At 45.9% G+C, this 129,845-nt stretch overlaps 8 protein-coding genes, 2 long non-coding RNA genes and 1 other non-coding gene across 30 annotated transcripts in view; 7 read left to right on the forward strand and 4 right to left on the reverse strand.

Annotated features, from left to right (window-relative positions):
* ESYT1 (extended synaptotagmin 1) overlaps nucleotides 1-2,106 on the forward strand; it is a 17,775-nt gene extending 15,669 nt beyond the window's left edge. Inside the window, exons 28-31 of the mRNA XM_072654998.1 lie at nucleotides 1-22; nucleotides 120-225; nucleotides 337-386; nucleotides 1,209-2,106. The exon at nucleotides 1-22 is cut by the window's left edge and continues 110 nt beyond it. Coding sequence (XP_072511099.1) covers nucleotides 1-22; nucleotides 120-225; nucleotides 337-386; nucleotides 1,209-1,248 — 218 coding nt within the window. The 3' untranslated portion in view covers nucleotides 1,249-2,106. The remainder of the gene's footprint in view (nucleotides 23-119; nucleotides 226-336; nucleotides 387-1,208) is intronic.
* Nucleotides 2,107-16,586: 14,480 nt separating this feature from the next.
* On the forward strand, nucleotides 16,587-21,406 carry MYL6B (myosin light chain 6B). 2 transcript variants are annotated; one of them, XM_072655031.1, is made up of 7 exons: nucleotides 16,587-17,431; nucleotides 18,303-18,330; nucleotides 18,588-18,731; nucleotides 19,614-19,787; nucleotides 20,488-20,565; nucleotides 20,729-20,766; nucleotides 21,210-21,406. In XM_072655031.1, the coding sequence occupies exons 1-6, from the start codon at nucleotides 17,255-17,257 to the stop codon at nucleotides 20,755-20,757; spliced, it is 630 nt and encodes a 209-aa protein (XP_072511132.1). In that variant the 5' UTR covers nucleotides 16,587-17,254; the 3' UTR covers nucleotides 20,758-20,766; nucleotides 21,210-21,406. The 2 variants fall into 2 exon arrangements, with proteins under 2 accessions (XP_072511132.1, XP_072511133.1); XM_072655032.1 differs by lacking the exon at nucleotides 18,303-18,330 and having other exon boundaries at nucleotides 16,587-17,453.
* A 17-nt stretch (nucleotides 21,407-21,423) lies between these two features.
* MYL6 (myosin light chain 6) lies at nucleotides 21,424-26,116 on the forward strand. 3 transcript variants are annotated; one of them, XM_072655034.1, is made up of 7 exons: nucleotides 21,424-22,279; nucleotides 22,804-22,831; nucleotides 23,719-23,862; nucleotides 24,309-24,482; nucleotides 24,581-24,658; nucleotides 25,088-25,133; nucleotides 25,903-26,116. In XM_072655034.1, the coding sequence occupies exons 1-6, from the start codon at nucleotides 22,277-22,279 to the stop codon at nucleotides 25,114-25,116; spliced, it is 456 nt and encodes a 151-aa protein (XP_072511135.1). In that variant the 5' UTR covers nucleotides 21,424-22,276; the 3' UTR covers nucleotides 25,117-25,133; nucleotides 25,903-26,116. The 3 variants fall into 3 exon arrangements, with proteins under 3 accessions (XP_072511135.1, XP_072511134.1, XP_072511136.1); XM_072655033.1 differs by lacking the exon at nucleotides 25,088-25,133; XM_072655035.1 differs by lacking the exons at nucleotides 21,424-22,279; nucleotides 22,804-22,831; nucleotides 25,088-25,133 and adding an exon at nucleotides 22,869-23,042.
* An 842-nt stretch (nucleotides 26,117-26,958) lies between these two features.
* Nucleotides 26,959-46,664, reverse strand: SMARCC2 (SWI/SNF related BAF chromatin remodeling complex subunit C2). 6 transcript variants are annotated; one of them, XM_072655009.1, is made up of 29 exons: nucleotides 46,436-46,664; nucleotides 43,881-44,000; nucleotides 43,443-43,528; nucleotides 42,838-42,919; nucleotides 42,648-42,740; nucleotides 41,868-41,937; nucleotides 41,501-41,570; nucleotides 41,137-41,212; nucleotides 40,078-40,209; nucleotides 39,860-39,975; nucleotides 39,517-39,641; nucleotides 38,753-38,812; nucleotides 38,526-38,563; nucleotides 38,150-38,280; nucleotides 37,646-37,717; nucleotides 36,127-36,240; nucleotides 35,759-35,912; nucleotides 35,033-35,125; nucleotides 34,698-34,814; nucleotides 34,511-34,573; nucleotides 33,979-34,237; nucleotides 33,582-33,743; nucleotides 33,289-33,353; nucleotides 32,967-33,102; nucleotides 32,711-32,874; nucleotides 32,072-32,206; nucleotides 30,229-30,610; nucleotides 29,175-29,606; nucleotides 26,959-28,486 (listed from the first exon to the last, which is right to left on the reverse strand). In XM_072655009.1, the coding sequence occupies exons 1-29, from the start codon at nucleotides 46,544-46,546 to the stop codon at nucleotides 28,410-28,412; spliced, it is 3,735 nt and encodes a 1,244-aa protein (XP_072511110.1). In that variant the 5' UTR covers nucleotides 46,547-46,664; the 3' UTR covers nucleotides 26,959-28,409. The 6 variants fall into 6 exon arrangements, with proteins under 6 accessions (XP_072511110.1, XP_072511113.1, XP_072511109.1 ...); XM_072655012.1 differs by having other exon boundaries at nucleotides 29,523-29,606; nucleotides 34,698-34,817; XM_072655008.1 differs by having other exon boundaries at nucleotides 34,698-34,817.
* Nucleotides 46,665-47,754: 1,090 nt separating this feature from the next.
* Nucleotides 47,755-47,836, forward strand: TRNAS-CGA (transfer RNA serine (anticodon CGA)). The gene has a single exon. It is a non-coding gene; the product is annotated as a tRNA-Ser (tRNA).
* Nucleotides 47,755-59,787, forward strand: LOC140534239 (uncharacterized). The gene is made up of 2 exons (XR_011977219.1): nucleotides 47,755-53,509; nucleotides 59,187-59,787. It is a non-coding gene; the product is annotated as an uncharacterized lncRNA (long non-coding RNA).
* A 1,318-nt stretch (nucleotides 59,788-61,105) lies between these two features.
* Nucleotides 61,106-84,494, reverse strand: RNF41 (ring finger protein 41). 4 transcript variants are annotated; one of them, XM_072655022.1, is made up of 7 exons: nucleotides 84,263-84,494; nucleotides 81,258-81,442; nucleotides 70,464-70,575; nucleotides 66,780-67,051; nucleotides 65,876-66,011; nucleotides 65,478-65,581; nucleotides 61,106-64,761 (listed from the first exon to the last, which is right to left on the reverse strand). In XM_072655022.1, exons 3-7 carry the CDS (start codon nucleotides 70,551-70,553, stop codon nucleotides 64,410-64,412), a joined length of 954 nt encoding a protein of 317 aa, XP_072511123.1. In that variant the 5' UTR covers nucleotides 70,554-70,575; nucleotides 81,258-81,442; nucleotides 84,263-84,494; the 3' UTR covers nucleotides 61,106-64,409. The 4 variants fall into 4 exon arrangements, with proteins under 4 accessions (XP_072511123.1, XP_072511124.1, XP_072511126.1 ...); XM_072655023.1 differs by having other exon boundaries at nucleotides 81,226-81,442; nucleotides 84,263-84,491; XM_072655025.1 differs by lacking the exons at nucleotides 70,464-70,575; nucleotides 81,258-81,442; nucleotides 84,263-84,494 and adding an exon at nucleotides 68,559-68,618.
* A 131-nt stretch (nucleotides 84,495-84,625) lies between these two features.
* Nucleotides 84,626-91,417, forward strand: NABP2 (nucleic acid binding protein 2). Of its 4 annotated transcripts, none has more exons than XM_072655028.1 (7): nucleotides 84,626-85,375; nucleotides 86,862-86,960; nucleotides 87,296-87,434; nucleotides 87,533-87,604; nucleotides 87,921-88,002; nucleotides 88,714-88,777; nucleotides 90,878-91,417. In XM_072655028.1, the coding sequence occupies exons 2-7, from the start codon at nucleotides 86,882-86,884 to the stop codon at nucleotides 91,075-91,077; spliced, it is 636 nt and encodes a 211-aa protein (XP_072511129.1). In that variant the 5' UTR covers nucleotides 84,626-85,375; nucleotides 86,862-86,881; the 3' UTR covers nucleotides 91,078-91,417. The 4 variants fall into 4 exon arrangements, with proteins under 4 accessions (XP_072511129.1, XP_072511127.1, XP_072511130.1 ...); XM_072655026.1 differs by lacking the exon at nucleotides 84,626-85,375 and adding an exon at nucleotides 86,352-86,569; XM_072655029.1 differs by lacking the exon at nucleotides 84,626-85,375 and adding an exon at nucleotides 86,417-86,569 and having other exon boundaries at nucleotides 90,805-91,417.
* A 113-nt stretch (nucleotides 91,418-91,530) lies between these two features.
* SLC39A5 (solute carrier family 39 member 5) lies at nucleotides 91,531-97,440 on the forward strand. 5 transcript variants are annotated; one of them, XM_072655017.1, is made up of 11 exons: nucleotides 91,531-91,690; nucleotides 92,234-92,420; nucleotides 92,783-93,166; nucleotides 93,629-93,812; nucleotides 94,655-94,817; nucleotides 95,066-95,235; nucleotides 95,492-95,611; nucleotides 95,916-96,006; nucleotides 96,093-96,269; nucleotides 96,489-96,569; nucleotides 96,776-97,440. In XM_072655017.1, exons 3-11 carry the CDS (start codon nucleotides 92,877-92,879, stop codon nucleotides 97,255-97,257), a joined length of 1,758 nt encoding a protein of 585 aa, XP_072511118.1. In that variant the 5' UTR covers nucleotides 91,531-91,690; nucleotides 92,234-92,420; nucleotides 92,783-92,876; the 3' UTR covers nucleotides 97,258-97,440. The 5 variants fall into 5 exon arrangements, with proteins under 5 accessions (XP_072511118.1, XP_072511119.1, XP_072511117.1 ...); XM_072655018.1 differs by having other exon boundaries at nucleotides 92,326-92,420; XM_072655020.1 differs by lacking the exon at nucleotides 91,531-91,690 and having other exon boundaries at nucleotides 91,710-92,420; nucleotides 96,776-96,966; nucleotides 97,164-97,440.
* On the reverse strand, nucleotides 97,394-114,110 carry ANKRD52 (ankyrin repeat domain 52). Of its 2 annotated transcripts, XM_072655013.1 has the most exons (28): nucleotides 113,835-114,110; nucleotides 113,434-113,517; nucleotides 113,177-113,255; nucleotides 113,006-113,076; nucleotides 111,888-112,088; nucleotides 111,517-111,604; nucleotides 111,227-111,369; nucleotides 110,762-110,974; nucleotides 110,304-110,382; nucleotides 109,815-109,929; nucleotides 109,574-109,656; nucleotides 109,351-109,468; nucleotides 109,057-109,125; nucleotides 108,776-108,916; nucleotides 108,613-108,693; nucleotides 107,811-107,922; nucleotides 107,576-107,647; nucleotides 107,108-107,309; nucleotides 106,247-106,334; nucleotides 106,030-106,147; nucleotides 105,056-105,275; nucleotides 104,783-104,870; nucleotides 104,593-104,676; nucleotides 104,321-104,466; nucleotides 103,983-104,065; nucleotides 103,670-103,752; nucleotides 103,421-103,512; nucleotides 97,394-103,001 (listed from the first exon to the last, which is right to left on the reverse strand). In XM_072655013.1, the coding sequence occupies exons 1-28, from the start codon at nucleotides 113,859-113,861 to the stop codon at nucleotides 102,751-102,753; spliced, it is 3,231 nt and encodes a 1,076-aa protein (XP_072511114.1). In that variant the 5' UTR covers nucleotides 113,862-114,110; the 3' UTR covers nucleotides 97,394-102,750. The 2 variants fall into 2 exon arrangements, with proteins under 2 accessions (XP_072511114.1, XP_072511115.1); XM_072655014.1 differs by lacking the exon at nucleotides 111,888-112,088.
* Nucleotides 114,111-120,631: 6,521 nt separating this feature from the next.
* Nucleotides 120,632-124,218, reverse strand: LOC140534240 (uncharacterized). Its single transcript, XR_011977220.1, has 2 exons — nucleotides 124,171-124,218; nucleotides 120,632-121,403 (listed from the first exon to the last, which is right to left on the reverse strand). It is a non-coding gene; the product is annotated as an uncharacterized lncRNA (long non-coding RNA).
* Nucleotides 124,219-129,845: the final 5,627 nt, after the last annotated feature.

Below are 129,845 nucleotides of genomic sequence, written 5' to 3' on the forward strand. Positions count from 1 at the left end.
TGAACCCTGAATTCAGTGAGAGGTTAGAAGGCTTTGGGCTGGGATGCTGGCCAATGAGGGATGAAGGATGGACCCGGGCCTTTCTACTGATCCCTTCCCCCACTTGTGTCCTCGCCCAGGTTTGAGTGGGAACTGCCCCTAGATGAAGCCCTCCGCCGCAAGCTGGACGTCTCCGTGAAGTCCAATATCTCCTTTATGTCAAGGGATCGTGAACTGTTAGGGAAGGTGAGAGTATTAGGCAAGGCAGGGGGAGGAGCATTTAGGAAATGCCTTAGAGGTCCCTGGGTCCTGTCCCCAAAGGAGGGGACAATGGCAAAGCATCCTCTCCCCCAACAGGTACAGCTCGACCTATCAGAGATGGATCTGTCCCAGGGTGCTGCTCAGTGGTAAGTCTGTTGGTGTGGATGGCTCCACATGGTACTAGCCAGCAACCGAGTTTACTCCCATATGTGGTGGCTTATGAACCCAGGTAGACAGAAAGATATGTGGTGGGAGTTTTAGAAGGTGAAAAATCTTGGTTGGATAAAGTCTAGAGAACCTGATAGTTAAGCTGGAAAATATGTCCCATAAGGACAACATCCCACTATAGGGTCAGTGGGAAAAGTGGTAAACTCAGAAGATATGGGTTCAAGTCTCCAACTCTCACCCCTTTGCTAGTTCTGTGACCCTGAGAAAATCTCTCAGAGCTCTTTTCCTTATCTATTAAAGGGAGGCCATTCCAACACTCAGGTTCTCAGAAACCATTTAAATTATCTGCTTCATAGTCTCATTTTTCTTCAGAGCATGGTATAATTACAAATTAAGAAAAACAAATAGGTAGGAGCAGCTAGGTGGCACAGTGGATAGAGCACCAGCCCTGGAAACAGGAGGACCTGAGTTCAAATCCAGACTCAAACATTTACTAGCTGTGTGACCCTGGGCAAGTCACTTAACTCCATTTGCCTCAAAAAAAACAAATAGTAATATCAAAGCTCAGAAAACAAAAATATCCACCATCTAGTCTGTCACTTGTAGCACCATTTGGAGGAGGGATTTATGCTATCCCGAGAGAGAGTAGCAGCTGCTTGAAATTATTGTATCCCTAGCACCTAGCATACAGTAGGAGATTAATAAATGCCTGTTGACTGATTGATTGTTATGAGAAAAAAAGTAAACCCAAACTACTGTACAAATGTGGGTGGTTGCTACCGTTGTGTTTGGGAACACAGGTATGACCTCACAGAAGACAAAGACAGGAACAGCTCCTAGGAGCCAGGAACTCCCCAAGCCAAGACTGTAGCCCTGATCTTTGCCTGCCTCACCGCATCACCGCCTCAATGTGAAGAGCCTAAAGCTGGGGGCTTGAGGCTGAGCCCCCCAGACCCTTCCCCAACTCCCCCCATTAGGCCCAGACTGAGGGCCATTGCCTGACCAAAGAGAAGGACCATGCTTTTCTCCCCTGATTCCCTTGCACGACCTACCCTCCTTTTGGGCTCTTGGAGCAGGTTCTTGAGCTGGCTGCTCCTTGCCCCACCCTACCCCACCCCACCCCTGCCCTGCACTGATGGCCCCATTCACCACCTCCTCCTTCCCTCCCCAGGGACCTCCGTACCTGTGCCTGGCCATTGGCAACACAAGCCAAGGCATTAGCTTATGCCAAATTCTGCTTTTTAAAAAAGGACTCTTTGTTTTTATTTAGCCAACTTGTCGCTCCCTTCCCTGCACTAGGGAGGGAGGGGATGGGGAGGCGGCAGGCCTGCAAGTCCTGATTGGCTTCCCCCTAGGACTGTTGCATGTGGGGGCTAACACCACCCAGCCCTCTTTGTCCTCCCACCATCTGGCCTTTTGGGGTGCTGGGGCCAATCCTTCTGTGACAGCTGAGGAATTGGGGACACTTGGATTCTGAGACCCCAAGCAGCAAGTTCACTGCTGTCAGTCTTGAGGCCTCCAGCATGTGAGGTACCAACTGAGGCCCTCACTGGCCCTGCCGTCCACACTCTGGATTTTGGTTTTTGTTAAAGTGCCTGAGCTATTGACTCAACGACCAGATCTGCTTCTGGTCCTTTTTTGTTTGCCTTGACTCTGCCTGTCTACTGTATCTTATATTAAATACCAATAATAATGTCATACATGATCTAGGCCTTTTTCTTGAGTGCAAGGGTGGACATAGTGAAGCCTGTTTCCTCAGTGATACGGGGGGAGGAAATGGACTTAGAAAGCCCAACCTGGGACAGCAGAAGCAATTTCCAAATTTAAATGAATAACATATCCGTTGCCCCCATCCCTAGTATCAAAACTCCTTTTTTCAGTGTGTGTTAAGTTCTGGATGAAGCCAGTTTCAAAGCACCTAGTCTAAGCAGGACTTGGAAAAATCTTAGGTTTAAAGCTTGTAGGAACCTAATATGCTAGTCTGGTTCAACCCTCTCATTTCATAGATGAAAAAAGTAAGTCTCACAGAGGTTAGTGACTTGTTCGTTACACAGCTTACATTACAACTCATTCCATTTTCTTGAATGTGTGTAAGATAGGGATTCTAAGTCAGCCTTACCTCCCTGTTACCAGCCCATCTTGGCCATATTCAGAAAGGCAGCTGATCATGCCATTTTTAACTTTGAGTCTGTCTCTGAAACTTGGCCCAAACTACCCTCTCCTGGGATTTCTTTCTAAAATTCATGGCTAAGAACAGCTGTTTTGTGTATGAAGAGAAAGGAGGAAGAGACATGATCAAAACATCAGGAAAAACATGCTGGGCCTTTGTCCTGGAGACCCTTTGAAGCAGACTTCAGAGAAGACAATTATGGGTTCTCTCCAAAAGGGGTTTGGTACCAACTGTCAGAAGCTGGAGAGTGGGCTGGAGGCACCACTGGCCTGACTCATGATGTCAGTGTTTACATTCTTAGCAATGGAATTGTACTCTTCCCTGGAAAGGTGAATTCTGGGAAAACAGTACTTCTCTGACTGGGGGAGGTGAAAGCCTGGACCAAGCCTGGCAGTATTTGTTTTAAGTGGTTGTGAGAACAGGGACTGTGGTCCAGGGAGAAGAAGCACTGGCTTTGGAGTCCAAGGATGTGGGTCAAATATCACTTCTGTTGTTTACTGTGAACTTGGGCAAGTCAGATGGACCTCAGTTTCCCTCTCTCTAAAGCAAAGTGATTAAACTGATGGCCTCTGTTCCCGGCTTTAGTTCTCTCCTATAAGAATACAAGCCTGTTCAATAGAAAAACCTCCCAATACTGTTTAGCTGGAAAAGTATTCACTGTTCTAATGCCCCTTCAATGTCCAGCCTGCCACATTGATTTCCCTCTTTGTAGTGCAGAGACACATTTATCCATAGTACCAAATATACACACGTATACATGCATGTGCACGGTTTTATATCTATGTATACACATGTGTGTACATGTGTGCATGTAGTGTGTATATATATACATATATATCATATATATTATGTATACACGATATAAGGTATATATGTCTTATAGACTGTTGTCACTGTTTTTCCTTTCTCAAAAACGACGTTAGAAGGGTGATGTCTTGACTTGCAAATGAATTGGATTTGAGTGAGGCAGAGCAGTGCAAAGTGATCAGTCTCACTCCTCCAGTCGTTGGGGTCCAGTGGTGGCAAGACATTGGTCAGGATGACTGGTGATGGCCCCTACAATATGTAGGGTAGGATAAATAAATGGTTAAATGGTGTGTGTGGGGGGGGTATATGGAATATGCGTACATATATGTAAACATGTATACATGTGCTCTATAGCATATGGGGTGTGTGTGTGTATGTATATGTATACTCCTTACCATATAAATACTCTCTCTATACACCAAAATAACAGGCAGAGGCATTTATCAGATAATAATCATGTTAAATAATTTATGACACTTTAAGATTTGCAAAAAGGCTTTACATGTATTCTCTCATTTGGGATTCATACCAACCCTGTGAGGTAGATACTACTGACACCCTCATTTTATAGATGAGAAAATAGAAATAGAGGTTAAGCGACTCACCCAAGATTACACAGCTCATCTGAAGTCTGATTTCTTTACTTTCCCCCTCAATTACATGTAAACAAACATTTTTAACATTTGTTCTTCCGTGGTCCAATAATGACCCCAGGTTTTTCTGACTTCAGTCCCAAGGCTCTACCCACTTCACCCCCTAGCTTGCGTGTTTGATTTTTTTTAAACACTGGGCACTGCTCCTAAGGCTTACTTTTAAAAGTTGTTTTATTGAAGTCTTTTGTTTTTATGTTACATTAATTTCTGAATATATCCTTCTCCCATACCCTACTCAGTGAGCCCTTGGGACATGCTCTAAACAAAGAGGAAGATAACAATTCAAAACTAATCTATACCTTGACCCACATCTAACAGTGCATGCACTATTCCACACCCATACTCCCCCACCTCTGTAGTAAAAGGAGGGGGTATATTTTTCTTACTTTTCTCTGGGGCTCAGACTTGGCCCAGAGAAGTGGATTAACTCAGTCATTTTAAATTCATAGCATTCAGGTGCAGTTTTGTTGTTAACAAATAGCAAGAAAATGGTTGTTTTCATTTTCATCTTTGAGGCACTTCTGAATGTTGTCCCGATTTTGCTGACTTCCCTCTGCCTCCATTCTCATAGGCCTTCCCATATTTCTCCATAATCGTAGTTTTCCATTGTTTCTCACAGTATTGTCATATCCATGCATTGTGATTTGTCTAGTCCTTTCCCAGTCAATGGGAACCTACTTTATAGCTTTGCTATGACAAAGAAGTGTGACTATGACAATTTGGGTGTATTTGAGAACAGTCTTCCAGTCCTTGATGTCTTTGTGGATATAGAAGGCTGACTTTTCTAGCTGGCTCCAGATAAGCCAAGAGTCTTAGAATCCTTGAGGTCAGAACCTTCTTGTTCATCATTTCAGCCAAAAAGTCCTCTAGGAAGTCAGCTAACTTGGCACAAAATCTCCCCTCTCTGCCTATTCCTCTACTTCAACATTTTCCAACCTTTTCTAGTAGTTGGCACATACCTGTGAACCTGCCAAGATTGATCAGAGGATTATTATTCCCTGCCCCCCTCAATCCATCCATCCACCATCAGTGGAACATAGGAAGGAAGAAAGGAAGGAGGGAGGGATATAAGGTGAGGGAAGGAAGGAGGGAAGGAGAGGAAAGACAGAAGGAAATAAGCAAGTAGTAAGCATCTACGATGTGCCAGGCACTGTGGAAAGCCCTTGACAAATAAATATCACATTTAATCCTTACAACAACCCTAGGAGGTAGGTGCTGTTATTATCCCTGTTTTACAATTCAGGAAACTGAGGCAGAGATCAAGTGACCTGTTCAGGGTCACACAGGTGACCTTGTTAGTGTCACTAACTTTAGTTAGTGTCGAAGTCTGGATTTGAACTCATATTTCTTTTTTTAAAAAAATATAAATAGTATTTTATTTTTTTCAATTACACGTAAAGACAATTTTGAACATTTATTTTGGTAAGATTTTTAAGTTCCAAATTTTTCTCCCTCCCTTTCCCCCTCCCCAAGACACCATGCAATTTGATACAGGTTATACATGTGCAATCATGTAAGACATATTTCCTTATTAGTCATGTTATGAAAGAAAAAACAGAACAAAAGGAAAAAATCACTAAAAAAAAATAAACCTAACTGAAAATAGTCTGCTTCTATCTGCATTCAGACTCCATTCATTCTTTCTCTGGATGTGGATGGCATTTTCCATCATGAATCTTTTGGAATTGTCTTAGATCACTACATGGCTGAGAAGAACTAAGCCAGTCATAGTTGATCATCTGATCATCAGACAATGTTGCTGTTACTGTGGTTCTGCTAATTTCACTCAGCATCAGTTCTATAAGTCTTTCCAGGTTTTTCTGAAATCCACTGGCTCATTATTTCTTATAGTACAAAACTCCCATATTTCTGACTTCATGCCCAGCACTCTGTACTGCACCTCCCAGAGATTTTTAGAGTGACTTTGTTTGTTTGTTTTTTAGAGTGACTTTCTAAAAGAAAGTCACTATCTGATCGCACACTGATCACAAAGATAATGGCAACAGAATGAAAGGGAAAGAAAGTCTGTTAACCACTGACAGAGACTCCATAATGATAGACCGTTTTTTAACTTTAGCATTTGAGTTGTAATCAGCACCACTCACAGCCAATAGAGAGCTCTCAGAAAAAGGTGGTAGTTTTGCACAAGGAGATTTTTTTGCCCCTGATTTTTACAAAGGCTTGAGACACAAATTCCCCAATGCTTTGGGTTGTTTCCCATTTTTAGCAAGCTTAGACTTCCACCATCCTGCACAAGAATAAATCACTGGGAATGGTAGGACCATTCAACATTTTCCTGATAAGCTATTTCTACTGTAGGTCTCATCAAGGAAATCTGAACCATCCAAGTGAAATCAAAGTGACATGGTGTCTCACTGTAGATACAGTTAGTTAATACCACCACACTGTTGCAGATGAGGTAAAGTAATAGTTACTAACATTTAAGGGTGAGCATGTTCCACTACAACTGTTATCAAAACAAAACAAAACAAAAAAACAAACCAAGGCCCAAAGTCACCAGGGCTGGGAATAATGCCTCCCCACATGTTAATGCCAGGTCACATCAGTTGTGGTTCAGAGGTCATATGAGGATGCGTGTTGATCTACTAGAAAGAATTATGCATATTTGCATGTCTCCAAGGACAAAACAGCAGTGTTGTTGGCTCAAACAATGTGCTGTTGCAGTAAATGGAAATCTTGTTTGTTTGGTTAAAAAATACTTTACCAAGAAAGCAGAGCCAAGAAAACAATACACATAACGACCACAAAGATGTAAATGGAAAGACAACCACACAAAAAAATCAGACATAAATGTTGCAAAATTACAAAGAACAAGCCTGGTCCCAAAGAAGAGATAAGAAAAGCTATACCTACTCCCTTCCTTAGCAAGCCTGGAAAATCCCTTGGTGTGGAATACCGATTCTACTTTCAGACATTTTCAATACATTAATCTGTTTTGTGGATTTTTCCCTCTTGCTCTTTTTATGTTCCTTTAAAATATTAATTCTTTTTCTATGGAATAATGCTCTTGGAAGAGAAGGGAAAGGGATACTGGAAGAAATTCTGGTGAGGTAAAAAGAAAAATTATCAGTAAAAATCTATTTTAGAAAAAAAATAGCACTTTACAATTTGGGTCATCTTTAATCAAAGATGTCTCATGACTTAACATCCCTACTCTCTGGGATGGGCACTGTAGGGGGTTGATTGAGTGGGTGCAGGGTGCTGAGGGGAAAACTCTCCATCACTAATGCTTCATGCCCTTCAATGGTTATTGGTTCTATAACTTTCCACCATGTAGCACGTCCAAGATAGCTTCAGTGGCTGCCATTTTTGTCTTAATGAACTGTACATTTCCAGGTGGGCTGAGGGCACATCATCATAAAATCTTAGACTTAGAGAAAAAAGAATTCTGAGGAATAATCTAGTCCATGGCCCCCAGTTTACAGATGAAGCACCTGAGACCCAGAATGTGACAACTAGATCACTCATTGGATCACACAGATAACAAATAGAAGAAACAGGGCTAGAATCCAGGTCCTTTGTCTTCAAAGCCAGCCCTCTTTGTACTGAGCTATGCAACCTTCCAGGAGTATAATACTTCTGCTACCAAGTTCACTGTCTTCCATGAGCCAAACTGAATGTACTTCAGCATTTCCAGTGTTCCAGTACCGTTGGGTTTTTTTTTAATCACAGTCTCACCTTTACCAGCATTAATTACCATAATTATGGATATCTAAAACTGTATTAAAGATAAAAACAATTACCAACAAAAGATAAAATCAAATTCACAATCTTCCTCTTTAGACTAGTTAACAACCTATGACTGTGGTATCTTTTGTCTCACCATGTTTTTCATGTCTAAGGAAGCAGGGCATCATGTCTAAGAATTATTAGAGATGGAAAAGGCCTTAAAGAACATCGAGTCTAATCCCTGCATTTTACAAATGAGGAAACTAAGACCCAGAGAGATGATTTACCCAAGGACTGGTGGATAATAAACGGAAGATGTAGAATTGAAACAGTTTTTCTGACTCAAACTCAGCACCATCCCCTACAACATGTGTTAAGAGCTCGGTGACCTTTTCTGCACCTTTTAGGAGCAGAGAAAGTCTGCCTCGAATCCTTGAAAGTGAACTGAAGGCCCCTCCCCAAGCCACTCCCTTACCATACCATACCCTAGAGCAGGAGTGAGAAGTCTGCAGCCCTCTAGGTCCTCAAGTGCAGCTCTTTGAATTCAAAAGATCACACTCGAGGACCTAGAGGGTCACATGTGACCTTGAGGCTGTAGGTTCCCTACCCCTGGTCTAGAGGCTCTCTGCCAAACCAGGCCTGGGTATTTAGAAAAGGTGTGCTTCCGTTTTACATTTACTGCAACAGTAATTGAATGTGCCACTTGGATCAAGGGAAATTGCATTAAACCTTTGTCTCATTCAGTCTCCGTTATTACAGCAAAGGAGACATGGATGAATATAAAATTAAAAATTAACAGAAGTATATGTAATATCCATTTGCATGGCTAATTCTTCAGTTACTTTTAAGATTTTGTATGATTATCACCTTAGTTGGAGAGGTTCATCACAGCATCTCTTGAAGTTTAGCTACTAAGTCATAGAAGGGCGGTGATCTCCACTGGCAGGGGAAGCACTCACACTGATGAAATTGCACATATGTGAGAGAATCCAACCAGTCATTCATACACGTGATCCCTGCCTGGCTGGTGACTTCCTGTTGAGAAAAGCAAAAGGGGGCATCTAGTGTGATAAAAATGCTGTTGTGGACAAGATGGCGGCTAAAGGAGACAATCATTGGCAACAAAAAGCTGTTTTTCAGATTTCTGCATTCCTTTGCCCTTCATGTGTTAGCCAGTTGTGTTGACTTTTGTCTTACCACTGGACTCCCATGACTCAGGAGGAGAAAGTGAGGCTAATGACTTTGCACAGCTCTGACTCACTTAAATCCAGGTCACCAGTTAAGTCACGATATTTACCTCATGATGTCATTGATCCTCTTAGAGAACAAAGGATTACCAACAACATGAAGGTATACCCCCATAAGCAAAACCCAGTATATGAAAATCTTATAAGCAATAAGGCAAATTCTTTGCTTCCCTCTCTTGCTTGTGCCCTCTCCCTTCCTTTAAGCATTTTATTTGAATGTCAAAAATCTGATTTTACATCTTTTCAATACATGCTATAGAAAATAAAGTACACCTGCAGTGTAAAATCTTAAAAATTATTTTATTTTATATTCAGTACTTATTTCTTTAGAGGTTTAAACTCTCACACTGGATTTTATAAACTGGTAAACACTGGCAAATTATTTCTCCCACACATTCCCAGGACAGTATAAATATATGGTTGAACTAACATTAATACATATTGTCATTTTATCAATTATGTAACAAAACCAAATGATTAAATATCAAAATATTAAGTTACACAGCTCCAAAGGTATACAGAATATTTGAGGTCTGCTCAGTTCATAAGAAGAATCCAATTTTTTCCCCCCAGGGAGGGCAGAGAGGGGAATGAGGAAAGAAGGGGGGAAAAAATCACTTTTAATGAAAGTTAGAAATGATAAAACCACTTTCAATGGGTACAGTAAAAGAAATTACAAGCTTTTCAGAAATACTATGATTAAGAACTGATTTAGCTACAGTAACAAAGCAGATGCTACCTTTTAAAAAACCTCTGGTAAAGAGTGTATTCTATACTTCCTGCACAAGACAAAGGCAATATTTTACTAGAAATATTTACTAGCCCCTTTGCCTCCTTCTCAGGACCTCCCTGTCAAGCTGCACCCCATTAGTGCCAACATTAAGTTAACTGTAAGGCTTATTGTCTGGAGGTATGAAAGACTTTGTGCTTCTGTGCAATGTATAGATTTTTACTTGTATTTTCCACCAGAGGATTGTGATCTTTTTTTCAAAACACTGGCACAAAATGAGGCAAAGTTGAAAGAGAAACATTACAGTATCACTATAAGACTTAGTAAAATCCAACAAAGTCAATGATTGTACAAATCCTGATATTCTAGTGCGACTGTGGGAGATGTAAACGTACAGTGAGCAGACAATTACCACCTGAGCCATATCTATAATAGTGAAATGATTGAAAGAGAACGAAGCATGAAAGCTTCAGGTTACTGTTTATAGCAACCAAGATGTTAACGCTGGATGATACTGCAAATATGTAAGCATTTTGGCCCCTAATCTCTCTAAATTTCCTATTTGCTGCTAAGATTCCAGTGTTGGGTAATAGATTTGAATAAGATTTGCAAATCAATGCTGCATGGTTTTAGGAAAGTTCAGTTATACAAATGGTAAGTTCCAAAGACTGGACCCCGAGAATCTTTTACCCAGTGTCTGAACGAGTTGTTAATGTGCTAAAGATAAAAGCTACATTTCTGCCAAGTTTGTAACCTAGAAAACTGTTTCAAAATATCTCTATGAAAAAAAATATCACTACGGAAGCTTCATTAGACTTATTCACAAAGCCTCTATGTTGTCTCGTACATGGGATATTGACCCTAGATCCCCTCTCCTATCTCTGCTTCCTAGGCAATAAGATAGGCAGCTCTGTCCTGATTGTCTCACCACCCTTTACACACTCAAGGTAGCATTCCCCATTTGGTGTATTGTCAGTTTACATTTCAATGAAATAGCACCAATGATAACGGTAGCGCCTCAAGATGTGGGAGCCAGGTTGGGCTTTGCGGAGATATTATACATAATAATAATAGAGATATTATACATCATAATAGTAATGATAGATGTGGCCTGGCTTAGAGGACAGAGAGCCAGCCCTAAAGTCAGGAGGACCTGGGTTCAGGTTCTGTCTCTGTCTCATATTAGTGGTGGGATTCCGGGCACTTTGCCTACTTCTTAGTGCCCCAGGGAACTTTCTAAGAAAGTAAATTTCAGAGCAGACACAGGAAGGAGTTTCTGAGAATTCTCAAAATGGTGAAATCAAAGGTTCTTTCCAAAATAAAACTGTCATAGTTTGTTGAACTTTATAATTTGCAAAGTGGGGAGTGGAGGGTTTGAAGAAATTAGTTCATTTAACACAATAACTCTGTGTGGGTAGGGTTTATTATTATCTTCAGACTGAGATCCAGGATTATATAGCTAAGTAGGGAGGGGGTAACGTGTGTGTATGTTTTGTGTGCCCATGAAGAACATGTGTGCATATGAGTGTGCATAGATGTGGCTTACAGGAAGGCATGAGTGTCGACCTCTAGAGTCTCCTCCACTCATCCTTTTCCAAGAGAGACTTTGATCCCTTCCAGAAAAGGAAGCAGGGGGTTGGGGCCAGAGAGTAACCATTCTGTCCTCCTCAGAGAATGGAGTGCTTATCTAGAATTATATCTATCCATCCCCTTAAATATTGTTAACCTGTTGTTGGTGAGTCATATTTCAGTCACGTCTGACTTTTCATGACTCCACTTGGGTCTTCTTGGCAAGGATGCAAGAGTGGTTTGCCATTTCCTTCTCCAGTTCATTTTACTGTTGAGGAATTAAGACAACCAGCGTCAAGTGACTTGCCCAGTGTCACACAGCTAGTAAGTGTCTGAGGCTAAATTTGAACTCAGGAAGAGGACTCCAGGACCAGCACTCTATCCACTTTACCACTTAGCTGCCCTATGATTAGTCAAGAGGAAGTAATTTTTAGGTTCAAGACGAGCTTTATTTCTTAATGAATAAAGAGTCCCCCAAGCTATATATCCAAGGCTTGATTTACTTCCTACAAAATGCCTGCTCCACAAAGAATACTTGTAGTGAATAGCGAATGAACCCATTTAACCAAACAGATAACAAACAGAAACCAGAGAAAGTATACATATGTACCAGACAATATACAGAGGAATGAGCTCTCCCATTGGGAGTAAGATATCTCAGCTTAACCAAGAAAGAGTTCCAGATCTCTCTCTGTCTCTCTGTCTCTGTCTCTGTCTCTGTCTCTGTCTCTCTGTCTCTCTCTGTCTCTCTCTGTCTCTCTGTCTCTCTCTCTCTCTCTCTCTCTCTCCCTTCTCTCTCATACATCACCTACTCCACAGTGGGAAATTCCCCAAAGTTGCAATAAAGTAAATTGTGTATAGGAACATAATCAAGGTGCTGTTCACCTTTTCCCAAAATCTTTCTTTCCCTCTGGGGACCTGAAAAGGGTCTGGGTCTGCATCGTCTCTCTTGAAACTGGAAACTAGAAACTAAGATCTCTTTTCTCCCAGGCGCTCATCATTTCTACTCCTCACTCAGTTGTGGAACATTGAGTTATCAATCTCCGCCAATGAGGAGAGTCTTATGCAAATGAGTTTTGAACCTGAGTTACCAAAGTTACCTAATATGAGGCAGGATTCAAATTGGTCTTCCTGACTTAAAGCCCAGCATGCTATGTGCTACAGGAGGAGACTGTCCAGACAAATCACTGGCCTGGGAGCTAGGGAAAGTAGGAATTCAAACCTGTGTCCTCTAATTCCAAATATTTTGCCCTTTTCACTATTCCACCTGAGCTACTTCTCAAGATGGGCAAGAGTTTGGTGAGGGTGGGGGACAGGGAAGGAAGAATTTGAGACTCCCATCCCCTCATATAGAGCTGTGTGGCCTTGCTCATGTCACCTAACCTCAGGTTGACCTTAGATGGTCTCAGCTCTGAATGTATGATCCTAAAAAAAAGTCCTTTCCAGCTCTTGATCCTATGACTAAGCTTCATTCTGAAACTGTAGTAGCCCCTATCCTGGGACACTGCTTTTGGCTGGGACTTGGCGCCAACTTTACTGGCCACTCTGGAAAGTCTTTCCTGAAGTCTAACTTCCTTCCCTCTAGCAGTACCTTCAGTCTTTTCCCTCTCAAAGGTTTCTCTCACCTCCAACCTAGAGGGAACTCACCCAATCTAAGTGGGAGCCCTGCTGGGGTTTGGGGGAGACCATGGAAGTAAGGTAGTGATACTCCTTGGAAATTAAGACCCCTGGGGAGCCAGCGCACTAAACGTTTAAGTCAGTGGTATCTCAAGTATGTGGAAGACAACTCACTAGGCTGTGGGAAGAAAATACCAGAACTTAGGAGCAGCTCAGCTGTGCCATGAGCTTGTAGATCCTACTGGCTTTGGGGACTTTACATCCTCCCTTTCCCAGGGAGGGAACAGTCAAACATCTGCATTCCTGGGCAAGCAGGCAGGTAGGCAGATAGGTATTTCCCACCTGGATGCAGGCTGAGTTTACTCTTAGCTAGAAAATCAGCCAGGGTCCTACCCACATCTACCAGCAGGTTCAGTTCATCTCTATCCTCCCTTCCTAGCCCTGGCTATAGCAGCAGCTGTGGGCTCCTCATATGTTTCCTGACCTGAATACGCACCACTCCAGGACCCTGGGGTCTAGGCTTCAAAGAAAGAACCTGATTCCTCAAAAATAGGTATCCCTACAAAATGGATAGCTAGGTAATTCAGTGGGTAGAGCCTTGGGCCTGGAGTCAGGAAGACCATAGTTCATATCTGGCCTTAGACACTTACAAACTTTGTGACCCTCTATTTTCCTTAATCCACTGGAGAAGGAAATGGCAAACCATTCCAGTATCTTTGCCAAGAAAACCTCATGGACAGTGCTGATGTGCTATGGTCCACAGTTCACAAAAGAGTTGGACACAACTGAGCAATAACAACAGAATGGATAGTCAGGCAGCCAGGCTAGGGGTAGGGGAATGTTTTCAGAGAATGTTAACTCCTGGCTGCTCACCTTAACTTTCTGCCCCTAGTCCACCCCTGAGCACACATGCACCTACTCATAAGAGAGATTGCACAGGAGCAGACACAGAAAGTATAGGATCAAGGAGCAGGTAGCACCAATAACCAATGGTGGCAGCTGCCTGTGCACTCAGGAATCAAGCACTGGAGTACCAGTCTTGGATCTGCAGTTCTTCTCCCATCAAGACCCTCCCCGAGACCACTGTATGCCATAATACAGCTTGGAAGCAAATGAAGAAGCCCTATAGGAGACTTTTGCCCTCTCCCTGCCCCTGCCCCCTTCTCCCCTACCAGGAAGAGTTATAAGAACCTTACCACTAGAGACCATGTCCTTCCCCCAACCCATTAGGGAAAATGGAAATCTACTGGTTGAATTTCATTATCAGCAACAACAATCCTTTACATAATTGGTGGATTGTATTGAAAAATGAACACTGATTCAGGAAGCAACTCACATTACACTTTTTCCATTGGCATCATTGTATCATTGTGAAATGTCTTTTCAGTTGTAACCAAGTAAAAACGTAGCAAAGTGATGAGACGGATAGCCTTTTGGACCTAGAATAAAGAAGATCTAAGCTGATACTCTTTCTCAAACACTTAGTGGCTATGTGACCTTGGGCAAGTCCCTTGAGCTCTCTAAACTTGATTCCTCATTCTAGCACTTACTTCATAGAGTTGTTAGAAGGATTCAGTAAGATAAAACCATATGTATGAAAGCTTTACAAACCTTAAAGTGCTATATCTGTATTTACTATTATTATGAAGAGATAAAGTAAATTTAGAACCAGACCTTGAAAACCACTATATTACTAAGAGGAAGAACTGTGTTTGGATTTTGTTTTGTTTTGTTTTTTAATATCCCCAGCATTTAGCATAGTACCTGGAACAGGAGTGAGGGATCTTTGGCTTCAAGACCACACGTAGCCCTCTAGGTCCTCGAGATTAGCCTTGGATTCAGTCAAAGGGCTCTATTTGAGTTCCTAGAGGGCCACATGTGGCCTCAAGGCCACTGGGGAGTCAGTAACCTGACCTGGAACATAGTAGGTGCTTAATAAGTATTTGTTGATTGACTATTAGATCAAAATTTTAAAAAGAAATGAAGTTCAATCACATTACTCTCACTAAAATGATCATAATACATAAATAATTTTTTAAAAAGTTGGTTATTTGATATTTATCTCATTCTTGAACAACTCCTGTTCTTTTTGAAGGTTTCATTATGTATAGACTATTAGTAAGGCAGTGGATATATATTATGTATAAGTAAGTATACATATATGAGGGTATATTCAAATTTTTTTGCATAAGACAGGTGATCAAAAAAGTGTGAAGACCAACTGTTTAAAGGTTTAAATGCTGAAAGTCTGCAACTATGCTTTCAGCAACCATTTTAAGAGAAAAGAACTACATTTTCCATGAGGTCCAGACATAGGCTGAGACTACCACTCCCAGAATCCTTTGGGGATGGGCAGGCTCAGAATTAACCCATAAGTGGTCTTATCAGAACCACTCAGTGACATAGGCAATTTAAATTTAAGGGTGGCGTTTGGCTCTGTGGCTAGGACTAGATTAGATTGAATCAATCATTTCCTTGAATCCATCAGAGTTATTGTGTGGGAGACTGGGTTACACCCTTTACTCACCTTTGCACTAGCTTTAATCTGCTTTTGATGAATAGAGAATCTGACGCTTAGGAGAAGGGAAGTAACTCAGGCAACAGAGCTGGGAAAACTTGGTGGTATGGTGGAAAGCACTGAATTTGGAGGTAACAGACATGAGCTGAAATCCTGACTCTGACACTGGTCAGTTGTGTGCCCTTGAGCAAGTCATTTAGTTTTCTGGGCTGATTTTCCCTTGTGTAGCCCCACTTACTGGTAAGCCAGTTTGATGGCACTTGTACTCTTCCACTTCAGTTGTGGACTCACTTTGGAGGACCTGGGTTCAGTCCTGTGGGAGCCTGGTCTTTTTTCAGAGAGGAGTCATGATCTTTTTGTCACACTCTTTCTTTCCACCCCCAAACCGAGAGCCTAAGGGGAACTCTCTTAAAACTTGGGTTTGGCCCATGTCTAGAGTCTCCCCAAAATATGAAATGGAAAGATACTCAATAGATATAGGACAGCTATTTATTTCCTCCACAAAAAAAAATATGCTAAAAATACAGAAGATTCCAGCCTGCGCTCGAATTCGAGATTTGACCTTTTGGACCTCTGTTAGTATTAGATCTGAGGGAATTCAAACATAGATTCTTGATGGTATCCTTCTCTGAACTATAGTCTCAGAGGTGACCATTTCAGGATTTCTCCATCTACTTTTTAGAGTTACCTTAGTTTCCTTATCTAAAACATGATGAATTTTCAACTGAACCTTGTTACTCTCCCCATCTCTTTCCCTCTCCCTTGGATCCCATAGGGATCAATACCTGCAGCACAGACCTAGGTGAGGGTGGAAGTCCATGTTGCCCCTGTGTCTGGTTCTGGCCAGCCTGGAGTCAGGGGGTAGGGTAGGGTAGGGTTGAAACTGGTGTGTGAGAAATGAATAATGGGGAGGCTCATTAGGATTTCATTCTTGGGTTCACTCAGGGATGGAGAATTAGCCTTTCTTCCTGACTCAGGACCCTGCTACAGCCTCTTGGCACCAGAAGTCGTTCCAGACCCTTTTCTGTAATACCAAGGCTTGAGTGTATGTTAACTTTGACCTCCATCTGCCTTTGCCGGCCAAGGGGATAGTGTGTTGGAGCACAAAGCCCAGCCTCCCACACTGTCCTTTCTTTATCCTATTTCCCTCCCTCCCAATTTGCTCCTTACCATATGTGGTTCTGGAGCCGGGTAGGGGCAGGAGTGTAAACAGCTGGGATTAGGGGTGATGGATACTGATACCCCACTTCCAATAGCCTGATCCTTGAAAAGGACTTTGGGGAGGGGGAGGAAGTGAGTCATAACTTCACCCTCAACTGTGAATTCTTCCCTCCTCCCAGATGCATCCCACTCCTAGTCTGCAAGAGATTAAGATTTCAGGGGGAGAAAATGTTTCTCCCAGAGGAGAGGGGGTGCAGGGGTTGAAATGTGTGAGTTCTCTTCTGCCTTAGCCTTTCCTCTATCTGTGACTATAAATCTGAGATACCATGGTCCTCTCTGTTGGAGTGATTCCTGCTCACCCAAGGGTGAGACTTTTCATCTAGGCACCCAGTTCCCCATCACCCCCATTCCCTTATTCTCAGAGGGGGCAGTAACTTGGTAAAATGCCTTGGGAAATGTGGGCAGAAAGACAGAGACCTTGGGGCAGGAGGCCCAGAGTGAGGGAGGCAGGAGAGGTAGAGGGCAGGCAGGCTACTTTGTCTTTGTCTTTCTCCTCCACCTCACCCCCCCCACCCCAGTCTGGTCTCTGCTCCCGCCCCCTTGATATCCCATACTACTCCCTGGCTATTTAAACTGAGTGCCCCCTCCGGGCACTGTTCTTGTGCCCGTCATCCATCATTCACCATGGCTCCCAAAAAAGACGCCCCTGTGAAGAGGCCATTGGGACCTGCTGCCCCCAAACCTGCTGCCAAGCCAGCCGTTGCCCCTCCAGGGAAGCCCAAGCCTGAACCAGCTGCTCCCCCTGCCTCAGCAGCTCCCACCAAACCCCAGGAGTCCCCCATTGACCTCTCCAAAGTGGTGGTGAGTCTCTCAGCCCACAAGGGTCAAGATGAAGGGAGGGGGGCAGGGATGGGAGAATGGGGAGGCTTCTTTAGGAGGAAAGGATTTGGAGAAATGATGAATGGTATAAAGGGGCATGGAGATGGGATAGGGGAAATGGGGGAGGAGCTAATGGAGCTGCTATAATGATGTGAGGATTGCCTTAGCCCCTCCCATAACAAACCCAGAAGCCAGATACTAAGTCTATAGAATGGGGTTAGCAGGGCTCTGAGGCCAGGCACCCCAATTCTGCTGTTCCCATGTTCACTTTTCCCCTCTTGCCGCGTCAATGTGGCATATAATGGCACCCCTGTACACCTTGAATGGAGAACAGGGATGTGGGGAACACAAGAATCTGGGAACAGAGATGCTCAGCTCCTTGGGACTGTTTCACAAGAGAGAGAAAGAAGGGGCCAGTGTCCATCAGAGGGTGGACTCTTCAGGGCCTAGGAAAAGAGGCTGAAAGAGAGGGAAAGAGCCTGCTGCTCTGAGAAGGGAGGGTGGGGAGGGGGACTTGTTAGACAATCACAGCTGGGGGTGTGGGGGTAAATTTAGCTTTTGTTCAACTGCCGGTTATGTGAGGGATGCAGGGTTGGGAGAGCCAGGGGGAGGGGAACAGGTGGTGCTGGATTAGCCTTGTTTCCCAGGAAGGTCTCCCTCCCACATACCCGCTGCTAGTATTCTCCTAAGGCTTGGAGCTGGGAATGGGACTCAGGCGCTCTTAGCTCTCAGCTGGGTCCCTTTGGGCCACTCCACAGAGGCTGCCAATTATAAGGGATGGGGGAGGGGGTCTGGCCTGGACTGGGGGTTTCATGGCACCCCACCCCTCTTCACACTGTCTTTTCCTTCACAGATCGAGTTTAACAAGGACCAACTGGAGGGTGAGGAGACCATAACCACCCACCCCCACCCTGCTATCCTAAATCCCTTGTCACAGTCTTGTCTTTCTGTCTCCCTATGTCTTTCTCTCTCTCTTTCTCTTTTTTTTACAGCCCCAGAGCTGCCCTCCACATTAGTTCTGTCCTCAGAATTTCTTCCTCCTGCTGTATTCTACCTTAGTCCACTATTCTGAGCCCTGCTTCCAACCTGGGGATAGAGGGAACCCTTTGGCTAACCCCAATTCCCTCCCCATTCCCAGACTTCAAAGAGGCCTTCCAGCTGTTTGACCGAATAGGAGATGGGAAGATCTTGTACAATCAGTGTGGGGATGTGATGCGGGCCCTGGGCCAGAACCCCACCAATGCTGAGGTGCTCAAGGTTCTGGGTCACCCAAAGAATGATGGTGAGACTGCAGGAATTATGAGCCATAACAGGGAGGATGGTAGCAGGACAAAAAAAGAAATGATGACCAAGGGCTCACAAGTTGTTGTTAAGTACTCTAAGAGTGAGTTGAGTGGGGCTGGTCTGGGTACCCTTACAGGTAATACTGGAGGTGGGGATGGTTCTTTGCCATAGGTAGGGATTTTGTAGAAGCAATTCGGTTCAGATAGGGGTTGGACTAGATTCAGGGGTGGGGAACCTTTGGCCTCAAGGCCACATGTGGCCTTCTAGGTCCTCAGGTGTGGTCCTTTGACTGAATTCAAACTGGATTGTGTTTATGATAATAAAATGTAAGGGATTAATGAAAAACAGACAGACAAACTGGAAAGTGACAGAACTGGCTAAGGTTCATAATTATTAGCTCAAATGAATTGATGAATGTCACTTTGTCATGGGTGTTCAGCCATTCCAGTCATGTCTGACTCTTTGTGACCCCATTTGGGGTTTTCTTGGCAAAGATACTGGAGAGGTTTTCTATTAATGTTCAACTAGGCAGAAGCCAGAAAAGACCCTTAAAAAGATAAGACAAAAGTATTACTAAAAGATGAGAATAGCAGTGACTCCTCCAAATATAGTTTAATGACATATTCATATACCGTATATAAAAGATTTATAATGTGTCATAAAACACAATCTACATGCACGTACAGTAAAATTCTATTTGCTAAAAAAAAACAAACCAAACAACAAACAACCAGATAGAACTAGAATGATACAGATGGGTTAAATGGGATGGTTCTAATGGAACTATCTACTGGCTAGAGATCCCAAGTAATGAGGGTTGGATAGAGGAGTCCTAGGAAGGGGTCACTTAGCACACTCTATCCCCCCCACCCCTCCTCAGAGCTGAACTCCAAACGTGTGGACTTTGAGACCTTCCTGCCCATGCTCCAATCAGTGGCTAAAAGCCGGGACCAAGGCACATATGAAGACTATGTTGAAGGACTTCGAGTGTTTGATAAGGAAGGGAATGGTACAGTCATGGGGGCTGAACTCCGACACGTCCTCACTACCCTGGGTAAGATTGTAAAAAAGATGGCTCATGAGTGGAGGAGAAGTTCACTTGAGATTAAAGGGTAAGATCCCAGATTTTTGGAACTGAACAAGGGAAGAGAACAAGGTGCAGCCCAGGTGCAGGCGTGGGCTTCATGGTCATTGTGGAGGGTAGGTATGTTATGGGAAAGAGGAAGGCAGGGCAGGCATGGCAATTGGAAGTGGCCATTTCAGTCCAGTCTAGGCAAGGAATGACATTTCCTGGAAGGGACATATTTAAAGAAGCAAGAATAGTTAGGAAAGTAGCCAAATTGGGGAAGACCCCAAACTCCAGGGAGCAAGACCTAGGAAATTTCTTAATGTTCTGACAACCTGAAGTGTAGTGGGAAAGTGATGAATCAGAAGACACAGCCTCCAATTCTTCTGCCACTGATTGGCTGGGTGGCTTTGAGAGAGTCACTTTCATCTTTTGTCCTGGAGACAATGAAACCTGGGCTTCCTAGGTATTCTGCTAGCATGAGTGAAGTCATTTTGAAGAAAAGCAAGGTATCGATAAATTTGTAATAGGGGGCATGGGACTGGGGAGGAAGGAGGAAAAGGAAAGGAGAGAGAAGGCTAAGATGCCTCTGTTTGGGGGACTAGATGAGGAAGTACCACTCCTAAATAGTATGGCTGAAGTTGGGGTGGGAGGGAATAGGTTCCAAGTTTATCTGCTTCTGCTATAGGAGAGAAAATGACAGAGGAAGAGGTAGAAACCCTCCTGGCTGGACACGAAGACAGCAATGGTTGCATCAACTATGAGGGTGAGAGGGTGGGGAGGAGTGGAAGTAAGAGGTTTGGAGAGTATGTGTGTGAGTTGGGAGAGGCAGTCGTCCTGGGGAGTGGAGAAATCATCTATACTCCAAGGAGGGAGGGCAGAGCAGGGGTGCATGGTTCTGACCCCCCTCTTTCATCTTCCTTTGGCAGCCTTCCTGAAACACATTATGTCAAGCTGAGGCCCCAAGGTAGAGTGATTCCCCAGCCCAGCCCAGCCCTATCTCCTCAGCTCCATCCCTACCTTTTGGGGGCTTTGGAAGCATTAAGATACCCTGGAAATATCATTGAATATGGACTCAAGCCCTTGGGTTCAGATGTCATCTCTGCTATGAAGGGCTTGCATGGTCGTGTCATTTCATTCCCATAAACCTGTTTCCTCCTCCGTAAAATGAATGACATTTACTCTGTCAGTCTCTCAGGGTTGTTGTGAGAACCAACTATTAGTAGGTGAAAGTGTTTTAAAGGAAAGCAGTAAAGAATGTAAATGGAAGCCGTTTCTATGACTTTTGCTTTCCCTGGGAGAGCTTATGTGCAGCTCCTCTTTTTCCTGAGGGATAGGAGGTGGGGGAGCTGTGAGGGACCGCAGTGCACTAGGTACCCAAACCACCCCAACACCACTCTCTCTCTCCAGATCCTGCTTCTCTCCAGTCAGAAAGAAGGTTTTCCTGCATCCTGGGGAGATGAAAGTCTGGTGCCTTGCACGTAGTAGGCGCTTAGTAAATGTTTGTTGCCTTGAGAATGGAGAAGGAGCGTGTGGGAGCGGACAGACTTGCTGCGTCAGTCCCCCTACCCTCTCTTGATTTTCCGTAATAAAGCAATGGACTTCCAGCTTCTGGTCTGTTATTTGGGGGGCAGGGGAAGGGGGTTTGTGCCTATGTGTAAGATTTCATCTTACTCTTTCCCTCCCTGCTTCTCCCCCACCCCCTTGGTCCTTGGACCAGGTTTGGTGGAAAGAGTGCTTGAGATTTAAGCCTGGTTTCCGGGGCCATTTACTGTGCGGCATTAGGGAAGGCATGGAACCTTAATTTAGTTCAGCCATTTAAACCATCATTTCCTTCTCTGTGATATGCCAGTCCTCCACCTTCCAGGAGAAGTTGGTCCGTCCTTCCTGGTGTCTAACCTCCGTAGATCATAGGACTGGTACGACCAAGGACTGGAGGTCTAGTCCAGCGCGGACCAGGAAGAAACCGAGGCCCAGAGAATCTGGTGACTTGGCCAAGGCTACGCAGTTTACACAGAAGCGGCTATGGGAGGGGGAGTGAAGGCTCTGGAGCGCGTCAGGGGCTCTGGGTTTGAATCCAGCCTCCGCAGGGCCCAGAGATTCAGTCAGATCCCCGAAGCCGAGGCCAAGTTCAGGGCTTTTTCCACTGGCCCCTCCAGCCCGGGCTGCTCAGCAGGGGGGAAGGAGAGCGCATAGCTCCTGGGCTTCTGATGACACTCCCAAAATAGGAGTAGCTCTCATCCCACTTTCTCCTCCCCCTCCCTCCCCGCCCCTGCGCGTCCGGAAAGGCCGAGGCTCCGAGCGGCCTAAGGAAGCTCATCTGCATAAACCTCAGGCCCGGCCTCCAATTGGCTAAATCTGTAGAGGGTGACGTCACGGGACGCGCTAAGGCAGATTGGAGCCGGGCAGGGAGACGGAGCCATTACATTGAGCAGCGGCGGCGGTACGGGCGAGGGAGCGAGCGCTGCACGGCCAAGATGGTGGGGCCCGGCCCGACGGGGAGCCCGGGGGGAGGCCCGGCCCGAAGGGGAGCCCGGGGGCAGGCCCGGCCCGAAGGGGAGCCCGGGGGAGGCCCGGCCCGAAGGGGAGCCCGGGGGCAGGCCCGGCCCGAAGGGGAGCCCGGGGGGAGGCCCGGCCCGACGGGGAGCCCGGGGGGAGGCCCGGCCCGACGGGGAGCCCGGGGGGAGGCCCGGCCCGACGGGGAGCCCGGGGGAGGCCCGGCCCGAAGGGGAGCCCGGGGGAGGCCCGGCCCGACGGGGAGCCCGGGGGGAGGCCCGGCCCGAAGGGGAGCCCGGGGGCAGGCCCGGCCCGAAGGGGAGCCCGGGGGAGGCCCGGCCCGACGGGGAGCCCGGGGGGAGGCTGGCTCCGGGGGGACGGTGGCGGGGCGCCCGGACGGGGCGTTGCGGGGGTCCCTTTGCAGAGGAGCTGCGGCTGGCTCGGGGAGGGGGAAGCCTGGAGGCTGACCTCTCCTGACCTGTCCTCCCCTCTCTTTGTTGGGCCGCAGTGTGACTTCACGGAGGATCAGACCGCGGGTGAGTGGCCCCTGACCCGCCCCGAAGGGGGAGAGGGGCGTAGGCTGGCCCTCCTGGCTGCGGGGACCTCCCTCCGGCATCCGCACCCCGGGGTGCCCGGCTCCTTCCTCCTCCCGGTTTCCTCCATTTTTCTCTCACTCCGTCTCTCCGATTCTCTGTCCTCCTCCTCCTTCTCCTCCTCCTCTCTTTAGATCTGAGCCCCGGGCATTGGGTGAGTTTGTTTTCGGGGGTGGATGTGTGAAGCCTTGGGCTACCTAACCCCTCGTGTGCGCTGTGATGTTTTGGGGGGGCTGTTCGGCCGCCTGCCCCTGCCTCTCTCCCCATTAACCCACTTCCGTCCACTCTGCCCTGGTTGCTGGCCCAGACCTGGGGGAAGGGCTGAGGACTGTGCCTCTGGAAGGTGGGGGCCCGGGAATTTGAGTGGGAAGGAGCGGGCCCCCCGAAGACCCGGCAGAAGCTGTCTGGTCGTGGATGGACGGGAAGCCCAGTCCATTTAGGGAATGGGGACGAAAAAACTGGCCCTTTTGGGATGTCCTGAGGCCGGGGCTGCACCTACTTCCTTATAAGGATTGGAACCCAGGCTGGGCGGTGGCGCATTCCACCCCCGGGAGTAAAGGCGGGGCTCCGGGAAGTTTGAAGTGAGGGAAACTAGAGGGGTGTTAGGGAGATGGGGTGCCCCCAGCTCAGGCAAGGATCAGGACGCTTACATGATTATGTGGGTCCTTTGGGCAACCTGATCAGAAGTGAAACCAGATGCAGCCTGGTAGTGTTACCTACCCGGGAGTATGTTTTCTCCAGACAAAAGTGAATGCGTCCAGAGCTCTGGCTTGTACTTGGGATATCGACCTCCATTTCGGACACTCACTCCTCTCTTGTCCCCCCTCTAGAGTTCAAGGAGGCTTTCCAGCTGTTTGATCGAACAGGGGATGGAAAGATCTTGTACAGCCAGTGTGGGGACGTGATGCGAGCTCTGGGCCAGAACCCCACCAATGCCGAGGTGCTCAAGGTCTTAGGGAATCCCAAGAGTGATGGTGAGAGAGGGCCCCCAGGTTGACTGGGGGTGCACTTAGGAATTCTCTTAAGAATGCTGTCCAACCTATCTATGGAGAGCTTAGTGTATGTGGGGGTGCCCAAACTGTACAAGGTTCCTTTTGGCAATTGTTGAGGGCAAAATGAGTTTCCTGCTTGAGGTGGGAGACGACAGATTGTTAGGCTGTTTGATTTTGTAGTTTTACCTCAGCTGTTTTGTTTGGCTTATGGTTGCTGTTACAGAAGAGGGTTCTGAAATGTTGTGGTATTATACTGGAAAACGTATGATTCAAAAAAAAAAAACCCAAAAGAAAATACAATCCAAAATGAGCCAATGTAATGGTGATGTGGCTTCCTTCTCAAGAGTCCCTCAGCCCAGGGAATGTGGGAAATAGCCATTCTGACCTGATGCCACTAATGTTAACCCCCCCCTTTTTCTCTGGCACAGAGATGAATGTGAAGGTGCTGGACTTCGAACATTTTCTACCAATGCTGCAGACCGTGGCAAAGAATAAGGACCAGGGCACATATGAGGACTATGTGGAAGGGCTTCGGGTGTTTGACAAGGAAGGGAATGGCACAGTCATGGGGGCTGAAATACGACATGTCCTCATCACCCTGGGTAAGACCTCCTTCCACCAAATCCAGACCTCTAGGTTCCCTCTAGTCCTTGGGAGTCCTTCCCTATTGATTCCCTGAGAGGTCTGGTCCCCTCCACAGGTGAGAAGATGACAGAGGAAGAAGTAGAAGTGTTGGTGGCAGGGCATGAGGACAGCAACGGTTGTATCAACTATGAAGGTGAGAGGGGCGTGTTCAGCATTTTCTGGGAAGGATTTAGCAGTGTGGAAAGTTGAGGCAGGGTCATTGAGCAGTCTGTTGGCATCAAGCGCCTCCTTGGTGCTGAGGATATAAAGACAAAAAAGAAAACCCCGCTGCCTTCAGGAGAACCTCTCTTACAAGTCAGTGCAGCTGAATTAATAGCACCCCACTCTGTGCAAGGAGTTGTATCTCCAGGTGGGCTGATGGCTCGGAAAGCACTTTGGAGGCAGGCAAGGGGCAGAGCTTAGCTCTGATTTGGGAGGTTAAAGACAGGGCAGGAAGAGAGCCAGGTGTGAGGGGTGGAAAGTATCTAAGGAATAGAATGTCTCCCCTCACATCCCTGTGTGACACCCCACCACCCTATGTCTGTGTCTTGTCTTCACCATTAATGTCTCTTCCTTCCTGCAGCGTTTGTGAGGCATATCCTGTCGGGGTGAAGGGCCCCATGGGGCGGGTACGGCTCCTCCCAGCCTCTCCTCCCTTTCCTCCCAAGTTGACCTTTCCGTGTCTCCTTCTGGTCCCTTCCCTGCCTTCCCCCTCTTCTCTGGCTATTTGTCCCCTGCCTCTGCCTCTTACCTCTCACTCTCTCTTAGCATGTCTGCATGGACCTGTCTGATTGGGAAGGGGAGGGTAGTCCCGCTGCATAAAGGAAGACTGTCTGGGTATTAGCCCTTCTCCACATGCCCCTCAAATTCTGCCCTGGGCTTTGTGTCTGGCAACTTAGCAGGCCTGGGACAGTCTTGCTTTAGGGTACTATCTTGCCCTTGTCCATAACCCTGGGTGAGGGTTTTGGCGATGGGGGAGGGTTGCCTGGCCAGCTCCTGCTACAGTTGAATCCCTTACCCTTCTTTTTGCTGGGCAGCTTGGAGGTGATCTCCCCCTCCTCCAAAATAAACCCACTGTGTTCTCCCCTTTACCTGCCATGGGTTGACAGTGCCTATAGGTGGTAGTTGGGGGGGAGGGGGCGCCTTCTCTACCTCTGCTGTGTCCTTGCTGCTCAGGGGTGGGATGGAGACTAACAGGTTTTGGGAGGGAAGCTGGGGGCAATGTGGCCAAGTCAGACCTCAGAGGTGGCTCTTCTATCCTGTATGATCACCCCCAGGGCTGGACTCTGGGGGATATTTCCACTCCTGCCACCTTAGGGGTCTAGATGTCCCACCACCCTCAGCTAGCCCTCCCCTATTTGCCTGCTCCCTAGCTCATTCCCATTTCTTTCTCCACAGAGCTAGTCCGGATGGTGCTGAATGGCTGAGAACAAACTCCCCTTTCCACAAAGAACCCCTTCACTTTCTCAGTGTGAAAATCATCCTCTTGCCCCTGAAGCAACTAACTACATTTTCAGGGTTATCAACCTTCTTACTTCCAACCCCCACCATATGTCCTCTTGGGCCTGTTTGCTCTCTACTTTCACCAAATAAACTTGCTCTCTGCTCCTAATGTCTGGTTTGTTCTTGTTCTCTTGGGGTGGTCAGGGAGGAGGCAGGTTATTGATGCCTTTTTTCTCTTTTTAAGGGAAGAGAGGCACAAGGGGGCAAAATCAAGCCAGAGTGGATGGGCCAAGGGTTTAGGCAGAGGAGGGAACCTGCAGCCTTGAGGCCCCATGTGGCCTTCTAGATCCTTGGGTGCAGCCTTTTGACTGAGTCGAAGTTTTACAGAACAAATCCTTTTATAAAGGGGACTTATTCTGTGAAGTATGGATTTGGTCAAAGGGCTACACTTGAGGACCTAGAGGTTTCTTCACCTCAGGGAAACTGAGGTGGTCTCAGCTAGCTGCCTTCAAATAGGTAGAGAAAGGAAATAAAACCACATCTCCTGCCATTCCTGTCCCCAGCAGTTGTTATCACCAACCTCCCCAATGAATAGATAGCTGCAGATGAGCCTCATTTAAACTGGGCCAACTATGTCAACCATTCTCAAGTCACAGCACAAGGAAGACTGAGTTCACCTATCTCCTAATATGGGAAAGACAGAAGGCCCCTAGTCTCTAAAAGGTTCAGGGAAATTAAACTTTGGTTTGAGAAACTACCCAGGCCCTGAAAAGCTAATCAGATCTGTAGCTTTGTCTACAGGCCAAATATCTTCTGCCCTGGGTGGCCAAATATCTTCTGCCCACCTTTATTATCTCTTCTGAGAACTTCCGATTTCTCCTCCCAAAACCCTCATCTTGGAAAGTGGAAAGCTTCCAACAAAAACTTTAAGTAAATTCTCTATCCAGTCCATTCCACTTCTGCCAATTAATGAAGTCAAGTAACACAACACAGCAGGAACCCACCACAAGGTGGAAGTGAAAAGCAAATTAATTTATAAAAAAAAAGGAAAATTTACAGAAGACTTAACAGAAGGTGCTGAGCCACAGAAGGGAGAGTAAGTGTGGGTACATTGTAAAAGGGCACATGGAACAAAGGGCCCAGGTGGGAGGAGACGGTGTGGAGAGGGATGCTGGCTCCAGGAGGAGGGCACGTTGAAGTCAGGTTTGTCTTTACATCCAGGACGAATCAAGGAGAAGAATTTGGAGAGTGGAGAGAGCCAAGAGCTCTAGGTTGTACACCCCCACTTCCCTCCCTGAACCCCCTGGTTCCAGAGATGATCATTTGTGGAAATGAATGTTTCTGGTGGACTTGATGGGGGAAAGGGTTTGAGATCATAAAAGGGAGGTGCTTAAGTGCTTTTTTAAAATTTCGTGTTTTAAAAACATTCCATCTTCTGCCAACTCTACCTTTCATTCCCTCTGGGAAAGTAATTTATTAAGTTTAGGGAGCTTGAGATACAGACTCCAGTTCCCTCTGCCCTACCATTTACTGAAGGACTCTAAACTCCCAAAGTGTCTATTCCCTGCCCCACCCCACCCCCACACACATACACACACACACACACACACACACACACACACACACACACACACACACTCTCACCATATACACTCTAAGCAGCCAATTAAAAAAAACACATACACACACAAAATTTGACATTTAGAGGAATTTGCCTAGCTTGGGACAGGAGGGGAAAGGTGGGGAGGCCTAAAACAGTGACATTATCTGAGGAAGCAGCAGCAGAGTTTATTCTCAATGATCTGGGGAGAGGACTGAATTGATTACTCCAAAAGAGTTGGGGGTGGGGTGTGTGCTGAAGCTGGGGAAAAGGCAAGGAGCCCAGAGGCCACTGACTCCCCTCTAGAGTTCACTCTAGCACTCTTCACCGTTCCTGTTTATCAGAACCACCTCAACTTTTTTTTAATTTGAAGAAGGGAAGGGGGAAAAGCTTTATGTGTGGGTTTCCTCTCCCATTCCTTCTTTCCCTTTAGAAGTGTTTTTGAATTTATTATCTTTAAAAAAATTCCACAAAGCTGCAATATGAGGGGGATATACCCCTAAGAAGTGGTTAATTAGAACCTGGTATAAATACCCACACCCAGTACCTCCCTATTAGCCCCTCTTCTCTGATACAGTATTCTCCTATCCTCTTCCCCAGACGTTAGTAATCTCTTTTAAATAAAAGTCTTGATACAATCAGATAGAAATGTTGTGCCTTTGAGGCACAAACCGACACAGTGGGAAATGGGAAAGGCAGACTTTCCTTACGTAGTGATGGGTTGTCCAGGCTGGGGAGAGGTCCAACTTGTAAAGGGGATGGGGGGAGGCGGCACGTTCTGTCCTTTGGGGTGGGCAGGTTGTTCCAGGAGGCCAAGTCTCCAAACCAGGAATGAGCAGAGAAGAGGTGTCCTGCTGGCTCCTCACTGCGAAGGTGGCACTGGGGTGACCGTGCCTGGGCTGGGGGCTGTGGGATCTGAGGGTATTGGGGTACCAGGGTCTGTGAAAAAGAAATAGATCAATCAGCTGAACTGAAAGACGAGACTCAGATTGAGGCCCCTACAGACAGACAAATACACAGCCAGGGTATGAAGCTCACAGAGGATGAGGAGGATACTTGCTACCACCTTGCTCTCTGTGGATAGCCCAATGCTAATAATGGAGAAGGTTGCTGTACCCCAAATCTTTCCCTTACTCCCCCTGAGGAATCTAATAAGTGATCTAGGTCAACCTTGAGAGTGTCTACTAGGAGTTTAAGCTTGAGGCAGCGATATCTCTCATGACAGGGTCAGGTGATGAAGACATGGGACCATTTGGACACAAAATTAACATGCAAATAAGATGCTAGTCATGCAAATTAGTAACATTTTTCTGAGTTTATAGCTTAAGCGTTTTTGCAACACGGCCCCTCTCTGACCCACCAGGAACAGAACCTAACTTCATCCCAGCTGTAACAGCTGCGTCCCAGGCAGGCTGGGCGGTGAACCCCATGACTACCAGTTTGGGGACTGGTGGAGGAGCATTAGAGGGTCCCCTTCTCCTGTGTTTGATATTACCAAAGTCAGTATGCAGCAAGAAATGGGAATCTCTAGTCAGTCACTGACCTCCTTCCTATTTGTCCTTGATCCCACCACACATCCCCTTACGCCACCCTTTCTCCCCCCAGTTCCCTCCTGGTCCCTTCTCACCTGGCAGCAGGCTGGCACTGGGCATGAAGTTGCCCTGAACAGCTGCCACAATAGCAGGGCTCTGGGCTGCAGCGGATCCCAGCCCTGGCCCGAGAGGCAAGGAGGATGGCATGGTGGTGGTCGCCGGCAGGTTAGGATGTAGAGGGCTCGCCATGGACACAGGCAGGTTAGGTGGGGGGAGGGTTCCCGGGGCAAACGGGAGATGGTGGTGATGCCCATGCAGGTTAGGAGGAGGAGGGAGGTTAATATTGATGGAATCAGCTAGGCTACTAAATGGGATGATGGATGATGGAGGAGGAGGAAGAGGAGGAGGTGGCATGCTGAAAGGCAAACCCAAAGGAGCATTACCGGCCACACTTGGGTGCCCACTGCCTGGCACTGCCCCTGGTATCATTGAGGGAGGAGTTTGTTGGCTAGGAAACGGTGAGGGGCCTAGAAAAGAAAGAAGATGAAGTTAGGAGTTAAAAACTATATTTTCTACCCAGGTTGCTTGGCCAAGATACCCCATTCTCCCCTTTATTGCATCTTTCCCTTTCCTGACAGGAGGGCAAGGACAGATATCTCTATATGACTTCCCTCCACAGTATTATAGCGTAAAGAATAATGAATAGCCAAATATGGTTTCCAGCTCCTATCACTTAAACTCCTCAGAGCCTCAATTTCTTCATCTGTAAAATGGAGATAATAATATCCACATACCTATCTAAAAGTTATTGTCATAAGATAAATATAAATTCTAAAATGTTATGTAGATGTCTATTATTATTAGCCTTACAAGGAGTGGGGCTGGGTGCTGCCAAGAGTTGAGGACAAATAAAGTATTTGCCAGTGAGTGACCTCTACTGGCTTACAGATGAAATATCATTTGGCCACTCTACATGTACCTGAGCTCGTCCACTTAATTTAAAGAGGGGGACCTCAAATGTTTAGCTATTGTTCAGGGTTCCCTAACTGCAGTATGCTACGTTCAATGGATGCTGGCCTCACATGGGCCACAATCCCACTACCACCATGAAGTCAGTAAGTTCAGAGACGCAAGCTGATCGTAACTCACCGTGGGGTCCAGTGGGAGGTGCTCCAGGCGGGACTGTCCCCGGCTGGGGAGCTCCGGCTGGTTGTAGCTGTTGTGACCCTGAGGCTGACCCTGTCTGTCCCATCTGTTCAGTGGGGGCCAAGCCGCCAGGAGGGGCCCCAGTACCAGCAGGAGTAGGGGCCACAGAGGGTGGAGCCACAGCTAAGCTGTGGGTAGGGGGTGGCACAGAGGTTCCTGTGGGTGGTACTGTCTGGGAGCCAGGGGGTAAGTTTGGGGGAGGCTGCTGCTGCTGTTGGTGCATTTGCTGGAAATGCTGCTGCCGGGCCCTCATCTCCGCATACTTCAGCTGTTCCATGTGGAAGGCCTGTCGGTCAGCCAGGAGCTGCTGCCTCTGGTACTCCAGCTGTCAATGTTATTTGGGCATCGTTATTCCAGCTCAGGGGATGGCAGAAGCAACACTCTGACAGCCTCAATCAGATTATCTTAGGATGGCTTCATATTCACTCTGCATATAAAATTCAACAACTATCTTTCTGGGTATATTAGAGTTATCTGGGTGGTCTCTCCTCCCCTACTAGACTCCAGAAGCTCCATGAAGGTGGATCAGGACTCATGTAAACCTCATATTTTCCCGAGCACCTAGCACAGAATTGAATAAATTGCTTGTTTCACTGGGTTCCCTTCTTACATTCCTTCAGCCTAGCTTGGCTAATTTGCGTGCCATCTTTTTCACATGACTTACTCATTCCTACTCTCTGGTCTCTGTTACTACTAGGATTTAACTCTTGCCTACTCTCTCTCTTTTTCTCTCTCTCTCTCCCCCTCCCCAACTTCCCTCCAAGACTAGGTCTCTCCACCTTCCCAAGACTGAAGCACGGGGCTACTCACAGGCCTAACCTCCCTACTGGTCTGCACAGAAGCTTGACCTATTCCATCTCCCCCCATGGGCAGTTCTCCCCTTCTTAGGCAGCCTGATAGGCCCTTGCTTCTGGGGGCTAACCACACTGGTCCCTAACTTAGCGTAGACACTTAGCCCAGACCCCTGCAGCTTGGAACTCCAGAGTTCCAGAGATCTGCCAGTCTCAGCCTCCCTGGGATTACAGGCGCTTGCCACCATGCTCAGCTGTTTGTCTCTTCTTCAAAGTTCCCTGACCCCAGGAAGCTTCAATCAACCAATCTGCAAACATTTATTAAGTGCCTTCTCCATGCTAGCTACTGTGGTTGGTGGTGGGACTACAAAGACAAAAAAAGGGCAACACCTGTGTGCATATATGTATATGTACACATACACATATGTGCACACATGTACATATGTATGTACATGTGTGTGTGTGTGTGTGTGTACAAAAGAGATACAGTATAGCTTGGCAAAGCCTTAGCAGGACCAGGAAGGGCTTCATTAAGGTGGCACCTGAAGCTTGTCTTAAAGGTCCCCAGTTCTGATCTCAACTGAACTCTCTGGACTGAAGTCTTTGGGACTCAGGTAGTGAATATATTCGTTTGCATTACAGTACTTTGTATTTATCAGCCATTTTTGGTGCTATTCCTTGCTCTCCTCACAAAGGCCACCTTTTCATCATCAGCCCCTTTGGCTCCTTCCCCAGCTCACATTCTCAGCATTAGCCCCCGCTCAGCCCTGTCTTCACTCACCTTCACTCTCACACCCACTGCCTCACTTTCCTCTTAGCTGCCTGGGGTCGACTTTGCCCTGCTCTGGCCTTGGCTCCTCTCCACTTCTCAGCAGCCCTGCCAGACACGGTTTTTTCTCTGCTCTGCAGCTTCACTTCCTGTCCTAAACTGAGACACTGGCTCATGCTGGGGTGCCTCCAGAGCTCCAGCTGAGTCCCTGGGGGAGGCTACTCACGGCCTCTCGCTCCCGGTCCATGATAGTCTCCAGTTCTTCAAAGTGCCGAAGTTTGATCTCCAGCTTCTTCATCTGAGTCTCCACTAGCAGAGCCACCAGGGACTTAATCTTTCTCTCTTCAACTGCAGCCAAGTGCTAGGGGAGGGCAGAAGAGGCCGCCGTGAGGCGCTCGCTGAGGAGACCCCAAGAACTACAGACAAGAAAAAGTCTGGCAACTTCTAACAAGTCACCAACTAGCTACGGTTCTGCTCCAATACGCAGTTTGACATGTTAAAAAAAGATGTGAAGAAACTGGGGTGGACATCAAAGAAAAGACCAAACCCCCCTGAAAAACAGAGGCAATAAAGAAAAGCTAAAATAGGTTAGATTATTTAGGGTAGAGAAGTAACTAAGGTGCCCTGAAGATAAGGGTTGGTCTAGAAATGATGGTCAACTACTATTCCCCATCTCTACTAAGGACAATAAGGACATGGTAGCAGAAAGGAAGGAGATGAAAGAGCAGAAAGAATTTCTTGTGAGTAGTGAAGATATAGCAGAGAATGTCAACTTCTCTCCCAGATAACCTAAAGCAAAAGAGTGACTCCCAGACAACCCAGGCTGGTTGTGCTGGCACTGGGACCCCTCAGACCAATGCCTCACCTTGGCTTTTACAGCAGCTGCTGCCAAGGCAGCAGCAGCTGCAGTGGAGAGGTTGCCTTCACCAATGTCCCGCTCCACCTTGGTTTTCCTCTCACCCTCAGGCTCAACCACATCCTTTAGCACCTCCTCCTGTCCTTCCTTTGACTCCTTCTCTTTTTCCTGGTCTGTGTGAAGTTGAAAAACAAAGATTCTGTCAATCCTGTGGGTCCAAATCTTTCCTTCCTAGACTCTTGACCCACCCATCCCAAAGCCTCACCCAGGGGGTCCCCATCACTCTTCTCTGACTCTTTCTCCATGTCACCTTCCTTCCCCTTCTCTTCCTCCTTTTTGGGTGCTTCACTTGGTTTATCCTTTACTTCTTCCTCTGTGGTAGCACCTCCTTCCCGTGTCTCCTAAAGTCCCAATGGAGCAGAAACAGCATCACTATAGCTCTGAATCTCATGTGAACATTGTCATGCCCTTCAGAAAGGATAACTGGAGGAAATGAGACATTCCACAATACTTCATGCCAGTTTCCACTTGCTTTCTGCCTCTCAGTCTAGCCAGACCACCATCCCAAGAAGTTAGTGCTGCTGTACCTTTGGCTCTTTTTTCTCCTCTGCAATCTGACCTTCTGCCCGAGTCTCATCAGTCCCACTTTCTTCTGTGAGAAGGTGAAGGAAAAATAAGAAATGTGACATAACAGTTACCGTCTGTAACTAATTTCCAATTTATCTATTCCACCAATCAGAACTGCAGGGTGCGGGTACATGAAGGCATGTCAAGATTTTTCCTTACAATCCTTACAAGGGACCTTACTGATTAAGAGAAAACACACTAGGCCAACTCCCAACACATTGCCCACAATGATGCTGAAAGGAGACATCCTTACCAATCCGATCAGGTTCATCAGAGGTGGTTCCTGCAATGCCACTACTCTCCAAACCAAAGGATGGGTCTGCCTTGCCTGTCATTTTGGCTGCTTCCTCCACCTTGCGAACATGGGCCTCCACCAGGGCTGTGGGAACCTCCTCTTTCATCTTGGAGAACTCTTCTGCAATGCCCAGAAAGGACGATTGGTGGTCCATGTCATTAACCTTGACAACCTTCAGTGTCTTCCCCACCCCAGAGGGAAAGATTAGCACATGTATTACTCTTAAAGACCCTGTGCACAGTCCATTTGTTTGGAGTTCTGGGTTGCCCCCAGAGCCAGTGAGGCAGGTAAGTCAGACAACCACTGGTTGATGTAACTGGTTGTGTGAAGGCAAAAGACATCCTCTCTACATTACCTAAGGCTGACTTGGCAGCAGCAGAAGCCACTCGGGGGTCAACCACAGAGGCCAGGAAGGCAACAGTGCTCATGACGGGGTTACCAGACTGGCTGAAGGGGATAGGCTGGTAGGCAAGGGGCCCCAGTGAGGCCTCTGAGTCCTCTAGGTACGGGTCCTCAATGGGCAAACGGAGGAAGTGCAGTATGCATTCATCCTGTGTGCGACTCCCTACATGCTCCGACACTTTGTTCCAGTCGTCTTTGTACATCTCCAGTGCCTGGGAATGGGGAAAGTCAAGATTTAGCTGAGTTTTCTTCCCCCTTTGTGAACACCACTCTCCTAGGTGGCACCAAGAAAGGGGGATGAAGAGTATGAGGTAGTTCTCCATTTTAAATATCAACATTTGTTGACTGATTTGTTAATGGATTGATGGTTCAAACTCTGCCAAAATCCTCAGGTGCTTGGTAAGGGGGAAAGTCTGGAAGGAGAGAAAGCTGCAGTGATAGCCCATGTTCAGAACAGGACACAATGCCCTCGATGCCCCAGTTACCTCCAGAAGAAGTAGTGTTTCCTGCTCTGTCCACTCACGGGTTGCACTGGCTGCGGCTTTACTCTATAGGGGATGCAGGAAAGGGTAAAAGGAGAGAACAAAGGATTGATACAAGGAAGTAGTGACTGCTGTGCAATCTACATGCTAGTCTCCTCTCTGTCCCTTCTCCCCACCCTAAGTTTCAAACCTTGGAGGGTACATTCTTTTTGGTGTACATATCTGTCCGTAGTCCAAAATTCTGCATGTCTGTTGGTTTCTCTTTGCCTTTGTCAGGAAAGTTGAGCATTTGCTGGGAAGCTGAGGTCTGCTGTTATGAGAGAAGATGAAGCAAAGACAGGGCAGAGTGAGAATGGGAACAGAGAGCTTCCTGCCTAAGCTCCGTGGCTAACAGAGAGGTGTGTTGGGAAAAGGTTCCTATTATATCAGCACCTCAGGTTTCTATATCTGTTCCTCTAAGGAAGGCCCCTCTTTCTTACTTCACAAGGGTCAGCAGGAAGCTGAGGGATGCTATCCTCCACCTACCAGTTCTGGCTTTCCCTTAGCGGTCTCTGGTACCAGGTCATCTAGCTCTTTGCCTTTTCGCCCAGTCTTGTTGTCAGCATCAACTTGGCGGCCCTGGTGGACAAAGTTTGGTGTCCTGGGTACTAGGCAGATTAAATGATGTAGAGCCCATAGGAAGTAGGGGCAGTTCTCCCTGAGCAACGTTGCCTCTCCATTCCATCACAGTATTTGGCATAATATTCATTTGTATAGGTTTCTCTCTAGGTCTGCCTACAAAACTGACCTCTAAGTCAAGAGACCTATTATATCCTAAGTTCTGGCTCTAAGAATTTTATGTGACCGAGCTTTTTTAAGTCTTTTTTTATAGGTAAAATGGAGATGATGTATCTACTTGCTCTACATTCCTCAAAAGGCTACTCTGAAATAGCTAAAATGCCTAACAATAAAAACATTTTAAAAGCTTTCTGTGAACTCTTTTTACTTTCTATTTTTCCATACATGTATCCTGTCCCCATATTAGATAATCTGCCCACTGAGGAACTTGTCCTTCCTTTGTATCTTCACGTAGTACAAGGATGAAATTAAACATATGGGGGCCTCACTTGCCTGGTCCCTCTTATCTCACGAGAAGGTAAAACTGCAAATATCCCTGGCTCACCAATTTACCCCATTCTCAAAAACCAGAAATGGAAAATCCCAGGATTTCAGTTACCCCCCAATCTATTCTCTTTAGCACCCCACTCCTACCTGGGGTGTCTTGGGCTGCAATGGTACCAGCCCTGAGGGTGTATCGGCTAGGACGTGGAAGTGAGAAGTGGGCGGAGGGCCCATGGGAGTTGGCCGGCTCTCTGCATCCACCTGGTAGTTGATTAGGCCCCACTGTTCCAGGAAGGCATGGACCCTGTGAGGGCCAGGAGGCAAAGAAAGAGGTCATTCCAGAGCACTTACAAAAGTGGAGGGAGTGCTTTCTTTCTGTTTCTTCCCCTTCTTTCCCCATAGTTCATCTACCTGGGGTTTCTACTTCTGCTCAGAGACACTTGAGGGCAACCTGGACTCAGGTCTGGCAAGGGAAACCAACATCCTCACTACCTTCTTTCACCAATCACAAGTCCTACCTCATGATGGCACAGACATCACCTGCCAGGTTCCGGCGGCAGGCAGTGGAGGTGAGGTACTCTTGAGGGTTCAGTCGGTAGGTGTCAATCATGAAGTTTCGATAGGCCAGGTAACTGAGAGAATGGAATAAGTACTGGTAAAAGGAAAGGGGGCTGAAGGGCAGGAAAGGGAAGATAACTATTCCTGAGCAAGGGAGACAAATTTAACTAAAGGGCAACCAAAGTCAGGTCAAATATAAGACTGGTACCAACCTATTAAAGTAAAAATATACACCATTCCTTTCAGTCGACAACAATCAGTAAACTACAAATGTAGAAAGCAGTATATGCTAGCAGTGGAGATTACTCTATTAGATCACAGGCTCCAATGCAGAGCTAGAAGGGACACAGATGCCACTGAGTCCAACCCTCTCATTTTGTAGGTGGTTTTGTTTAACTGTTTTCAAGGAATGTAATTATCTGGGTAGGGAGTATTCATTGGAAACTGTCAAAAAAAAAAAAACTAACAAATTTTTTTGTCCAAAAGTCAAGTTGTACATAGCTTAGAGTATACAAGCTGAACACATCTCAAGTACATCTCAGTCAATGGAAGACTGAGATAGCACCAGGGTTGGCATGTGGAAATCTAAAAGGCCCCAAGTCTTTGTTTTTGCACATTCCCCTTGTCACCCTTGCTAATCACTCTTTCACTCCCTTCAAGGACCCAGTGTCCTTCTGGTCTATGTTCCTTATCAAAACTTACTCTGAGAAAATTCAATTCAACTAATACATGTTAAGAAGTTGTTACAAGATTACACACTGTTTTGGGATAAAAAGATGAAAAATAATAATGTCCCTCTTAAGGAATTTATGATCTAAATGAAGAATTGGTGTGGGAGAAGAGAAGAGGAGACATGATATGACATGAATGAGACTAGTACAAGGTAGAATGTCATCAAGGAAAAGAAGAGATCCAGGAAAGTGCTAACAGAAAACTTAAGGAGGAAGAGATGACTCTTAGCTCAGGGAACAGCTAGAATGAGGGAGGCTTCAAAAACGTAGAGGTGAAAAAGGATGCAGGTAGCTTCCTTCAAAGCACAACAAGAAAGCTGCCTCATCCACAGAACCTGTCCTGATTCCTCCAGTTGCTGATGCTCTCCCCATCTTGGAATGACCTCATGTAACTGTGTCTCGAATATAATGAAAGTTTCTTAAGGGTAAAGACTTTGGGAGAAGGCTCAGCTGTCATTTACTCTTTAGAACCATATCCCTGCTGTTTCTTCTCTTGAAGGTCTCTGTACTCTTGCTATTGTTAGTTCCAGAGAGAAGAGATTTGTCTAATGTTAATGGAATCTCAAGCAAGTGTTAGAATGGACTTAGAGGGGCTGGGGAGTCTTTCAGAAATCCCAACAATGTACCACTCAAACCTACAGCTAAGACCAACTCTAAAGGCTCAAGGGTCAAAAACACTGACACTCCTTCTCTTCCCCCTCCCCCGACACAGAAGGCAGAAGAAGAGCAAAGGCTGAGCTTTCCTTACATCTCTGGAGTCTTGGATTTGTTCTTGCCATTGAAGAACTCTGGCAGAGCCCTCCTCTCAATAGCATGGACGCTGTGGAAGAAAGCAGGGTGGCTTTAGGAGCTGGTAGATAAAGGGAGACTGTTGGGAGCAATGCCTGGGGTCAGACATGGGATTCAGGCCTACAAGGGTGCTCCTTTATTATAAAGTTCATCTCCTATTCTGAATATGAGGAAACTGAGATCTATAGACATCAAGGGACTTGCCAAAGGTCACACAGGTAGTAACAAGTGAACCAGAACATGAACTAGACCCCAGATCCTCTGACTCCAAATCCAGGGCAGAGGAAAAAGCAGCCAAAATGTGAAGTAGGAAGGATGGAGGTAAAGTGTTAGAGAGAACTTGTTGGCTGGAAGGCTACAGACAAGGCTGGGTAATCTGTCAGAATAGGAGTGTCTCTTCTGACCGGGTTAGAGCAGAGGGTCCAGAGGACGTTAGCAGACTAAAAGTTGAGATACTAGGTACCTATTATAGTCAAACCAGGCCGCATAGCTAGGGATGATGATGTGGTGCGTCTGTTCAGTCACATTGTCTTCATGAAGGTCAGGGTTCTTTGCCTGTTCACCCTTGTTGCCAGTGCTGCTCTCATCCTCATCCTAGAAGTATGGAGACTGCTGACTATGAGGCATTCCCTTTCTTCCTTTTACCAACTCCCATTTCTCCCACAATCTTGGGAAGTGAACATTTGGGACAGGGAAGGAGGACCAGTGGCTAAGGGTTCTGGGGCCCTAAGAGAGCCTGAGACTTGAAGAGTAGCTACCACTGGCTCTAGATGGGAGACCTCGGATCATTCTGTAACCCCATAACTGTTGCTATTATTATTTGTCATTATTATTCCCACCTTGCCTGTGGTCTCCATGCTCTCATCCTCCTGTTCATCTGGAATGAAAAGAGTGGAACATGGAGTAAAGGTAAATCTCCTGATAACGTGGGAGTAAGAACCCCACCCAAGAGATCTTCCTAGCCAGGCGGACTCATCTGAGTAGAGCGGGGAGCCAGGCCCTTATCTGTCCCTCTATCCAAGGAAACCCTCTTCCCAGCCCCAGGTGCTTCTTCATCCCTCCTTACCAAGATCAGTCATGGTGCCTCCTTTAACTGGTGCCGACTCTGAGTCCTTTTTGGTATTGACTATATTGAGATAGAATTATAATTTATTATAGTTCCAGCTTCTACCAAGCCCTCTCCCTTTCTTCTTCTTCTTCATCATCATCATCAACAACATTTACACAATGCCTACCCTGTACCAAGTACAGTGCTAAGTAAGCACTTTACAGATATCTCATTTGATCCTCATAATAACCCTGAAAAGAAGGTGCTGTTATCCTCATTTTACAGATAAGGAAAATGAGACAAACCGATTAAATGACTTGCCCAGGGTCACGCAGCTAGTTAAGTGTCTGAGGTCACACACAAGCTCAGGTCTTCCTGATTCCAGGCCCAGCACTTTATCCACTCTAGTTACCCCTTCCCCTTTCATCCATAGCTCCTCAAATCCCATCTCCTTCATATCTTATTTAGGTAAAAATAACTTCTTCTATTCTAATTTGATCTAAAACGCACTTGCCTCAACAACTTTATTCTCTTTTCTGTGATATTCTTCTCAGTCCATCTGTCTGTCCTAAGGACTACAAACCCTTAAACGGCAAGGACTAGGTCTGATTACTCCACAGTGCACAGTATCCCACACAAAGACGTGCTGAATGGGGGAGTACTCAATGGGATGACAGCTCTAACCACCAGCTATATCTAGGGGACAGTCAGGAAGAGGAGTCTGGGCATGGTGACGGAAAGCTAGGGGAAGGGAATGGAAGCTAGGACCCCTAGGTACTCACCTGTCTTGGGCAGGGTCACTTCCTCCACATTGGGGACTGGTGAGGGCTCATCCATGTCCTTGGTCAAATCCTCTTGTTCTTCTTCTCGATGTCCACGCTTTGACTTAGTATAAGGTGTGGAGGGGCTATATAGGATAGAGAGAGAGAAACGAGGTCAATTTCTTCTTGGTCAAAGTCCCTGGAAGGATTTATAGAGAAGGAGTCCTCAAGATAATCGCTAAGTACAAGGAAAGCTTCCCAAATTGTAGGATGATCAAGGACAGCATAAGTTTTTCCTTCGAAGAGGTGAGTTTGAGCAGTTTTTATTCTGGGCCAATGAAGAGAAGTGAACACAGTCACATACCCCTTCTTTGCGTTTTTCTTTTTGGCTTCAGGAGTTGGAGAAGGGGAGGGAGAACGTTTTCTTTTCTTGTAGTTACTGCCCTTCTTGTCCCTCCTGTCTGAATCAGGGCTGTTCACCTGGATATGAGGAATTGGGACCCATGTTAGAAGACAACTTCACAGAAATGGGCACCCATTGTGGGCACACTCAGAAAGGGAAGAAGAAAGAAGGCGTCTCACTTCATCTGTCAGTGTCTTAGCTGAGATCTTCTTACGGCGAGACACAGGGTTTTTGTCATCATTCACTTCATAGTCTTCTTCATTCATCCACTCATTGAAAGTATCCGTGTCCAGAATCCATTTTGCATGAACCTGCGATGCAGAGGCCACACTCACTAAGGCTATGTGAAGCTTCCTCAGCTTCCCAGCTTGCCCTGGGACACTATGAACCTCCAATGGTTTGAATATGGGGAGGCTGTGAGAACCTCTGATTTACTCTCGAAAGTGTAAGCCTGGACCCCCAAACAGGGCAATGAGAAAGAACGCCTTCCTCTATGCCTAGAAGGAATTCTCTCCCCATTTTCAATTGCTGAAATCTTGCTCATCCTACACTTGCACAGGCTGATGCAAAGTGTACTGTGTACAAAGTAACAGCAATACTGTAAGATGATCAGCTGTGAATGACTTAGCCATTCTCAGCAATAAGTGATCCAAGACAACTCTGAAGGACTTGGGATGAAAAGTGCTATCCATCCCTAGAGAAAGAACTGATGATGTCTGAATACAGACTGAAGTATACTTTTTTTACTTTATTTTTCTTGAGGTTCTTTTTGTCTGTTTTCTTTCACAACATGACTTATGGATATGTGTTGCCTGAATACACATGTATATTGAATTTCTTGCTTTCTCAATGGGAGGGCGGGATTGGGGAAGAATGATGACAGAGTTAGAACTCAAAGTTTTAAAACGTATGTTAAAATTTGTTTTTACATCTAACTGGGGAAAAATAAAATACTAAATAAAAAAAAACTAAAATTAAAAAATCCTTCTCTTCCTACAAGGACCAACACAAGTGTCCTCCCAGCTGAAAGATATCACTCCTTACACCTCAAAGTCTGTGGCATCCTTTATCTGGACCTCTCCTTTGCCCAGTCAGAGCTATTTGTGGATAGACCATGAACTGCCTAGTTAGATTATAAAGTAAAAGGCAGGGATAATTGTTTTCCCTCTTTTTCTCCCTGATGTACCAAACAAAATAGGTGCTTAATAAATGTGTATTAAACCTGTTGCACTAGTTACCTTCCTCGGTTTCTCAGGTGTGGGTGCATCTTCCACAGAAGCTTCAATTTCACTTGCTGGAATCCAGGTGTCATAGCTGTCATGGGAAAACCAAGCATGCCATTGAAGAAATGAGAGGAATAAATGAAGAGGAAATCATTTATAGACACTTTTCTTTTTATCTTTTAAGCTCCAAAAAACTAATTCCACACAGAGGGTTCTTTGGGTATCTGAACATCCCTCCAACCAGGATTCTGAATGCCTTGATACCAACCAACTACCAGTTCCACCAAGGATGACTGCATGCAGATGATCTGTCCAACATTAGGGGACTTCTGAGTCTGATGTCCCTAAAACCCCTTAGGGGGCAGGGTCAGATTCTCACCTGTCAGGATAGTAGCCCCAGTGCAAAAGAACTTGTTTGTCTCTCTTCATGACAGGCCGTACCCATTCCTCTGAGGGGAGAGGGGAAGGAAAAGAAGAAAGAAGTGTGAGTTAGGAATATGGACAGAAAGTGAAGGAAAAGGGACCCAGAGATGAAGTTGAACCCCACTTTTGATATAGCAGGAGACTGGGCAAGAGGAATATTATGACATCAGGGGACTCAAGGACCAAAAAGTCCCTCCAAGTCCTTTCTCCTTTGCCAGACTTTTCCCTAGGAGGACAGGAGCAGAGTAGTCTGGTTGATAAGTCTCTCTTCCTCGGCCTACAACCAGCAAGCTGACCTGGGTAGGGGTCAGGTTGAAGCTTACCTTCCTCCAGGTTCCCAGGAACAGGGCATACTATATGGGAGGCATTGTTCTTATCTTCAGTGACTGTTCCCTGAGATCAGAATAAATCAATACATCAGGGAGGAAAAAGTAAATATGCTGCACTCTCAATGATCTCTGCTAACAGGAAGAAGCAAGGTTGCATCCAAAATAAATGAGAGTCCAAGTCTCAACTCTGAATGGATCCTTTAAACAACGGACTTCCCTTTCTATGGATAATTTTCTTTGGATGATATATAATTAGTCTAAACTCCCTAGGGATACATAAGTTCAGTGACAGAAGAAAACAGCTAGGTATTTTATTAGGTAGTGAGGAAAAACCTACATAGGATTTGAAGATTTCTGATCTACTAAGAAGATAAGCTATGAATGAAAAAATTCAAAGTCAATTTACTTACCTTAATACTAGTTCAATGTTCTATGTCAACTAGTCATTTCATAGTCATACTATCTTCATATAACAAAATGCTATCTTCATATAATATAATAATGTTATCTTCATATAATAAAGGTATAAGATCAACCCCTAGACTGGTGATATAGACACCCAATTATTGCTCAGGATGGGCAGAACAGAACCTGAAAGAGGCTCAATGTCTTGAGTTTTCCCTTTTTCCTATTTTTTTAAGTAGTGAGGATGGCAGCAAGGACTAACCTTGAGGTAGAAAACACGAGCCCTTCAATGCTGCTTCTTAGGGAGAAAGATTAAAAAGGGGAGAAGTCATGGGATTTCATAGGGGTCCCCCAGGGACATCTATTTACCTGATGCCTTTTGATAATGTCCTTCAATTTCCCTAGCAGCTTAAGGTCAATCTCAGGGTGTAGGAAAATATTGGGGCGAGCCAAGCAGTTATTCTGTAGGAAGAATAAGCAAACAGTCAGGTGTTTGGAACATTCTGAATTCTCACTGCAGGGTAAGGAAAGAGCCAAGTGGGATACCCTTAAATGTTACCTGCACAAGGGACTTCTCAATGGTCATGAACATTTCCACATTTCGGTCCATGCGGGATGGATTCTGGAAATCGTAACGCCGCCTTGTGGGAAGGCAAGAGCCCAGTGAGTGGCATGGCTCAGGCCTGGGGATGGGGGTGGGGGGACACATGACTTCATAACTTGGGGAATTAAAACAAGGTACAAGAAGAGCCTCTAACTGGCAGGCCCCTGTTGCTGCTCCCAAGGCCAGCTGATCTGAAAGGCTCAAGCTCTCATCTGTTGAGATTTCCCTGAAACCCCACCCTCTCGCTAAGTCCTTTGGCTAGCCCACCTGTTTTGTTTTCTCACGTTGCTGTTGGGGAAAAACCTTAGCCCTTCTCCCCAATCCCAAACTGGGCACAGATTCCTCTCAGAACACAAAGTAAAAAATCTATTTAGACTAAAGGAGAAAGAAAATGACAGCTCAAAATGATCCCTGCTGTCGCACTAGGTCAAACCCAGTGATACTGTCACAATGAAATGGTCACTACCATTCCTAGTCATCCCCCTTAAAAGACCCTGGGTGATCCTGAGGGTGGCCCATTCCCACCAACCCAATCTAAACAGAGTCTGAAGATCTCTCACCATCCCTGGTCGCTCTTGAACTTGTAAGCAGCTGCAAGGATATGACATAGGGAACCTCCTGCTTTGAAATCTAGGAAACATTTGATCTGCAAAACCAGAAGTGGCATGTGGAAGCAGCAGCTGAAGAGGGAGTGGTAAAAGCGACCTACTCCCTCCCCCCTTATCATTTCACTTCAGAAAGCAAAGTACAGCAATAATATCTGCTCCTAAGCTGAGGGCATTTCTTCAACTATTTTATCCTTCTGACAAATCCCTAGACAGGGGTAGAGTAGCCTAGGGGGTAAAGTGACAGATCTGGTAATATCTGGAGACAGCCTCACTGGGCTAAGCCAGCAATACTCTAAGGTTGGCTGGGGAAGGAGAGATACAGTACTTAAATAGTCTAGGTCCTTCCCCAGGTTGTTGGGATACCCACCTGCCTTGGCCCTGTAGACTCACCGGAAGCTTGGTAAGTGGTGCGTTGCTCACATGTTTGCCAAATACCTCCTCCTGGAACTGTAGCAACTGTACCACTAGGCTAGATAAGGACTTGTTGGTGGGTGGCTCAGCTTGGATGTACTAGGAGGAGAGGGAGAAAGGGAATAATGAAGACTCCCATTATATCTCCCACAAGCCCCAAGCTTGAGAGAAAGGCCCCTAGAAAGGTAGTAAGGTCAAGTGGAGACATTCTAGAAGCCTCTCTCCTCAGACAACGGCTAGAAACTATGTGTGAAAAGAAGGCAGACAAGAGGCACCTTCACCTAGTTCTAAGGGCAGCAGAAAGAGCTCCAGGAGGTAAAAATTCTTCTGCCAGCAAATAACTGAAGCAGTTTAGTACTGAGTGCCCAAGAGGGAAGAATTTCCTTCTCTTTCTTGAGCTTCACTCTGTAATGTGAGCTGCCAGGACCCTCTTATCTTGATGCCACAACAGTACTCTGGGTCATAAAAGCCTCAGGCTTTATGGAATCCAGCCTATGTGGAGGTGATGGGAGAGAAGGAGGCTCTTCAGGACTCACTGAACAGAATAAGGTTGTCCACTAACTTGTGGGAACATTTTTGGGGGAGAGGGAGAGAAGAAAATCTTGGCAAATTGGTCATTAAGAAAGACAGGCCAAATAGAACTGCTACAGGATATTTGTGGAGGGGCCTTTGGTTTATAATAGATCCTCTAGAAGATAATAATAACATAAGGAAGACCGTACTCACATGCTGCCTAATAGAGAAATGGCAGGCAAAAAGCTCTACTATCCCTGAATAAACTAGGCTGGATACAAGCCCTGGTAAGAAGGCAGGTACCCTGATCGCTGTAGGCTGTTCAAAACAATTCTGGACTTTTTCCAGACATCCCCATATAATACTTCTCTCCAAGAATTCATGTTAAACTGAACCTCTAGGATTTCTTTTAACCCTTTGACCCCAGTTTCCTCCACCCCAATCACAGAGGACAACATCCCTCTCAGAGGGAGGCAGGGAAAATAGCTTCTGGGAAAGGAGAGGTCACAGGAGGGAAAAGTAAATGACAAAAGCCCAGGAGTATAAAAGCCACACCAGATCACGGGCAATCAATTCATCCCAGAATCCACTTACTAAGCCCCCAGTTTATTCTCCCTCCCAAAGGTCAGAGCTAGTAACTGCCTGGAAATCAGAGCCCCATGCTGAGTACAGACAAGCAACAGATGGAGCAGCTGACTGTCAGGATTCTGACACCTGGAGAGACCCCAGAGAACAAGGTTAGCTTGTATCCAAATGTATCTGGAACCTGAGGAAAGGGGCTTCACAGACCAGAGCTCTCCCAACAGTACCACCACTTACAACCTCCAACAGGAAACAAGGATGGGTAGGGAGAATCTGAAAGCCAGAAAACCAAGAAGGAAAAAAGATACAAAACTTGTCTTCCTCCTTGTAAGAAAGAGTGGGGAAGAGTGAAAAGGAGCAGATTCTTCCCGGAGAATCTGATTATGGGGAGAGAACACAACATAGGTGGATGCTGCCCTTTTATCAGCCTTCCAGACAAAGGACATAACCAGGAAAGGCCCGTAGAAGGGGGGGATCACGTTCCACAGACCTTTTGTTCACTCCCTTACCCCCCCAGTCTTGGGTAAAAAGGTTGGGACTGGGCTCCACACTGGGACCTCAAGTCAAGGGAGGCCCAAAGTGGGGACTTCACTGTAAATGCTGAGACACTGTTTGAGACCCACCATCCCCTGTCCTCTGGCCTCCCCTCGGATGGAGGCAGGCTAGACAGGTAAGAGCACGGAGATCCTCCCCAGGCCAAGAGCAGGAGGGAGGCCTTCCCGGTGGGTGTCTGCCCCGCTGCTTTTCCTCATTCCCTTCTCCCAATACTCTACACACACAAAGCCTCGGGGAGGCCTCAACTCCCGCCCCCACCCCCAGCCCTTGGGCACCGGGGCTGGCCCGGGGGAGTACCCAGTCGGCTTCTTCCTCCTCCCTCTCCCTGGCTGGCTCCTGCCCTTCTTGAGAATTTTCAAATGAACCACAAAGAGGAAGATGATGGTATTACTACTATTTTCATAGCGCTTCATGGTTCGCAAAGCGCTTTGCATGTGTGATCTCAGTGGATGGTGGTGACGGGAGACTCATGGAACCAGGGACATTGGATGGGGGGGTGACCGGGGGAAGGGGAGGCAATCAAACAAATAGAAGAACACATGGGGGGAGAACGTGAGGAGTAAGGGGGGGACAGCGGGGAGGGGGTAAAGGTCGCGGGGGGGAGGGGGGCCTGGGGAGCGGCGGGGCAGGGAAGGGACGGGGTATCGGGAGAGGGCACAGTGGGGAAGGGGGCAGGAGGAGGAAGACAGCGGGGGAGGGGACAGCGGGCAGAGGCGGCCGGGGCCCGGCCCGACTGCTCGAGGGTGGCCCGCAGCATGTGGGGATCGCGGGGACCCCACGGAAGGGGGCGGCAGCGGCGGGGGGGGTCCAAGCGGCGCCCTTTGTGGCGCCCGGGGCCCCGGCCCGGCCCGGCCCGGCCCGGCGCGCTGTGCTCAGGCCCGTACCTTCTTGTAGTTCTTGCCGAGCCACAGCCTCACGTTATCAAACTGGGTCACGGTGTCTGCGGCCTCGTAGTACTTCACGTTGGGGCCGCCATCCTTCTTCCGCACCGCCATCTTCTCCTGGCTCCCCCCCCCAGCTGCCGCCGCCGCCGCCACCGTCGCCGCCACCGCCCGCCCCGCTCCCTCGCCTCGCCTCCTCCTCCGCCCGCCGCCCGCAGCCGCCTGGGCCCAACGCAGCGCCCCCTGCCGGGCCCGGCCAGAGTGGTGAAGGCCCGCGGGAGGGAAGGGGGAGTGACGGGGGGGGGTCAGTGAGGGGAGGAGGACTGACTGGGGGGGGGGGCCAGTGAGGGGAGAGGGGAGCGATGGGGGGGTCAGTGCGGGGAGGGGGGAGTAGTGGGGGGGTCAGTGCGGGGAGGGGGGAGTAGTGGGGGGTCAGTGCGGGGAGGGGGACTGACGGGGGGGTCAGTGCGGGGAGGGGGGAGTAGTGGGGGGGTCAGTGCGGGGAGGGGGGAGTAGTGGGGGGTCAGTGCGGGGAGGGGGGAGTAGTGGGGGGTCAGTGCGGGGAGGGGGGAGTAGTGGGGGGGTCAGTGCGGGGAGGGGGACTGACGGGGGGGTCAGTGCGGGGAGGGGGGAGTAGTGGGGGGTCAGTGTGGGGAGGGGGACTGACCGGGGGGGTCAGTGAGGGGGCACTCATGGGGGGGTTGTCAGGGGAGGGGAGCCTGACAGTTCAGTGAAGGGCGGGGGAGTCACAGCGGGGGTCACTGGAGGGCGGGAGGAATGACAGCGGATTGAGGCGGGATGACAAGGGGAGTGACTGGGGGGATCGGTGTAGTACGGAAGGAGTGACGGAGGGGATCAGTAAAGGCTGGAGGAGTAATGGGGGTGTCAGTGAGGGAAGGGGGGTGATGATAGAGGGGTCAATGAGGGACTGGGAGAGGAGAGAATGACCCGGAAATAAGGGACGGGGGCGGTGATTGAGGGAGGTCTTTGGGGGGCAGGGGAGATCGTCGAAGGTGACAGAGGAGTGGGAGGGGTCGGGCCCCCCGTGAAGAGAAAGCCATTCTCCCTTCTCCCGGAAGCCCCCTCGGGGGCTCCAGCCCCTGCACACCATTGCCCCCTCTCTCCGAGCTGATCCCGGCCCCGCCCTTTCCTGGGGGGATTCCGAGCCTTCTCTCCCAAACTTCGGTGAGGAGCCACGGAGAGAGGGGGTGAAGGGGCATCTGCACCGAGAATTAGAGGGAGAAATTTGTCTGTCGGCCCGCAGCCTTTTCCACGCTGCTGCGACCCTTCCTATAAGCGCGCGGCAAAAGCTCAGCCCGGGAGTCACGGTGGCCGAGTGGTTAAGGCGTTGGACTCGAAATCCAATGGGGTTTCCCCGCACAGGTTCGAATCCTGTTCGTGACGGCCGCTGCTTTTTTTTTTTTTTTTTATTTTTTTTTCCCTTGCCCAAGAAAAGGGAGGCTCCAACCTAATTCATACAGAGTAGGTTCCGGTTGGGAAAAAAAGGCTCAGCACCTGGATTTTCGGGGTGTAGAGGGCACAGCCCGGGGGAGAACTGCTCGAGTCTCCGTCCCGCTAGCCCTTTCACTTCTGGGTCCGCCTGCTCTTGTTCGTTTTTATTCGTTTTTTGGAGGGGGCGGCAGGGCTGTGATTAGTTAGAGGTTAGATTGAATGGGAGGCAGAGACGTTTTTAGCAAAGATATAGAATGGCTGTGATGACATCCATCGCCTTCTGGGAGTGTAGTGAGAGAGACGAGAGCGAGGGGTGCTGAAGGGTGACCCCCAGTCCGGGCGCGCCTGCACGTCTTAAGTGGGGTGCTAGCATGAGGCTGATGTGCTGGTAGGGAAATTCCTTGGACAAGGCTGGAGCTAGACAGACGGAAGCCTGAGACGGGAGCCGATGTGGCGCCGAGGGAACGTCGGCGTCTGGGAGCCGGCAGGTCCTCGGTTCAAGTCCCGACGGTTGACGGTTAGGCCTGACTGTTTCCTAATCTGCCCACGTGGGGTTAATTACTCTACGTTACCTTTGTTAGCTGCGGTGGGGGGTGGGGCGTAAGGAAACTTACCAGACGGGTAATTGACGTTTGTAGTTACGCGGAGTTCTGGTCGGTCCGTGCATCTTGAGTCTGGTGCGCAGCAGTAATCAGTTACTTGTGTGTTCCGCACCTGATTGACATATGTACATAGAGTATCTTTGTTATTTTTCCCTTTTTTGTGAAACTCTGGATGCCAGCCCGATTTTTACTAGTTGGTCTCCAGGGTTCCGGGGTGAGCTAAAGAGCTGGGCAGTGTCTGTCGCTCGGAACTGAACTTGGTTCAGCTGCAGACGAGGTCCGGAGCCGAGGGCTGCCTGGGGGGCGACGGGAGGGCCGCCGGACCCGGAGCCCTGGTGAGTCCGGCGGTGTTCCGACTTGGGGATCCAGGCTCCCGTAAGTCCCTCGGCTTCCAGTTAGTTAAGTTTGGGAGTTCAGGGGAACGTCCCCACTGTGACGGTAAAATCTTCCGACTCGGAACTGAAGAGGTCCGCTTTCTTTTTCTCGAACTCCAGTTGGATTTCAGACTTTTTACCCGGAAGACTGACGAAATGGCTGCATTCTTCCCAGGGTTTAGAATTTTGCAGTCCCTTTCAAGAATCAGCTGGGGTACATGGCCTCTGGATGTACACAGCAGCCGACCATCAGATAAAATAGCAGCACTGGAGAGAGCAAAGGATGATGAAAGTAGCATCCCAGTTATTAACAACAAATACACACCAACGATACACCCGATAGACGTAGCTCAAAAACGCAAAACATCACTTGACAAGCTACTTTATTGACTACAGGTTTAAATTACACGTAGAACATAGTATATGCAGTATCACAGCAATACATGGGTATCCATGGGACACAAGCCAATATTCAAATACCAAAATCAAAGGAGAAATGACATTGGTGGGTCTACAAATAAGATTTGAAGAAAAAGAAACATAACTAAACGTACAGTAAAGCTGAATAGTTAGGCAAATGCAACTACAATAAATGCCTGATATATATGAATAAATAAACACAAGAAAAATAACGTAATACATGCTGTAAATGATATGCATCAATGAATTTAGAATGAAATTACATACAAAGTACATATTATATGCATAAACATTATCATCACCTGGCTATATATGTTGTATCCATTTAACATCTTTCACCTGATACATCTTAGTTAGCATGCTCATTGGTCAGAGAGTTGTAGCTCTTCTACTGAACTAACTGCTCCTATCCCTAGACTAACACCTTTTCAGGACTTTTCAGGGCTGCTTATCTACCTTCGGTGTCCATCTGATTCACCCAACTCTCACTTGTAGTTCCAAAAAGCTGTAGCAGGAGCAACAGCCAGAGCCCCATAATACCATCTTGGCAGATGGGCTAAACCAGGTCAAGGGTACCCGACAGGCTTCAGACTGGTCAGTGAGTGAGGGAGATGTCTACCCCAAGTATGTGAAGACTTCCCCTGGTAGAATGGGCAAATGAGAACAATTTGTTCCAACAACCATGAAGACAGCTGATGCAGGCGATGTGGAATGCCAACATCATCCACAGCAAACCAGACCATTGCCAGTCATCTTGACTTCTGTCCTGCCGCTGGATTTCTAATGAATCTGGAAGAGAGAGGCTGATGACTTTGCACAATTCTGCCTCATTTTAATTCACATCCAAGTCAAGACATCCTCTTCAAAATGAAGGAAGAACAACATCTGTTTCTTTCCTTGGGCTATATTGATTGCGTGGTTGAATCATAAATCCTCATCATGACTATAGTCCTGCTCTCCTAAATCTCAACTGGTCCAGCCTGGCTACCTGGGTTACTACATTCTGTCAGGACATGTAGAAACCAGAGCAGTCTCTACAGTTAGAGTGCTAGATAGGAAAGCTATTGCCTCTGAGTTTAAACCTTTTCTATCATTTGAATGGGATTTTGTAGAATATTCTTTACTTGAAATGAGTTTCTGGATCTTTGAGTCTTTATGACTAGAAAGTTATTTCTTCCGTGTATCATCCACTGAAATGAATGTCCAACACTTTTTGTCTGCCTTTCAGAAAATCCAAATAACTCACCTACTGGTGATAAATGGTTACAGTGGATTGCTTTGCAGGATCATTGCCAGTCTCTGGAACCATTCTGTACACAAAACAATATGACCAGTCTCTCTACTCCTAGGTATAGGGTAGCTTTCTATCAAATTGCTAACTGGTGTATCTCATGAATATCATGACTTCTCAGCAGAACAATATCTTCTAGGTGAAGGTATTAACAATTCAGTCATTCATTTCAGTGTTTTGGGGGGCTGAAGTTGTGGCTAAGTTGCTCTAACTCCCCTTGAAGTCAAGACATGTACTGATTGTATTTGCTTTCTTTCTATTCTCTGAGACTCTACAGTCAGTGGGTAGGTGTGGTTCCGGCCCAAATATGAGAAGGTAGGGTGTAAAGTCATTGATTAGCATAGGAAAGCCACATGTTGCCACTGAGACTTTTGTCTCAGTGTCTCTAATATGTGCTTTAAAATTTTGGGTTAATTCTGAACCAAATTAAGCTCACACAAGATTGAGTATGTGTGTGTGTATACATATATATACATATATATATATATGTATATATATGTATACACACACACACACACATAGAAGAACACAAAAAGAAAATTACACAAGGCATTATTGGTGGGTAGCATGCTTCATCTAAGTACTCTAGGTTGGTCATTGCTTTTTATCAGAGATCTTAAGTCTGTCAAAGTTGTTTTTCTTTATAATACTGTCACATAAAGTGTTCTCCTGGTTCTGCTCTATAAGTTCTTACTTCTCTGGATTCTCTTAAGCTGTCTTCTTTTCTTCTTTTTCTTTCTTATGGTACAATAGTTCTCCATTTTAATCACACAGCATAGTTTGTTCAGCCATAAGCCAAACGAGTTTCCAGTTTTTTTCCTTTTTTTTTTTTCCTACTTTTAATCCTCCCTTTAGGATCAGTAAATTTCCTTATCAAGTTTAATGGATTTCTACACCAAACTGTGTGTTTTGTCTATTTCAGACAAGTCAGGTTCATTTGATGTCAACTCTCCCTTATTGCTTCCTCCAAGTTTGTGTACTCATCTTCTTATGCTCCCCTTTATGACAAACAACAAGTTCTACTCCTTTCTTCTTCATTTCTATACTAGTGAGTGTCTAATTTTATTCTCCCTTTTCTTTTCTCTCTTAAAACTGAGGAAATTATGAGAACTGAGTGAACCACATTGACTCTATCTTGTGACTTGATTCTGGATCTGGATTCCTTTCTATTCAATTACAAGTCTAGTCTGATTTCTATTTTGTGAGAAAACTTCATTCAGTATGGGGATTGTGAGAAAATTTTATTGCATTGTTTGAACCTACTCCTGTATGGCTGGAAAGCTGGACCACCTCTATCTGTTGCTTAGAAACTAAGCACCTTTAACTAAGGACCTAGGTTATGGTAACCAGAAACCCAGTCACATTCAAAGATTGCTGCAAAGAGTTTTCTCACAATTATACATCTTAAGCAACTCATATGTCTTTATCGAAACTGGTCCTGTACTGGTCAAGCAGTTATTGTTTCCATGTTCCTTTGATTGAACATGGACACTTGGGGGTATATCTCTTTTTCTGACTTTAGGGAACTGTACTTTTTGCTTTCCCCTTCCCAGCTTGAAAAGTTCCTAATCTTTATTGCAATTAAAAATCAGATCACTTAGTCTTGTATTCTGGTTTTTACCTTGGGTTAATTGTTTTTCTTTTAATTAATTGGTCTTATTTGGTTGTTTTTAATGAATAAGAATCTGTCTCCCCCTGTATTCGGGGACCAGTGCCAAAGCTGAAACAGCCTGGTCATGACGTGATTCTTTGTGTGATTGGTATGCATTATTTAATAAACTGATAGGCTTGGGAGTTCAAACCTTTGTTTCTTCAGTCATTTCAGATTCCACCTGCCATAAAACCCTAAGGACACAACTAACCTACTCCATAACCTTTATTTTTCCTTATTTAGTCCCCTCAATACCTTTTGAAGACATTAAGGCTCTGAAGAGACACTTTTCTTTTTTCTCCTCCTTTTAGACTGTTAGCATCATACAATCCCTTCCAGTTGCTCACATAAATTCACCTTCCTGGGTTTCTCCTGATTCTTGTGTTTGTGTTTTCCCACTCAGTTCTGGCCTTTTCGTATGAAATACTTATGATACTTGAACATCCTCTATTTCATTTAAAAGTCCATTTTGCGGCTCAGATTCAATCCAGCTCAGACTCTGTCTAGCTGGGATTCTACCTGGCCTGCTTGTGAATACAAGCGTTACAAATACTTAGGCTCCTTAAGAGGCAACCCAATTTGGTGAATCTTTAATAAACTTTGTTTTCTTTGGCTTTAAGAAGGCTTGAGTTGAATTCATTCGAGCACGACCCGGACTGTCGGTATTTTGGGGTCCCCCTCCACCCGTCAGCCTAGTCATTTATGGTTCCCTGATCCAGAAAAGCTGCTAATCTCAAGTTCTTCTGCTAAAACTGGAAGAAGGCTTGAGTTGAACTCATTCAAGCACGACCTGGACTGTCGGTATTTTGGGGTCCCCCTCAACCTCTTCAAGGGTACAGTAAAGAATAGCCATCTGAATTCAGTGACCAGACATTCATCAGGATGACTGAAGATGACCCAGGATAAGGCAATTGGGATTAAGTGACTTGCCCAAGGTCACACAGCTAGTGAGCATCAAGTGTATGAGGATCTTTGCCAAGAAAACTTCAAATGCAGTCACAAAGAATCTGACACAACTGAATGAGGAGGAGGAGCAGGAGGAGAAGCACAACAGCAACAACAGGGTGATGTTATTTAGATAGAAGCCTAGCCCACTTTTTACTTTAAGGAGATATTCTGTGGCTACATCAAGACCCTTTAACTATCACAAGATCATGCCACTAGCTGTAGGAGAGATTCCAGTAATGACTGATGAGCAGATACCATTCCATGAATCATCAATAAATTAATGATAACTTCGAAAAAAAAAAGTCCATTTTGCTCTTGGAAGTATTACAACTTTGCAAGGTAAGCTTTCTTGATTGTAAAAACATGTCTTCTGCTTTTTTTTTTGAATATTATATTTCAAATTCTTTTTTTATGGTGGAAGGTTCTGGTCCTGTATGATCCTGGTTGTGATTCCTTGGTACTTGAACTCCTTCTTTCCATATGTTTGTAGGATTTTTTCTTTGCTATGGAAGCGCTGAATTTTGGCTATGGTATTCTTTGATCTTTCCTTTGGAGTTTTTATTGTTGTTTTGTCTTAGGAATTGATTGGTGGATTCTTCCCACTAGTTTTACCAAGATAGTTGTAATAGAACTGGGCAGTTTTCACCTATGGTTTCTTGAAATATAGTTGCCATGGGTTTTGTGGAGTCCAGTGATTTCTAAATTCCCTCTCCTTGATAGGTTTTCCAAGTCAGTTTTGTATATCTGATATCTCCCATTTTTTCAAACTTTTGATTTTGTTCCAACATATCTTGTTGTCTCTTGGAGTCATTGAGTTGTCTTTGGTCCATTCTAGTTTTCAGGAAGTTACTTGGGTAAGGTTCATGACTTTCTCTTTGAAACAATTTATTCTCCTTCAAATTCTTTCCTCTGGAGCTTTTATTTTATATTTTCTCTCACTTAATTTTTTGTAGATAATCCTTGTGCAGTTACAAATTGCTTTCTAGAAATTACAAATTTTGTGGAGATTAAGGAAAATAGGCACAATGATGTACTATTGGTAGTTGTGAAATGATACAACTATTCTTGAAAGCAATTCAAGTCAAAAAAAGTTATTAAACTGTGCATATACCCTTTGGTTATCCAGTAATACCACTACTAGGTCTATATCTTGAAGAGATTTTTTTAAAAGAGGAAAAGAACTCACATGTACAAAAAATATTTTTGGCAGTCCTTTTAGTAGTAGCAAAGAACTAGAAACTAAGGGGATACCCATCAGTTGGGGAAAATGACAGAACAAATTATGGTGTATGAATGTCATAGAATACTATTATGCTATATTATCAAAATGAAATAATATTTGTAAAATGCTTAGCACAATGTCTGGTACATAGTAGGTACTTTTAAATGCTTGTTTCCTTCTTTCAAAAAAAAAAAAAGATAGAGCTGGTTTTAGTGAAACCTAGTAAGACTTTTATGAATGTGAAGTGAGCAAAACCAGAATAACTTACACTATAAAACAAGAAATTCTAAAAGTTTTAAGGATTTTGATCGATGTAACGATCAAGAAGGATTCCAGAAGACCCATGATAAAACATATCACCTGTCTCTTGACCCTGTAATGGGTTCAGGATACAGATTAAGACATATATTTTTTGGAAGTGGCCAGTGAAGGAATTTGTTTTGCTTGACTATCTGTATTTGTTACAAAACTTTGTTTTTTGTTTGTTTTCCTTCCCAATGAGAGGGGAAGGGGGAGGAAGAAAGAAAAGAGAGTTTCATTAACTAAAAAAAAGTCTTTCTTAATCCAAATTGCATTTCAGAATGGCTGGACCAATTCCCAGTATCACCAACACCGAATTAACATATCTGTTTTCTTGTAGCCCCTCCAAGATTTGTCATTTTCCGTTTTGGTCAGCTTTGTTGATCTAATAACTGAGAGGTAGAACCTCAGAGTCCATCCCCTCTCGGAAAGTGAGTAACATATTTCATCATGAGCCTTCCAGAATCACAGTTGGTCACCGCGGTAACCAGAATTCCTTCAGTCTGTCAGAGTTTGTCTGTGTTTCCAGTATTGTTGCCATTGTAGAAATCATTCTCTTACTTCGTTCTACATGAGTTCATACAAGTCTTCCCAGGTTTCTCTGAAAACACCCCCTTCATCATTTCTTATAACACCATACCATTCCACCACATTTGTGTACCATAATTTGTTCAGCCATTCTCCAATAAATGGACACCCCCTTATTTTTCAAATCTTTACCACTCCAGAAAATAGCTACCACGAATATTTTTTGGTACAATATCTACAATATTTTGCTTAAGACTAATCCTCCATAAATCTAATTCCTTCCTCTTCCCCTCTACCCTTATCCTTCTGTTTCCCTGTTGAAACGTATTTCTGTAGCTAGCTGTGTGTGTGTGTGTGTGTGTGTGTGTGTGTGTGTGTGTGTGTGTGTGTGTGTGTATTCTTTCTTCCTTTGACCAGTTCCTATGGGAGGGAGGTTCAAATGTCACCAGCTCCCCTTCCTTCTCCTCCTCCCTTGTTGCTATACTTTACCTGGGCTTTTTGGGGGCCCTTGGAGCCCTTCCGTCACTTTTCCATTGACTGTGCTCTCTCCGTTGTGCACTTTTATTACCTTCACTCTGAGAAGTGGGCTTGGGATGTTGTTTGCCCTCTGTTTCAGGTGTTAGAGGGGATCTCCACCAGACAGGGGAGTTTAAGCCAGGCTAACATTGGAGCAGAAGTACAGGCAGGGTGGTGCCACCACCAATCAGGGATGGAAACCCTGAGAAACCTGGGGGTCTGGGACTCAACTTTCAGGGGGTGGTTTTGGACTTGGAACTGGGATTGTGCACTATGAGACCCAGGCCAAACTTTGAACTTAATCCCCTTCTTCTCCCCAGAGACTGAGGTAATGCAGGGGAATGGAGGATTATGCCTTCTTCATGTGGGAGGAGTAAATTTGTGATTATAACTTGTGACCCTGCACATGTAACACAGACCACCGTGACCTAGAAGACCAAGTATATTACATTTGATTCTTCTCCCACTCCCACACCCCTCACACCTCAGTCTTTGGGGAGGGGAAGGGGATCAGACCCTTTGTCTGGCTCCTCCACCCCAGGCACAAGTCCCCTCCTCAGTTTGCACCCATCCCTTCTGGGGAGGGAGCAACAGTTGGCATCTGTTCCTTCTCCTTGCACAAGCTTAAGCCAGTGCCAGATTTTAGACCTGGTTCATTCAATCCCTGCTCTAGAAGCTCCATGAGGTATACTTCCAGCCTATAGCTCATCCCCAGAGTCCACAAACCTCTGTCTGCATAGGCTGACCTAGGCTAGAAAAAATGACTGAGTTATTTTTTTCCCTCTGATTTCCCAATCGGAACTCCATCTAGTATATTTTCTAAATTTTTATGGATTAGTTGTGGGTGAAGACTGAGCTATATTGCTTCCTCCTACACCATCTTGCTTGGTTTCTCCTAATTTTAACCAGATTAGTTTTGTTGGTGCAAAAACTTTTCAATTTCACATGATTAAGAAATGTCCATTTTATATTTTGTGATTCTATCACTTTATGTAGTCTAGTTTTGAACTAGATTTTTTCTTCTCTCCAAAGACATGAAAGAAAATTTCTTCCTTGTTCTCCTGATTCACTTGTGATATCAAATCTCATATCTGAAAGTTTCCTTTGGGATACAGGGCGAGATGTTGGTTAATATCTAAGTTCTGCTTAACTTTTCAGGTTTTTCAACAATTTTGTCAAATAGTCCTTACCCCAGTACCTGAGATCTTTGGGTTTAGCAAACATTTTACTTGTGTTCATTTTCTTTTGTACTTATTCTCTTTTCCTGAGCAACCTAATTTTTTTGGTTACATTTAGTTCCAAGATGTTTCCCTCTCTCCCTATTCCTTACTCAAAACAAAGTCAAGTGCAAATCACATCATCATTTCTTTGATGTCGCGGTCTTCTTCGAAAATGAAGGACAAACACAGATCCTGCACTAGAAAAGACCAGCATTTGACACAAATATACATGTGAAACTATAAAATACATAGTTTTATGTATCAGTTATTTCTCTGGTGGTAGATAGCATCTTCCTTCAGAGGCCCTTTGTATATTAATATAACTCAGACTAGCTTAGTCATTCATATTTACTCTTCAAACAATATTGTTAGTGTATACAACATTCTCTAGGTTCTCTCATTCTCTCTTCATTATTTCATGCAAGTCTTTCCATGTTTTCCTAAAATCCACCTGCTCATCATTTCTTACAGCACAATAGTATTCCATCACAATCATATACCACAATTTATTCATTCCCAGTTGATGGGCATCATTTCAATTTCCAATTCCTTGCCATCACAAAGAATTGCTATAAATATTTTAGAACATTTAAGTTCTTTTCCTTTTTGCTTATGGTTTATATGGATTTATTTTATATCCAGCAACTTTGCTGAATGAATGGTTTGAATTTATTGTTACCCCTTTAGTTTTCTAAGTGATCATCTTTAAGTACTCATTTTGTTTTGTCTGTGTACTTATTCCCTTAATTTCTCTTGTATTATTAATATAGTGGGTATTTGTAGGATTATGTGAAATAGTAGAAGTGTTAATGGACATCTTTGCTTTATTTCTGATTTTACTGGAAACACCTCTATATTTTCTAAATTACATGTTTGCTTGATTTTTTTTTGTCACATCCAACTTTTTGTGACCCCATGCGCCACTGCACACCAACGCTGTCAATGGAGTTTTCTTGACAAAGATACTGGAGTGCTTTGCCATTCCTTCTGCAGTGGATTAAGACAAATAGAGGTTAAGAGACTTGCCCAGGGTCACACAACTCTAAGTGTCTGAGGCCACATTTGAACTCATTGTTGACTCCAGGCCCAGTGCTCTATCCATTTAGCCATTCAGTTCCCTCTAATGTTTGTTTACTATATTGAGGAAAGGTTCATTTATTATTATGCTTTCTGCTGTCTTGAGCAAAAATGTGTTAAAGTTATGACCAAAACCTTTTCAGCATCTAGTGATAAAATGTTTTCATTTATATTAACATGATTCATTATAAACTGTTGGAAAGTCAGCATAGTTTTAAGCTTTAATAAGCATTAAGACTTTTTGAATCCCTGAAAAGTTTGAAAGTCTTTTCAGTCTTCTTTATAAAATTCAACCCTGCATTCCTACAATAAATCCAAATAGGTCATAGTTTGTAATCTTCCTATTGTTATTGCCAATATTTTACTTAAAATTTTTTTAACATTCATCATGGATACTGATATTTAATATTTTTTGTTTTCTCCCAGGTTTAGGTATTATGACTATATTTGTATTACAGAGATTAGAACAGTGCCTTTTTCTTATTACTGTCAACAATTCATGTAACCTTGGAATTGTTCCTTGAAAGTTTGATAGAGCTCACTTGTAACACCATCTGGTTCCTCGAGGTGGTTTTTTTCTTTGGCAGTTTGGTTATGGCTTGTTAGTTTCGTTTGTTAATCTGAGTATTGCACACTTGTAAATATTCACCCATTTCCTCCATTTTCATTTTGTTCTCGGGTTGAAAGAATTCCAGTTAGTTTTTATAATTTCTTGAAATGCAATATCTAGGTATTTTGGGGGGAAGGTAGTGGGGAAGATACCTGAGGATGGGTCACAATTTTCAGATAATTGGATAATCCTTACATCATCTTTCTCTTTAACCTGTTTTGGAGGTCAGTTTTAAACACACCACACACACACACACACGTTTCATGACTCACTGAATGATTTTGTTTGGCCCATTCTAATTTTCTGAGCATTCAGTTCTTAGTTTTCTACTATCTATTCTGAGATGTAAGATTTCCTTGCCATTCTTTTCTCTCTAGCTCATCCATTTTGGCCTCATGTTTCATTTTTCCCAGGTATTTTTGTAATCATAGCCAGGATGGTTTTTCTCAGATGTTTTGGTTGGATTTGTAGGATTACTGTTCCTCAGATTTACCCTATGGGCATTTCCTCATACTAATTGGTTTTGTTTTGTTTTTTTTGCAGGGGGAGGAAGGAGGGAGAAGGCATAGAAGGACCCATGCTCGTGTTGGGCACTTTTCCTTAACTCCTGAATGGCATGGGAAAGCCAAGATTAGGCTCTTCCTTCAAAGGAATCTGAGGTTACTTTTGATCTGGCCTCTGCCTTGGGCCTCCTTGCCACAGGGCTTTAGGGAGAGACACTTGCATTAAGCTCTGACTTTGGTCCTTTCCCCCTACTACTGGACTTACTTCACCCAGTTTCAAGCTCACAGGGCTGTTGTCTTTGGACTTTTTTCGTGCCAGATCTGGATCTCTCCAGTTGCCCTGAAGCTTTGTGCAAAAATTTTAACATACCCTGACTTGTCTACTTCGGAGCTCCTGCAAGATTCCAGCAGTGCTTCAGTGCACCCCCAGGCTGAGTGGAGGAATCTGTAAATGATTTTCTATATTTTCCCAACTAATAGTGCATTTTAAAGTTTTACTGGGATGTTTTACAAGGATCTTGGCTCCTCTGAGCCATAGTCTGCAATCATATTCCCACAGTTCCTCCTCCCTCCCTCCCCTGAGTTCAGATTTTTAAATTCTCTTGTTTTCTAGGTTATTAAAAAAATACCTCAAGTTCTAATTTTTCGGCCTATTTTGTTTTATTTTGGGGTTGTTTGCTTCATGGTATTTTCAGAGTCCACTATTTGGGTAATGTTTCTCATCTGTTTTCTGGATCTCATTCTCTTAAGTGTTACCAGTTATTTCATTTCAGCTAAATTTCTTAGATTCATTCTTATAGTCCTTGTATCTAATTCATCTTTTTTTCCTTCAGGAGTTCTAGTTCTAATTGTTTTACAGAACCATTTTCTTCCGAGATTTCCCCTTGGCATTCTCAAGCCAAATTGTATCATTAACGTGATTTTTTTCTATTTGTCTTCAGCTTTAGTTTCTGGATGAGGATTTTGTGCCAGGCTAATGCTCTGCCCCTTCAACATCTTGGATGGCATGTCTAGGCTTAGGTCCTGTCTCAGAGTAGGACACTACTGTACTAGGACACTAACTAGGTCCTGCTTCTGCTGCAACCTGTGGTTTGTCCCCAGTCAGTTCTTCAGCCTAGTGGGGCCCCAATCAAAACGTCACATTAGCCTCCACCACATTCCGCTGTGCATCACCAACCAGTGAAATGTGCTGGCTTCAGGCCCTGGCCCTTCCCCTGACCAAGATGTTTGCAGGCTTCAGGCAATTTCTTAGTGTGACCCTGGAATGAATAAATGACTCACCGTTTTTCTGATTTTATTTCATCAGCAGCTTTTTTATCGTTCCTGAGGTGTTTCTTAAGGGAATTTAGCTTAGTTGGAAGTTTTCATATTGTAGACTTTGCTAGAAGGCCCATCCTCTAGCCTCTCTTCCTTCTAAGGGACCACTATCAATACTTATCCCCTTCTTAATGTCTTCAGTATTTCCCCTACAGATTCAATGCACTCCTCCATCATCTTGAAAATGTGTGGGGAGGGGAACATCTTGGTTCTTTAAAACTCATGCTTGAATCTTCTTCCCAGTGCATCATACCTCTGTCCTTATGCCTGACTTACAAAGATAACCTTCTGACTTGATTTGCCTGTCTCCAGTTTCTCCAGTTCTAGCATCATCTCATATACTTCTAACGCTGTAAAACACTTTCATCATAGAACTTCTCTGCTCAAAAAGCTACAATTTCCTATTAAATTCAAACCTGAGTTTAGCATCCAAATTCTACTGCCAACTTTTAATTTTCACTTCCTCAAACGACATTTGGACTTCAAAACAAGGCTAGATGCATCATTTATTCCTTGATCAGCAGGAAAGACTTTTGTAGTCCCCTCTGATTCTTTTCCTACATATAGATCCTCCAAATACCAAGGGACAGGGTACCTTTGAGATATAGCTCAAGCCTCTGAAAGGCTTTTAAAATACCAATATTTTTTTCTCTTAGAATTAACTCACATTTATTAATAACTTACATTGTAAACCATGGAACATTTTCAGGCTTACAAAGCATGTTCCTCACAACAACCCTGTGAGGTAGGCAGTGCAAGTATCATTTCTGATTTGCAGATTAGCAAAATGAATGAAGCCCAGAGAGACGAAGTGACTTTCCCAAGGGGCCACACGGCTAGAAAGTTATCTGAACTCCAATCCAATCCTTTGACCAGAAGGCTCTTCACACTTACAAATGTTTTACAATGACATTTGTATAGTGCCTCCCAATTCTCTAATTGCTTTGTGTCCCCATGGCCTAAAATTTTTGTCACCTAGTGGCCAACTTATTTTTTATAAGCCTCTCCAAACTGAGCCACATTGGTCCTTGGCCAACAAATTCAAGTCTCTTAAAAAAAAAAAAAGGCCAAATTAAGCACTAATTTACCAGTTTAGGCTTCAAATGTTTTTTTTTTGGGGGGGGGGGTGTAAGGGAAGAGGGAGAGAGTACAGAATGATAGTAATATTGAATGGTATTCCAAAGACTTTGCCACAGGCTTTGAAGCCAATTCTGAAAATGTTTTGAGCAACAGCATCCTCACTAAAAGCAGGGTCACTCTACTTCCCTGCTCCCAACCCATCACATTTAAGGTAATAGCTCAGTCACTACATTCTGGTCCCTTCATACTCATGCGCTGTAGCACCAAAGAGCTTGTAACTTTCTTCAGAGAGGCAAAGCATTTGGAATTTCATTAGCAGGAGGAAGCCCTGCCTAAGGAAACTCTTACTACCAGATCAGGACCTTCTTGGCAAATCTAAACCATAGCTATTTAGAGCACTGAGTGACTAGGTGACTAGCCCAGGTAACACAGCCAGCACTGATTCACAAGGCAGATCTCTGATGCTTCCAGGCCAACTCTACTGAGTACATCATATTCCACTTGGGGACAGCTACTATTTACTGTATCCTAAGGGTGTCCCATCATTCCATGAAAATGATTATGCAAGTGAAAGGGGGTCACAGTTCCCTTCTTTAGTATAGAAACTAAGTTCCCAAAAGCAAGGGTGACAGAAGAGGGGAAGAGTTCCCATTGTAGGAAGGTCAAGGTAGGATTTGAGGCCTTGGATATATAATTCACAGCTAAAAACAAGGGGACTATATGAAGGTAAAGACATGAATCTGTGCTATAAAGATACAGGCAGCTGGCAAAAGAGAAAAGGAATTTAAGAAAAGCACCCCCAAACACCACATACCCCTTCCAAAAAAAAAAAAGTGTGACCTTTAGAAACTTACATACTGGAGACCCAAGCAGGTTATAAAGCAAACAAGTAGTGAAGAGTTAAAAAGGGGAGACACAAAGGGCAGAGGAGAAACCATGGTAGAAAGGCTGAATTAAGAATTTGGTGGGTAGAGTAAAAGGTTTATTGTGAATGCTGTCAATACCATGAACACAAACACAGCTAGAACCTGTAGACCCCGGTGAGGGATGGAGGCTCCCCAAAGCACGAGGCCCACATTCAGTTTTGGGTTTCAGGAGAAAAACAAAGTGGGGCTGAGTCCTGGGGTCTGAGAGTGGTGGTTCAATAATTACGCGTGGTAGAAAAGCTTTCTCCAATTTCCAAGTTCCTGATGGGAACTAGAACACATGTCTGTCCTGTCCAGTTCTGGAGGCACCCTAGAAGGGGAGCCACTGACCAACTGCAAGCAGGCCAACACAGGAAATTCCAAAGAGAACAGAAACCAAACGGCTACAAAAGAACTCACCTCATGCTGTGCCTTCAGAAGCAAAACAATTGTCCCAGTAGCCAGCTCAGAGTCTACGAGCTGCCCTGGGTGACCAGCTGGAACCTAACCAGTGACAAAGTGGCTACAGCAGCCTGCCCAAACCCAGCCCCACAACTCAAGGGACAAGGGAAGCTTGTCTCCAAAAATTAATGCTCCAAACTCCATGGAGTTTTAGGGTGAGAGGGCCAAAGGCTCCAGCTTTCCAGATGGCTGAGACATGTTGGTCTTTCAGTACACCTTCATGGGAGTCAAACAGAAGACTAATCTAGGAATTTAGGACTGGGGAACAGACACACAGATAGCTCTCTTATCAGCCAAGGGCCACTGTGTTCACCTGTACTCAAGCAAAAGATTAGAGGTAATGAAGGGGAAAGACAGGTCCCATATCCCAACCCTCACACCCAGGATGATCCCCCACAATAGGAACAGCAAAGGAATAATGTTTTTAATTCTCATGGGTTTGGGATGGAAGAGTCTGGATGAGGAAAAAGGGGAAGCTTTTTTGGTCTTTTTTGGAGGGAGAAGAGCAGAAAAAAAAAGTAAAGAAAAAATAATGTAAATAAATTAAACGCCCAACACTCGGCTGAGTGAGGAATGGGAGAGGCCAGGGGTGGCTCACTCTTTTTAAACACAAAACTTGCCAAATGGGGAGAAATACAAACAGAACAAAACCTAAAAGCAAAGTATTACAAAAAATACTGAACCACAATCACAAAGGAGGTGGAGGGGGAATATGGGAACTACCACTGCCCTAGCCATAAAGGCTATCAGCCCACCCCACTTTGGCAAAGGTCAGGCAGGGAAGGGCTCTTTCCTGGCTGCACCAACCTACCCCCAACTTCCCAGAACCCATCATTCTATTTATGAAAAGGGGGGGAAACAGAAGAGAGGGTCAGCTGACACATTTCAGTCCTCACTCTCCCACCCATTCAGCTAAAACCTGCCCCTCACCCTCCCTAAGGGTAGAGAGAAAGATTCCTGCTTGGCACAGAGGTCATGAGCACCATCCCCACCCCACCCCCAGTCACCAGTGCTGACCAGTTTCTATTTGGCATCACTCAACACTCCTATGTCTTTTCTTCTGATCTTGCTGCCCCACCCCTTCACATTTCCCTATCAAGCCTACTGAGGCCCAGAACGCCTACCTGCTCCAACCTCTTGGTTTCAGGTGGTGCTACACCTCACCCCCCTCCTCTAGGAACAATGGATGTTTTTGTGCCTTCTGAAAACATCTGGACCTAGGGGATGTGAAGGTGGGGGCCCTTCCAATCAGGCTGAAAATGTACAGAAATTTAGGGGGAAGGAGGTTAAGAGTAATAGCATCCATACCTGGATCTCCCTCTTGGGCACAGGGGGCTAGAGGTATGAGGGAGGAAGAAGCTAATGCCCTGGGGCACTTTAGTGCCAGAAGAGTGGGAGGCTGGGGCTTGGATATAGGCAAGTGGGGATGAGAGGGACATGCCCAGCGGAGTGGTGGGGGTTCAGGTTTCCTTCTCGCTTTATAGTCTTGCTGTGGTTTCCTAGATTTCCTCCACGCCGTGCGCAAATATCATGACAAGGCCCGGTTCCTGCACCATGTCATCCCCCATGTGCTGGTTTTCACAGGCCATTACCACCACCGCCTGCTTGCCAGGGATACGTTTGGCTACGTAGTTCTCATAGTAGCGCCGGTTCATCTGACGTGTCTCTAGGGTGGCCAGGCCCTGGGGCCAGCTTCGCTCATGGGCATTTTCAATGAGCTCATTGACTATGGAGGCTGGACAGCCACTCTCCACCAGAGAGCGCTTGATGACGGCTTGCAGCACAGCATCCGGAGTGGAGATCATGCCGCCCCAGCGCGTGACCCGCGCAGGCTGCAGAGAGTTGACCCACCTGTGTGGAGGGCAATTAGGGAAGTCACTCTAGCTCCCCTCCTTCCAACCTGGGCTGCCCTGCACTCTCTGCCATTTTATAAACACAAGACATGGCCCGTGACTTCTCTGAGCCTAAGTTTCTAAGGAAAAATGGGGATAAGACACCTTCATCAGGGGTCATTGTGAGATCTGCAAAATGTTCTTTGTAAACTTTAAAAGGGCAACATAAACGTGAGCCATCAGTGCATTGGGCAAGGCATAGCTTGGGAGTTTGTCCCTTCTTGCCCAACCTAGCTCAGGAGTTCTTTCCTTGCTTTATTCCACTAGACTTCCTACCCCTTAACACTTCTTTTTTCAGATGGGGAAGCTGAATTGCCATTGTTAAAAAGTTCACTCTCATTTGTGCTTCAGGTATATTTTAAATATAAAGAAGCTCTTCTCCTGCTTGTATATACTGTCTTCCCTTTAAGACCATGAGCTTCAGAGGGGCAAAAATAGCACTATCTACCTGTGTCCAAAGCAGAATTCTGGGTGATCAATGTCACCTAAGCCACGAAACAAATATAATTCAGGGGAATTCTGTATTGAAACCAAGGACCTATCCTTTCTGACTATTTTTGTCTTGGATCACACCCAGCCAAGGTCACCCCCAACCCCTCCCAAGGCCCGAGAGGCTAAAGGTCAATAGGGTTCACACTACCTAGGGATTCCCCTGAAGTCTGGAATTTCACTTACTCTAGGATCTCATTGTATTCAATGGTTTCCTCCAGGTTCTGAAGATTGGGATTGACACTGCGGATAGCTCGCATGTAGGCCTTCAGCAGCTGAATGTCCCGCTTCTGTGGGAAGAAAGGAGAGCCAGGACAAGTTACAGGAAAACAGTAGGCAAAAAGATGAAGGGCAGTTCAGATTAGGGGGATTCTTAGGGAGATAAACCCAGTCTGGTAGTACTCTCCAAGGTGAAGACTCTCAGCAATAATTGAGAAGGAGGAAATAGCAGGGCTGCCATCCTTCACATTCCGTCCCAAGCATCCACATGACACAGTGATCAGTCTTTCTCACCCATAGGCACCTTATTCAATGGCAGGATCCTTGTTTTATACCACCCCATTCCCACAGCCCCTCAGACATACCTGCTCAGCCAGCTGGTGCTTATGCTCAGCAGATGTCTTCTCCAGCTCCGCAATGCGGGTCTGCTGCTGCTGTACCACTGAACGAAGATGCTTAATGCAGTTGTGGTTGGGCAGCTCATCTTTGGGCATCTCCAGGCTGCAACCCCAGGGCAGGAAGAAAGTATAACAAGGCGTTCAGAGGCCAAGACTGGGTTTCCAAAACCCAGCCCGACAAGGAGACTGTAAGGAGTCCCATTCCACTGCACAAATGTAGAGCCTTCTCCCAGTCAAAGCCTTAACGCTTACTATAGCTTTCACTATTGTACGTTCTCTTCTTCTAAAAACCCAGATAGTGTTCTCTCCTCCTGTATGTAGACCTCAGCTATACTAGTTACCCTTTCCCAGAAGCCCTCTAACCACTGCCACAACTACATAACCAAACTCTGCTCGCTTACATTCCCAACCCACACCAACCCATGTGAGCTGAGCAGAGCAGAGAATCAAGAGGATGAAGGTGGAACTTAAGCCAGATAAGGAGACCCCTTGATGAGGGTGGGGAAGAAGAGGGAGATGAGCAATCAACTTTCATGGCTCTAAAAGGTTATTCTGTAGAGTTAGAAAATTTGCCTTTCACCATATCAGTTATGGGAAGAGCAAGAGCGAAAGGGTCAAAAATTCCATATGAAGGTTAAACTTTGGGAAGGACTCTCCAATCAGGAAGCCTGGAGGGCAGAGAGAAGCCAAGAAAGACAAGGCACCACTTTGCCTGCAGATCTTGCAGCCCAAGAGACAACCATATTTTAGCATTCTCTGGGCATGGAGGCAGACTAACCCTCCTCTGTCTGGATTACTGGCACAGTAAGGGGGAGACAGAAGAACCTCTAACTCTGTCGACTGGAGGCAGGGGCCAGGTGGAAGTCCTCACCCACATCCCTGCTCGCAGGTGACGGGCCGCTTGGGGTTGTGCTCACAGTCACTGAGATGAGACATGAGGTTGTCCAGCCGCACAACGGCACTGCAGCCAAACACAGCGTTGTCACAGGCAATCTGTAGTTTGGACAGCATGTTCCGCATGATCCGGGGGACGGGGCGCAGGTGGGCAACAGTCACTACACTTCGGTCTACCGGGCACGTCTGCTGCTGAGAGAACCACTGGGTGATGCAGGCATTGCAGAAGGCGTGCTCACAGTGAGGGGCCTGAAGGGAGAGAGTCACCCAGGGGAGTCAGCAGGGACTAGGAGTGTTGGCACCGTCTCCACAGACCAAGTTGGTCAGAATTCTCCTAGGTAATGCACTTCAAAAGTTCCCAGGAATCATGAGGGCTCCCTCCTTCTCCCCACCAATTATTTTTATGACTAGCCAACTGAGACTAAGTGCCCCCTGGGATTGAAGCAGGTCAAATCAACAAATATGTATTGGGCATCTGCAACACACCTTGCACTCTGGAAGTTACAAAGAGCTGCAATCTATTTCCTTAAGAAGTTTATAATCTAGTTGGAGAGATGAAACATAAACAAGTTAAATAATAATGATTTAAGTAATTTTCAACACAAGGGAAAAGACAAAAGATGTCACAAGGCAGTACATGATTAACAAATGAACTATACAGAGAATGATTGCTATAAAAGGATAGGATGGTTGGTAAGTGGAGGGAACTAGAATTAAAAAGGTTCAATGAGAATACAATGGCATTCTCAAAATATGTAATGACATTTTGCCACTTCTTGATTAGGATGAGATGAAAACCAAAGACTAATACAAGCTATTTTTTGGAAAAGGACAGGATTTGTATGGAAGAAGAGGGGTCAATCTAGGCAAAAGCAAGGTATATTAAAGAAACTGATTGCCCTTGCTGAAGTTACAAGGCTCCTTCTAGATAAACTGAGGCTTTTTTCCTTAGGAGTGCCAACCATTTCCTAAGTGTTACCTGAAACACAGTCCCTAACTTGGAACTTGCCCATCCCCAGGTCACCTGGCTACCTTTCTAGTCAAGACTCTTCTGCTGATGTCCAACACTTCGTGTTAGCCTCAACAAAGAGGCTACTAGGGCTTTTCTGAGATGAGACTTTTCCTTGACTTTATATTTTCCACTTCAGAAAAGATACAAAAAGATTCCTCTTGTTCTTGCCCTCTCCCTTCTTGCTGCCCAGACAGCCTTTCAAAGTCCTTAGGCGTCAGTAAATTTGAAGCAGGAAAAACCCATGGGTCTTTGTGAGGTCATCACCTAACAACCAGGCTCTGCTGGGTACCCAGGGTCCCCTAGTTACAAAAAGTCTGAGGACGGCCATACTCCATAGGACTGATATGGTTGTGCATGAGCTTCTTATACACAAGACACACTTGATTCTCTCTCCTAGAACAAGAGGGACATTTGCATGGTTTGTTCTGCAAAGTCTTGTCTGGAGGTGAAGGGCAGTCACCCATGTCATTTCGATCTATCAAAAACATTAAGTACCTACCACATGCCAGGCCCTATGGAAACACTGGGGATACAAAGAGAGGCAAGAACAAAAACCAAACAAGCCAGTGCTTGCCCTTTTAAGGAGTTTGCAATCTAATGGGAAAGACAACTTGCAAACAAATATATACAAAGCAAACTCCATACAAGATAAATAGGAGATAATAAATAGAGGGAAGGCACTAGAATTAAAAGGGATTGAGGAAGGCTTCCTTTCCCAAAGATGGGATTTTAGCTAGGACTTACAGAAAGCCAGGGAGGTCAGTGGTTGGTGCAGATGAGGGAGATGGTCCAAGAATGAGGACAGCCAGATGTTTCTCCCATATCCACTTGATTCATATTAAATTGCAGCAAAACTCAGCCTGGGTAGAAGGGATAGGAAAACCCACAAAGACATAGGGACCTACTGACACAGTCTCAGAACCTTTTCCTTCCATATTTAATACTATTGCTCTTGGTATTAAACTGCAAAGTCTACAAAGACAGAGCTTATTTCAATTACACTGAAACTGAATTTGTTTAGACACTGCACCTTTTTTCCTCTGGGTGGCTGAAGGGACAGGGAGAATAGGTAATCCAAGAACTAAAGCCACAGGGGATCCTTTGTGGTAAAATTAGAGGCACTACAGATCTCTCTAAAGTGTTCTTCCAACTTAAGATTCTGTGGATTTGATGAGGGGTGTCAAGTTAAAAGGGAGCTACTAGCCTTGGAAATTGATATTTACTTGCCCTAAACCCAGATGTCACCAGAGCAAAACTTTAATTGGTAGTTAAGATCATTAGAATTATACAAGATTGCACACCATTTCAGGAGGGAGGGCGGAAGAAAAGGGAGAGAGGGAAAAACACCTAAGATATATGAAAGTGATTGTAGGAAACTGAAAATTTAAAAAAACATTAGGAATTTATGTTACTACTCATGCTTTCTGGCTGATCACACACAAGTAAGAGGAGGAGTGATTTAGTGGCAGGGAGTGGCTTCTTTCTCTGGCTCACTACTTCCAAGAGCTGGCTCCAAAGAGAGGTATCAGGAAGGAAGACAGGCAGGGTAACTTCTAGACCAAAAGCTGATGATGACCAACTAAGAGGCTGTGTGAATCTTGTTAACTCTCCCCAATCACACACACTCATGACAGGGGAGGTAAATAATCACCAGAGGCAGGTGGCAGCCAGGAGAGCAGAGCACCTCACTTGTCAAAGCTCCTACTTACAAGGGCCAGAGACAAAGCCATGGACAGAAAGAGAGGGCCTAGTTGGAAGATCCTGGCCATATTAGCACAGAGAGAGGGGAGCTAAGGGGAACCTGTCAAGAAACCTAAGCATGACTGATATTCAAATATGTATGCAAACACATTACTCCAGTCATCTATTCAGGTTGACAGCTATGTTATCTGATGGTTGCATACCCACCTGATTCAATCCATGGGAAATTTTTAAAATTTCATTAACTACAACTTTAATGTTTAATTAGAACTTCTTTGCCAGCATAAATGACATATAGTATTTTATTTCTTCCATTCATTGGCTAATATACCTTCCCAGAAAAATATGATAGGGATAGAAACTGGACTTATTATTAAGTTTTAATAGAGGGAACCCTCAAAAGAGGAAACCCCATCTGTATGTTTTAGAGAGTTACGTAGGACAGTGAGTGGTTAAGTGATTTGCCCAGAGTCATACAACTAGTACCTCGGAAGTAAGACTTGGACCAAGGTTTTTCTGATTCCAAGGACAGGTCTCGATCCATTCTACTTGGATCTTTTCCCTTCCTCAATTAATACAAGGTATTAGAGGAAAACAGAAGATCAACAGATTTCCCTGACTTGAAGGACCCCTCCCCCAGCGCATTCCATCTACTCAGGCAGACCCTTGGGGGGTGCTCCCCCGCTTCTCTGTTGTCCATTCTGTACTGGGGATACAAAACCATAAATTGGGACACTTGGGTTTCAGTGTTGGCTTTCTTGATACTCATGGGGGTGCCATTCTCTGGGCCTCAGTGTTCCATGAACACTATTGTTTCTCAATGAAGAATGGTTCAGGATAAACTGAAGCCTGGATAAACAGGAACTACCTCTCATTATCCCAATTCAGCAAGCACTGTGTGAGAGACACAGACAAAAGACCCAGTACTCTTCCCCTCTGCCAATTCACCTGTACTGGCTCCTCCAGAACTCCACTGCAGATAGGACAGATAAGGTCTTCATCAACATCCCCCTGGAAACGGGCTACATCATACCCCATGTCTCATTACCGAGACCAGGCCCTGCAGGAAAGAAAAGAGAAGCAGCATTAGGGGTAGTCTACAAATGGGCCAAACCTGAGGCTAGAACAGAAAGTGTGTATTTGGTTGGTAATTTAACTTCTCACCTGTTAGATAATTAATTGATTTGTCAAGGAAGAAAGAGAGCTTCTTCTTCAATCACTTATTACACTGTGGTTGTTTAACTCAACCCCTTTTGCATAGAAAGATCAATTCGTTCAGCTCAGCCCCTGCCTTCTTTCTCTCCATGGTACTGCTCCTAAATTCTGGCAGTGACTACTTTGCTTGCTACATTGCTTTAATTCTCCTCTACACATGCTGAAGGAGAAGGAAGAAAGGAGGTAGGTACTCCCTGATCCCATTTTCCAAAGAACACAGAGTTGTTGAGGTAGAACTTCTGGGAGTTTGTAGAGCGACATATGAGCAGTCAAAATGTAAGTAGTGGGAGATGTGGGAAGACTCACTCCACCTTAAGTTTTCCTCCTCCTCTCTCAGGGTTTGTCCCGACTGAAAAGGGTCAATCAGGATCACTGACTAAATTCCCACTCTATTCAAAGATGACCTAGAAGTAGGTGTTGGGCAAGGATATAGAGGGAAAAAATAGTATTTACCTCTAATGGGGTTCTAATAAGGGCCTGGCAAAGAATCTAGGCTAAGGATTCTCTGAGACCTGAAAAAGAGGAAGTGTACCAGCCTAAGAATATATTTGTGGGTCCCTGAATACTCTGGCTTGGTCAACAATGAAAGACATGATTATGTAATTATTTGTAAGCAAATGAAAAAACACTCACAACTCCTTAAGTTCAAATCTGACCATTCTGGTGACAGGAAGGAAAACGAAAAAGATGTGTTAGAAGTCATCACCTAAACATCTGGCTTAGAAACTACCATTCAAACAGCCCCTGTGTGAAGCTTCCTGGATCATCCCAATGATCTTTGGCTAGTAACTCATACAGGGGAGGGGTGTAGAAAGAGTAACTACTAGTAGATACACCTGGAGAAGAGTCTTTGGGAATGGAGCAAACACATGGCCTAACCCACAGGAAAACAGAAAAAGGGGGTAGTGGTGGTGATTGGACACAAAAGACTGCTGTCAACCAGAGGTGCCCTTTGGGGACACTTACCAGTTTAAATTTGCAGCACATGATGAGTCTGACCAAGAATTTCTTCTAGATCCAAATTGGGGGGGACAGGGGGAGAAATGGAAGAGGAAGGAGCTGAATGAGACCCTGAAAGCTGTGACTAAAGCTTAGAGCTCAACTCAGTTTGGTTTGCAGACAACTGTCTCCATACTCCACTCAACTGTCAAACTCATTTTTCTAGAGCTAGGACTGACCTTGTCTCTTCTCATTCAATCAGCTTCATGATCACTGGCTTCTAAAGCCCTTCATGATGTGACCTCCACCAAGCTCTCTATTCTTCTCCCACCTTACGCCCCACCCTCCCCCGTAACAAACCACTAGTGCTGGCCTCTTTGCTATTCCTCACAAAAACACTCCATTTCCAGACATTTTCACTGGCTTGTTTCTCATGCCTGGAATTCTCTTTTTCTCATCTCTGCTTCCTGGTTTCCTTCGATTCTCAGCTAAAATCCTACCTTCTGCAAAAAGCTTCTCCCAATCCCCTTCAATGCTAGGGCCTTCCCCCAAAGACACTCTCCAGTCACATATGAATACAGGTATTTGCATGCCATCTCTCCTTCAGACAATGAGCTCCCTGAGGGCAGAGACTGGTTTGTTTCCGCTTTTCTTTGTATCCTCAGGGATAGGAGGAAACAGTAGCGTTCCCATGACACAGAAGACCCTTAATGAATGCTTGCTGAGGTGACAACAGCATCTTGTCAAATCAAACTTACCAATGGATCAGAAACAGGAGGGAGTCAGGGCAAAGTGGCACCTGGCACCCAGAATCTTTCAACTTACCACAGGAAGTTTTACTTTACATTACCTTTTACTACTCTTCTGATACAAAAAAGCTAAATAAGCAGAGAACGAAGAGGGTTGGACACCAAAGAGATTAATCCTTCCATCTACAAATATTGATTACAGATGTAGGAGGTGGATCTTAAATGAACCAAAAATAAAACTCCAAACCAAAGCCTCTTGTAAAAGATTTTCTGTGTCCCTAGTGTTGACAAGATGGCATAGTGATGGGGAGAAAGTAACTCATACCCTTCTGTTTGGGACGAAAAACAGCCAAGAAATCAGTATTGCAGTTCCTCCCAAGAAGTCAAAGTGGGGTAAAATCCAATATTTCAAACATAAATAAATCTACATATTTTCTAAAGTTTTTAGCCTTTCAGGCTACTCCAATTTCTTAAGTGGAAATATGCTTTTAAAATGAAAGCTTAAATTTTTAAAAATAAAAATGTTTTTGAATGCTTAATTTTTAAAGTGACACACCAGGTGAACCAGTGGAAGGTACTTTAGCATGTGAATTCAGAGATTAGAAGCATGAATATGTAAAAGAAAAAATTTTCTGCTCTTCAAATAGTTCTCTAAAAAGTTATTTGAGAATTTTTAAAGATGGAAAAATTTCCCCCAGACTTTAAACTTGATAAAAGAAAAGATAAAACTGAATTAGCTCCATACTCAAGATTTCCTCTTAATGGCCTGGCTAAAACAGTCCACTTGTAGTTGGGTTTTGGTCCTCTCACCTTCAGCAATCATAGTTACAGTCTTTGAGGAAAGAGTTCAAACTCATTCTCCTCACAGACTTCTCAATGAATATCAATGAAACCCTCACTGTTCAAGCACCTAAAGGTTTTTTAAAAATACAGTTTCTGGTCTCAGTGGGAAGGACTATTGAAGCTGGTGATACACCCTAAGATTGCATCAACAACTTCATGCTTTCACTGACAGCTTTTTCAAAATAAGAACAAAAACATCTTAGTGCCTCTGATTATTCGATTGAATTCTGAGTTTATCTTTACATAGAAAACAAGAAATATTTCACACATATAACTAAAAGCTGTAAAATATATAAATATTTTCTTTGTTGCTGAAGAGATTATTCAAGACACATAAATAAGCTGCTTGTATCAGTTAAATAAAACTAAGAAATAAAGATTCTTAATAATTTGGAGCCCTTAGAGGTCACCTCATTTAGCCTTCCATCTGAGGGAGGACATTAACAGACACAAAGTTCCCAGCTGGGTAGCCCTAATTGCCACAGAGGGCTGTTGTTTCCCTCATACTGAGCCCAGACTTGTGGCACTTCTCTCCTACCAGTTAGAGGAAAAGGCTTCAAAATTCTGACTGCTTCTTAATATCAGACCCTGGACAGATGACTTAACACCCTCAGAGTTGTATTAGAGTATCTCTCCCCAGCTCTACATCCTACTAGTCCTATTGACCAATAAGATGAGTTGGAAGAAATCTCAGAGGCCAAATCCAGTCCAGCTGCTTCATCTTCTGGAGGAAGAGCACCAAAATGCAGAAGACTAAGTACCTTCCCCAAGGCATCCTCTGGCTCTCTCCTCCTACACAACAAACCTTCAAGGATATGGTGACATCTTATTATTTCCCTCTGTCTTCTCCAAGTTAAACATATCCAGTTCATTCAACCATTATAAAATGCATCTAAATGTAAGTTGTATGACCTGGTTTCCACATACTTCACCACAGAGGGGTTGCCCTCTTTGTCAATGTTGCTGGTAAAATTTAGAGTCCAAGAAAGGATATTAAATGTGTTCTGACTGGAGCAATGTATAGGGGATAAGACTACCACTTCCTTTGCTCTGAACACTAAGCTTCTATTAAGATATCATAAGGTTGTGTTAACAATTTTGTTTTAACTGACAGATTTTCCCAAATCTTAACAAAAATACTTCACTATGATTAATCTATTGAATTTGAGACAGTTTACCTCCTGCTTTCACAATGTTTGAAATAGCTTTGATAAAGAAAATAACCAAAACCTAACTTTTTTCTAGCACAGCTGCAAAATCTAGTTTTGTATCAAAATAAACTGCTAGTGTATAACTTTAAAAATGTAAAAACTTCAGTAACAGTCTATTAAAAATGAGTGGTCTTTTTGCAGAAAAAAGTGATTAAGCAGAACCTTCTGGACTGATACTGAATCTAAAACCGGAAAAGAATTTAGATATCACCTAATCCAACTCCTCATCTCAAATGTGATCTGCCTTCATCTGAGGTTTCAGACTGACCTGTTCTGGATGCTGTAATGTCTCAGAATGGCTGTCTAAACAGGAGAGTGAAAAGGGACTCCAAAGTGTTTCAATATCTCAACTCTGAACTCAATTCACTTCTCCGATTCAAACAAATTTCTATCAAGGCTCGACATCTAGTTCCCTTCCCTGACACATGCCTTCCCCCCTTCAACCTGAGAATCTCCTGGGAAACTGTAATTTTAGTGGTTTGGGTGAAATCCTGCCCATGTCTGTGGAGATTTTCTATTGACTCCAGAGACATATATCTGCCCTAGTGGAAGATAAGATGCTTAGTCCCTGTAATGGCTCTCACTGCCATGGCAGTACCAGGAACTCTGGAGAGATCTCAGTGAGTCTTAACTAGCTAGCTCAGTCCATCTGGAGTTGGAACAGGCTGATGGGAAGATGAAGAGTACAAGGATTTTAAGGTTGCTTCCACTTACATGTATCAACAATCTCTCCCACAAAGACTGTACCAAGAAGTTGAATGTTTGAGAGGGAAAGAGGAACACTCCAAATCTCTGGGGATTCAACACCCTCTTAATATTTCCCTCTATCCTCCAGGAGGAAGTACTTGAGTTACAAAAAGCTATAGGGAAGAAGAGTAGATGCAAGGCCCTCAAAGTGAGAGGAAGTGTTGTGGGCAGAATACAAATCAAATACAACAGTTCTGAACCCATGACATTTCCAAGCACCATTCTCTGGCTTAGTAAGGCTAACCAAAGCTAGAATTTGCTTTACTTTAAATGGAGAAATCAAAAAGGGAGGCAGGGAAGAGACAGCGTTGGCCTCACAGAGGAAAAGGCACCTATGGTTCCAAGCTAAGTGTCGACCAGGTATCCTTCCGGAATGGGGTCCAGGAGGTCCTGCAAATGATTTGGAGACTATGGACTAGCCCCATTCCTTATTCTCCATGTCAGGGGCACTCCATATGGACACCCAAGTCTCATCAGAAAGGTCAGAGATTCTTCCTGGACTGCTAGCACAGACGAAGCTCCAACCTCTTTACAGCCCTCAGCTGAATCTGTCTTTTCTAGTCTGCCTAAAAAATCACTTTGGCAGAAATAGTGGAAAACAGTCAACAGTCTTGGTGTAATCAGACACCCCCCTCTACCATCTGGTGAGGACATTGTTAAGAGACAAGTCAAGTCATTAAAGTGTTCCCTGTGCCCAGGACCTTTCTTTTTAAAGACATTTTTTGAAAACATCAACAAGCATTTGTTAAGCACTTACTACATTCCAGGTACTATACTAAGTTCTGGGAATATAAAGAAAAAACAAAAACAATCCCTATCATCAAGAAACTTAAATTCTTTTTTTTTTTTTTTCCGGGGGAGACTGGTTTCTGGGCCTTTTTTTTTCTTAAGGAAAAGAAGGAAAAGCAAGAAGGACTCATCCCCAGTCCAGCGCCATGATAGTTGCTACACTTTCCCGAGGTGGAGAGGTTACAATGATGCAATCCACGGGTGCGCTCGCTCGGAGCTTTTTCCCTTGCCCTTTATTTGCTTCTTTTCAGACTCGTGGAAAGACTTCGAACCTCCGTCAACTTTTCTGTACTAATTCCTACGTGTACACACGTTTGTACACACGCACATTAATTTATAGGTCCACGTACATAGACGTACGTATGAATGCTCCTTCTCACTACCCCGTTAAGAAACTTAAATTCTAAGGGGAGACACTGCATAAACATTTGAATCATCAAAATTCAGAGTAGAGGAAGACCTGAGAAAGGGAGTCTATTTATTCCCTAATGAGTCTAGCTGGCCACCAGAGAGAAGCTCCATATTTACATCTCAGTCCCTGGACCTGCTCCTAAAGGGGCAGGACTCCTTCTCCAGATAGTTGTGTATTCAGTAAGTGACAAAAGAACAAGCAGCATGTCTCTGCTTGGGAGAGGTCCTAGGGCTTGCAGAAGGCTGCCATTCTCCAAGGCCCAGAAAACCTCTTGGGATCCTTTCCAGTAGTGATACACAAAAGAGTAACATGCCTTGGACTCAATTACATCCAGGCTCTGTCCTGGTTTCTGCAGGTTTCTGCATCCTCCAGTCTGCTGTCTTTGGAGAGCCATGTTCTGGGTTTCCCTGTAAACTTTTACCAATCCCCAGGTCTCAGAAAAATTAGAGTTCTTGTATGCTAGCCACAGACATCTTGTTCCAGCCAAGAGTTGGAGTGGCTATTCTGATGCAAACAGTTGCTGTTTAAAGACAACAATGGTATTTTCAAAGTACGTAATGACACTTTGCTACTTACTGATTAAGAAGGGGGAAAAGCACAGAAGAAAACCAAAGACTAATACAAGATATTACAGATTCATATACAAGATTTTATATATGTATATATGTATAATATACACACACACACAGATATAATATAAGATAGTACAGCTATAGTACAACCCCGCTACCCACAAAAAATTAGAAGGTGTTCATTCACATTACTTAAGGTCTGATCCTTAACAGCTGTGAACTCCTAGAGTTAAATCTTTTTGGGCCTCAGGGAAAAAAAGATGTGGTCTGAGATCATCTCTTAAGGTGCCTTCCAGGTCTAAAGTTTTACTTTACAAAATGATTTACCACAAGGTTTTAAAACACTAAAATTCCTTTAACCCAAAAGGATCTGTGATCACACTGATCTGAATATTTCCTCCAAGGATATAAACCAGCCTAGCCACGTAACTCTCATCTTTCCACAAATTCACTATAGCCATCCACCTACTCTCTCTCACCCTATGACTAGCTCATCTTCTGTTTGGTCTTAGATCTCCTGACATCTTTTACTTCTGTTTTGCCAAGTTCCTTATTTGTTTTCTCTGCAGCCAGACCACACCTATCATATGTCTTCTTCCCTCTATATAATACTCATTTTTAATTCTTTGGTGATTTCTAGTCCATGTCTTACAGATATATAACGTAAGTAAGAATTGGTATTAAAAAATGATGGACTTTTGTTTCTGGAGAAGGTAGGGGTTATTAAAAGAACTTTGCCATTTCTTGAAATCAATCCAGTCCCCTCTTCTTCCCATTTTCTTCTGAATCCAACTCAATTTGGGTCCATTTGTACTAGGTTTCTTTCTCCCCTCAGAAATACACAATGGTGGAGAAGTCCATTCAACTCCAAGTCAATCTGGGCAACAGACATTTGTCACCTACTTGAAACTGTGATAGAGCCAATCATTCCAAGCGGTTATGGAGTTGTCATATAAGGCTCAGAAATGTTTTGGGATCTGATGCACCAGCATCTTTTACCTGCAAATGGAAACTGGACAATCTAATCATCCAATTCACTTTGGTCTCTGTGATGGGCCTTCTGCATGTGAAGTGTTAAATCCTGCTGGCAAGTGCACATCTTTTCCCTGTTACATTCCTCACCTGATGCCTCGATCAGAGGTGGGCCGAAAAGGTTCTACTGCTAAATCTATTAAGAAACCTTAAAAACGATTTTGAGATACAAATGAGAGCCTTCAAAGTAGTTTTTGCTCTACCAAAATTAAGTACTACTTTGTAACCCAATGATAAGCATAGTGGGCCTTTGCATCTTTAGTAAAGTTTGCGGTGGTAAAGTTAAAGCCCACTGTGGTGACATTTGAAAAGCCTATTATCTTCTCTCTACTTGTACAGTGTATGGAGAGAATTCTCATGAAAATTTTATATATACAGAAGAGTAGATACAGAGGTCAGCTTACCTTTTTTTCAGAATTAATAAATGTCTGAATTTTTCCCCGCAACTTTGGTTTCTTATCTTTCAAAAATTTGTAAATGATCTCTCAATGCCTTCCTCTAAAACAGATCTACTCTATGCATACTAGATTTTAAGTTTCTTAAGGGCAAGGAGTGTCTTTTGCCTCTTTTTGTATCCATAGCACTTAGCATAGTGGTTGGCATACAGTAGCTGCTTAATAAACGTTTACTGAATTGAACTGAATCTAACCCAGTTGCTCTCCTTGTCTTTGTTCATGTTAGGGTTACTTCTACCTCCTCTTCTACATAAGTCCAGGACTACAATGGCAGTGTCCATATATCACCACACTGATCCTGAAGGTGAAAGGTTTCTGGGATTATCTTTGCAGATCTTTTCTATTCTTATTTGTTGTTCCCCTTAAATGGCTTCAGAATGACTTTGCTTTGTTAGGTTCCAGTTTCTTAAAACTGATCTTATGCTTCTCTATTCTGAGGCACCATCTTTCTTCGTAAGTATAAAATGGGTATGTACATATCTACAGCTACAGAAAAAATATATCTGCACTTAACTGTAGCCTGGAGGGGGGAAAAAAGTAAAAAAAGCACACAGCAGAGAACAAATAAAACTTATAAGGAAGTAAAGGAAAGATGAACAGCTCTTAATACAATGTGTAGTATTTATCATATAGGCTTGATTGAAATGAAAATTTACTGTTACATATTTCGAATCCTCTCTTATAGTCTGTTATGCATGACATGCTTTTTCCCCCCTTTCTTACTCTGTATTTAAGTTCCAATATTTAAATTGATGTTTTTGTTTCATTTTTCTATTCTGTATTTGTGTTCTGGTGTTTGAGTCCAAAAAAGATTAAGTATGTGAGTGTGAGAGTGTGTGAGAGTGTGTGAGAGTGTGTGAGAGTGTGTGTGAGTGTGTGTGTGTGTGTGTGTGTGTGTGTGTGTGTGTGTGTGTGACTAACAAAAGAGCTTATAGTCTCAAATGGCATTGCCTTTAAGGGTCATTACTCTCCACAAGTCAAATGTTTGCTCACTGGGGCATGTTTTTCAGGTTGATTTGGTCTTCTCACTGCAGTCATTGATTTACATTAGTTAAAAACCTCTTTACAAAATTATAATCAATGTCCATGCCCTTTTCCTTTACTATTTTTCATTATCAATAACTTTTTTGATTAGTTTGATTAGGTCAGGGCTAAGTTCCATGTCTTTTCACCTTTATTACTTTTTATCAAGCTGAAGCTAATTTTGCCCTTTGCTTTGATAACTTGGCAGTCTGACTGTACAGAGACAACCAAGTCAGGAATGACTCCCAAAACAGGGAAGAAGGTAATCATCATTTATTAAACACCTACTATATGTCAGGCATTGTACTAAGTGCTTTACAACAGTACCTAGTCTTTGATGGGCCATTCAATTATAACGTTATTTGGTGCTCACTACATCTGGAGCCTATTAGTTTTTTTCTCAAATAAGGACTACACAGAAGCTTCCTGGCTCTGCGAGTTTTTGATCTCTCTCATTCCTTTATTCCTGACCTACCTATTTCTTACCAACATCACCTATTCTAACTTTTACACTGAAGTCACTGTATATCAGATGATGCTGACTTGAACGCAACGGTATTTTCTAGATTTTCTAAGGAATTTCTCTTACCTCCCTCCACCCCCCAACAAGTGATGATACATACCATTGCAACCATTTCTATGGTGATTTTTTGGGAGCAAATATTGGACATCCCAGGAAATTATATTTATCACTGCTACTGGAACAAAACCGATTCCCTTCTTTATTTCTCCAAAAAGTGTCTGTAAGCTATCCCTCTGAATAGCTAATTGCAACTTCCTTTTTTGGTTTCATTTATAAGGAGAAAGACAATATTGTGTGACCTGTCTCCTTCAGCATTGCATATACTTGCTGATCACAGGACCAAGATTTCTTATTTAAGAGTACCAGCAGCCAAGGAAAAGTTCCTATAATCTAAAAACAATGGTTCTTAATATCCCTTGACACTTTTCTACAACTATCACTACAGAGAGCAAGGTGACTAAACAGGACTGAGGGCCACTCTATAATTTTCTTTGTTTCATGGGCTATCACAGGCAAATAATTCCTCTTCTAGTGGTCAGCCTACTGTATTTAGCTGGGTGGTTCCTTAGAAAGTAGACTCAGACTGTTACTAAGACATACTAAAACCTTGCCACCAGAGTACGCTCTGACTCAAGTCTATGTTCTGTGAGCACTAGAAGCCTTCAAGATCTCACAGTCACTGCCATGCTTCCAGGGGATATGAGTAGGACTCTGTAGAGGTAGAGTTCCCTTAGTATATTTAAAATATAACTCCATTTAGAAATTTGTTCAATTTGTACACAATTTTCTAGGGAAAATCTAACACATAAAACAAGGCACAAGTACATCAAAAATGCAGTTATCACTTAAATAACATTCTGAACACTCAGAACAGAAACTCTCCTACTGTCCCTGATTTGTGTTTCAGAAGGAAGGAGGGTAGAAGGGCATGATAAAAGGAATCTAAGTTGATTCCTTTTCCTAAAGGATTTATCATCTAAGATGCAGCCTTAGGCCTGCTGGCAGACAGAACAGACACATGTGAAAACCATTAGGATTTCCTAGGCAACTAAAAACAAGTGAAAATGAACATAGGTGCCAGAGTATAGTAGAACGAAGAAACCGGCAAAGTTCGGTGAAGTGAATTAGGGTTTTTGTCTGGAAAGACTGAACTCTGAGGAAGGGACAGACAAGGCTTGTTAGAAGGGAGCTGAAACTTACAGCATGGTCTTCAGCCAATGGTCTGTCTTTACCTGGCAGGTGGCGTGGGGCAGGGTCCCTGTTCACAAGGCTCCAGCCCCTTCACGGCTCCACTCAGTGCCTCTCATGATATGCTCCCAGTAACCCATCTTGTATGTTATGATCAGACTCATTCTTCCATCCTAATGATGAGCTCCATCACCAAGGGGATGGCCGTGATGTCATAATCAGGACTGCTCTATTAATAGGAACAAGAAAAAGAAAGGTGAGTTAGGAAAAACTCGACTCTAATCAATGAGGGGAGGGAGGAATAGGTAAACAGACTTGAAACTGGTAACCAAATGGGGAAGAAGCAGTTGTGTGAGTTTCCAGTGAAAGGCCTCCCCACTATCAGGAAAAGGGGTTTGGACATATAATCACAGTCACAGTGAAGAAGGCTCAAACATAGGTTTCAGTAAAAGGATAGGGAGGAGGAACAAATTAAAGCAAGGAAAAAAAAAAGGGAGAAAAGAGACATTTTCTGAAATAGGCCATCATTTGTGTTTTTACTCTGTAAAGAAATATAACTTCAATTCCTAAAAGGCATAAGCTGTCAGTGAGGCACTGCCCAAGTCCCGTAATACTCTCTCAGAGTTCTATCATTCTTTAGAGTTTACCAAATGCTTTCATATCCATTGTCTCATGGAGAAAGCATTTACCCTCCCTCCAAATAGAAGATGCAAGACATTTCTCACAGACTATGAACTTGCTCTGATGTCAATCAATAAACATTTATTACAGACTTCCTATGTGTCAAAACACTGTGCTAACCCCTAAAGGTACCAGGAACACACATAAAAAACTTTCTGCCCCCAAAGAACTCACACTGTAATGGGGGAAACAAAATTCATGTAACTGTATGTACAAAGTGAATAAAGGGCCAATGGAAGGAAAGGGGGAAGAAGCTGGTAGAGGGAAGGGCAAAAGGTGACATTTGAGTTGTGTCTTGAAGGAAGCCAGGAGGCAAAGTTAAGGTATGTAAAAATGAGATAACTGGGCAATGCTTGTTTCAGAAGATGGAAATTCTCCACTTCCCAGTTATTCAGAAAGTGATCAACAGGCTTTAAGATAAGAAAGGCTAAGGTAATACAGGAGAAAGGAGTCCTATAAAGGAAGCCTAAATAATTTAAATATAGAGGTTAATTTGCTAAAAAGCTAGTTGTGTAGATACAAGTAAAAGGTCTAGGTAAAAGCATTAAGGAGAGAAGGGGTAAGGCCCAATCACACATTTATCTATATACCAAACATATACATCTCATGTTATATAATCTTAAAGGTAAGTGGCAGAGTAATTATTGCTATTATGTATAATAAAAGGTATGTTTCATCTTCTGAACCTAGAGTAAATGTCAATTAGTTTGACACTGGTCTGTAAGAATGACATAAGTATAGCAGCACTATTTAAACCAGAGATTGACTCTCTGATAAAAGGGTGATGGGTAGTGCTATTCATGGTCTGTCATTTTGAAGGTTCTTTGTTTCCACAAAATGATAAAAGCGTGGCCCATTTTCCTCTTCCAGTACCAAAAAAGATCAGATGTCACCTTCTTCCATTCAGATATTTCATTTCATTTCACAACACCCCATCATTTCCAGAGACTATCTGTTCAATTCATGGCCCAGGCCTAATTAGAAACCTAAAATTGGTGATTCAGCAGGTACTCACCATGCCTGTAGTTTCTAAAGAGTATGTCACTCAACCAGCCTCATTGTGCCCTTCCCTTCCCCCCAGCCAGTATTTCTCTAGGTACCACACATCCTTCAATTTCTAAGTCCCCTTGGTCAGACCAGGATGACATAGTATTTCACAATTTTCCAAAAAACTATAAAAGAGACCAGAGTTGCACTGATCCTACCATAGCTGGCTAACCTCAATTAGGTCAGTTAACGTGTTCATACTTCTCTTTGTTTTGATAAATGGAGATAATACCTTCCCAATGTATGGGTGATGGTGAAATTCAACAAGATAGGAGAACACACATGGAAATGTACTATAACTAGGTGAGATGGTATTCATGCTATATTAACACAATGCAAAAGAAATCTGAGTTGACAAGTTGGAAGGGCAACTTGCCTCCAAAAGGGCATCTAGTCCAACCTCAACCTAAAGCATGAAATCTTAATGGGGAATTCTGCCAACCTTATGGCAGCCTATTTTGGTTTTGGTTAGTTCTAAATACTAAACTTTCTATATGTTAAGGTAACGTCTACTTCCCTGTAAATTTCTCTCTTACTGTTGCCTGGTAGGTTCTAGAGTTCTGCCCTGAAAGTACTGGGGAATCAAGGTGGAAATGGTTGAGAGGGACCAGAGAGTCTTAAGTTGCTTCTTCTTTTGAACTGGAAGGTAATCTTGGCTGTATACTTAAGGAAAATAAGATAAATAAATTAGTCACATGCTTCCTCTATGAAATTCCAAACTGTAGACGTCTTTTGGTTCCACAGCCGTCCTTTATTATTATAAGTTGAGCTAGGAAAAACCCTTCCGTCCTTCTTGATCTACCACTGTGTTGGCCTAATTAAACAACTTCTTTTGGGGCTGAATATTATTAGGCAAAACGAGCTGCCTGTATCTGGTTGTCAGCCAATTCCTCTGGGAAAGCCCTTCCTCCCCTCTCACTTGTCCTCCCTCAGTCTCTGGTTTGGAAAGATATTTAAAGGCTGGGCAGAAAACCATGAGCAGGGATGAAAGACATGTGGGATTCCTCCCAGCAGCAGGAAGGAGTGAGGCAGCCAGGCAGGAGGTGGGGAAGGACTCTTGAGTTAACCACTGGTGGAAAGTGGGCGAGGGAGTCCAAGCAAGAAGGTCCCTGGCGGGAAGGGCAGTTGGGGCTCCCAGGTCTGCCTCATCAGTAGATGAGATGCACTTTAACATCACTTTGTTCTCCAGCCCCTTCCACCTTTCATTCAGCCAAGAGCCCTCCCCAATTATCAACTTCCCCACCTGCCCGCCCACCCCTCCAAACCCGACTCCTCCAGCCCCACCTCCCAGACATCGCGCGCGCGCAAGCGCAGTACGCACCGCCCTGGGAGCGGTCTGGACCCGTCGCTCCCCGGGCTCGGACTGGCCTGGCCTTCTCACGCTCTGGGCTCCTGTTGGAGGAGAAGCGGCTGCGGCCCCGGGCTGGGCCCTAAAGCCTCTTCCCGTGGCTCCTCGGAGAAGGGGGAAAAGGAAGGGAAGAGACTGAGCCCAGTCCGGATGCGTCCAAGACAGTCTCTTTGCTCCGCCTACCACTGCTACGCATCCTACCGGAAACACGTCGCCACGACACGGCCCGCCTCCTAATGGGATCTCTAGCCGGAAAGGGGTGGGGGAAGATTTCGCCTGGCCAATGAGAAAGGTGGAAGCTCTAGCTTGGCCCGCCTTTCCCAACCGGAAGTTTTTGTGATTCCGAAAGAGTACAACGTAGCCGACGGCGAGGGGAGAGGCCTCTAAGTCTCTCTCTCCCCCCCCCCCCCCCAGCTGGGAAGGATATTTTGTTTCTTGAAAAGCCCAGAAGGGTGTCTAGAGGGCGGGGCTCCTTTATAAGGCGGCTCTCTTGCACGTGTTTCGCCTCGCGGGCTTGTTTGTGGGAAGACGTGAAAAGATCCTCGTCTGGCCTCCTCTCGGCTCTGCCGTTTGGGCACCCGGCCTCCTCTGCCACCCGGAGGCTTCCGCTGGTCCCTTGCCTAACCATGCTGGCTCCCCTAACCTTCTCCATTCCCCCCAGCCTTTGCCTATGAGAATAAGGCCTGTCTGCCTCCTGGGGAGGCCAAGCTAAGTTTGGTGAAGAGGTCTGGAGATGGCCCCGACCCTTTTCTGAAGTCACACATACACGCTTCCGTATACCCCCACAAAAGCTACCGCCTTCCCAAGGACGCTCATTAAATGTATTCCCTCAAATGCTCCAAGAGGTCTCAGGGACACAAATGTAGGGAACCTGAGAAACCGAGGTTGCCCGGCACTTTGCGAAGCGCTCTACAAGTATATCTCATTTGATCCTCGGTATGAGCGGGTAACCAGTGTAAAACACCGTAATTTTTGGGAAATCAATTCAGCAAGCATAAATTATGTGGCTACTGTGTACAAAGGTTCTGGAATAGCAAAAATTGAACCAGTCCCTGCCCTCAAGGAACTTAAATTCTACTGGAGAAGGTAGGTGCCCTGTAAACCCAAGGTGGTATTATGGTTGTTTTTCTCAAGTTAATCTAGTTTTTAAATTATAATTATGGACGCGCTACTTATATAAATGTTTTTATTCTCAGACGTCTTTTTATTCTTGCACGTCTGTCGTTTACTGTTGATACAGCAGTCTCCTAATGATTGCTGTAGAGCAAGGGAAATCTGGCATGCTGTTCCAAAGGCGATGGAATTGAGCTCCCTTTTCCCGATCCCAGCAGGGTAGACACGAGTTTGGGGAGACTTGAGAAACGCGGGATGTTGCTGGGTTCATGCTGCCTTCTGAAGCCAAGGATGGGTCAGTATCGTAGAGGAACAGTCTTAGAGCTCCCTCCTCTGCCCGGAAGAGGAGGGACTGGACATCCTCCAAGAATTAGATTATACCACCGACCGTAAAGGAGGCAAGGCATTGGAATCAATCAATAAACCTTTATGAAGTGCCTACTGTGTGTTAGGCGCCGGTGATACAAAGAAAAGTCAGGGCAGTCCAAGGAGCTCACAGTCTAAGCTTAAGTCTAAGCCGACAGTATGCTAACAACTGTCAAATAAGCGGGACAAACGGGAAGTAACCCCCAATGGAGGCACTGGAACTTGAAGGCCGCCCAGAGAGGCCGGGAGCTGAAGATAAGGAGGGAGAATTCCCGGCCTGGGGGTCGAGCGGGTGAAATTCCCAGGTGCTTCCAGGACCAGCCGGGCGGACGTCAGGGGGCCCGGGAGAGAGGGTCCCTGCTTCAGAGGAGTGGGTCGCGCTCAGGCCTCGTGCTCTGTCACTTTCACCGCGGAGCCCGGCCCTGAGAGATCCTGTGACAGGGAAGGGGGAGGGCCGCCGGGCCAAGGAGCTTCCACGCTCCCGATTGGCGGGCAGGCTTTCCCTCCGCCGGACCTTTAACTTTACGAGGTCCCTTTAACGCCGAGGGCCCGCCCCTTCCCAAGCCGGGACGCCGCCGATCCCGGATTGGCCCGAGCTCGGGGGCCGCCGTGCGGAGGGAGGAGGGGTCGCGCGCGTCGGAACGGCGCCTGGAGCGCGTTGATTGGCCCGCGCCCGCCGGACCCGGGATACTTCCTGGAATGTCCGCGTCTCTACGTTCCATCGGGCTGCATCCGGCCGAGGCCAGGACCCTGGCTCCCCCTGGGGGTGGCTAAGCGGCGTGCACCGTCCTCCCCCGCGGGGTGGGTGGGAGTTTGGGGGGGCCGGGAGGCAGGTTCGGGCCATCGGGTAAGGGACGGGCCCCGTTCTCCTTCCTCCCGCTCCTCGCCCCCAGCTCCAGGCCCGGGACGCGCTCCTTCGGCCCCGCCTCTAAGCTTGGGGGCAAACTATTCTGGAGCCCCCTCCTAATTTGGGAGATATTGTCAAAATAAAGAGCGGCGCTTTAGCCGTGGGGGGAGTCCGGTGAATGTTCCGGAAAAGCGGGGCAGCGCACCCCTGCCTTTTCGCCTCCTCACCCCTTCTTCCCATTACCAGGGAGCGGAGGCCTGGGCAGCATGACGACGGAGACCTTTGTGAAAGACATTAAGCCGGGACTGAAGAATCTGAATCTCATCTTCATTGTGCTAGAGACGGGTGGGTGCGGGCTGCCCCGGGGCCTGGGGAGCGTGACCACGCGTGATCTGGCCGTGCGGGGAGGGGGGCGGTGACGACAGGGAACCCGCAGCCTGCCCAGGCCTGGGCCTTGTGGAGCAAAGGTCAGAGCGTCTGTGGGGGGGAGGGTGCGCTGTGTGCCAAAGAGGGGCAGAGTGCGTGGTGTCCCTGGAGCCCAGGTTTGGTGCAACCTGCGTGAAACGCTTTCTGCGGTGCTGGGGTAGCTTGTGTCCTCGTATTGCGCAGGGGCTGAAACCTATTTGTCACTGAGGTCTCTCCATCTGCCTCTGATCTCCTCACCTCCCCACCCTTTCCAGGCCGAGTGACCAAGACAAAAGATGGACATGAGGTGAGAACCTGCAAAGTAGCAGATAAAACGGGGAGCATCAACATATCTGTTTGGGATGATGTTGGCAACCTGATCCAGCCTGGGGACATCATCCGACTCACCAAGGGGTAAGGCCGGTGGAACACTCCTCGATCTACCTGTGGGAGTCACAGCAAGGGCCGATGGGTCCTCCCTGCATTCCCTAAGTGCCGTCTTCCCCACACAGGTATGCTTCAGTATTTAAAGGCTGTCTGACGCTCTACACTGGCCGTGGAGGTGATCTGCAGAAGATTGGAGAGTAAGGGCTGGAGTACAGGAAGGGATGAAAGCCGTGGTGTTAAGGGGGGTGGTAGTGAAAGGGGTATTTGTACCTTGTATTGGTGGAAGCATCAGATCTCTGTTCTAATTCTGCCTCTGCCACTTAGCTGCCAATATGAACTTGGGCAGACCATCTCTGTGTCTTAGTTTCCTCATTTGTAAAATGAAGAAATTAGATTCAGGAGCTTCTAAGGTTTCTGCTAGCTCCCAAACTAAGACCTTATTCCATGTTTTTTTGATACCTCTGAGACTGGCCCATAAGGATTTGACTTAGGCTTTGTTTTCTTTCCTGGTAGATTCTGTATGGTTTATTCTGAGGTCCCCAACTTCAGTGAGCCAAACCCTGAGTACAGTGCCCAGCAGCTCCCCAGCAAAACGGTGAGTACCTGAGATCCTTGTAAAGAGTAGGAAAAAGAAGGATATTGTTACTTTTACAAAGAGATCAGTAGGTAGATAGGTAGGTAAAGCAAAAAAACCCGACAGTCCCTGGCTTTAAGGAGCTGAAAATGTAGGGGAGAGAGGGTACCCCTGGCAAGGGAGATGGGCAGTCTGGAGCAAAGGTATCAGCTTTGCAGGTTGTTAGCTGCTGAACAAAATTTCTAAGAGTAGAAGACCAAATTAAAATGTAATTGGGAAATGTTTAACAAAAGTAAATAAAAATGCACTGCAACATAATGTTAACTTGTGATTTGCTAAGTCGTTAAGCAGCCAGAGGAATCTGTTTCTATTTGAGTTTGATAAACTGGTCTGGGGAATCTTGGGCTGCTTTGGGTTTCATTCAGTTAGTAAACTGCTCTAAGTGCTAGGGATACAAAAAGAGGCAAAAACATTCCTAAACTCAAGAAATAAGATACAATAAGTATAAACAAGCTCTATACAGAATAAATAGGAAATAATTAACAGATGGGAGCACAAGGGTTAGGAGGGGTTAGGAAAGCTGTAAAAGATGGGATTTTAGGTGGGACTTGAGGCCAGGGAAGGTTTGAAAAGAGAGGTGATTGCTGGCATGGGTGTTTCCTCCAATTCAGGTTCACAGTTCAACATGAGGAGCAAGGGAACAGGGTTTAAGTGTGTTTTTGGTTTCTTCAGGTACAGAATGACAGTCCCTCTGCCACTTCCCAGTCCCCTTCTGGCCCTCCTGCTGTCTCTCCAGGTAAAATTCTTCCTTGACCTTCTATCTCAATGAATGGAAAAGGGGCCCCCAGGAGATCATCCCTTGTAACCCCATCCTATGGTCAGTCCACAGAAATGTGAATTCCTCCTCTGCTGTTTGGTCAAGGAGACATCCAAACCTTGCTTTGGTTTCTTCCTATTTGAGAGGCATTTCAGGAAATGCCCTCGAAGGTTCAGCATCCTGGGGAAATCATGGGTTTTTCCCTATCAGCACCTTTTAGAAACTTTTAGAAATCTGGGCTCACACTCCCCAAACTCTTCTCTTTCCTTTCTACTTTTGCTTATTTCCATCAGGCCCCTGGGATGAAACTGGGTATGGCATCTCCTTTGGTCCATTGGTAGATCTCGGGGCATCCTGCTGCAGCCACCTAAGGACAAAAAATTTGGAAGTTTTTCTGTTAAAGAAAAACTCCTGATTACCAGCTTCTTCCCCAGTACCTTTGCTCTGGCAGTCAGTTCCACTCCACAGCCCAGTACACAAGCAGTTTAGGTAGAAAGCTAAATTTTGCTCTTCTCTGTCAGCCACATATTGTTTACCTCAAATTCCCTTATGCTCCAGGGAAGTTTTATGTACTCTTCTCTTTGGCAAGTGAAGGACTTCACCTGTTAGAAGGCTGATAATAATAATAGTAACTCTTTCACAAATACCTTGTTTATACAGCCACACAGCTGCCATCTTGTCTTAGACAAGATTCAGACTGGAGTCTTGACTCCAAGTCCAGGCCTCTATCTGCCACACTGCCTAGCTCTGCCTAATTATTAAAACCTTCTAGGTTCTGGCCTTAAGGTTGTCCTTTTAATCTTCTAGTCTTGGACCCAGCTAGTCTCTTTTTCTTTAAATTGATATCTTTTATTTTTAGATCACCTCCCTTTCCAAGTATATCTAACCCTATCCAGGGAACTGGGGCACTGAGGGCCAAAGGGAATAGAGCACAGGACCTGAAGTCTCAATTTTCTCAGTTCAAATCCAGCTTCAGATACTAGCTGTGTGACCTTGAGCAAGTCACTTCCCCCTATTTGCCTTCGTTTGCTCATCTGTAAAATGAACTGGAGAAAAAAATGGCAAACCATTCCAGTGTCTTTGCCAACAAAACCCCAAATGGGGACATGAACACAACTGAAATGACTGAACAACAAGAAAAACCCGGGGAACCATTCCCCATACCAAAGAATAAGAAAGAGGGAGGAAAGAACAACAAATTCCAACTAAAACATCAAGCAAATCTTGACATTATTTAGAGTGGTCCATACCCAAAGTCCCCCGACTCAGCAAAGAGTGGAAGGAGGTTCCCCATCCTTGCTCTAGTCTCTTTAGCCTCTTTCTGGGTATCCAGGAGAGTTAGGTCCTTTCCAAAGAGGACCTCATGATCTTTGAGTCAAAATTGGCCTTGTAGGCTTTCCTCACCAACCACTTCAGTGTTCCCCTGAATGCCATGTCTCTTCCAGCTGCTTCCATGGCGCCTGTGCTTAGCTAGTTCATCTCAGCTCTTCTGTGTTCTCTTTCCTTAGGCTGTGTCTTGGTCCCTGTGCTCTGGATCTCATTTGTCTTTTATTTCTCTTTTGTCAGTCGCCCCCTTCCAAGCATTCTCTGGCTTTGTACAATTTCTGCCCTCTCCAAATCACCGTTGTGCCTTGTGTCTCCAGGCAGCTGAGATGCAGGTCCCTCAATTCAGAAATCCAGAGTGCCCATCATGTAAATTTGATCAAACATTTAGGATTTAAATGTCTGCCTGCTACCATCTAGAAATGGAGGGAACATGTTCCCATACTGAGCCCAGAATTAAACAGTCATGGGGGTGCCCGAGTGCCACAGGTTGAGAGGAGACCAGGCACTTTGCCCTGCTTGCCATCCATCTCCCATGCCTACATCTCCTTTTCCTCCTGTTTTAGAGCCAGTAGGTCATCTTTCCTATTGTCCCCTAAGGTGGAGTGGCTGGAGGGGTGCCCTAGGTCAGGGGGCTGTAGCCATGGGTCTGTCTATATCTTTGTTTCTTTTTTTGAGTGCAGGTCTGAGGGTAAACAGAAGATCCTTTGTTTTAATTCCTGTCCTCTGTGTTTCTTCCCCCTTTCCTAAAACCAGCCTCTGAGAGTCAAAATGGGAACGGCCTAACCACCCCCCCTGGCCCAGGCAGTGGCCCCCATGCACCCCACACCCCCCCTCACCCTATCAGCACCCGAATTACTCGAAGTCAGCCTAGCCACACTCCTGCTGGTGCTCCAGGCCCCTCCTCCAACCCTGTCAGCAACGGCAAAGAGACCCGGAGAAGCAGCAAGAGATAGCGAGACACCCTTCTTCCTCACTGAAGCCAACTCTCTTCTCTCTCTCCACTAGGAACAAAGACTGCCCATTGGGAGCTAGCTGTGTGTGTATGGTATGGGAGGGGATATTTTAGCCTCAGGTTTTCTGAGCTGACCTATAAGGGGGCAGTCATCTCTCCCCCTTATTCCTTAAGCCAAACCCCACCCTCCACTCCAGTGAGAGTACTGTGTCTCCTGCCCCTTCATTCTGGGCACTCCAAACTTCCTCTGTCTTTTTTAGAAACCAAAATTGGGGTGAGTATGCTAAATGTGTGTGATATAGGGGACTTGCCTAATAAATACTTACACCCAGTGTGCCTGATTTTTTTGTGCTCTGTGGCTTTGATATATGGGGGAAGGCAGAGTTACTGCCTCTGGATTTGGAAAGGGTTGGGGGTATCCTTGGGATGGGAGAAGTCTGGGGAGAGAAAGTAGAAGAAAGGCACCTTGGGCGAGGCAAGCCTGCCCCTTTAAGGTAGTGTCCCTCCCCCAGGCTCTCAGCTATTGACCCTTGACACCCCCCACCCCTTTTGCTGAAAGTAAGAAACCTGGATCCTCTGGCCATTAGGGCTCCTTACATCTCTGCTGCAGTCAGGTAATGCCAGCCTCTGCCCATTGGGCTCTAGGCCAGAAGTGAGGAACCTAGCCACCTCTCCTTCCCTAGTCTCTAGATATTTCCATGCTAGGCCAGCCTGGGGAATGGGTAGGGAATAGGAATGAACCATGCCCTTCCCAGAAGTCTGGGACTTCTGGGTTGTTAAGCCTGGTCATCCTTGGCCCAGCTTTAAACTTCTGGGTCCTAGTCCTCACCCAAACTAATCTCTGGAAGCAGGGCAACTGGGAGATGAATAAGCTAGGGGGGAAATAAGGTGTTTGACTGGGGTGGGTGCTGTACTTTGAAAAGGAACTGGAAAGTGGGCAACAGCTGGTGTGAGAAGTGGCAATGCTGGGATTAAAGGGTGGGGCAGTAGATTCCAAATCTGAGACCTGTACTCCCTAAATTGGCCTTCTGGAGCCATATGGCTCCCCAAAAGGGGCAGAGGGTAACCCTTCCCTGTCCAGTGGCCTTCGACCCTAGCACAGTCAAGTGAACCATTAACTCCAGATATGAGCCCTCCTACCCTCACTCCGCCCCCAGACAGGTGTGTTAGAGTGGCAGTCCTAGCCTTCCTGACGTGTCTTACGATTCACTTTGGAGCCTGGAGGCCAAGGCTAGGCTTCCCCTTACAGGACTCCCAAACAAGGAGCTCCCCAAGACAACCAGACAGAATCTCTCCATATAGACTGACGGACCTGCGTGGAAAGGTCTCACGCTGCCAGTGTGGGTGAGGCCCTGGGAAGGTGGGGTTAAGGAGGCCTGGGAAGTACAAAGGGCAGATAGGAATGGGGACTGGGGTATCGATAGGATCCCATGTGAGGAAGGAAGCAAGGGTCAGGAAAGGGGAAGTCCAGAAGGAAGAATCCTGCTGGATGTTGGCAGATGGGGCAGGATGGGGGTGATAATGCAGGGGTCAGTGCTGTACTAGGAGAAGTAGATACTGGGAAGGAGGGAGATGGGGCTGGAAAATGTGATTGTGGGGGTCACAGGTAAAATAAAGAATAAATGAGTGTCACAAGATGGGGGGGATCTAAATGGCTTTGGATGGGGGGGGGGGGTCTGAACTCCCCTCTGCCCTTGTTCTCTCAGGTGTGGCTAGGCCCCAGGATGCCCCAGGGGGAATAGAAGTCCAGCACTTGAAACCTCGGCTGTGAGGACTACTTTCCCATTCTTCTGCACCACCATGGGGCCCTTGTTGGCTGGACTGTATCTTTGGGTGGCTCTAGGGTGGGTGGGGGGTTTGGACCCCTCCATGGGTCCTGCAGCTCCCCTGGGTCCCGCTGAGCAGGAGCAGGGACATTATCTGGCACAGCTGTTTGGCCTCTATGGAGAGAATGGAACCCTGAGTGTCAGTGGTCTCGCCAGGCTCCTTCATAGCCTAGGCTTGGGTCGGGTTCAGGGACTTCGACTGGGACACCCTGGCCACACAGGGGGTAGAGCTGGACCTCCCCCTGGGGAAAATTCCACACACAGGTACCCAGAGCACTAAGTCACCCAACTTCTGAGGTCCTCCAATCTTCAATTCCCTAGTTCCCCAAATTCTCCATTCCCTCAGTACTATTCTCCCCAATTCTCGGTCCCCAAATAAATCCTAGTACCCATTTCATACCCTCAGCCCTTCTGGTCACTGTTCCCCTAGCTTTCCAATCTGCCGCTTTGAGCCTTTCCCTGACTCCCCCTGCACTGACACTCAGTACCCGCTTCTTCCCAATCCAATCTCACCTTTTTTCTACTTGTGAATTCCCAAATCTTCTCTAATGCAATCCTCAATATCTAGACCTTGGCGGCCATAGCTCCTATCCCACCCCCTCCCCACTTACCTCTAACTTCATGCCTGCTTGACCTCCTGATAAGAAGTTATTTTCTAACATTTCTGGGAGAGCTTTTCTGAGCCCACAGCTGACCCTTTCCATTCCTTATTGCCATCTTTTTCAGACCATTGGACCCTGGGCTGAGTGTGGATGTGTGGGCAGGTCTGCCCCTGGCACCCTCAGAGTGGAGGGATCCAGAGAAGCCAGGGGCCTCCCACTTGCCCCCGGGGCCACCATCCCCTGGCCTTGGCCTCTTTCATAGGCTGCTGCTACTAGATCATTCACTCTCTGACCATCTCAATGAAGATGTGAGTTAGAGGAACCCTGAGGAGGGAAAAATTAGGGGACTTTCATTAGTCACAAGTTTAATATGAACCAATAGCCATCTTACTCAGCATTAACAGACGGATAGTGTCCAAAGCATAGAAATATATTATCTGCAGTGATCGGATGCTCATTAGAACCATACCCTTTGGCAGTCCCTGGAGAATTATGTCTAAGTTTAGTCACCACATCTGACAAAGTAAAGAATGGCAAGGGTTAGGTGACCAATACGAAGACAGTTTTTAGGCTGCAGACTGGGGAGAGAGCTATAATCCCTGTCACCATGTATCTAAAGGATATCTCATGTTAATTGTTCTGAGAGCAGAATAAGACAAATGGGATAGTGAAAAAGGAATGTATAAAAATGAATTTCCCAATTAGTGGGCTGAATTGATAGAGAGTGGGTTTCCTGCCACTAGAGATTGCTATAGCCTAAAGAGAATTTAAGGACCCTTCTCACTCTAGGACTCTCAGATTTTAGAATGGGTGAGACAACAGAATCATTCACTCACAGAGAGTACCTCAACTGCTGACTTGGAATATATGTGGGAAACAAAGATTATTTGTATGTAATTTCTATTCTTGGTATATACAGACCATACTTTGGCCAGTATTTCCTTATGTCTGCGTGCCTATAAATCTCCCTTATCCCCTTCTCCCAATTCCTCTTGTGTTCATTTGTGTTGGTCCTGCCTTGAAAGACCAGGACAGACATGGTGCATGGTATCCAAGGACTTCAAGAGCCCTTTGGCCCAAGAGTTGAAACCTTGGGGGCACAGTCACCATCCCCAAGTGTCCCCTAACCTCTGATCTCCAAATTTCCCAGTGTCTAAATGGCTCCCAGCTTCTTGTCAATTTTGGCTTAAGCCCAGCTGCTCCACTGACCCCCCGTCAGTTTGCCCTTCTGTGCCCAGCCCTACTGTACCAGATCGACAGCCGAGTCTGCATTCAGACCCCAGATCCTGCCCCCCAAGGGGACTTACTGTCAGGTCAGTGACTTAGATGGGTCGAAATTTCAGTGGGGGTGTGGTGGTGGTGATGTCCTCATTAAACTTGGATACCTCATTCTCAGTGGAGAGCCAGGTACCATGGGCTTGGGCAAAGAGATCAGATTAAAACCCCCTACTTTTCCTACCTCCCCCTTTAGTCCTTATTCCCAGCTGTCTCCTCTTTGAAACCTTCCTAGCCCCAGCCTGATCTTTGACTGTGCAACCCCTCTCCTCACCCCCACCCCCAGCCCTGGTCCATAGTGCTCTGGCTGTCGTGGTGCTCAGCGCTCTGGCTCCCTTCTCCATACTACTGTTACGACTCCTGGGGTCCTGGCTGCTGCATCCTCTGCTGGGCTTCTTGGGGGCACTAGCTGTGGGCACACTTTGTGGAGATGCTCTGCTGCACCTGCTACCACACGTATGTGACATAAAACCCCAAATCTCTGAGACTCTCCAAACTTCCCCTGGGTTTCTGTTTTTTGTTACAGTGGCTTTTGAGCATCTCACTTCATCTCACACCCTTTAAGGTGTGCCCTCTTCTCTCCACACACCCCCTAAATCCATGGGTTTGTCAGAGAGAAACATGAGTTGGGGAAAAATCTGTCTTACTTTGAGGGGTTGGGATGGAGACTCTTCCTGGGTCTTTGCTTCATCTTCCCACTTCCGTGTCTCAGGCTCAGGGTGGACCTCATGGGGGGGACCTAGGCCCTGGATTGGCTGTGCTAGGAGGCCTCTTCCTCCTCTTTGTCTTGGAAAATCTACTTGGGATTTTTCGGCGTGGTGGCCCACAATCTGTGAGTAACTCTCCTCCTGCCCACAAGTCCAGAACCCATTCATTCAACTGTTTACAAAATAGGCAGAGGTGGGAAAGGAGTAAGGGGTAATATCTTCCTCCCATTATGAACTGCCCATATTCAATAAAACTTGTCAGTTTGTGAGGGAGTTGGGTGGCAGTTTCTTTTATCTTACCTCCTGACAGTGTTCAAGCATCCTACCTCCTTTTCCTTTTTGAGGGAGACAGGAAACCAAGAGAGTTGCCCCTTAGCCCTCTGGCTTTACTTTTCCCCCTTTTAAGTCTTGGTCTCACTCCTGTTGCAGAGATGCTGTAAACAAACAAGAGGAGATCCTGGAATTCAGGACCTAGAAAATGGCAGGGGAACAACTCTTCAGCCTCTGAGGGAAGGCCAAGGTAAGTCCCAAGTGAGACCAGACTTTGGGGAAAGGACAAACAGGAGTTGAGGTTCCCCGAATTCCCCTTTATTTTTCTCCCTGTAGATACCGTGACTGAAGGACCACAGGAGCTGGGTGGGCAACATTCCCCAGCCCCGATCCTGCTAAGATATCAAGGCCATGGACATAGCCATGGGCACCCAAGCAGTGGGAACACTCAAGTCACATGGATGGTCCTGCTTGGGGACGGACTTCACAACTTCATGGATGGGCTTGCAATTGGTGAGAGGGCCCATTGGATAGGGGGTGGGGTGACCAAGGGCTGGACTGGGTGCTTGGGTACTGGTGAGGGAGTAAGGGAATGGGAATACCGGGAAGAAATGATACCACCAGTGAGGCTGAGTGGAGGATTTTAGGTAGAGTACAGAGGTGCTACCTACAGTAAGCAGAGCCTCTCCATGCCTAAAAACTGATTCAAAATCCCTTTTGTCTTCCTTTCAGGGATTGCCTTCTCTGATGGTTTTTCTAGTGGTATCAGCACTACCCTGGCTGTCCTCTGCCATGAGCTTCCCCATGAACTGGGTAGGGAAAAGAGGCAATAATGGAGGCCTCCAGGAAGGGCAGAATACCATCCCCACACACACGCACCCCAGTTGCGGATGGGGGTTGGAGGGTAGTAATCAGGGGAGAATTAAAAGCCTGTCTTGGGTGGTAGTGGTAGGGAGAGGCTAGGTTAAGCTGGGGCTGAGAGTTGCTTCATTCTACCACCACCTCCCTCTTCCCAACAGGTGATTTCGCTATGCTACTCCAGGCTGGGCTACCCTACAAAAGGCTATTGCTATTAAGCTTGGTGTCAGGGGCCCTGGGGCTGGGTGGTGCAGCCCTAGGAGTGGGTCTCAGCCAGGGCCCTGCCCCATTCACTCCCTGGGCTTTCGGGATCACTGCTGGGGTCTTCCTTTATGTGTCGCTTGTGGATATGGTAAGGTGGCATGGGTTGGCACCGATAAATGTGGAGATTAAAAAGGGGGTGGTAAGGAATATCATTGTAAATGGATGGTGGTGGTTGGGTGGTCCGATTCTTGGCCACGGGGAAGGACCATGGAGATTTGCAAACATCACCTGTAGGCCTTTTCTGCTGCTCAAGGCCTTGGATCTGACTGCCATTTTTCCCTTCAGCTACCTACCCTGCTTCATCCCCCGGACCCCCTGCCTACATCCCACATCCTGCTGCAGGGGCTGGGACTGCTGCTGGGGGGGTGTCTCATGCTGACTATTGCCCTGTTTGAAGAGCAGCTGCTTCCCCTGCCCTTAGATGGCTGAAGCGGACCCACAGAAGGAGGGAGTCACGGTTCCTCTCCCTTCCCCACCCTACCTTCCATCCCAGGAACAGAGGTCGAACACAGGGCCAAGAGGAGCAATAGGACTTTAATAAACAGAACCCATCCGAAAGCCATGATGACTTAACAGTTGTTCTCACACCAAAAGAGGGTAGAAAACCAAGGTCTGGCCTGAGGCTCCGAGCAGGAGGCCATGAGGAGGGAAAGGAGGGGGGCTTTCTTTACCTGTCCCTCCACCCCCAGCCTAGGTTCGATGGGGGCATGGGTATGTCCATTTGCAGGGAGTCTTTGTGCTTTACCCCAGGGCTAGGGGACTGCATGTGATGCCCCTCCTAGCTCCCTCTCCCCATGCTGCCCTCAGCACTCTGGGTGTTTGCATCCCAGGCAGAATCTCTACCTGTTATTGTTGCCCAGTAGTTCTAGACCCTCTCCCTCAGACCCCTCCCCGATTCCAACACTAGCACCACGGGGTGGGTTTGGGGCAGGGAGAAGAGGCAGGTGTGACAATTGCTTAGACAAAGATTCAACTAGAATCCAGTGAATTGTGCTCAGTTCTCTTTACTTCCTACAACCGAGTACATGGGTCACGGGGTGGGGCTGGGGAGGAGTAGGGGACATGGGACATCCCCTCTGCCCCCCAACACACCTGCACACAGGATGGTGGTGTTTGCAGCATCACAGGTCATGCAGGTCAGAAGGGGAGAGGAGCAGACACACAGACACCCGCGGTGGGCACCATACAAAGAACACTCTCACATGCCCCATATACACAGCTGTACATGAGGAAATCCTCAGGCCCTGTTCTCCCCTCTCCCCTGTCTTGCTTGGCTCCCAGGAAGGGGAACTGTATTGCTTTGAGAGAGCCACCTTGGGGGGAGGGGCTGCTAGCAGAGCAGCCCTACTTCACCCCCACCCCCAACCCCAATTTGGCACATCTGCAAGACACATAACATTGAGGGTAGATGCCCTCACTCCTGGGCTCCCATGGCTTAAGGGAGGATTTTGTTCTCCATTCTTTTCCTATCTTCACTAACTGACCCCTCTCCAGCCAGATTTCCCCTTCCCTTTGCCCTGGACACATACACAATGCTGAGATATCCAGGTGTGACAAGGGAATGAGGAGACTAAGGGTGGGGAGCAGGGTTTGGAAGCAGAGACCCCACCCTGGAGTGGGGTGAGACTGGCACAACAGCTACTTTAGTGCAATTGGAGGTGGTGCCCAGAACGAGGGGGAGCCAGCTCCCCAGGAGCCGAGACGAGCTTCCTGACTCCCAGGGAAGGGAGGCTCCTATTGGGCAGTCCAGTGCTCAGGCCCAAGGGAAGGGGGACGGGGGAGATGGGAGGACTGGGACTGGGGAGAATCCACCCTCACTAGTACATGCCCTCCCAAGTGCTAGTTACAGTTTCTATCACTTCACACAAATGGGCAACAGCAGCCTTGGAGTTAGTACCTTCAAGTAGTTAAAAAAAGCAGCACCCCCACTACCACCCCTCCCGGCCCCTGCTCCCCAAACCAGGCGTTTGGTCACTTCTCTGGGAAGGAGTTTGGGGGAGACAAGCCAGACCCTCCTCTCAGACCTCTGGGCTTGGACCTCAAGTATTCGTTGCTTTGACCTTTACTCACCAGTGGAGTGCCAACCTGACCATGCTAAGGACCCCTTGGACGGAGAGGGCTGGAACCATTTTTACCAGGCAGAGGAAGGGGCTGCTTTGTTCTCCTCCCCATCCCCCACATTCTGAAATGATAGGGGTGGGGAGATCCCCAAACTATTATTTCCCCTCAAAGGGGGTTTCTGGACTATTGTCTATAAGGCTATTTTCCTTTGCTGGAATCAGGGAAGGGGGAGAGGATTAATACACACTGGGGACTAGGAGGATTGGGTATGGCCAAGGAGGGGAAAAGAGGGAAGGACTTTCTTACTGGAACATGAGGTCTGCTGGAGCTGTTGTTAACAAAGAAACACTTGTGTGCATAATATTCAAAGACTCACCCTCTTCCCTCCAATTGACCACCCATCCCCTGCTCTCCAGCCCAGCTCTCAGGATCACGTTAAGGACTCTTGAGAAGATACTGGGGGCTCTGCAGAACATCTCCCATGGCCCTCATGTCCTCGTTTCCCCTTCAAGGCCAAGGGAACGTATGGGTGGTCCAGTGGGGCAACATTGGTGGACATTGGTGGAAACAGTATTGAGTTTTCCTTTGGTTACATATTGAAGGCAAAGGTGAGCTGGACTTACAGTCTAAACGGAGGGGGTAAAGAGAGGGAAAGGGTCCTGGGGTGAAATGAAGGAAGGTAGGCCGTCCTCCATTCTTCCACCCCAAGAGACACAAGTCTTATTGGGGGTGGGGGTCCCTCAATGGTATCTCCCCCACCCCCCACAGCACCAAACAAGAAGAATAGAAACCCCTCTCCCATGGGCTGCTCCCCATCCTAACCTGGGCTGTACATTCAGTGGTTTTCAGCAGTCCTATGGCTTGGGGATTGCAGGGTGAGGGAGGTAGCCCCATCAGTCTCAGCTGGACAAGTGGCAGTGACCCTGGTCTGACTGTTCTACCAGGACCCACGATTTGTGCCTTTCTTTTTTTGGGAGAGGGAGCACCCCTCCCTCCAACTGCCCAACGTCCCTCAGATCAGAAAAGCCCCCAAAATCAGAAACGAAAAACTGGCTCTCATTAGCTATCTTTCCATTTTCCTACCCATTTCATTTGTCTGTCTCCTCCATAGCGCTCTTTGCTGGGACCCTGGGGCTGCTCTCCAGGATCTCTTTAGAGAGGCCTTTTCCACAAAAAGTGCTTATTACTTGAAGCAAGTGCTTTAGAGCTTTTTTTGGGGGGGGGGGGGGAGGGAGGAAAGGGAAGGGAAGGGAGGAGAGCCTAGGGAAGGAAGGGGAAAGAGAGGTCTACTCCCTCCCCTTCCTGGAGAAGGACTGGGGGCCATTCTGCCTTTGTTTAATTTCTCCACACCCGTTTAAGTCAAAAAGGTTTAAAAAAACTGAAAATTAAAATAAATATGCAGTGGCCATGAGTATGGGACAATATGCTTCAAAAACAAGAGGGGCTTGGGAGTCCAGGGTGGGGCAGGGAATTTCCTTTGGCATAAGGAGAGGAGGCTGCTCATCCTCCAGGCCCCCTCACCAATGACATGAGGAGAGGCAAAGAGTTTCCCTCTATTTCCCCAGCAATGCTGACATTGTGCTGAAGGGGCAAAGGCTAGGCAGCCACCTGAAATCTCTTTTAGCAAAATAAGGGGGCGCTTTGCAGACACTCAGATCCTTACTGATGTCACTGAGCATCAATAAAGGAGAACACGACCAACACACAGCTCCTGTGGAGAACCTGTGTTGTCCCCTCTACCCAGCACCCTGCACTGAAATGAGAATGGGAAGGGAGAGTGAGAAGGCTTCAGTGCACTTGGAAAAGCCAGCAGGGAGTTGTTTTGAGGGGAGGGGCTGCAGCCCTTAGAGAGGTCACATTGATTGTCATTTAGGGAAGGACATAGGGGAAAGGGGCAGCACAAGGCCCTTTGGCTTTAACAGGATCGAAAACTAAAAGCTGCACAATCCTTCTCACCAATAATGGTCACTTAGAAGTTTTGAAATGGTTTTAGAACAGTGATTGGGGGGGGAGGGCAGGTGAAGAGAATGAGGGGGAACAGAGAGAGAGTGCGGAACACAGAGACCAAGAGGAACGGCAGAGGTGAGGTCTCAGACAAGCCAGAGAACTGGATACATGAAAAGCTGGGGGGACTGGAGAGGAAGGGGGCCCTGGGATGTCCCCTAATGCCCCAACATCATTCTAGGCAGAGATGGCAGAATATAATTCTAAAACAGGAAAGTAAGTAAAATCATAAAGAGTGCAAGCAAGGTTGGGGGTGGGCCCTTGTGTTTCTCTGTGGGGGGGACAAAAGCACTATGTAAACGAGGCCAGTCCAGTTTTCAGGAAACAATACTGATGGCAACTGGGGGATGCTGAGGGAGGGGAAGGGGTATGGCCTCTGTTCAAGTTATGTGTCTTGGCTCCTGGCTGAGGTATTGCGTGTGAGGAAGGGAACACTGGATGGAAGGGGTTAGGGGAATAATTCTGGGAGGCTTAGCTGGGAGATGGATGGTTAGGGCATTTAAGGGGACCAGGGCCAAATTCAATGCTACATTTAGAGAAAATGTGCCCCCCTCACCTTCCCTCATTTGGTGTTCAGGGTGGGGCCCTGGCCCTCGCCCACACACCCCTGTCACTGGGAGTCAGGGACTCTGGTCTACCTTCCCACTCCTAAGCCAAGGGCCCTAGCTGTGGAGGAGGGCTCTGATCTGCCCCTGCCCCTCCCACCATCTTTGGCTTCAGATCAGCAGTGATTGGGGGTGGGGGTGTTCTTGGACATAAGGAGATGGAGAGGCAAAGAGGGAGGCCCAGAGGAACTCAAGGTAGGGATGGCCCTCCTTCCACACACACATACAAGCACATGCTTGAAACATACACAGAGAATACAAGAGGGCTGTGGCTTTGAAATGGACAGGAAATTCATTTGTTTCTTCCACTAAAGGGTAAATGGCTACTCAAAAATTCATGACAAGCCTCAAAGTAAGAGCTGAGGAGGAGGGAGCTCCCCCAAAAGGAGTTAAAATGAAGAAGCAAGGTTAAAGTGCACGGTGAGGGGGGGCCAGGGAGAAGGGGCAGAGCCAGCCCTTGATTTGCATATGAGGACGTGGGGGGAGGAGGGAGCAGGTTTCAGAGTCCCAGGTACAGTAGTTGTTGCTTCAAGTGTTTTGCATTTGCATTGGAGGGGGTGGGTTGGAGGGGGGGGGGAAGAAGCTCCAGGCCTCAGTGCGAAAAGTCTTCCCCCCACCCCCCAACTGCCCCTGGGGAGGGGGGGACACCTCCAGAGTGCTCACACAGTACCAGAAATTAAGGCTTCTCACTGCTTCGGGGGAGAGAGGCTAGCCGAGCAGGAAGGGCAGTGATCAGGAGGGGGGACAGGGACTGCCTGGCTCCAGAAGCAGGAAAACTGGAGAGAGGACAGAGAAGGAAGTAGCAGGAGGGAGGGAGAGAGGGAGGAGAGAGAGAGGGGTCGAGCTGAAAGCAGAATGTGGGGGCAAGGAGAGGGGAACAGAGGGGGCAAGGTGGGCAGAGCTAAGGGAGCCAGGCATTTAGTAATTTTCTCAGATTACTTGGCAGAAGGGCCTGCCCTGGGGGCACCAAGAGCATCGGGGAACTCCCTGGTAGCCCACTAATACCCTGCTCAGTTTGGGGGGCAGAGGGGTGAGCAATTTCTCTCCAACTCTTTCCCTCCTTTTCTCTTCACTTATCCCCACTCCCAGCCCCCCCATCACCCAAGTCGTGTTCTCCTTTAAAGTGCCCTATATTTATAGACATTTTCTAAATAAATAGAATAAGATATCAGGTCACCGGTGTGGGGAGACCCGCGCAGGATCTACTCTGAGTAGCAGCCGTCTAAGCCGATGGCGCCGTGCCGCTCCTGGCTGTAGGGGCAGGAGGCCCCGTGAGGCAGGGCACCGCAGCCGCCTACTGTCTTGGCAGCGGCGATGCCACAGTTCTTGAGCAGGCTGAAGCTGAAGGGGCTGACAGCATCCTTGGGTGGGAAAGGCTTCATGGTGGAGAGGATCAAGGCCAGACAGTCTGCCACATCTTTGTTGGGCGCACAGGCCAGGGCTGGAGTGTGACCTGCAAGGTAGATCAGGGGAAACTGAGGTACGAGGCCCTTAAATCTCCTCCCCCACCAGTCTGGCTCCCCACAACTCGATGGAGGTAAGTCCAGGCAGTCAAGTTTTTCTAGAACATTAAGTGTGCAGGTAAAAACATCCTTAATCGGGAAAGAGTGTATACATCTGTGTGTCTGGGATGGGTGGCCAAGAAAGGAGGGAGCATGAAGCCTGCCTTCCTGGGGATTCTGGTGGCTCTCCTTTGTTTCATCCCCAAAGGGGACCCCTTTCAGTGGCCCCAGAACATGAGAGATGGGGAGCCCAGGCCCCCTACCCTGAATAGCTCCCCTGGGAGGAGAAGCTCATATACCCCGGGTCAGGAAATTTTTTGCTGCATAATATCCTTGATCCCACCCAGCGGGGCTCTGGGCCCCACCCCACCTTCTTCATCTACAGCTAGTACTGTGGCCCCACGACTGAGCAGCGCCTGCACCACAGAAGCCAGGCCATTCCGGGCAGCGATGTGGAGTGGCCTTGGAGGAAAAGAGGAGGAAGAAATTAGTGGGACACTCAGCTGTCCCTGCAAGTCAGTCCCAGAGGGCTGAGACATCTGCATGACCCGGCCAGGACTAGTAGGAGCCCCTTGCCCTGGGGGCACCCCTTTCTGTGCCCTCCTGTGTGAACACTCACATCTGCAGTGCACTGTTGGTGGCATTGATAAGGCCAAGGTCTTGAGTTTCCGCCAGGATTAACAGGGCACATTTCTCGTGGCCCTGAGAAAAAGTGAAGGAAGGGAGGGCATAAAAAGATGACTTGTAAAGGGAGAACAAAGCTGGTAGAAAGGGGGGACCACAGGCACTGCTGAATCTGACCATAGTGCCAGGAAGCCCCCCTGCCCCAAACACACATAAAAGCTGCTTCCAGTTCCTTTGTCCTAGCTCCCAGACAAGTGACACTTCCCTGTTCCTCTCCTCTTGCCCTGCCCCGCCCCCCCACATCCTACCTTGCTGCATGCCAAGTGCAGGGCAGTGTTCTTATTTCCATCCAGCACAGTGAGGTCTGCTTTTGCTTGATATAACAGAAACTCTGTCAGAGGAAAGAGAAAGATCATTACAAACCACAGAGCTATTCCTCTACCTTTTCAAATTTAATAGGCATTGGACTTCTCCCCCGAACCATGTGCCCACCTTCTGCATCTCTCCTTAGGGGGCTCTTAATCTTCAGCTACAAGATTCCTACCCTAAATACCCCCCACTCCTGCTCTTGGGTAGAGGCTAGCTCGACCCAGGGCTGCTTCTGCCCATGCCCTCCCACATACACGTCCCTGCTCCGGGCACGCACCGACAGCAGCAGTTTGCCCATTCTCAGCCGCTGTCATAAGAGCCGTTCTGCCAGCCTGATCAATGGCATCCACCTCAGCTTGGTGCCTCAGCAGCATCTGGAGCCCAGAGACATTGTCTGCGAAGGCAGCAGCATGAAGGGGGGTCCTGCAGGTGGGGGAGGGAGTAGAAAAAGCAGGGGAGGCTACTCAGCCTAGGGGAGTCAAGCTAGTGGTGATGGAAGAACTTAGTGTAGGGGCCCAAGTTATCACTCCCCAGGATCTGATCACTCACCGTCCTTTGGCATCTCGGCTATTCACAATCTTGGCACCCAGTGCTCCCAGGAGCATCTCTGTGGTGCTGTCCTGGTTGTTAATTCTGAGGAAAAAGAGAAAGGGGTCTTATTGAGGAGGGACACTGACCACCTGACTCTGGGTCCTGAGTCACCGTCCTCTAGGGATGGGACAGGAGGGAGGTCACTCACACTGCACAGTGCAAAGGAGTGAAGGGGTTTCCTTCTAGGTATGAGAACGGGCTGTGTTCAAGTAACAACTCCAGACAATCTTCATGTCCTGAATGAGGGAGAAGGGAGAGACAAAGAACAAGGGAGCAAGTAAGAACAAAGCTCCCTCCATCCAGTCTGTAATCCAGCAATCTCCCAAATAATTCCCATCATACTCCCAGGTCTCAGTTTAGCTCTCTCCAGCTTTAGTCCCATCCCCTAATCCCCAAAGCCCACCCATCCCAGGCCCCTGACCAGTGTAGGAGGCCCAGTGCATGGGAGAGTAGCCACTGTAGTCCACTACTGCATCCAAGGGATCTGTGGAGAGGGCAGCCTGTAACAAGGTCCTCAAGACAGCTGTGTGGCCACAGGCTGAGGCCAGGTGGATAGGTGTCCTGCCCTTAAAATCTCGGCATAGTACAAAGGCGTCATGGTCCAGAAGGGCAGCCAGGCAGTCCTCACAGCCAGTCACCGCCTGTGAGCCAGCAACAGGGGTAGTTAACCTACCTCTCACCCCCAACACTAAGAACCTGACTCTGCCCATTGAGTGCTGGGTGAATTCCTCCTTGTCTTCACCACCCACCGTCCTCTTTGTCAGTGGAAGCCAAACAGCACAAAAAAGATTGATCCCAAAGAAGAAAGGGGCCAAGGAGAAGGGAGCTAAAGAGGAAGGAAATACAGAGAAGGAGGCGCTGAAAACTTTGAAGTCCATTAGGTGGCTGTCCCATGGAACAGGTGAAGAGTATTTTGTGGGAAAAGAGTGAGTTGATAGAGATGTATAAGCATGTGAGCTCCATATTTAACCACATATAATAACAATAGCTCACATTTATATGTTATATCATTTTAAGGTTTACAAAGTGCTGTACTCTGAATAACCCTATGAGATAAGTTCTGCCAGAGTTATTAACTCTCATTTGAGAGAGGAGAAAGCTCGATGAGATTAAATGACTTGCCCATGATCACAAAGTGTTGGGAGACCATATCTGAACCCAAGATCTCCTGATTCCAAGTTCAACGTTCCTTCTACTACACTATGTGGTCTCCCCTCAGGATGTCAGGAAAACAGAATTGGAGGTTCTAATAACCTACCTAGAGGATGATAAGATGGCTCATTGACCGTGGCCATACTGGGGGTCCCCAAAGTGACTCCCAAACACTGGTCAGCCTCATGCAACTAAGTCTTCTACCTGTTACCATGACCCTGTGGAGGAAGATCTATCACTCACCCCACGGTGCAAGGCAGTTCGACCCCGGCGATCAGCTGCATCAGCTGTTGATCCTTTCTCTAGCAGGAGATGCACACAATCTACATGGCCATTCATGATGGCCAACATTAGTGGGGTCCTGAAGGCAGGACAGGAAAAGGGAAAGAGTGTCAGGCTAAGAGATGAGAAAGTCTGCCATAAACTGAGGCATCTGGACCCTTAGCCCCGCTACACTCACTGTCCATGGGCATCCATGACATCAGTGATATCAGCTCGCTCTCCACTATCAATCAGCAGGTGCAGGGAGTCTGTGTGACCAGAAGCAGCTGGGGGAAAAGGAGGCACATCAGAACAGGGTAGAGACAGGGAATGAGGAATGGAGACAGGCCAAGGGAGAAAAAATGACAGGGGAAGGAGAAGTCCCAGAGAAAGGCAGAATCAAGTCATAAGAGGGGCATGGAGGGAAATGAGATCCTCTTTAGGGGTTCTTCTGGAGAAGACAGAGAAGGGACCTCATGGGACACACAGTAGTGATCTAGCACTGGAACTTAATATTCTATTAAAATGTGATTCGGCGTGACACCAAAGAAAATGAGCACAGAGCTCGACAAAGATAGTTCTAAGCAGTTTCCAAGTTGCTTCTACCCACACTTTGGACCTACATAACAGGGGCTTGCTAAGGTGCAGCAGAGCTGTTTAAATTCTGGCTTGAAAACCTCCCCACTTCCTGAAACTAGACTGAAGCATAACTGGGAAATGTTTAACAAAAATGAATAAAAATACAGTCAAAGAGATAATGCTAATTTGTGGCTTTCTAAACCAAGAAGCGGGCAGCAGGAATCAGCTTCTATTTGATTTTGAGACCAGTGATGCCCAACAGTGCTGTCAAAGGCAAACAGAAAAGGGCTACCACTCAGTCATACATAAGGATGCCTGCAGGTTGCATGATGACTTAGAAAACCATGTAGTAACATTATCAACGTTCGATTATATTTTTATCTGTTTTGTTCAACACTTTCCAATTCTATTTTCACCTGGTCTTGACCCATTTGACCCCTGCATTGGACAGAAAGACTGAGTGAATTTCCGAGGCTCCTACCGGCAGCATGGAGGGGTGTCCACTTCCGCTTGCGCTCCTTGACCAGGGCAGAGGCTCCATGGGTTGTGAGCACCTCCACACACTCAGTGGAGCCCCGTTCTGTGGCCAGGAACAGTGCAGTCCGGCCTTTGTGGTCCCTCACGTCCAGGTTCACCAGCGTCTCTGCCAGTGTCTTCAGTGCTTCACAGTGACCATTATAGGCCTGGGAGAGTATGGGAACCAAAATGTAGCATGTCCTTGATGTACATGGCTGATCCCTTACCCCTAACCGGGAGGGGCCCTGACAAAATATCTCCTAAACTGCTAGGTACCACAAACTTGACATTTTTGGTTAACTCTCTTTCCCAAGTAGGTGCCTATCCAGACTAGTGCTCTCAAGGTCATTCCCCCAAAGAAGGCAAAAAAAAAGAAGAGGACTCAGAGTGCCAGCTCCCCGAGGGAGGGAATGAGCACAGAGGAAGGACTCACAGCTAAGTGCAAAGGGCTGACTGGAATGGTGTTCTCCACGTCTTCCAGGCAGTTAAAAGACATTTCTAGAAGCTGAAAAGGATGAGGTGGATGTGAGGATAGGGAGCTGCCTGAGGAATGCCCCCAGCATCCTCCCATCTCATCTTGCACCCCACTTCTTCTGGATCTGAGGCCCACTAGGCTATGTTAGGTCTCTCTAGCTCCTAGACCTTTTCCAGTATGACCTCCCACCTACCAGCTCAAGGTTCTGTCTGTTGCCATAGGCGGCTGCATAGTGCACGGCTGTATAACCCTGCCTGTCCCGCAGGGAGGGGTCTGCACCGTTATCCAGTAAAAACTCCAGACAGCTGAGAGGAAGAAAGCACATCAGTGAAGGACCCAAGGAGAACCCAGAGCTCAGGCTAGAGGTAAGGGCTCATAGGTATGATGGGAGCAATTATTTTCCACTAGTCTCCAGGACACACTCTCTGCTCTAGTCAGGCTAAGTCCTCAGCTCAGTCCTGTCCTCCTTCCTTTCCCTCTGGTGGACGCCCTTCCCTAGTTCAAACCACCTTGGCTGTTGGTTTGTCCATAAGACTTTTCATGTCACTTATATCAGCCTCTTCTGGTCTCTTCTGCATCCCTCAGCAGGAGTTCCACTGAGAGGCAGAGTGGTGAGGGGAAGCCTCACTTCCTCACTTATTGGCCATGTGACTCTAGGCCAGTCACTCCACCTCTCTGAGCCTCAGTTTTCTTATTTGTAAAATGGAGACAATGGCCTTGCACTGTCTCCTTCGTGGGTCTCATAAGCACCAAACGGAATCGTTATTTAAAAGCGCCTCTAGACTGTGGAATATTTTACAATGTAGACCTATCATACTAACCTCAGTCTCAAATGGAGCATGAGCCCCTTGCCTCATGCTCCTGAAGATCATGGGGCCCAGCTTGATGCACACTGAATGGTAGAGAAACAGACCAGGGGGAAGCTCAAGGGAGGAGGATAGGACCCAAGGGAGTTAGGTGATGTGGGGACTTCAGGGGTCCTTGAAGCTACTCACAAGAAGGCCTCCTTCCTCCGGGATGCCTTCAGTGGCTCGTCCTCTTCAGGGTCATGGCTGGCGGCCGCATGTGGCTCCGCTCTGGGCACAAAGAGTAGACTCAGGTCAGGCAAGAGGTAGGAGGACAGCCTGGAAGCCGGGGTGGTGAGAGAAGGAGACTCACCTCCGGTAGGTGTCGGAAGCGGCAGCATAGTGCAGAGGGGAGCAGCCTTTACAGTCAGCCTCATTGATGCCTGCTCCAGCAGTCACCAGTGTCACTGCACACTGGTAGCTGCCGTTGGCGGCTGCATAGTGCAACGGGGTCCTAGTGGAGGACAACAAGAAGGTGAGGGGGAGGCAAGGCACTAATGAAGACCTCTTAACTCGGCTAAGAGTCAAGTCAGAAGCTGTCCTTACAATATTCCACCAATCCCATTCGTGGCCCACCAAGCCCTTCCCACACACCTTCCAAACTTGTCTCTCCTTCTCAAGTCAGCTCCACTGCTCAACAGCAAATTAAGACATTCAACATTCCTGTAAAGAAGAGGAGGGATGAGCAAGGGTTAAGAAGAAATGGCACTCTCTAAGGAAGAAGTGGGCACCCAAGGAAGGACTAAGAATGGACAAAAAACTGCTGGTACTTCCTACCTGTGGGTTCCATTGTTGGAAGCAAAGAAGTAGGATTGGGCAAGAGAAAACAATGACTTCCAGTTCCCAGTCTGAGTCTCTTCCTGAGAGTACAAGGAAAACGAAACTCACCCTCCAGAAGCAGCAGCATGGAGACAGGTTCGGCCAAGGTTATCAGGTGTGTTGATGTCAAAACCAGCAGAGAGAACATGTTCATTGCTGAGTGAAGACACAATGCTGTACAGCTGACCTGCAAGGTAAGGAATCTCCACAGTTCAGGTCTCTGGGCAATAATCAAAAAAAGGATGATACTACTACCCAGCAATTCCCAGCTAAAAATCCAGACAGGAAATACCTGAGGAGAGAAGCTTACGACAACAGTCTGAGAATCCAAAGAGAACCGCTAAGTGCAGGGGGAACATGTCATGGATGCCTCGCCTAGAGAAAAGAGAGGACAGTAGTCAGCCCTTGGTTAGGAAGGAAGCTGGGGAGAGCTAGTGGCAACTTCTTTTGTCCCAGCACCACCTGACTGGCAAAGAGATGGGAAGCTGGTAGGGTTGGGCTATGAGATCTGGGGATGAGGGAGGTTGGCTCACCGGGCAGTATCAGCACCATTGGTCATAAGGGTGCTGATCAGCAGCTCATGTCCATAGCGGGCAGCCACATGCAATGGGGTATTCCCATATTTGTCAGCACAGTCAATCTCACTGCCTGAGAAAGATATATGTATAATATAGATTTGTATCTACTAACTCAGACATAGAACAGACCTTAGGTTTGAGGCTTTGGAGAGCAAAACTATAAAAAGTCAGGTATTAGAAAGGGCCTGATCACAAGACAGAATTAGAAAGAAGACAGGGAATATTCTATATTATCAGGGATGGCTTTCTGGGAAGGAAAACGGAAAAGCGATACAGGAGAAGATTAAAGCAATATAAAAACAAAAGATGTTGATAAAACTTATTTAAAAGAAAGAAGACAGGCAAGAGCGATCAACATAATAGAGTCTTTGGAAAGCCCACAGAGAATAAAGATCTAGAATCCCTATAGGAAGGAGGACAACTCATAATCTCTGGGGTCCATACCATTCTGGATAAGAATCTGAGATCGAGTGAAACGCCCGTGGATGGCAGCCATATGCAGGGGACTCTTTCCCTCCTTGCTCTGCAGAAAATAAGACCCCTCAATATGAAATAGAGAAATGCCAGATTCCCTCCCAAAGAACCAGTCCTTGGGTCCAGAAAAAACAAGTAAATTTGCAGACATTGATGTCTTGAGCCCCTGGCTCAATGTGATCACTGTGGGGAGTAAGTGGGCATTTCCTTGGAGACAAGCAGAGTATTGCATAAAGTTCTGAAGGAGAAGGAATAACTATGGCTTTAAACCCTGGAAAAATCTTCCCAGTAGTTTAATAGCATGGGAATTTTTCATGTTTGTCTGATCAAGATTTTCCAACTTTGTCCCTGCAAAACAGGCTCCCCACCCCATCCCATCAACAGTTCCCTTCTCCCCACTATTCTAGGGCGTCCTCCTTTCCAGTCACCTGGAAATTGACATCTGCCCCGTTATTGACCAATAGTTCCAAGCAGAGTGCACCATTAGTGGAGACCGCAGCCACATGTAATGGAGTAAATCCCTTGTCATTGGGCTGGTTGACGTTAGCGCCTGCATTCACCAGCTCGTTGGCCACAGCATCCTGGCCCAGGTAGCAGGCAATATGCAGAGCTGTGTTCCCATAGGCATTGGGCTCATCAATCTGGAATGGTGGGGAATGCCAAAATAGGGGAGATAGAATACCTGGCCAAGGAAACCCACAATCCCAAAGCTCTAGTTTCTGCCTGTTTAGGTCCCCAACTCCCATGATCTGTGGCTGTCAGTACTGGCCTCCCAAACCTCCCCAGTGCCCATAGATCCACCAAACCTAAGCTTCCTTATGCTGACCTTATCTTCCCACATAACCTCTTCTACAGTTCTTAAATCCCTAACCTTAGTCTCCCAACCCCCTGACCTCAGCCCCTAGCCGTAGCAGGTGCTTGACCACATCAATCTGGCCATTGGCAGCAGCTGTGTGGAGCAGTCCATAGCCCTTCCGGTCCTTGCAACTAGGATCTGCACCCCGGGCCACCAACAGCTTCAGGACCTCCAAATGCCCTAAAGCAGGGGAGGGGAATGAGATAAGGCAAAGCTAAAGGGAATGGAGAATAAACTCTACTTCAGGTCCTTTACCCCAGAATTCTCAAACTCTAAATTATGCCTATGTAGGCCAAACATTTTCTTTGCTCCAAGATTCTTCCTCACCTAAAAAGGCTGCCCAGTGTAGTGGCTGCCGCTCCTTTTTGTCACAGACGTTAAGGCTGGCCCCCTTGTTCAGAAGCAGGTTCACCATCTGTGTGAGAACAGGGGACATTTCCATTTAGAGCCTGGCATAAGTCCCTTTCCACCCTTCCCTATCCCCAGCCATCTTATACTAAAGCTTCTCCACTTTCTCAGGAAACTGAGGAGAAAACTGATATATTGCTGAAAGGACCATGGACAGGGACTAATGAGAAAGCAGAGACTAGGAAAGGGAAAGGACCAGGGGATGGGCATGGAAAACCAAGCCCCATAACCACAGTGTCTGGATGCCCCAGACAAGTTATAAGCAGGCAGTGAGGGAGTGGAATCCATACCTCCAGGTGCCCACTGTGCACGGCATGGTGCAAGGCACTGCGCCCGCTTCGATCGGCCACATTAAGGCTGCTCAGCAGCGGGGCCAGGGCTTCAGCACATTTGGTGGCCCGGTTGGCAGCAGCCACATGCAGTGGTGTCTGCCATAGCTTGTCCCGGGCATTCACATCTGCGGAATGTGCTAGGAGCAGCCCCAGTACTTTCTGTTAGTGGCAATTTATCAGGACAAGAAGAACAAAGAACAGGAGGTGAGGGGATGATTTGGCATGGGTGCCTTAACTCTAGAAATGAGAACAGCCTCAACATCCAGTAAATACAGAATCCCTTCTTCCCCACAATCTTACTCCCGGTTTCCCTAAGAAAACATACAAACCACCTTAACACCAACTGACAGTCATCTGAATAGAACCTCTATCTTTCCAGGGTAAACACAGACCCGTCCTCAAGCCAAATTAACTTCATTCTCCCAGTCTTAGTAATCTTAGTACCCCTTACATCCTTTCCCCAAGCAAAAGTAAACATCCTAAAGACTCCTTGATCCTCCCTACCCCCATGGGAATTCCAGGAAAAATAAAGCCTCCCACCTTCATGTACACACCCACCTTCAACCCTTCCACAACCACGGAAATCAATCTCAATAACAAGCTAAGAAAACAGATGACCTCCATCCCCATTCCCTGGTCAAAACCTAGCCAGCCCCCTACCCCTTAATATATCAGCCTCAGTAACTCCTTCTGAGCACTGTGCTGTGACCTCTAGGATGATGGCTCAAGCCAGGAGAGTACCAGGGTAGCCCTGGGAGGGGCCCTCTCCTGCTCTTCCCAGGGCTCAAAAGGGGAGCAGGCTCTAAGGTGGCCCCTCAGGGAGAGATGAGTCATTTAGGCCTGGCATTGGAGCCCCCTGCAGCCTGCCAGCAGAGTGCTAAGCTGCCCCTGACGTCAAATCAGCTGGCAGAGCTCAGCCCCCCATAAACAGCCTGCCCAGAGGTCAGGAGGGAGGAGCCAAGATCTGACTTTCCTCTCCAGATGGTACAGGAGATGAGACTCTAGAGGAGGATGACAGAGGAATAAGACTTCACCATCCACCTCATTAGAAGGCAGAAGGGCCCAGCTGAGCCTACCTCATTCCTAGAGGCAGCAGCGCGATGTAGGGGGGTCAGCCACAGTGTGTCCTTAGCATTGACATTAGCACCTGGGGACAAGTAAAGAAGGCATGTGGGGAGGCTGGGCTTGGGGACCAGGAGGAGGCATCAGAGAGCCCCACCTCGCCGCGCCCTGGCCTCCTCTCTTACCTGACAGCAGTAGCAGTTGGAGGATGGGGACATCTCCTACATAGGCAGCAGCATGCAGAGGGGTTCTTCTCTCTTGGTCCTATTGAAGGGAAGGGCCGCGCTGGGTCGCGCCGACCTGACACCCCGGTGCCCAGCCCTCCATCCCGCAGGCGGGCACAGGGGGAAGGTCGGACCCCCGCTCCGGCCCCCCCTTCTCCCTGCTGGGCGCCTCCCCCCGGGGCGGGGGCGGGGTGGGGGCCCGGCGGCCCCCCGCTCACCAGCACGTTGATGTTCTCCTTCTGCGAGAGGAGGGAGCGCACTTCCTCCACATCCCGGCTAAAGATGGCCTGGACCAGGGGCGGCTGCGGGGAGAGAGCGGCGGGCGGGCGGCTCAGGGGCGGGCCGGGAAGCGCCGCGAGGGGCCCGCCGGGTGCCCTGTCACCGCCGCAAGGGCGGCGGGCGCGGAGGCGGGGCCGGCCGGCCCTGCGGGCGGGCTGGGTGTGCGCGATGCGGGGCGGCGCGGGGCGGGGCGGACCGGAACCGGCCCGGGGGGCCGGGGGGCCGGGGCGCGGGGGCCCGGGGCCGCGGGAGGCCGGGGCGCGGGCTAGGCCTAGGCCGCACATCCCCGAGCTCGCGTGGCGGCAGCGCCCGGCGGGCGGCGGGCGGCGCCGTCACTAACCTGGTCCGTGATGCTGAGGATCCCCATGGCCCGGCCCAGGCTCCGTCCGCATCGAGCTCCCGGCGGCAGCGGCGGTGGCTCCACCGGGGACACGGGGCAGCGGCGGCGGCGGCGGCAGCAGCAGCGACGGTAGCGGCTGCTGGGAGAGCGGGGCCCCGCCTACCGGGAGGCGGGCGAGCGGGAGCCGGCAGCACCCCCTGGCGGCCACACCGGGCCCCGCAGCTCCGGCCCCCCGGACCTCCCGCCAGGGCCTGCCGGCCCCACCGCCGTCCCGTAGCACCGGTGGCGATCCGACCTGGCGGCGCTCCGCCCCCTGGCGGCCAAGTCTGGCTCCACAGCGCGCCGCAACCTACCCTGCAGCACCCCCCGGTGGCCGGATCTAGCTCCAGCTCCGACTGTCAAACCCAAGCGCGCAGCTCCCCCTGCTGGCCAAAGCCTGACCCGCAGCGCTCCCCAGATCTGAAAAGGGATGGAGAAGTGTGGGGAGCTCTGGAAATTCAGCCTTCTAGGGTTTAACCCTGCACAAGTGTAGTAGTCACGTGGCGCAGCATAATTCCCGAACTGGAAGGGAACCCAGAAGCCGTGTGGTCCAGTCTCTTCATGTCACAGAGGGCCTGAGGTCAGTTTGAGCCTGGATCTCCCTTGCAGCCCTCCAGCCCATTCTGCAGAAGGGAGAACCGAGGCCCACGCTCACACTGCTGGGAACAGAGCTGGCCTTCCAGCTCCAGCCTCCGGCCCCGCGTTAATGCTTTTCCACCGAACCGCGTCCCCCAGGAGGCAAGCTGAGAAGAGCGCTTTACGAGAGTGTAGTCTGGCCAGAGTCAGGACGCGCCCCCTTCGGAGAAGTACAAACACCCCCAGCCGCTGGGCCACACGTGTTCTGCTTACTGCCTGGGTCTCTGCGCAGAGGACAGAACTCCGCCCCATTGCATTTACTTCTGAAATGGGTTACAGCCGATGGACCAAGACACGTCCTCGCCCGCAGGACTCCGCAGCTGAGCTGTGTAGGGGCTGGCCGAGAGGGCAGAGTACAAGAAAGCAGCCATCCTCTCCAAGGCCTTCGCCTACAAGGGCCAGGGTCTCCAGGGTCTCCACCGCCCCCTGGGCCATCTCCAGCCGTCCTGATGAATGTCAGGCCACCGGACCCAGATGGATCAGGAGAAGAAGGTGAGGCTGGTGACCTCGCACAGCCCTCCCTCCCTCCCATTAAAGTCAACTGAAAGTCATGTCATCATCTTCCTGATGTCATGGTCCTTTTTAAGAGCAAAGGACAAACACAATTCCACCAACATATAGGAAAGGTACCAGACTGAATCCTGATGGGGAAATTCAAGAAAAAAAATCACTGAGTAATTTTTCCAGCCAAGGTTGGTAAAGGAGAACAGAAATACCTTTTGAAACTGGGAATAGGGTCATAGTGCAGAGCTGAATGCAGGGATTGAATAAGGGCTAGTGACTGTCCACTAGGGCGAGAAGACCTCCTGGATCTATCGCAGAGAGGTCTGATACTGTCCAAAGAGCAAGGACACATGCCAACTGGAAGGTCTGTCCCTCATATTCCAGAGCTGGGTCATAGATCCAGTGCACCTAAGTCTCAGGTCCAGGACCAGCAGTTGCGAGCTGAGGTCCTGTAGTAGAGAAGGAGCAGGAACAGAAGCAAACAGCAGCTATGTGGTTCTGACCCTGGCAGTACAATAGGATCTCAGATTCTACCTCCAGACCAGTCTGAAGATAAAGGAGAGCCTGCAATTCTATCACTCTGAATATGCATTTTTTTTTTTTGATTGCCTATAGTAGTTGAGTTCTGCAGCTTTCTACAGGAGCTCCAACCAGGGCCAAGTACACAGTTGTGTTGCTCTGACCCTAATTCAGATTAGGAGGTTGCACAACTCAGAGAACAAAGAAACCAATTAGGCTTTGCCCTGTATGAAGGCCTTAACACAGTCTAAAATTCAGAATTAAGGCTAGATTTCAGGAAGAATGAGCAAAGAAAAATAGATTCTTACCACAAAGAGCTTTTATGGTGATAGGAGCACCTAAGACACAAACTGAGAAGAGAATGGCCCCAAAACATCTACATGTATAACCTAAAGTAAAACACAACTTGGGCACAAGTTCAACTAGAATTCCTACAAGAAATGAGGCAAGGGGGTTGTTTTTTCATGTGTATCTTTTTAAGACTCACAAGATTATTTTATAAATGGAAGTGTTAGAGGAAAGAATTGGAAAAGAAATGAGAGCTATGGAAGAACATCTTAGAAAGAGAATTAACAACTTGATACAAGAGATACAAAACTTACCTAAGCCACAAAGTACCTGAAAATTAGAATGGGCCACACAGAAGTTAATGACTCCATGAGAGAACAAATATACTACAGGGCTGGGTCCTAGTTGTTGGGGAAAATGTTTTGCATTTCTGTTCTTCCTATGTCTTCTTACTAAGTATTCCTTTGTAAAAGTTAATTGTTGTTAATTTATTAAATGATATCAAGGATACACTGGAACATGGCTCAAGCCCCTAGTATTATTAGGAAGATACCTACTTCCTCTTCAGAGGTACCTTTAAAACCCTGAGGGAAATATATACCTGGCAAGTGCTCTGAGGACCAAACTCTTCAGTGAAGGTAGGAGTTGCACTAACCCTCCCCCCCCCCCCAAGGTATACAAAGGCCATATATACTACGGGACCTTTATATTGTATTCATTTGTGTATCTTTTTGATATGTGTACATCCTAACTCTTTGATTAGGTTATAATCATCTTATGAACAGGAATCTTCTCAGTTTGACATCCAAGATGCTCAGCACCACAAGGATGTTTTGTATGAACTGTAAATTGTTTTGTATAGCACCTACCATATAAACATGTGTAAACAAACTGATGACATGCTTATGATGATATGGAAAACAGCATGGTGTGGTAAAAAGTACCTTGAACTCTAGTGGATTCAAGAGACACAATCTCATCTCCATAAATTCCTCGCTATGTTATCCTGAGCACATGACTTGGAATCTCTGAGATATTTGATTTGCAACATGAGATATTTTGACTAGATAATCTCTAAGATACTTTTCAGTTCTTAACAATTTATCTAGTGATATGTAATGAAGAGTTTGAGACAAGAAGAGGAGTGTATGGAGTAGGGTTAGGGGAGAAAGGACAATTTCCAGAGGAGAGTTATATCACTAGAGGACTGGCCCAAAGATATGGCCCAAAATAGCCCCTGGGAAATATGAGGAACACTAGTCAGAGGATGAACACAGGTCACATGTTTGGGTCTGGGATGGGGTGAAGGTGAATAGAAGGCACTTACTGGGTTCCATGGGCAGCTGGATGAAGAGAAGGAGTTATTTTTATCATCAAACAGCACAGGAAGGAGATTCCCCAGTGAAAGAAAAAGGAACATAAAATAGTAAAGACTGCTTTTTTTTTTTCCTGAGCCCAATAAAAAGAACCTAGGGAGGGAGGGCTAGTATATGGGAGTCAGAACACTCAAGTTTGAAACTTTAGGCTCAGAGAAGCTAGAAAAGATTTGTTTCTAGAGACTGGGTTCTATGTCAAAGTTAGAGAAATAGATCTCAAGTGTTTTGCTTTTTCTGTGCCTTGGTTTTCATTTAGTTTTTCATTTTTTGATTTAATAAATGTTTTTGAGATTCTCCTGTGTGCAGAGCACTTCATTTGTTGTGGGGGAAAGATGCAAAAGAAATCAGTTCTATAATTTATAATCTTTTTGAGGAGATAAACACATAAGCAATAGAGAATTCCTTCAAAGTGAAACATAAAATTCAGTTAAAATAACATAAACCTTAAAAGAAAGCATTGAATGATGATATAAGACTGAGGAAATCAAATTGGAGTAAAATTAATCAGAGAATGCTTCTTGGAGAAGAGGAGTTTTGAATCAAGACGAAGTGGTAAAAGTGAATTAGTAGAGAAAGGACAGGAAGTTTAGGAGTGAAAGCACAAGAGGCAATAATTAGCAAATATCATTTTTTGGGAGGATAGTAAGTTAAATTGACCTGGCAGATCTACGGGGAGGTAGGATCTAAGGAAATCTGTGGTAGTTACATCAGAGTACAACGCAAATGAGGATATGGGTTCAATCCCATATCCCAGTTAATTTTGTTCTGTTTCATGACTAGAGATTGTGCCCCAACCCCTTTATGCCTGATCAGGAGGGGCAGGAACCTAGCCAGACAAGAGGGCATGGACTGTGGGCCTTCAATGCAGCAAGTCAATCCTTTTACATATCCCCAATTGATTCACTATCTCATGAATCACAGCAGTTTTTTCAAACCTTTTCATCCCTCCTTGAACCTTCTATAGCTCCTCCTCTCCAACGCTCTCAACTGAAAACCTTTGCTTATATTTTGGAAAAAAAAATGAAGTCCATTCACTAAAAGCTACTTCTTCTCCCCCCATCTCCACCTGCCTTCTGTCTCTGTAACTTTCTTTCCTTTCACTCTCTTTTCAGTTCTTTAGAGTCTGGCTTCTGACCTCACCATTCAATGGAAACAGTTTTCTCCAAAGTTATTGATGATCTCTTAATTGTGAAATCTAATGGTCTCTCAATTCTCCTACTTCTTGACCTTTGACACTGTCAGTCACCTTCCTTGATACTCTTTTCACTAGGTTGACTTTTCTCTAGTCAACAACATGACTTTTCTCTCTCCTAGTTCTATTTATACTTGTCTAATCACTCCTTCTCTGTCTCCTCGATCTTCATCCAGGTCATTTCCATGAAAGGGGCCATCTCCAGTGGTCCTGATCTAAATCTTGCCACTGGATCCAGATAGCTCCAGAAAAGAAAGTGAGACTGGTGACCTTGCACAGCCCTCCCTCACTTAAATCCAATTCACCTTCAAGTCATGGCATCGTCTTCCTGATGTCATGGTCCTCTTCAAGAACAAAGGATGAACAACACCCATTAATCACTGCTCTGTCCTGGTTTTTCTTCTCTTTCCCCTCTATACTATTTCACTTGATCTCATCATCTTCCATGGTTTCAGTGCAGATTATTCTCAGATCTACTTATCCAACTCTAACCTCTGACCTCCTGTCTCACATCTCCAATTGCTTTTTGGATGTCCTGTAGACATTTTAAACTCAATATATTCCAAACTGAACTCATTATACTTCCCTCCCCTCTTGTAAACTTCCATACTACTGTTGAAGCTATCACCATCTTCCCAGTCATCCAGGCTCACAAACCAACTCTAGCAGTTATGAAGGACTGCAGACAAAAAGCCCTTATGAACTTCAATCTGGACCATCTGAGTATGGAGCTTGTGGTCATTTTCATCAGATGGTTAGAATTAGTGGACAATGGAAGTGATCAGACTGGTAGAGGATGAGAATCATTGACCAAAGATGCTAGTAAGAGGCAAAAGAGCTGGATCCAGCCAGAGAAATGAAGAGTGGATTGAGCCATAATAGCAGTTAGTGAGACAATCTAGCTCCCCATTCACAGCCTTCTAGCTATCCCATCTATCCCAGAAGGATTTGCTTCCTATTTACCTCTCCACTATTCATTTACTGTTTTCCCCTCTGATCCAGTGGGTAGAGGGGTCTTTGGCTGTCAAAGAGGCCAAATTCCATTTTGGAAGCTTCGTCCATTGCTTCCTTTTGCTTCTTTGTTATTTGCAGTTATTAAAGACACACATATATGCATAACAGCAACAATGGGATAAAACTCTGGGTTTGTTGCACATGAATGTGTTGTTGTTTGTCATTTTTTTTCAAAGAGAACCGATGAATTATAGGGTGATGTCTAGACTCATGCATGAATTGGATTTACGTGAGGCAGAGTTGCACAAAGTCCTCGGCCTCACTCTCTCTTCCTGAGATGTCAAAGTGCAGGTGCAGGATAAAAGTCAAGATGATTGGAGATGGCCCGGGATACAGTGGATGACCATGGTGTCTTTTATGCCTGACCAAGCTCTTAAGTGCTTCACAGTGCTTAGAACAAATTGTTCTCCTCTTCACATTCCACCAAGTTAGGACATTCTCTTAACTCATCCACAAGTCTGAGGCCCATCAGTTACCTTCAACCCATCTGACAAGGTGTTTTATTGGTTGTGACCTCTACACATGCTACATGTGGCTTGGAGCCACAGGTGAGAATTGAGTGAATCACTGGACACCAAAAGTGGATGAGTAGTCCTGAAAAGGGCTCAGTAAAACCTCACACCAGAGGTGCTAATTCTCCTGAACACCCCATAATTCCATGAATGTTTAGAGTGGTATGGAAAGGGAGAAGTTTAACGGTAAAAGGGATGGAGATTTTTATTTTTTCCTAGCATATTTCAGGTAGCGGTAGAGCCCATGCTAGAGCATTTGTTATTTTTAACTACATTTATATTCACATCATACTTTGGACCTTTTCCTTTTTGAATCCATTGACTGGGTTCTGATGAGAGACTGATGAGGAAGCCCAAAGCCTTGGAGGTGGGTGGGTTTGGTTCTGTCTTTGAGATTAATTTCCAGTCAGTGTGTCAGGCATTTTTGAATGGCTTTTTCCAATAGTTGCATAGCAGAAACACGAGGCATTTTTTAAATGACCAGACTAGACTGGAGCATTCTCTCTATACCTCTCCTGAAGCATTCAGAGGAGGTGAAGATCCATGGCATGTGTACATGATCACTCATAGTACAGGAAATTAATCTTAGGACTCCCTGAGGAAGAGTTGCTTTAAAAAGTGGAAACCTTTAGAAAAACCTGGAAAGACTTACACGAATTGATGCAAAGAAAAGTTCGAAGAACTGGAAGAACAATGTATACAGTGACAGCAATATTGTACGATGGTCACTTATGAATAATTTTACTCTTCTGGGCAATACAAAGATTCAAGACAATTCCAAAGAACTTATGATTAAAAAATACTATCCACCTCCAAAGAAAGAACTGATGAAGCCTGAATGTATATTGAAGGATACTATTTTTCACTTTCTTTTTTTTCCCCATGGTTTTTTTTTGCAGGGGAGGGGGGGAATCCGTATTTTCTTGTACAACATGACTAATATGGAAATATGTTTTCCATGATTGTATATGTATTACATCTCTAAAATTCTTTACCATTCCAAGGAAGGGAGTGTGGAGAGAGAGAGACAGACAGAGAGAGAATTTGGAAGTAAAAATTTTAAGAAACAAATATTAAAAATTGTTTTCACATGCGATTGGGAAACTATAAAATATGATTTAAAAGAGTAGAAATCGCTGGCGCCTCGCGTGTGTGTGGCGAGCTCAGCCCAGGGTTTCTGAATCGTTGTGCCTGGCGTCCCGCGCTCAGGTCGGGTCGTGTCTTGCAACCTGCTTTTTTGGCGGCTTCGCCTTCCTTTTGGGAGCCGCCTCTATCCCATTTATTTATTGCCGGCCCCTGATGCGGACTGAGGAGTACAAGCTGGAACAAAGCTATAAATCGGGCTGGAATTGTCCAAGCAGATGTGCAGCCACCAGGATTAAAAGTGTGGTCTGATCCATTTGGAAGGAAGTGAAGAGGCTTGTGTCTGATCTGAATGAGAAAATAAGCATCTTCATATTCTCTGTGCTGCAACAAATATAGGTCATCTCTGTGGAGTGATAAGACAGAATTTTATAATGGAGTAAATATTAGTAGTTTCCACAAATATGAATTCCAAGAATATTAAATTTTTCTAAAGTTTCAAAACACCATTAATGTAAGTTACACTATTAAGAAGTTGGGGGGAGGTGAATTTGTTAACTAAACCTCTCTATTCTGGGTAGAAAATAGACCTATTTATCATTCAGTCTTTACAATCCAAGAGTTATGATTTAAATATGGGAAGTACAGCACACTTGGGAAGATCTTTTTAGGGTCTTGTGTGTTGCCGTTTCTCAAATAAGATACTGAAATGAAGAATTCAATAAAAGCTGCTTCCTGAGATGTGAAAATGTCAGAGCCTAGAAAAATGTTTTGGACTCTGCCCTGTGCTGTTTATTAACAAGCACTGCCCATCTTAGTCATGTCTTGTTGAAGGCTATTTAGTTTTTGAATGTAAATAAGAAATAATATAAATGAGAGGTAACATGATTTAGTAGAAAGAACATTGAGTTTTCAGTCAAAATACTTGCATTTGAATTTCAGCTTTCCCACTGACCAGCTTTGGGACACTAGATCCTCTCTAGATTCACCACTTGTAAAAATGGGTGAATTGGACAAGATAAGCCAGTCCCTTCCAGCTCTAACATTCTATGATTAAGTTACCTTGCATACATGGTGGAAGTAGATGTAGGATTAATACAAGTGTAAATGTGTACATTAAAATCATTTGTTAAAAAAAAATAAAAGAGTAGAAATCTTACTGAGTAGAGACAGCCTACCAGAAGAAAAATACAGAGGCATCCTTAAGTGAGAAAAAGCTTCTTCTGCCTATCAGTAAGACTGAGCCTAGATCCTCTACAGAAGCGTGTTTTAAGCCCAAGTTTGGAATCTTCTCAGTCTAGGAGCCACATGCCTTTAGGACTTTTATGCAGCTGGGAACCTGTAAGTTTTGGCTTTTCCAAGATGGTATGCTAATATGCTGAATTTTAATATGCTGCAGTGATTCTATCACATGAGTGAACCAAACTTCTCATGGCTGTTGCCCAAAGGCATGTGCCCAGACAAAGTTACTATGGTAATGAGGAAGATCAAAAAACACACTAAGGAGAAGACAACAAAGTAAAAATTCCTGCATACAAAGCCTCCAAGGAAGATATGAATTGGTCTCAAGTCACAGAAGAGCTCAAAAAAGGATTTTAAAAATCAAGTAAGAGAGGTACAGGAAAAACTGGGAAGAAAAACAAAAGTGGTGCAAGAAAATCATGAAAAAACAGTCCACAGCTTGATAAAGGAGGCACAAAATAATACTGAAGAACATAACACCTTAAAAACCAGAATAGGCCAAATGGTAAACCAGACACAAAAATTCAATGAAGAGAAGAATGCCTTGAAAAGCAGAATTGGCCAAATGGAAAAAGACAGACAAAAATTCACTGAAGAGAACTCCTTAAAAAGTAGAATTGGCCAAGTGGAAAAGGAGATACAAAAGCTTACTGAAGAAAATAACCCCTTAAATATTAGAATTGGTCAAGTGGAAACTAATGACTTTATGAGACATCAAGAAACAACCAAACAAAATTTAAAAGATGAAAAAAACAGAAGAAAATGTAAAATGTCTTTTTGGAAAAAACAATTGACCTGGAAAATAGATCCATGAGAGATCATTTAAGAGTCATTGGATTACTTGCAAGTCATAATCAAAAAAGAGCCTGGACATTATCTTTCAAGAAATTATCAAGAAAAACTGCCTCATATTCTAGAACCAGAGGGTAAAATAGAAATTAAAGGAATCCACTGATCACCTCCTGAAAGAGATCCCAAAATGAAAATTCCCAGGAATACTACAGCCAAATTCCAGACCTCCCAGATCAAGGATAAAATACTGTAAACAGCCAAAAATAAATAATTCAAATATTGTGAAAACACAGCCAGGATAACACAAGATTTAACAACTTGTACTTAAAAGGATTAGAGGGCTTGGTGTATGATATACCATAAGGCAAAAGAGCTAGGATTACAACCAAGAATCACCTACTCATCAAAACGGAGTATAATTCTTCAGGGGAAAAAAATGGAAATTCAATGAAATAGAGAATTTTCAAGCATTCCTGATGAAAAGAAAAAGAGCTGAATGGAAAATCTGACTTTCAAATGCAAGATACACAAAAATCATAAAAAGGCAAACAGGAAAGAGAAATCATAAGGGATTCAATTAGGCTAAACTGTATTCCTACATGGGAAAATAATATTTATAACTCCTAAAAACTTGCCCATTATTAGGGCAGTTAGAAGGAGTATACACAGACAGAAAGCAGATGTGTGAGTTGAATGTGATCGTATAATTAACTAAAAAGAAATTAAGAGATGAGGAAGAAGACTCTGGGCTAAGGGGAAAAGGAGAGGTAGAACAGAATAAATTATCTGACATAAAAGAGGCCTGAAGAAGATTTTATAGTAGTTTGGAAAATGGGGGGAGTGGAGAGGTGAATACATGAGCATTACTGTCATCAGAATTGGCTCAATGAGGGAATAATATATACACTCAGCTGAGTGCAGAAATCTATCTTACCATATAGGAAAGAAGAAAGGGAAGAGGACAGGAGAATGGCAGGGGGTGTGGGGGAAGGAGCTGATAGAAGGGAGGGCAGTTTGGGAGACAGAAAAGTCAGAAGCAAAATACTTTTGAGAATGGACAGGGTAAAAAGAGAGAGAGAGAAGGAACGATAAATGAGGGAAATAAGATGGAACGAAATACTACTGTGAAAAAAACTTACAGTGAGTTTCTCTGATAAAGACTTCATTTCTCAAACCTATAGGAAACTGAGACAAATTTATAGAAATTAGAGCCATTCCTCAATTGATAAATGGTCAAAAGATATGAACAGGCAGTTTTCAGACATTGTAATTAAAGCTAACTATATTCATATGGGAAAAAAATGCTCTAAATCATTATTGATGAGAGAAATGCAAATTAAAACAACTCTGTATTACCACTTCATACCTATCAGAATTGCTAATATGACAGAAAAGAAAAATGACAAATATTAGAGGGAAAAAACACTGATGTACTATTAGTAAAGTTGTATACTGATTCAACCATTCTGGAGAGCATTATGGAACTGTGCCCACAGGGCTATAAAACTTTCATATCCTTTGACCAGGCAATACTACTACCAGGTCTGTATCCCAAAGAGATAAGAAATGAAAAGGAAAAGGACCTATGTGTACAAAAATATTTATAGTAGCTCTTTTAGTGGTGGCAAAGAATTGGAAATTGAGGGGATATCCATCAGTTGGGGAATGGCTGAACAAGTTGCATATTATTGTAATGGAATGCTATTGTGCTTTCAGAAGTGATAAGCAGGGTGCTCTCAGAAAAGGAAAAACTTACATGAAGGGATGCAAATTGAAATGAGCAGAACCAGGAGAACATTGTACACAGCAACATTATATGATGGTCTACTATGAATAACTTAGCTATTCTCAGAAATACAATGATCCAAGGTGCTGTCCATCTCCAAAGAAAAAACTTAGAGCCTGAATTCAGATCAAAGATACTTTTTCTTTACTTTCTTAATTTTTCTTTTTTTGTGTCTGTATTTTCTTTCACAGAATAACTTGTATGGAAATGTATTTTATATGACTATACATGTATAACCTACATCTAATTGCTTCCCTTCTCAATGGGGTGGGGGAAAGGACAGAATTTGGAACTCAAAATATGAACAAAAAAAAAGTTAAAATTGTTTTTACATGTAATGGGGGGAGGGGGATTAAATAAGATGCGCAAAACTATTATGGTGTCTTCCCGGTTTCATTTTGTACTCCAAGGCCAAACTTACCTTTTATTTCAATTATCTTTTGATCTCCTACTGTAGCATTCCCATCTCTTATGATGAATGTGATATCTCTTTTCTGATGTTATTTCTAGAAGGTGTTGCAAGTCTTCATAATACTGATCAACTTTGGCCTCTTTGGCATCAGTGGCTGGAGCACAGACTTGTATTGGTTTGATGTTAAATAGTTTGCCTTGGATTTGAACAGGTATTATTTGTTCATTTTTGAGATTATACCTCAGTACTGCTTTTCTTACCCTTTTATTATGAGGGCTATTCCATTTCTTCTAAAGGATTCTTGCCCACAGTAGTATACTTAGTGATCATTTGAATTAAATTCACCCATTTCTATCCATTTAAGTACACTGACACCCAAGATGTTAATGTTTAATCTTTCCACTGTCTGTTTGATCATAGCTAGTTTCCTTGGTTCACGTATCTTACAATTCCAGGTTCCCATGCAATATTGATCTTTGCAGCATCAGACTTTCCTTTAGTCACCAGATGCAACCAAGAGCTGAGCCTCCTTTCAGAAGTCACTTCATTAGTATTGGAGCCACTTGTAGTTGTCCTCTTCAGAAGTCTTTTATAAAAAATTTCCATATTAGTCATGTTGTGAAAGACAACAAACACCAAAAAAAAAAAACCCTGAAGAAAAGTAAAGAAAGCAAAAAAAAAAAAAGTATGCTTCAATCTGTATTCGGATATCATCAGTTCTTTCTGGGGACAGATAGCATCTGAGGACTTCTGGGGACAGATAGCATTTTTCATCCTAAGTCTTCAGAGTTGTCTTGGAACACTGTATTGCTGAGAATAGCTAAGTCATTCACAGCTGATCATTGCACAATATTGCTGTTACTTTATACACAGCACATATTACTTTGCATCAGCTTCTGTAGGTCTTTCCAGGTTTTTCTGAGAGCATCCTGATCATCATTCTTGAGAAGCCTTTTGATGACGGTGAAAGAACAGAGTATAAAAGGTGGTTTGAAGCTTAATATAAAAAACCCCCTAAGATTGTGGCAACTGGTCCCATCGCTTCCTGGCAAATGGAAGGATTAGAAATGGCAGCAGTGTCGGATTTTACACTCTGGGGCTCAAAGGTCACTGCAGACAGTGATTACAGCCATGAAATTAAAGGATGCTTGCTCCTTAGAAGGAAAGCTGAGCACCACAGAATTGTTGCTTTTGAATTGTGGTGCTGAAGTAGACTTTTAACAGTCCCTTGGAGGTCAAATCAGTCAATACTTACAGAAATTAATTTAGGGCATTCACTGGAAGATCAAGTACTGAAGCCGCAGCTTAAATACTTTGGCTACATAATGAGAAGACTGGGCTGGTTGGAAAAGACCCTGATGTTGGGAAAGATTGAAGGCAAAAGGAAAAGGGGACTGCAGAGAATGAGATGGATAGATGGTGTCATGGAAACAACAAACATGAACATGGACAGGTTTTGAAAGATAGTGGAGGATAGAAAGGTCTGTTGTGCTATGGTCCATGGGATCATGAAAAGTCAGACATGACTGAACAAGAAGAATAATCTTTCAGAATCTCTCTTAATTATGTGGATCACATCAGAATCATAGCAATGCATGATCACTGGCCCAGAGGACATACAAGTCCTCTTGGATTGGCCAGCTCGAACTCTGGGCTTTTCTAGGATTTTGTGGCTATTATCACAAATTTGTTAAGAACTATGCCACCATTTTCTTTTTGTGGTGGCAAAGAATTGAATGTTGAGGGGATGTTTATCAATTGGGGAATAACTGAACAAGTTGTAGTATACGATTATGATGGAACACCATTGTGCTGTAAGAAAGGATGAGCAGGATGTTTTCAGAAAAAACACAGACTTACATGAAGTGATGCAAAGTGAAGAGATTAGAACCAGGAGAACATCGTACATGGTAACAGCAATATTATATGAGGATCAGCTGTGAATGCCTTAGCTATTCCCAACAATACAAAGATCCAAGACAATTCTGAAGGCCTTATGATGAAAAATGTAACCACCTCCAGAGAAAGAACTTTTGGAGTCAGAATGTAGATTGAAGCATACTATTTTTTTTTACTTTCTTTATTTTTTCCACTGTTTTGTCTGTTTTCTTTCATGACATGACCAACATGGAAATATGTTTTGCACATGTATAACATATTAAATCGCTTACCTTCTCCATGAGGGGGAAAGGGTGAAGGGAGGGAGAGAATTTGGAACTCAAAATTTTAAAAAATGAATGTTAAAAATTGTTTATATGTAATTGGAAAAGATAAAATATTTAAAGCTAAAAAAAGAATTATGCTGTTATTGCTAAATCACTGAGTGACCTTACTTGTGGATATATGAGCATTCCTATATGCCAAGAACAAAAAAAGGGATTGGGACATCCTGCATGTAAACTGAGACATTTAGCCACTAAACAATTACATTGTTCGGGTAGTGGTGATATGGACCTGATATAGATGTTCCTATGCGATGATTACCTGAGTTATTGAGAAAATCACTCTTGTTATTTTAAATAATATTTATTTTGATGATTGTAACATATATTTACAGATTTCAAGTAGTCCTCAGCTGATTTTATAGGGAACTAAAAATTTTTTGGCTAAGAAGGTTTTCCTTCTATTAGGGCATAGATCCCCTCTCCTCCTTAGATATTGTTATGGAAACTTGGTGAGCCAGAAGTATCTTCCTATGGGTAGGCAGACATTATCCAGATTTCCCCAATTTCCTATGGCTTTTGCGGGGGACAGCCTGGGACTTAGTGCCCAAGAGTCCTGGGAATAGCAGTGTTCCCCCAGGCCACTAGCCCTGCTTCTAGTCTGGCCCTTGCAACCATTATCTAGGGAAGTAAACCCTGTGGAGAAAGGGTCTACCATCACTACCACTAATACCAAATCAACTATCAATGGGCAGGTAAGCACAAGAACACTGGGAAGAATAGTGGCTCCCTCCCAGGTCATTAGCCCTGCTTTCACCCCAACAACCAACTCCCCTCTCCCCCAGTCATTATCCAGGAGAGCAATCCCTCCAGATATCTAATCCGGTAGTTGCTGCACCCCTTGCCTCTCAGCAGTTATAGCTACTAAAGACCCAGAAAAGGAAGTTCTCACCACCAAGGTCCTTAGCATCGTCAAAGAGTTCAACATCAGAAATGGACATAGAAATATAGTTTTATCAATGGAAATGACACTAAAGATACATTAACATCTGCCTCAGCAGTATACTTCAAGGATCAGTGGGGTTTGCCATGGGACCTGTAGCTGAAATCTACATACATTCTCTATCCCAATCAGAATATGAACCCAGTTTGGGATTTTTCAAATAAAAAGACTGAAATGTCCATACCCTTGGACCCAGAGATTCCACTACCAGGTTTATACTTCAAGAAGGCCATGGATAAGAAAAAAAGTCCCTGTACACAACACACTAAAATATTCATAGCAGCATTTTTTGTGATAGCAAGGAACTGAAAGCAAAAAAGATGCCCATAGACTGAAGAATGGCTAAACACATCGTGGTACACGAATATAATGGAATATTACTGTGCTGTAAATGCTGAACACAGAGAATATGAAAAAGAGCTACATCAGCTGATACAGAGTGAGGTAAGCACAGCCTACATACATACATACATACACACACACACACACACAGTAACTACAACCATATAACTAGAAAGAACCTTTAAAAAAATCAAAAGTGAATGCTGCGAAATTATGAAGAACCAGCATGGCTCCAAAGAAGAGATAGGAGGAAATATCCTCACCCAGTCCTTTGCAGGGGCAGGAGCTCCATGCGCGTGGTACGTTACACATATTCTCAGACTTTTTCTGATGGATTGATCAGCTGTGCTAATTTTTCCTTCTTTTCTTTTAGAATATTGTTATATGGGATAGCTGTCTGGGAGGTGAAGGGGGAAGGGTACTGGGGAAAATTATGGTGATGTAAAAAAAAACCCAAACACCACAATCTTATTTTAAAAACGTGAGCTACTGGAGATCAGATACTGCTTGTCTCTGGCTATCTTCTTAGCAGGGGGTAACTGTGATGATTGGGTCCCATCCACTGCCCCATTGCTATGTCTCCACCTTCGGATGACAGGGTCCTTTCCAGGTGGTCAGTGCTTAAATCCTTTTTGGTTCATTCGTACAGGACTGAGAGTGAGAATGATTTCCCGAGGGGGTGAGGACTGTGTGGCTGGCTACACATTCACGAGAGGTGGACGAGCCAAGACTGGTCAGAGGAGCAAAACTGGCTGCGGCTGAACCAACCCCACCAACTCCCGGATCATGAGGGCTTCGCCACAGCGCTCCCCCGCTGGAGGCGGGGAACCCCTTCCCATTTACCAGCTTATCATTCATTTTTTATGTCCGATTTGGGGTTGGAGGGGTGGAGAAGCGTTTTGGGAGCTGCACCCCTTGGTTTTCCTGCCTATGGGACTTACAGCGATGGAAACACCACGAAGCTAGACGAAGGGGTGAGATCGCAGCGCTTGGGTTTTCTCCCCTCCCCGGCACAGACCGCAGGGGGACCGGGACGGTTAGGGGAGCCTCCCTAGTTTTCGGAGTACGTAAGCAGTAGGGAAAGGGGCGCCCTGGGACCTTTTCCTTGA

Source organism: Notamacropus eugenii, chromosome 3, assembly GCF_028372415.1.
Source record: "Notamacropus eugenii isolate mMacEug1 chromosome 3, mMacEug1.pri_v2, whole genome shotgun sequence".
Lineage (NCBI taxonomy): Eukaryota > Metazoa > Chordata > Mammalia > Diprotodontia > Macropodidae > Notamacropus > Notamacropus eugenii.

Excerpts from the sequence above, each read along its gene's own strand:
- SLC39A5 (XM_072655017.1), top strand. The coding sequence starts at position 92,877 with ATGGGGCCCTTGTTGGCTGGACTGTATCTTTGGGTGGCTCTAGGGTGG. Across the intron at positions 95,236-95,491 it reads TGCTGCACCTGCTACCACAC|GCTCAGGGTGGACCTCATGG; the intron begins GTATGTGACATA and ends TCCGTGTCTCAG. Across the intron at positions 96,270-96,488 it reads CATGGATGGGCTTGCAATTG|GGATTGCCTTCTCTGATGGT; the intron begins GTGAGAGGGCCC and ends TCTTCCTTTCAG.
- RNF41 (XM_072655022.1), bottom strand. The coding sequence starts at position 70,553 with ATGGGGTATGATGTAGCCCGTTTCCAGGGGGATGTTGATGAAGACCTT. Across the intron at positions 66,012-66,779 it reads ACCTGCGAGCAGGGATGTGG|CCTGGAGATGCCCAAAGATG; the intron begins GTGAGGACTTCC and ends CTGGGGTTGCAG. Across the intron at positions 65,582-65,875 it reads AGCACCAGCTGGCTGAGCAG|AAGCGGGACATTCAGCTGCT; the intron begins GTATGTCTGAGG and ends TTCTTCCCACAG.
- MYL6 (XM_072655034.1), top strand. Across the intron at positions 23,863-24,308 it reads AGGGAATCCCAAGAGTGATG|AGATGAATGTGAAGGTGCTG; the intron begins GTGAGAGAGGGC and ends TCTCTGGCACAG. Across the intron at positions 24,483-24,580 it reads ACATGTCCTCATCACCCTGG|GTGAGAAGATGACAGAGGAA; the intron begins GTAAGACCTCCT and ends TCCCCTCCACAG.
- NABP2 (XM_072655028.1), top strand. The coding sequence starts at position 86,882 with ATGACGACGGAGACCTTTGTGAAAGACATTAAGCCGGGACTGAAGAAT. Across the intron at positions 86,961-87,295 it reads CTTCATTGTGCTAGAGACGG|GCCGAGTGACCAAGACAAAA; the intron begins GTGGGTGCGGGC and ends CACCCTTTCCAG. Across the intron at positions 87,435-87,532 it reads ATCATCCGACTCACCAAGGG|GTATGCTTCAGTATTTAAAG; the intron begins GTAAGGCCGGTG and ends TTCCCCACACAG.
- MYL6B (XM_072655031.1), top strand. The coding sequence starts at position 17,255 with ATGGCTCCCAAAAAAGACGCCCCTGTGAAGAGGCCATTGGGACCTGCT. Across the intron at positions 18,732-19,613 it reads GGGTCACCCAAAGAATGATG|AGCTGAACTCCAAACGTGTG; the intron begins GTGAGACTGCAG and ends ACCCCTCCTCAG. Across the intron at positions 20,566-20,728 it reads TGGTTGCATCAACTATGAGG|CCTTCCTGAAACACATTATG; the intron begins GTGAGAGGGTGG and ends TTCCTTTGGCAG.
- SMARCC2 (XM_072655006.1), bottom strand. The coding sequence starts at position 46,546 with ATGGCGGTGCGGAAGAAGGATGGCGGCCCCAACGTGAAGTACTACGAG. Across the intron at positions 41,213-41,500 it reads TGGGGCTACTATCCTGACAG|CTATGACACCTGGATTCCAG; the intron begins GTGAGAATCTGA and ends TTCCCATGACAG. Across the intron at positions 36,241-37,645 it reads AAATCCAAGACTCCAGAGAT|TTACCTGGCCTATCGAAACT; the intron begins GTAAGGAAAGCT and ends CCATTCTCTCAG.
- ANKRD52 (XM_072655013.1), bottom strand. The coding sequence starts at position 113,861 with ATGGGGATCCTCAGCATCACGGACCAG. Across the intron at positions 111,370-111,516 it reads ACACTGGGCAGCCTTTTTAG|GGCATTTGGAGGTCCTGAAG; the intron begins GTGAGGAAGAAT and ends CCCCTGCTTTAG. Across the intron at positions 104,871-105,055 it reads GCACTGGGCCTCCTACACTG|GACATGAAGATTGTCTGGAG; the intron begins GTCAGGGGCCTG and ends TCCCTCATTCAG.